The following is a 144179-nucleotide window of genomic DNA, read 5'->3' on the forward strand; positions in this document are numbered from 1 at the left end:
TTATCTTCGATTATTGGGGGTTGAGAAGCAGTGATTTCTTCCAGCCGTACAAGTGTTCACATTTCTAGAATCTCTCCTTCCCTCTGGCAGGTAATGAAAGTATTTGAGTTAGTGACTGTGCCATTCGTCAGGGTCTCCAAGTGTCTCTGATGGCAGAGCCTGTCTGCGGCCTGTGATGAGTGTATAGAATGAGTGGGCAATAAACTTTGTTATTAGGGGCCATGGAGAATTTGTATTTGTTTGTGTTACAAATGGCTGCTTGATATATTAGGCAAATTTATCTCCCACTCTGGGTTTCAGCTTAGATGTTTCCTTTCTATTGCAGCCTCATTTGGAAACAAAATCAAACACTAAGTTTTAGTAACTATCTGAGGATGATACATGTTTAACTGGTCTGAAGAGAAGGGAACTCAATTGCCAAAGGCTTCCAAAGGCAAGGTGAAGGAAAGGCAGCATAGATAAAGGTAGTCTCGGCTGCTATAATGTAAAAGTTGTTTCTCTAAGATTGAGGCTAGAGAGTCTCAGAATCAAAAAAAAATTTTTCTGTACCAATTTCAAATTAGAAATATATATGTATGTATGTATGTATATATATGTATGTATGTATATTTAAAAAGCTATGTTATTGGAAACTAAAATGATGAATTGGTTGATTAAAAATGACCCCACTCTAATGTTACCTTTATTTCTGCCCCAATGGAATGGGTGTCTAGATATCCTCTGAATTGATGGAAGTCAGGAGGGAAGTCTTTCCTCTTTCTCCAGCTGGATTCTTGCTGCAGGGAATGCTCGTGTTGCTTAGTGGAGCACATAGGCAGTTTCTTGTTTAACATGTATCAAATCTATATTAAGTGCCAGACACTGGTCTATGGATATCTTTATTTATATCCTCACAACAACTCTATGACATACGTGCCTTCGTTAACCCCATTTAACAGATGAAGAAACTGAGGCCCAAAAATGTTAAGTAAGATGCCCTCAGGCATACTGTCCACTCAGTAAATAATAATCAGGGAGGAGGAAAAGATACCCCTTTTCTATTATTCTCTTGGATAGTTGGAGGCTGGAAGGCAGATTAATTTTGCAAGGATGCTGCCACCATAACTTCCATCACCAGCTCTGCCACTGGACACGTCTACCACGTTCCTACAGCTGTGAATCTCTCTTTACTTCTCGCTTGTCTGTGTGTCATTTGCTCAAGATTCAAAGTCCTGGGCAGGAGGGTCCTTTTGGCCAAGCTTATCTAGCTCAAGCTTAAGTCATGCTTTTCTGTTTCTCACCCACTCTCTGTCCACATGGTACCTCAAGACATAGACATCTCTTGGGTTCTGCTGGACCTCTTCTCAGAGATGTTCTCTGCACACACTTTGGGTTAGATCCTCCTATACCAGCTGAACCAGGAAACCCTCTACCATTTGCTTTCTGTCTTCTAAAATCTGTTGAAATTTCTTTTTCTGAAGTGACTTCTTCCATTCTTTTTTGTTTGGGTTGGTCTATACTTTAGATACATTTGTTATAATTTGAGTAATTCTTAAGAAGAAAAATACATAAATGACTATATTCAAGCTGTTGACTTTAACTGACTGTCCAAGAGGGAATATCCATTCTCAAATGGAAGCAATAGTGCATGTTGCATCCTTTCCCAACCAGCAGTGCCAGGCCAGTATTTAGCTGCCCCCCATATGTCCCTCATTTATATACATCATCGTATAAGAAGCTCTTCTATACAGTAAGTCCCCTACATATGAACCTTCAAGTTGTGAACTTTCAAAGATGCAAACATGCCCCATATGCCAGATGTTGTACTGTACTACTGTACTTTTCAAGGTACTATACTGCAAGATTAAAAATGTTTTCTTTATTTTTTGTTTGTTTACTTTTAATGTATTATTTGTGAGAAAATTATTATAAGCCTATTACAGTACAGTACTATATAGCCGATTGTGTTAGTTGGGTACCTAGGCTAACTTTGTTGGACTTGCGAACAAATTGGACTTACGAATGTGCTCTTGGAACAGAACCCGTTCGTATGTAGGAGGCGAACTGTACACCATCACTCCTCTAGATAGCTAGGTCCACTCTGACATCTTGGTGACATTCTGCTAACTCTTTACCAGCTGGCCTGGGGAATATATTCACAGCTTAATTCTGTTATGACCTGATTGAAAATAACCAGACACCATATCCCCATTCAAATACCCTGGGGGAAAAAAAATCTCCAAAATGCAACCAGTGAATTAGGTTCCTCCTTTTCTGCCACCTAAGATGTGTCTCTTGCTATGCTTCACCTGTGCATTTGTTCAGCACTTATCATTGAGCACCTGCTATGTGCCAGGCATTCTTCTAGGTGTAGAGGACACTGCAGGGAATGTGAAGCTTATTGTGAAGGCTACACCACTCCAGCTACTGGCGATATGAAAGCCTTCCCCAATTGTAAGAATGCAATGGGGAGAGGACATCCAGGCACTGTGGACCTGATTTAACTTCCTTATCCCCAAGCTATGCAAGCTGGAGTGTGTGAGTGTGATGTGTGTGTGTATCTGTGTGTGTGTGTGTGTGATGTTTCTTCCTGGAGTGGGCAATGTGAGATATTCCTTTCCACGACTTGCTCTTCGTCTGCTTTTAATTCCTGTCGTTCATCATCTCTCCTCCATTAACCCCATCTATCTCTGGTGTCCCCTCTCTTTCTCCTAGAAGGCACCACGCCTTCCAACAGACATCATGACAGCTCTTCCCTTTTCAGCTCCCTCTGCTTCCCTCACTTTCCCAGGCTTCCATGTTGGATGTCAATTATTTTTCTCCTCCTTCAAGTTACAGTTGTTCCACAGAGAATGGTGGGCTCCGCCTCTGTGTCCTCTGGATTCCCCAGGGGTGAGCCCTGGTCTCTGGAAACTGGAGAGATTGGAAGAAAAACTTGGTGAGAGATTGCCACCCTGGGTGGTGGCTGGGTTTCCCCTGGATTACCTAAAATTCAACATATCTCATCACCTCCAGGATTAATCTCTTTCAGAAACCCCCTGTCCTGACCTAAATAACAAACACCATTTTCTTCCACTCATCTTGACACTCCTCCTAGCAGAATTAGTACCTGGACTAAATATGCTACTAGAGCAATTCACACCCGCCTGACCTCCGAGGTAATTTATCAGACACCTTACTCTTATTGGACAGTAAAGAATATCTTATGCAAATCACGTTTCCCTAAACTCTGAAGGCAGGAAGAACTCTCAGTTCATACAGTCCCAGTGATATTATTTGAAATTTAACTCATTTGTGTAAGTTGTTAAACTTAGAGGATACTTTGGGGAACAGAAAACATTTCCGGCAAGAAAAAAACTTCTGGGAATAAAGAATTTTCTAGAAAAGATGTTTGGTTGTCTATTTACCTTCCTATAGTAATGGAGTAGTCCATTAATTTTGTCTTTTTAATGTTAAATTCTTTCTAAGGAACGAGACAAGCCATCAAATAAGCCAATCCCTTCTTTTAGAAGCCTAGATTCTTTTAGTAAATTCATATAGCCAAAGGAATAATTCCAAACCGAAGTCAGGAGCCATGATTTGGTATGGAATTGAACTTTTCCCCAAACATCAAACAGACAAGTAATATGTGCTACATTTAGAGCTGACTAATAGGCATAAACTGTTTGAATCCCAGATGATGTCAAAACTCATTTACTAGCTGGTCAGTGCTGATGCCAGCATCTTTAAGAGCTGTAATGAAAATCATTCCTGTTAAAAAGATGGGTAGGTGAGGTCAGAAGCAGCATATGCAGGGGTCAGGAGAACAGGCTCTGCCTCCAGTCTGCTCACACTGACGTCCTGTTTCTGCCACTTACTAGCCGAGTGACTATGCTCCCCGTGCCTTCGTCTCCCCATCTGTAAAATGAGGATAATAAAGTACTTGATCTCACAGGGTTGTTCGGAGTTTTGTTTCAGTTTTCTTATTTTAGCACACATTTATGTGACGCACTGTGCAAAACACTGTTCCAAGACTTTCAAGATGTTAATTTGTTCAGTTCTGATAACTCTGTAAACTATGTTCTATCACCTGCTTAACCACAGAGAGGTGGAATAACTTAACTGAGTTAATACATAACTACATTTATATTTTTTTAATTAAATCAAAATTTTAAATTGAAATATAGTTGATTTGCAGTGTCATAGTAGTTTCAGGTGTACAACACAGAGATTTGATATTTTCATAGGTTATACTCCATTTAAAGTTATTATAAAATATTGGCTATGTTCCTTGTGCTGTACATTATATCCTTGTATCTTATTTGTTTTATACTTAGTAGTTTGCACTTCTTAATCCCCTTCCCCTGTCTTGCCCCTCCTCCAACCCCTCCTCCCACTGGTAACCATTAGCTTGTTCTCCGTATCTGTGAGTCTGTTTCTGTTTTGTTATATTCATGCTTTTATTTTGTTTTTTTAAAGTCCACACATAAATGAAAGCATACAGTATTTCCCTCTGTCTGACTTACTTCACCAAGCATAATACCCTCCATGTTGTTGCTAATGGCAAAATTTCCTTCTTTTTTATGGCTGAGTAATATTCACACACACACACACATCCTCAACATCTTCTTTATCCATTCATCTGTTGATGGATACTTAGGTTGCTTCCACCATACCACATGCTTTAAGCAGTGTCTGGTAGATAGTAAACACCCAGTCAAGGCCAGCCATCATAGATAGATTCCCTCCTATATATCCCTCTGTCATGGCAGGTCCTCTGCTGAGATTGTATCCCACAGCCTAGGACGTGTAGCCCAGCACACAGCACAGTGCACAGCACACAGGAGGTATTCAGTATTATGATTAAATGGTAACTAATTATTTCCTTCTCCCTTAATGATCATTGAATCCTTTTCAAAACACAAGATAGTGATTTAAAAGAAAATGTGGGGGCTTCCCTGGTGGCGCAGTGGTTGGGAGTCCACCTGCCGATGCAGGGGACGCGGGTTCGTGCCCCGGTCCGGGAGGATCCCGCGTGCCGCGGAGCAGCTGGGCCCGTGAGCCATGGCCACCAAGCCTGCACGTCCGGAGCCTGTGCTCCGCAACGGGAGAGGACACAACAGTGAGAGGCCCGCGTACCACAAAAAAAAAAAAGAAAATGTGGACCATCAGTTGTACTCTGACCCTTGGTCCCATCATCCAGGCAACCCAGTTCCATTCCTACTCCACACAAGGCTTTAGTGCACAGACTCCCACCTTCACCCTCTTCCTTCCGGTTTTACTTTGAGGTTTCAAGGACTGAAGTCAGGTGGCAGGATTCAGTTTCCACGTGGACCAGAGGGATGTTCTGAAGCGTCCACTAGGGGGCGCGTTATCAAAAGGCCGAAAAAGGCCAACAAGATGGTTGGACTAACAAGGAAAACAATGTTTCTGAAAGGACTGAAACGAGATGGGAGAATTCTCATTGGTCTCAACTTTTTTTTTTTTTTTTTTTTCCCAGATGAACACACAGGACTTTTCTTATTTCGCTTTTACACAAATCTCTAAATTTTGCCAAAGGGGAGAGGGATTTAAAGCAGGGGTCAGGAAGTCGGCCTGCTGAGAGAGGTCCCAGCCTTGTGCTCCCAAAGACAGAGCACCGGGTTGCCAATGACTCCGTAGGCCCGTCCAGACCTTGTGCTTCCGAAGGTGCTGGGCTCCAGATCCCAGAGAAAGTGGCTTCAGAGGGTGGAAGAGAAGAGAAGCCAAGTGTGGCCAATCCAACCTGCCCTGGGAGTGAAGCCAGCAAACCTCACTGAGAATGAGAGGAGAGGTGCTGTTCTTCTTGAGACTTTTTTGGGATCACTTACACCTATTCTGATTCCTATATGTGTTACATGTCAAAGGTCCTTAATAAATAAGTACTAACTTTTTTCTTTCAGAACAACTGTTCAAGTCTTGCTCTTCTTTGCCTTCTTCTAGCTCTATTTTTATCCTTCGGACAGCTTTTCCCAGCATTTCTTTCTTCATTTTTTAATGAGATTTAAAGAATCTTGGGAGGAGTAGAAAATGAAAAGCACAGCTCTTCCTGAACTCCAGTAACCTTGCCTGAAGTTTGAATTGCCCTCGAGCCTTTAGTGCTGAAAACCTGTCTCTCCACTTTTGCATGGAAGAGTTCCCAAGGTGTGAGCCTGGGATCTCTGGAGCTCGGTCCTTGGAATTTCAACCTGTCTTCTCTCTCTCCCCATCTAGGGAGGAGCCAGCCTGAAGCTTGGCTCTAGCAGGGTCTCTGTGTAGTAAGATTTTGTTAATAATAAGCCTAGATAATTCCACCCTTCCCTAGAAGACAAAAGGGGAACCTCTTTTCCTTTCTGATGGCTATTTGGGCATCTCAGGGTGGGAGGTTCTTAGGACCCCAATTCTTAGACGGGTTTGGGAGGGGCTCAAAAATTCTTGGAATACCTCTGACTTCCCCTGCATCATGGTTCATATTCTATCTAGGTCCCTACTATGGATTCACACAAGGAAAACATTGAAGATGTCAGGAAGGAGGGAGGAAACCAGTGCACATCTACAATATTCCATGCATTTTTATACACATTATCTTATTTAATCCACCAGCAGTCTTTCTGGTAGTAATTACTATTCCCATTTTACAGATGAGGAAACTGAGGCACAGAGCCATTCAATAACTTGTGAAGGTCATAAAGGGAGTAAGTGGCAGGGGTTGGATTTGAACTCGGAGTCTCAATTTATTTTATTTTATTTATTTTTGGCTGTGCCACGTGTTTCGCGGGATCTCAGTCCCCTGACCAGGGATCGAACCCGCGTCCTCCGTAGTGAAAGCCCAGAGTCCTAACCGCTGGATCATCAGGGAATTCCCAGTCTCATTTTACAGACCACCATTTTCTAACTAAACTTTAGCTTCCTTTCTTGAGGTTTTTGCCAATCTTCTCTAAGGAGTTAGGAAGGAGGAAGTGGTTTGGTCTAGATTCCTGGAAAACAGTAGTCATCATATGATGAAGCAAGCCATCTGGAAACCTGAGGGGCCAGGATTGAGGAGGCAGGTGATGGGGAGTCGTGATGGGCAAACCACTGGTGATAAAGACCAGATGTCAACACAGTCAAGGGAGGGGGCTGGAGGCGGGGGTGCTAGTTATTGGGAAAGAAGGATGGCTCAGCCAGACTGTCTGCTCCCCTGACCCTTTCTCCCTGGCATGATAGCAAAACTCACATTCACACACGACTTGCTCCTTCCCTTTCCAATAAAAACAGCGATCCATGAGGTGGTTTATGGTTTCCTAAATTAATTCTATCACCACTATGGCCTAAACGGTGCGTGTATCTTCACTTACTCATCCCCCAAACCTTCCTGTGGTTTCTGAATACCTCCTTTTGCCCCACCAGGCACAGAGAGTGAGAGCGTGCTGACCTGGTTTGTGGCATTTGGAGGCCATTTCTTAACTTTGAAAAGTTCAGTTTATCAAACTTCTGCCAATAGTCAATAAAGCACGTTAAGTCAGAGACTTTGGATGGAGCCGAGCTCCATTTCAGGTCCCACCACCTTCTCCTTGTGTAGCTGGGGACCATAATTAACTTCTTGGTACCCACCAGTGCCTCACCTGTTCAAATGGGATAAAAATTGCCCTTCACTGGTTGTAGAGAACACTCACAGATGTGTAAACCCAGGTATCCATAAATGCTCAGCAGATGGTAGCTTTTGAGGCTGTTACAAAGCTGGGCCCTCTGTTGTGTGTTGGAGATACAAAGCCAAACCCTGCCCTCAAGAGACTCCCTGTCTCATGAAAGAGACAGGCCCACAGGCAAATTAATGAAATGGCAGAGTAAGGGCTGCTTCAGTGACACCCGGACAAGGTGAAGAGGTGTACTAAGGGGAAGAAAGAGCTCTACCCCGGTCAGGGTGGGGTGAGACTATCTCCTGGAGGTCATGATCAAAGCCGTGGGTGGGGCTCCAACTCTGGTTAATCTGCAGCCGCAGCTTGAATAGCCAAGATTTCATCCAGGGACACCAGCTAACCTGCTTCCTGGACTGCTTGCTCTTCAGCCTTCCTTGCTTTAAAAGCAAAAGGCATTTCTGTTAGAATCTCTTGGGAGATTTCATTTAATCTTATCCCTCTGGAGAGCCTTGGATCCTGAAATAGTCTGGCTCCAGGTACCCTAAGTTAATAGCCACACACATTTAAAAGCTGGTTAGATTTCAGAAAACTGGAGGGGCTGATGAAAAGAGAAATTAAGTACCTAGAGTGTGTATGTGGGAGATGAATTAACATTCAGATAGGAACTAAGATTTTTGAGGGCCTGATATATGCCAGGCATTGCCATGTATCAATACTTATTCCCTCCTTTAATCCTCATACCGATCCTGTGAAGGTTTTATTGTCCCTTTTTTACAGATGAGAAAGCTTAGACTCAAGGTATTTAAGCTGTGTAAGCAGGGCTGCACAGTTAAGTGGTAGAGTCAGTATTAAAACTCAAATCTGTCTAATTCCAGAGCTCTTTCTACTGTCCCAGGCAATCTCCCAAACTATATTTACACAGGACCCTGACCCTTCCTTTTCCAATAAATGGCATTTATGAAGTTGTTTATGGCCTTCTAAATGAATGCTGTTGCCAACACAGCCAAAACGGTGTGTGTATCTGAAGCATAAACATGAGAGGTGCCCTTGAACGCAAGAATCTTTCAACACATCTGTCCTAGGTTGATTGTACTAATGGCCCTGGTCATTGGCCTTCTTGTAGCTACAATTTTTGCCATAGGACTTTGCAGCAACTCCCATGAAGAGGTAGAAGCTATTTCTCAGCCTTTAAATCTGGGCTGCTCTTGTGCCTTGCTTTGGCCAGTAGTAAATGGTGTTAGGATAGAGTGCCAGTTCTGAACCACAAGAAGTGTTATGGGCATCTGCTCTCACCTGGAACCCTGCCAGGCCTATACTAGGTGGTTGGGGGTATGTGAGGGACACATAGAAATAGACTCCAGTGGTCCCAGCCATCCCAGACGAAGCCATGGTAGACCAGCCAGTTTCTAGTTGACCTGTTCATCAACCACAGCCACGTGCAGTCCAGTCATGCTCAGCTGAGCCCCGGTCCGATCCCAGAAGCACCCTGTCAATGGGTGGACTTGTGAGAAATAACCAGTGTTTGTTATTTTAAGCTAGTATGTTTTGGAGTCGTTTTAAATACATCAGAAGTTAACTGATATAACCAAAAAGTAATCTTCTTTTTAACTAGAGGTCAATGAAGCCGAGACATTTATTGTTTCCTTTATTAATCAGTACTCCACTTTGGACTGATTGTTCCCTACATATGCTGTACAGCTGTCATCTCAGGGTCTCCCCTTATTAGCACTTTAGGAATTCCTTGTACTTTGCTTTCGGAATTTCACGTTTTCCCCTTTCTTGGTAACTCCCTTGTTTTGCTGGAGTACATCCTTCAGGAGTTGCCTGGGAATGGGTGAATAGGTTTGGAGACAATGTATATCTGAAATGTCTTCACTCTACCTTTACGGTTAATTTGTGGTTTAGCTACATTAGAATTCCAGCTTGGAAACCTTTCTCTCAGAATTTTGAAGGCACTTTTTTCACTGTCCTTGCTCTTTCAATGTGGCTGTTGAGAAGTTTAATTCTATTCCGATCCTTGATCCTCTTTATGATATAAACTTTCCTCCTCAGAAGCTTGTAGGATAATCTCTTTGCCTTGACTGTTATGAATTTTTATGATGATGTGCCTTAGCGTGGGTCTGTTTTTTGTCCATTGTGCTAAGCATTCAGTCTTTTTAGTCTAAATATTCATGTTCTTCAATTCTGGGGAATTTTCTTGATGTATTTCTTAGATGATTTCTTCTTCTTCATGTTCTCTGTTTTCTCTTTTTGTAATTGCTATTATTTGTATGTTAGATTTCCTAGAATTTTCTCTACTTTTATCTTTTCTCCTCTGTTTCCATTGCTTTGTCTTTGCTCTGTTTTCTGGGATTTTTCTTCAACTTTATTTTGCAAAGTTTCTGCTGTGTTTATTTTTTTAGTTTGTGCTTTCATGCTTAAATTTTAAAGAGCTTCTTTTTTGGGTGTTCACTGAATGTTCCTTTTTACACTAGCATTGTGTTCTTCTTTCATAGAGAGATATTATCTCCTCTTCTCTTACTGAGATTATTAATGATATATTTTTAAGTTTTCTTCTCCATGAATTGTCTCTGCTCATCATGAGTAAGAGGGAGTCACAGAAAGCTAAGAACCCCGTGTACCTGGTAGGGTTTGAGATCTTCACTGTAGATTGCTTTGCTGGGCTAGTTCCTTGGGAAACTATCTTGTTAGTATCTTTCAGGTTTGCTCTGAAGTTTATCAGATTCCCCAGAAAGACAGAGCTTTTGCTTGGAGCATATATGCTTGGCTGCCAGCATTCTGGGAGCCAAGTTGGGGAAAAAAAGTCTAGGGAGACTCAACATTCCTTATGTATGGTTTCTCTTTTTAGTATGATACTTTTAATGTCAACTGTGTATGCTTGGTTGCCCCTCGGTCAGAGACTCTCTCATTTGTCTTCTTTAGAGAATCATCTTCCAGTCTTTTTCTGGGATTGGGAAAGAACCGTCATTTGGCTACTTAGAGTGGGAAAGAAATCTGGGGTTCTGACTGCATCTTAAATAGATGCATTTAAACCCATTCCCCTAATTTGAGCCCTGCCTTCTCCACCACAGAAGACTTTGGGGTTTCTGCTACACAAATCTTATTGCTTCTCAACTTTCCCCACTGCTGGCTTAGGGTTCAGCTTTTCCAAATTTGCTCAGTTATCAATGAACCATCACTTTCCAGCTTCATATTGTTGTTGATATTGTCTCTTCCTCCACCCTCTTTCATCCCATTGGTTTATGCCTTTTTGCAATATTGCTTTACTGTCTTTTTAGAGGCTTGCATGAGGGAATGAAGGCGAGTATGTTCTCTCTCCTTTCTTTAACTTGAAGGCCAGGGGTAGTTCTTGGCTTTTGAAGAACTAACACTTCACAGTGTCTCTTTTAATTTGAAATGTGTAGGCCATACACTTTCTCCAAAAGAAGAGTCTCAAGTGATAGAAATTCATGTAATTTTTCTTCTTAGAAAAAATTAAAATGAGTATGAAGCTTCAGCCACCTCATAAACCTTTAGCCTTTTGTGTCTAAATTACCCAGACAACCAGATAATCACAGCTCTGCAAATCCACCCCTGACCTCCCACCCCTTTAAATTAGAGACTCCTGAGTCCATGTCCTTTACCCTCTTAATAGTAGCCTTTTAGTATGTTCCAATAAGTGCTTTCAACTGGGCAATATACATATCATGCTTTCCTCATTATTACTGGTCCATTAAAAATATATATAAAAATCAGAGGAAGGCTGTGCTGTGAAAAATCAAACAATGGTCATTGTACATGCATGAACAATGAGTTACTCTTGGAAAATTCAATACAAGTGATTTACAAAAGGCATACCTATGACGCAAAGGTGAACATTATTCTTAAATACATTTTGCTCTTCTGGGGAAGTCAGAGATTCCTTTCTGCTATTCCTCTGCAGTACCAGCATTGAATGAATGCAGGCTATGAAATTTATTCTAGGTGTCATGGTCTCAATGTAAAACTTTTGGGGAGGTTCTGCTAGAGAAATCTACTCTGCCAGGCTAGAATCTGCAAAATATGGATATGAAGTTGTCTTTTGCCCCATCTTATTTTTCACCCAGTGCTAATTTAAAGGAAGCCTTCAGGAGACACAAAAGATTAACAGTTCTAGGAAAAATTACACCTTAAGCCCTCAGCTTTGCTCTCTTAAGCTTTGCAAAATAATAAAAATAATAAAATGCTGGCCCCTTTCTTTTACAAACAAGGCTCAGTTTAATGACCTAGCCCAGGCCACCTGGCAAGTCACTGGTAGGAATGACGTGTAGTGAACTTGTGCTTCTGGAGTTACACCGTTATTTCAAGTGGCATAGAATATATCCTATTTCATAAGCACAGGCAATATTGCAGGGGTATTTCATCCAAGGATGAATGCTTTAGACCTCTCCTTTTCCTATCTTAAGAACACAGGGGTATATCCAAGTGAGGGATGACAACAATAATAAAAGGAAAGATCATATTTAATTCCAAAATTAAGTAGAAAACAATCTCCTATTTCAGCCTACTTGATGGGAATGTCTAGAAGGGGTGGAAAACCATCCCTAGCTGTGAGACTTATATGACTATCCAGGACCCCAGAGAGAATGTGTGGGGCAGGTAGAGCCTGGTCTGGCCCTCCTGAACCTGACCCTGTTGTGACTCGTTGCATTTAGGTTAAAGAGCCTGCATGAGCCTGTCTGGGTCTGCAGCAGACCCAGGACAGCTCTTGGAAAGCGGGGGTACTTGGATTCTTGTGGCAGTAACAACAGCATGGCTTGATGTCCATTTTCTTTTCATTCAACTTGAAAATGAAAAGAACACCAGACAGCTGAATATGGAGCTGATCGAGGACGTCCACAAAAGAGAAAGGAAATTTTCAAAGACCATGATGTGGAGGGTGTTATGAGCGGGGTGGGGGCGTGGGGGCGGGTTATGAGGGTGGGGAGGGGAGAGCAGAGGCTGAGAATAAGCAGAGAGCCGGCATCTCTCTTTTAAGTGTATCCTTCAGAATCCATTCTTGGTGTAAGCCCAGCCCTGATCTATGTGGGACCTTTTTCTTCTCTTCCTTCTTCACATTTGGGCGGAGAAACATTGCCAGTTAAGCATATCAATTTAGGAAACAGATGACTTTTTATGGATCCCATTTTATAGGAACGCTTACTTTACAGATTCAATTTCTTCTATTACAAGTAGGCTTTGGAAGTTCCAGGACCAATGGAGCCTCCTCAATTTATAAATAAAGACCACAGAGGACTTGCCAAGCAAGGGATAAAGCCATTACTCTCTTATTTGGCCAGAAAGCTGCCTATCTGGTGATAAGATGCCAATGGTGGGAAGCCCTGTAACCTTCTGAGGGATTCTCCAGGCACTTAACCCTGAGTAGCAACTGCACTGGGGACAGACTTGGCTTGGGAAAATATAAGCAAATACAGCCATAAAAATCCTCCAACAGGATCTGCACTGTTCCCTTCCCCACTTTCCCAACCTGCGTCAATCAGTTGGGTACTGTCTAGGCTTGTTGATTTCCACGGCTTTCTTCCTTTATTGCAAAAGGTCAGAAGGCACTTCCATATTGTTTTTGGACATCACGAACAGGGTCAGCGTCTAGGACATGGGACATCACAAAGGGTCGGTCATGCAAATTTGATGTGACTTTTTACAGCCTTTCAGGGGAGAGACTACGTAGCCGTTAATACATAAGAGCAGCTGAAGCTCCTCCTCTCACAATTCTGGTTCTAAGACAGGACAGAATGCCTTCAGAGCCTCAGAAATAAAAAAGTGCTATCTCCCTTGATCCTCTGTGAGATCTGGGTGAGTGAGCCTGACTGGGGGCTTAGCTCTGAGATGCAGAGCTGCAAGGAGGACCTTCTCATGTCTCCCTGATGAGCTGTCGGGACCCAGACTTTGCTGGTTAAGAAACTGAAGGATCACAGCACAAAGGGTTAAAGTGGAAGAAGTAAAGATGTTTATTATGAATTAGCGTAAACCCTTTTATGCCTCTGACAAAGTAACAACAACAAAATAATCATTCTGATCAAAGGACCTCCAGGGTTTCATATTTCAAAAACACAGATAAATAGCTTACTACAGATAAATAGCTTCACCGTTTGGGTATTTTCCAGAAGCGTCTGAAAATTTTCCAGGGGGTCTGTAGGAGGGGATGTGTGACCAGTGCACCCCCTTCCCCTACCCCACTGGAAAGAAATGTCCTGGGATTGGGCTGCTGGAAGGGCAATGTGGACCCATTCAAATTTCCTCCCAGGGACCAATCCCTCTTAGCCCTGGGGGATGTCCTTAGCAGGTGGCTGTTCCCTGGTCGGTGGGGTGGAGGGAAGGTTGAGGATCAGGAAGATGGATGTGTGGCTTTTGCTAGAAGCCGTCCATAGCACACCCCAGAGCGGGTGAAAGGCTTCTAGGTGGGAACTGGAACAGTCAAATTCTTGCCGATTATAAACTGGGCCCTCATTTCAGAAAGCAATGCGGTTTTTATGAATTGGAATGGACTTTTAGAAACAAAACACACACACAAAAAACCCCAAAAAGGAATAGAAAATTTTATGCTGAAAAAAGATTCCCAATGAAACAATCAGTAGAATATCGCATCTGTGAAGTGTCCCAGCTCCCTGTAAAAATTATGTCTCTGACAATGGTTTCTTTCCAAGGTCACGGAGTAGGTGTTACACCCCAATCTTCATGTCCACATTCTGCAGGTTCCGCCTCTCATCTGCGGTCATAAACTGGTCTGGGGTCTCTGACGACTCCTTGTTCACCAAATGCACCATCTCCTGAGACTTGCTAGCTTCTCCATTGAGTCCACTGGGCTTTCTCTCCTCCATGGTGCCATTACCATTGTTGATTACCAGCTTTTTCTTCTGCCCACACCTAATAATTTAAAAAATCACAGGAGAAATGGGTGCCATGACCCAATTATCATCGTCACTGTCACTGCCACCATCACTACAGTTGACGACAATCTGAGTACGTTTCATCCTACGGACTCTTAACAAGTGGCACTTCTCAAAGTGAGGTCCTTGAATCAGCAGCAAAAGCATCACCTGTAAATTTGTTAAAAATGCAAATTCTCAGCCCCACCCCAGACATACCGAAGCAGAAAACTTGAGGAGAGGGGCCCAGGGTCTGTGGTTTAGCAAACCCTCAAGGGCTTTCTGACGTGCACTTGAGTTTGAGAATCAGTGGCCACAGCTCTGGGAAGCCAGTGCTATTATTATCCCATTATCACAGCCAAAGAAATCTTGGGGCTCAGAAAATTCCATAACTTGCCTCAGGTTATTCAACAAATACTAAAAGAATTGGGATTCAAACCCCGGTGTGTCTGACTCCCAAGCGCTAACTCTCTTTCCACCATACTACGGAAGGGAAATGTTTGCCTCTTTTAAACTCCAGCCGTTTCTGCAGGCTCAGATAAACTATCAACGGAACAACTGTGAATCATCCTGACTTGCGTATTCAGGGAAGTCCCATTACTTCCCCTCTGGGTCAACACGTTGTGGGTCTTGTCAGGGTTATTACTGCAAGTGCAGAGAAGAACGAGACAACTCTTTTCTAGAGGTATAAGGCCATACTGATTTTTCTCTTAACATTGGTTACCTGCCCTATAACCCTGGATATAGGAGGTTTAACGACCTCCTAGGCAAGTTGTTCACTATTACTTTAAGATTTCTCAGTAACATTACTTAAGATTCAAATGCAGAAGGTCTTCTACGGAAGAGCATGACCTTGGCCTTGTTGCTGGGTCACAGCATTGCCTTATACTCAGACTGAAGCAATGCTTCCTCTTTCCTGTAACATAATCACTGCCACACATCTAGAAGTCAGACGCTGCTTAAGCAAAAGCAAAGGTGCAGACCATTGGACACCTCCTGAAGGCCAGGCACTTTGCATGCAATTTCATGTAATCTTTACAGTAATCTCACAAAGCAGCTGTTATTCCCATTATACAGCAGTGGAAACTGAGGTTCAGGGAGGTTTAGAAACGAGCTTGAGGGACAGAGTCAATATTCAAATCTAGGCTTTTATGACCCAAAGCCTGGGCTCTACCACACTCTATTCATGCTACTAACCATCTGGAGATTTGGAAACAGTATGAAGTCGGAATTGTTCACTTTGCCACTGGATATTCGGAGTTGTACAGACAAAGCTTCTATTATTCATGATCATGGGCTATTCCCTCTGGGACTGCCAAGGCCATAAACTTTAATCCCTTGTTTGGGGAAACAGACATTATACCTCCTGAATAGGAGGTTGATCCTGTCTCCTCTGGCATGACGCTTGAGGAGGGGTCGGTGGAAGAAGGATGCTTGACTTGTGATGGTCTGTGGGGCTGGGCATATGGATGCAGTCCACATAGACAAGAGCAGGGGCTTGGAAGGCCTGGTTTGGGGACCTTAACGCTGTGTGACCTGGGGCAACTCACTTCACTTCTCTGAACCTCAGCTTTCTTATCTGTAACACCAGGCTGTTAAGAGTACCAGTGTCAAAGGATTGTGAAAATCCCTTGAAACAGAGGCTGGCACTGGATACATAAGTCTACCCCTGTTTTATTTGTTGCTCTTCTGAATGATGTGGGGTGAGGAAACCGAGGCCTTGGATAAGCACTTAGAACAGTATCTGGAACACAGTAAATGTTCAAGAAGCACTTGCTGAAATTGATAATATAACCAGAGCCGTATGAAACGTGTTTGGTTTGTTTCTTCTGGCTAACTCCACCCATCTTGTTATATTTACTCTGAAGATGATGGAAAAGGCCAAAGGTGGATGCTGCTTATGTTTTTTCAGATTGCCAGGGGGTATCTCATATGTTGTTTTTGATAGTTTTTTGTTTAAATTCAATTTTATTGAGTGTAGTTGATTTATACAATGTTGTGTGAATTTCTGCTGTACAGCAAAGTGATTCAGTTATACATACATATATACATATACATTCTTTTTCATATTCTTGTCCATTGTGGTTTATCAGAGGATATTAAATACAATTTCCTGTGCTATGGAGTAGGACCTTGTTGTTTATCCATTCTATCTATAATAGTTTGTATCAGATGTTTTTTGGAGAAAAGGTGTCTTATTAAAGTAAATTCCATTCACCTACCTAATGTGTACTTGAGAAGTTGGATGAAATATTGCGGGGAAGTGATTTATACTCATAAAAAATGTTTGCGCAAGGGGGTTTAGTGGGGAGTAATGTTATTACCCTAAACGAAGCTGATTTTGAAAGTGGGTAACATTCAACGTGCAGGGCTTAGGAATATTGGGCTTGGGTTTGGTCCTGACCCCATTTCCCTTTGGATTCATGGTCTCTGTTTTTGTCTGAGTTCTTTCAGGAGCACAGGGTGACGCTCATAAATAACTCAGCCCAATATCTGGTGCTCAGGGCATTTCATAAGCACTTTTAAAAAGCAAGTTCTAATTTTTTTTCATTCTTATTAGCTACAGGAATGTTAAAAGAAACATTAGAGCTGAGGGTACTTCAGAGGTGATCCAGCTAACCTCTGTTCTGAGTCCAAGAAGTCGAGCATATCAACCGAAGCTACCCCACTAGGTATGGCAGGAACTACACCGGATCTGCAACTTTATGACTTTATGACTCTAAAGGTCAGAGATTTTTACTGAACTGTCTCTTGCCTGTATCTACTTTCCCCTTCAATCTCAGGCATTAGCTGAGGATGCAGTGATGACACGATGTAGAAGATGCCAGACTGAAGCCTGGCCAGGAGCGGGTGGGGTTTAGAACCCAGGTAACATATCTTTAGGGCATGGGGGAATTTATCCTGAAAGACTTGGGTGGGTGGGGATTAATTTAACAACTGGCCTTCTGTCTCTTCTACCTGACAGTCCTTAAAGATATTTACAGATTTATTTTGCATTGTGTTGGAGCTTTGCCATTCCATCCAGTAGCCACCAGCCAGATGTGTCTATTTAAATTTAAGCTAATTCAAATGAAATAAAATTTAAAATTCACTTCTTAAGTCAAACTAGCCACATTATGAGTGCTCAGTACCCACAAGTGGTAGTGGTTGTATATTAGCACAAATGTGGAACACTTTTGTCATCACAGAAAGCTGGACATCACTGGACAGCTCTGCTGTAGAGGGCAGGAGATTTGAGCAGAGATTACAGTGAGCTACACTGCTACAGCTTTAAGATGATGGAACTCACGCATCACTTCCTCATGGAAGCCCATGTTTAACTCTCCTACCTCCACTTCAGCAATTAATGCTTTTCCACTTTTTTTTAAAAATTACCTTTATTCAAGTCAATTTCTGTGTGTGTGTGAGTGTGTGTGTGTGTGTGTGTGTGTGTGTGTGTGTGTGTGTGTGTGTGTGGTACGCGGGCCTCTACTGTTGTGGCCTCTCCCGTTGCGGACCACAGGCTCAGCAGCCATGGCTCACGGGCCCAGCCGCTCCGCGGCATGTGGGATCTTCCCGGACTGGGGCACGAACCCGTGTCCCCTGCATCGGCAGGCGGACTCTCAACCACTGCGCCACCAGGGAAGCCCAATGCTTTTCCACTTTTATCTTTTAATTGTAATTCACATAACAGGGCCAGGCCCAGAGAATGTTCTCAATAAACATTAGCTGACTCAAATTCAACAGGCCAGTAGTGTCAAGCTCAAGATTCTTGCAGAGAAGGGATGGTACCCTTTGCATTTTAACGTCTTCCTCTTCTCTGCAGTGTTGACTGTTGTAGCCACCCCTCAAACGAGGTTTGCTGAATACATGAATGGCTGCTGTAGGCTTCTTATCTTCAACCAAACTATCTTTGATGAAAACAGGATTCTGTATCCCTCTATAATGCAACGCGCAAAGCAGAAAGGCCTCAGCCTTGTAAGAGGATTAGAAACGGGCTGGCGGCTTTAGAAACACACTGCACATTCAGGGGCCTGTGCAGCTGTTAACCACCCTTTAGCTACGTGGCAAATCTGTTTTTGATTATCAAATTAGGACATGGCAGTTTACAGCATGCAAGCAGCTACTTCCCCTGTGAGACACTTGCTGTTGCCAGATCCTGTGTGTCCCTGTTTGCCTGTTGCCAGGGTGACCACTGGTCTTGGGAGGAGGGGGAGAAAAGCAAGGGGGCCCCGTTTTTGCTGCAAACATGATGAGAAGCAACACAGGAGCTAACCAGCTACACTGCAGGGACTCCAGCTGCTCTGGGACAACTGAGATGCTTCTCCAAGTTCTCCCCCACGCTGAGAGCATCTGAGGCCAACGTTTCTATGGTGATGTGCACAAAGCTTATGGACTGTATATATGAGCAGAAGTGGTGCATTCTAGGGCCTGGAACAAAAGGATTGATTTCTGACAATAGGAAATTCATATTTAATTGGGCAAAAGTCATCTAGGAGAAAACACAGAGGCCGAGGGAAAGTATAAAGACTCTTTGTAAGGGCTCCCTCAAATCCCATTATTTAAATTCAACTAAAAAAAAAAAAATCTCTTTCCATTTAGTCATGGGAGACTTCTAGGAGGTCTTTCGGATTTATTTTCCTAGTTTTTGTTCCTTATACAATTGGCTATCGTGACTAATTTTTTTTTATTATGTCCTCAAAGGTACAGATAGCAACACAGCTATTCGACTTTAAAAGCACTTTCTTTAACTTGGACCAGTGTAAAACGACATTATTTGCTTTCCTCTGATAAGCAGAGATACTGCATGGGCTGTAACACGGCAATGAAATGAGCTGTTTCTTGCTTTCCAAAAGCCAACAAGAAAGATTCTAGAATTTTCTCCAGGTCTTTCCCCCAATGGAGGGGCATTTTCTGGCCTGTTAGATGATCTAGTGATACAATCAATGTGGTCCTACTTGGATATAAGATTCTTTTGCCTTATAAGAAGAAACCTCAAGGAATGTTTACCAAAGGTTAAATGTTCCTCTGCATTTGCTTGGAGAAAAATCGTGGCTCTTTAGAGCATCTTGAACAGGAAATTTAGAATTACACTTCTGGAATACTCCTACACTTCTGGAATACTCCTGTGAAAGCTCATTTCCTCTGATGCTAGAATTACTGTTCTCCTTCACTTCATTTTAGGTAGCGTTATTTCTAGAGCTTGGTCACAGCTCAATCAGGTATATGCATTGTGTACATTCCAAAACGACAGGCCTTGGTTGAAGTAGGAGAGAGGGGACGTTTGACAGTATGAAAACAGCCTACATGCCAGTTCTAGGGAGCTGTCGTTTTTCAGACTTCTCTAAGGTAAGTTTTTTATTGTCTCATACACCTCAGTCTCAGGGAACTGTACCTAGGCCGTAACCTGAATCCTTTCAATGACAGCTTCCAGGAAGCAGAAAATACTGTCATTCCAAAAACAAAAACAAAAAACCCAGCAAATAAAAACACAAACCCAATGCCTGCTTTAGGTAAGGGTTCTAGAAGTTTCTAGGGGCCTCAGACAGGCTAAAGGGCCAACCCCTGAATCTCTATATGGCGCTTTTGTGCACTATGAATTCACAATAAATATGTGTTTAATGAATCAATGAATGAGTGTATCTTTTATGTCTTCGTGGTGAGATATTGCACAACTTTCATCACATAGAGTCTCCATGGGCTTAACCCCCACAAAATTAAGAACCACAAAAAAGTCAACCACTATTTAAAAGCAGATGTCCAAATAATCACAGTCTCTATTCTCTAAGGAGTATGCCAGAGCAGAGCTTCTTAAACTGTACTGTCCACATGAATCCCTGAGGTCTTATCAAAACACAGACTCTGATACAGGAGGTCTGGGGTAGGGCCTGAGATGCTGCCTTTCTAACATGCTTCCAGGGCACGGAGGCTGCTGGTTCCAGGGGCTACACTCTGAGTAGCAAGGACATATCACCCAAGGCTTTTTATTTTTAGATTAAAGTATGGTTGACTTACAATATTCTATTAGTCCCAGCTATACAACATAGTAATTCGATATTTTTATAGATTGTACTCCACATAAAGTTAATATAAAATATTGGCTATATTCCCAGTGTTGTACAATATATCCTTGTAGCTTATCTGTTTTATACTTAGTAGTTATACAGCCCAAGTTTAAATGATGCCCTTTCAAAGTTGAAGGCCCTGAGGAGCATCCCCTTACCTTCTCCTGCTGTTGACAGCGATGCAAACTGCAAGAATCAAAGCCAGGGCCAGGAGAGATGCCAAGATGATCAGCCATTCTGGTGGGAAGCAAACGATACCCATGAACTTGGGAAATAAGCTTGTGAAAACAGAAATGCACTTTATAAATTGACCTGGTCCAAAAAAGAATTACAGTCAGCTCTACACATGGGTCCAACCAAAGGTCCAGTCAATAGCCAGATAATTCTGGAAGAATCATTTTGCTATAGGTCTTTGCCCAACAGGACTCTTGTTTTCATCTCTTATCGTCAGTCAAGATTTCCAAGTCCCCCCCAAGAAAAACATGTTTCCAAAAATGTGTAGACTGACCTGTGGAAACTTGTAGATGCCTTTGGTGCAATGTTTTTAAATAAATTAAAGGAACATCCCTTAAAAGGAACAGTCCTTTCTTATTTGAGAGCATTCACCTTACATTTTATTAAGGAACAAAAATGGAGGCCACTAGAGGGTGGGAAAATGGACATTCCTGTGTGTATAGGGTGGGGTCATTTGGCAAAACTTGTCAAAATCCTTCAAGATATACAGCCTTTGATCCATCATTAACACTTCTAGGAATATATAGGACCTCAGACTTAGCTATAAAGATGTTTATTACTGTGCTATTTGTGATAGTAAAGTTGGAAACAACCTACTATCCAACAGTTAGGGACTGGTTAAAAGAAGTAGGGTACATCCATTGTATCGTGTACTAAGATACAGGGGAAGAGTATTTAATGACATTGGAAAGCTGTAGCCAACCAGTTGGGAATGTAGTTTACTAAACAGTGTGAATAATTACATGTTTGTATAGAAATTAGATTGAAAAATAACAGAAAGGACATACATGAAAATGGTAACCATGGTATTTCTGGATGGTGAGGTAGATAATATGGGATTTATATTTTTACCCTTCTGTTTAGCTGTATTTTCAAAAATGTCTCCAAACATTAATGTATCACTTGTAGACCAATAAAATGTTATTTATATGTTTTAAAACCAAGCTTTAGTAGGATTAAAATACGACTTGACAATTTGCAAGTCAATTGCAAAGTGGGCCGTATACCCATGCAGTGAACTAAAGCTTAAGGTACAAGAAAAATGGGAAGCCATTCACTGGCCATTCTTCTTTGGGAAGTTTGATTCTCCTCTGATTTCCTGCTCGGTACGGCCTCTGTCTGACCTCTCCCTGGTTAGGTGAGTCTGGACAGTCTGAGGTGAGGTAGAGTTAGGAGGTGGGGAGGCTGACAGGAAGTTACCATTTCTGTTCTTTTCCCAGGGTTCTAGCCCTGAGATGCTCCATATTCACTCTCACTACAGCTGGGGAAAATCTTGCTGCCTGATTGGAGCAAACTGCATCCCACCCCGCCCTCAGTCCACTCTCCCTCTCCACGTGCTCTGCTCAGGTAAGCCAAGGTAAGGGAACGTGGCCCATACCACGTTCTTCCCTCTCCCCCAGGGAGGCTGAGTCTGGAGACCTCTGAAGAGCAGAGAGTTACAAGAGTAATTTACAACCCTGGGAAAACCCTTCCTTTATTGTAATCCTCCTTTACAAATGCCCAGTTTTGAGCCCAAGTCAAATAAAGAATTTGCCTCAAATGCCTTAAATCTTGACGCTCGGGGGAGCCAAGTGGCCAAGCCTTCTCACTGCACATCACACATTCTGAAACTTTCTTCTGTCTGGATCAGTAAAGACTATCCCTCGAGAAAAAGTAGTTTTTCTTTTAGTTTTTATGCCAGAAGAATATTCTCACTCCACCTAACATGACCCTTGTATCTCCCCACTGTCTGCAATGCAAGGAGAAATTTACATGCTTCACCCCAAACCCGGACGTAAAGAGATAACTGGACTGGGATAGGAAGGATCAGGGGATGACAAGGAGTCCCTGGGGTGATCACTCATTTGGGAAGGAAGCTGTAGTAACCAACATGGCGCTTCTTTGGGACAGACCAGGGACAGGTCTAAATATGAGCTCAGTCAATCTACAGGACTGAGGAAAAAAGGAGTGTTCCATCCTTTCCCACCAAGAGGCTGTGGTGCTCTCATTCACCCTTTAGCTTGAAAAGAGGAGCCATCAGGTTCAAGGTTAGACATGTAGGAGAAAACGCTTTCTAGCTGGTCTCTGCTTCCTTTCTGGGACATTCAGAGAGACCCGCTTTTAGCGTTATTTTTCCTTCACAGCTCAAAACTCACCTGGAATTTGAGGTTTCCGCATAGGACCTGAGGTTGTGTTTGCCCCACGTTCCTGACTCCCACTTGAGTGCCCTAAAGAGAAAAACGACATCTCTCAACCAAAGTTTGGCATGCATAACCACGAGTTCCTTACAGAGCAGCACACAGGGCCAATCTCTATGTGCTGCATCACTGTAATAAAGCTATTTATAGATTCAAGCCACAGACATTTATCATGTGTTGCATGAAAAAACACCTCCCCAGAAAAACTCGGTTTGATTAAGGGCTAAGGTTTGGAAATGTTATTTTTCTACAAGAGCATGAGAATTCTCAGCAGCAGTACTATGCAGTGTTTAAGAGGCTGTCACGCAGGACAGCCCTGTATTCAAGCCCTACCTCTGTCTCTTGCCAGCAACATCTGCTGGGTCAAGTCATCCCTCTCTAGGTCTGTTTTCTCACTCATAAAATGGGGTAATAATAGAATCCACTTCATCATCATTTTACAGAGGTTTAAAGAAGTGCACAAGAATGGTAATTGTGTGCAGTTACCGTAATAGGGGAAGAACCTCTGTTTCTATTACAAGTCAATCACTAAAGGGATGTTACCTATAAGCTTAAATTATACATAATGGCCCATCTTTGGGAAGCCTGTCTCCCAGGGAATGAGCATTATGGTAAAATATCTTTGTTTCACTCATAGGAAACATTTTTTTTTTTTTTTTTTTTGTGGTACGCGGGCCTCTCACTGCTGTGGCCTCTCCCGTTGCGGAGCACAGGCTCCGGACGCGCAGGCGCAGCGGCCATGGCTCACGGGGCCCAGCCGTTCCGCGGCACGTGGGATCCCCCCGGACCGGGGCACGAACCCGTGTCCCCTGCATCGGCAGGCGGACTCTCAACCACTGCGCCACCAGGGAAGCGCCCTAGGGAACATTCTGATCAGCCTCACCTGTGAATGACTGCAGGAAGGAAGAAATTAACACATCCCCTCCGGAGGCTGACCGGAAACCAGGAAAAGTTTGACTTTATTCCCTCCTCTTTTAGGATCAAAGAAGTCTGAATTCTAACTCAGGCAAGGTCGTTCTTTGGGATACCAGTCCATCTTCTCGGTCTGCTGGCTTTCTGAATAAAGTCACTATTCCTTTGCCCCAACACCTCATCTCTTGATTTATTGGCCTGTCATGCAGCGAGCAGCACGAGCTTGCACACAGTAACATTACAGTTTTCTGGTTTTAATTTAGGACCTTGCTACCCTGGACCAGCAACATCACGTGGGAGCTTGCTGGGAATACTGAGTCTTAGGCCTCATCCCAAACCTCAGAATCCTCATTTTAACAAGATCCCTTGGGATTCAAATGCCCCAGGTAGCTGAAAACAATCTAAAAACCGCATCCAGTATCTTCAATAGATATTAATATAGGTATTAAAACAGAAGGATTTGGGGTGGGAGGGGCAATGGCCCCTTCTGTCTGTGAAAAATCACCTGAAGGAGAGCGCCTGTTAATATATTCCTGAAACATGCATTGCTTAGAAGACAACATTTTCTACTGCTACAAAACCAAATAAGGAGACAAATAAAGCATCTCAAACTGGAAGGAACAGGAAGTATCACAAGATAAAGAATCCACAAGTCAGAACAGGAGGTTCATCAAAATGAGGGAGGAATTATGTTTTAAAAGAAACTTCTAAGACATCTTGTGAAGGACACTCACCCAAATGAAAGTTTTGGTTTGTGTGTGTCTGAGTGTGTGTGTTTTGTGCTTCCTCCACTGCTTCAAAGCGAAATGTGAAAAATTCCCACTAAGATCAACTCTTTTTCCCTACCCCATAGGACCCCACTGCAGAATCCTGAAGGCTTCCAAGGGAAGAAAAAAACCAAGGAAGTCTGTTTGGCTAATCAATGAATGAAGATGGCCAGGCCTTAAACAGTCTTTTCGCAGAGGGTCAAACTAGTAGACTAGGGGACTCTGAAATTTTGATGGCTGTGGTTATTTTGGGTAGAATGGCTCCTTTTTATGCAATCTGATGTTCTTGTTGAACTCAAAATGGAGCGAAACAAAGTCTACCAGACATCTGGCTGTTTCAGCAGGCCATTTGGACAGTGGCCTTTTACTTTACAAACCTCAGAAGGAGTCCAAGGGGCTTCGTCTAGCTGCCTCCCAGAGGCCTTGGTCATTATTGGCAGGTATTTGCCTGTACAGGTCATGGGATACTGGCCATCTAAACTAGAGATCCTTGCCTTGAAAAACCACCTAACAGGTACAGCCACTCTCACTGGTCTTTCTCTGACTCATAGCAGCCTTTGATATGTGAATAGGAGGCCACTAAAGGATCACAATCTCTATATTGATTTTCAAAAAAGTGCTCCCAGCAAGGAAAGATCTGGGTGTGTGTACAACCAGATGAAACCTCCCGTTTGAACAATACACACCTGCAGAGGAGGCAAACAAAAGAGACTGCTCCCGCCCACCTGATTCTCACTTCAAGCAAGAGCCAAAGAAGGTGGAGGAAGATGGACAAGACACAGCAGGCCGCCTCGCCTTGCACCCCAGAGGCCTGCAAATCTAGCCCGGGTAGTGCTGGCTGGGGAAGTTCTGCAAAGAGGGATGCTTGACAGTGCAGTTGGGAGGTGAGAGCCAATCTAAGACACATGCACAGAGATCATTCAACTGGTTCTGACTGTGCGGAAAAAGTCTGAGACAGTGCTTCTCAAACTTCAATATACATGCAAACCACCTAGTGGGGGAGGGGTGGGGTAGGCCTAGTTAAAACGCAGCTCTCCATTCAGTTGGTCTGGGAGGACTGGGGAGTCTGCATCTCCAGCCAGCTCTTAGGTGATGTCCCTGCTGCTGGTCCGGGGACCACACTTGGAGTGGCTGGGGTCTCTTGATTTTAAAGAGCACTTCCTTTTAGTCAGAGATTCATATCATTTCCAAAACACTTTCAAATTCCTGATACCACACGCTCTTCACAAGAACTCTAGGAGGTAATGGACGCCAGTGTTCTGATCTCTTTTTTACCAATAAATTGAAGCTGGGAAAGGCTAACTGCCCCACCCAAGGCCCCCAGAGAGCTTGGGACTTCTGTCTTTATTTTAGGAGCATTTCTACTAGGCCCTGACATCCTGTGCTCTTACAGTATAGGTTATTAATGAAGCCACCATGTAAATATCCATCTTCATATTTGCTGTAAGTGTGTGAATCTTCAAGCCTGGAAGTAACCCTAATCCCACTTGGGCATGAAGGGGAGGACAGTAGTTCATATGGCTTACCTGGTTTGCATGGGGTCACCTGGACTGGTGACTGTCAGGGAGACCACAGTGAGACCGTCCTGGCAGAACCTTTCAGTAGCCCCAGCATCAGCGGTCACAAGTCAACCTGCCTTATGGCCTACTTTTGCTGCCTGGAGTAATGTTTCTAGGGGTGTGATCATTACAGTAATTACGGCAGCAATGATGGTCATGACAGAGTACTTTCTCCAGATCCTGCTTCTAGAGGCAATAGGAGACCTCTGGGCTTGAAACCTGGCTCCACCACTCAGCTCACTAGTCGTGTTAACTCAGACAGGTTGCCTAGCCTCTCTGAGCCTCAGTTTCCTCATCTGTAATATTGGGATAATAATAGTACTGACATAATTAAATGAGTTAATAATAGATGAAACATATGAAATCACCGATATTTGACTGTCGACCTACAGAAATGGCAGTTTCATACGGTCCAACCTAATACATGTAAAGTGTTTAAAACAATGCCACCAGCACACAGTAAATTCTCAATGAAGGCTAGCTATTATGCCATGTTCGGGGAGGGGAGGTTATGCTAAATGCCTTACAAGTACACATACATCATTTAGTCTTTAAAACGACGCCCTGTGACAATTATTATTATCCCAATTTTATTGGTTAGGAAATCGAGTCTCAGATCCTTTAAACAAGGTCTCCCGTTAGCATGTGGAGGAGTTGGAATCAAACCCAGGCCATTCTTTCTCCAAGACCCACGTTCTTAATCGCTCTGGTGTAATGCAATGTTAAACCGAGCGCCTGCTTGAATTCTTCCTGATCCTTTCAGATGGAAGAATTTTCTTGAAAGCAGTAGTTCTCAAAGTGGAGTCCCTGTCCCAGCAGAATCAGCATCACCAGAGAACTTATTAGAAATACAAATGCTTGGGCTCCACCCCAGACCTACCATATCAGAAACTTTAAGGATAAGGCCCAGCAATGTAGTTTAATAAGCCCTCCCCACGACTGTGACGCACGCAGAGAACGTGCGAGAACCACTCTTCAGGAGCCACTGACTCATACTTCATTAATAATCAGCAGGTTCAACGACAATAACAATAAATGACTAAAGCAGCTCAAACTCACCAGCTGATTCGGATCCATGAGTTGTATAGGACCTCCCGCTGGGGTCACGGGATGAGTCTTGGTCTTCTGTAAGGAGCAATAGAGGGAGGTTCAGTACTTTGCTCAGTTACACTGCCATCTGCTTTTCCTCACGTGTGCATTTTCACACGGCCCATCACAAAGTTTAGCCTTTTAAAGGTAGCCAAAAACAATGACAAAGGAGCTTTGAATGGGTCCACGATAAATATTGTTCATTGCTTCACCTACTGATGAGTCGTCTAGAGCTTTATTCAAAATTTTAAAAACTGGGACAGCACAGACCTGCCAGGATGACCACAGGAAGTGTGGCTTTAGTAAAAATCCCCAAACTGTAACACTCTACCAAAAATATTACGAGGTCTTGGCAAGTGTAAGGTGGGGATTTGATACAGTGTCTTTGAAATAAGGACTATATGCTTTGGATCATATGACAAATGTGATCACTGGGAATGCGTGTATTCTGGGGCTTAGGGAATGAGACATTTAAAGACACTTCTCTGAGGCAGGAAATAGAAAAAGGTTTTGGTGTGCAATAAAGGATCTTGGGGTTGAATCATGTAAGGATTGAAAGAGAAAAGTCAACTGCTTATTTAGAGAAAGAGAGTCTGAAAACAAATGAAAAAGAAACGGGGAGATGATAACTTAACACGTGGCTAAGGTGCGCCTGGTTATTAGACTATGTTCCAAATAATATTTCCCCAAAATTAAATCTGTATTTTTAACACCAAGAGTTACTATAATCCCATCTTCTCAAGCATCCATCACCAAAACACTTTAGATTGAGGCAAGTTTATGAATTGCTAAAATCTGGATCCACAGGTCAAATCTTGGGTTCAGCATATGGAAACTCTCGATCTTCTCCCTCCTCCCCACACATTTTGCAAAACGATAATGGACTCTTAAAGCAAAACAACACAGGACAATAGTTCATAAAATGGCTATGGTCACCCATTATGAAAGGTTCTTATAAGGAATACACAGTTATCTGATCTTCACCATGTCCTTGTTTAGACAAGGCAGACATAGGTGACCTGTAATCTATTATGTAATTGTACGGGGGAGATAGATTGCTTTGTTCCTCGGCTGATGGTTAGAAAGACTGAAAATAGCATTTGCTGAAATGCTGAACACCAATGCCCCCAATACCACCACCACCATCACCATCATCACCACTACCGTCACCACCACCACAATTCCAGATGTTGTCATTTCTAACATCAAGCAAAAAGATGGAGAAAAAAAATGTATGGGAGGAAATGAGCCTTATCTGAGTGTTCTGGAAGAAAACCAAGGGTGATAGATCATTTAATCCATGAAGAACCATGGAAAATCTGTCTGTACCACCACAGAATGTAGAAGGAATCAGGGTATGTAAATATCAATTTTGTAGAAAGTATTTTATTTACTAACAAATAGACTATGTAATCCTTCGAGGCTACTGTAACTATTAAAATTGCCATTTACAATTTAAATTCATTTGGGTGCATAAAGGGCTCTATTTTGCCAAAAGAACCAGGCACTGCTCTAAGATTCATTTCTCCAGAAGAATACTGACACTGCTGCTAGGAATTTTTAATAACTGAGGGCAGACCTATGCTGAATGAAGAACCAACGGATGTAAGGGCTTTTGTCTTGCCAATACTGTCGAGGTTAGTATATTTTTAAAAAATTTATTTATTTTTGGCTGCATTGGGTCTTCATTGCTGTGCATGGGCTTTCTCTAGTTGCTGTGAATGGGGGCTACTCTTCATTGCGGTACACGGGCTTCTCATTGTGATGGCTTCTCTTGTTGCGGAGCAAGAGCTCTAGGCATGCAGACTTTAGTAGTTGTGGCTCACCAGCTCTAGAGTGCAGGCTCAGTAGTTGTGGCGCACGGGCTCAGTTGCTCTGTGGCATGTGGGATCTTCCCAGACCAGGGCTCGAACCCGTGTCCCCTGCATTGGCAGGCAGATTCTTAACCACTGCACCACCAGTGAAGCCCGAGGTTAGTATTTTTTAAAACTGTTTTCCTTGAAGCCCTGGGATGGGCAGCCCAAGCATGTGGGCTCTAGGATAGAGGCCAAGCACGTGGCATTCTCATTCTGGGTTTTCTGTCCCACATCAAGTCACAGTATCACAGCTGCTATCTGTTTTACATATTGAGTTCTCATAAGATTTATTCTTCTTTTGAGAGGGAAGGGTATGGGAAAAGACATATGCTACTATATACATATACACACACATATGCTACCGTATATATATATACATGTTTAAAATCATGACTCTTTAATATCCCGTAATGGTTGAATGGTAAGAACATTTGAACAGTTGGCACCAGGAAGAGAGAGTTCAATTTTAGTTTCTTAGCCAGAGTATTTTGCAGTTTCCTTTTCTTCAATGTTAGTTTCTTAATGCAAACAGACAACAAAAGTGAAAGCGGAGAGGATTGCTAGTTTCATGTGTAACTTAATTGAGTAAGTCATCTTCAGTCATCTCTTTGCCATCACAACAAGAGAAAGGGTGCCTAGTAATTAACAGTAGATTGAATCATATAGTTTTAAGTGTACAACATGGTTAGAAGAGGTTATCCATAAGCCCTTCACCAAAAGTAAAATTCACCAATCCATCACCAATAAAAGAGAATTTCAGAGCAAAGATATTAGTATATGGAAATTATTCACAAGTTGGGTAAAACCTTACTACATAGGCAGCATATATTAGTTGAATCAAATGAAATTGATACTTGAATACTTTTTCTTACAAAAGTATCCACTTCATATGGTTCAATAAATATATCACAAGATCAGGAAGAAGACAAAGAAAGAAATTCTGCCATAACAACCAAGTCACAAAAAATGAATGGAAATTTCAAATTTCCATGGAAATTTCAAATGAAAACATTATCTAAAATAAATCTATTGCACTAGAATGATGATCTGTGTGAAAGCCATTCCCATGTTACAAATCAGTCTAATCACAGCCTACACAGAAGACATCCCCTATAATATGAAAGGATGTGTTGTTTCTCCCTATAGAGAAAGCAAACCAGATAACAAACGGCCAAATTACCTGGTAAAGAAAGATCAACATTAGAAGTAGAATCTCCAACAATAGTAACTTCAGGGGACCCAGTCTTAGCAGGGGTCACTGGGATGAGGGTTCTGTATTCATTTGTGTCTGGAGAATAAGGAGTATAACCTTCCACTGAAGCAGCTGAGTCTTCAGGAAGATTTCCACCTCTTCTGCCACCTCTGCCATCATTCCTATCTGTGTGGAGGTGGAATCAATGGTAAACCCACATTTGTAAGACCACCACCAATTGTGTGCTTGTCTTCTGAACGTGAAATTGCTGCAAAAGCTTTCCACTTGTTATTTGAGAACACGGAGCAAAAGACAGTGTGGTTTGTTACGCTATTGAACAGAATCAATATTTTGCAATCAATACCGCCTGGACATCATTCAACGGAAGAGATTTCGGTGATCCTAATATCTAGAAGAGACATTTGTTGCATCATCTACCTGGCTTATTAAAATAAGGTTGATGCCACTAGAACTGTTACCTTGAAGTCCACTCAGGTACTAGATAATCTTGAGCTCTTACTCAATTGGACCCACCTTTAATAAAGTGGAAGAAACAAGGTATTGAGCTGACAGGTAAAATTATGCTCCCTGTGATTGGAAGAGCAAATGCAAAGTTTCAAAGACGTTGAGGCTTTGATTATTCTTTCCTTTGCCAGAGGGCACTGCTTCTTGGTCACCAGCGCCATGGATTTATGGTCCAGAGGATAAATGGCAAAATAATATTATTAATGCAAGGAAAACAGAGAGTGATATAATTCAGATCTTTCCACCAAATCATACATAAGCGATCTGTTATTTTTAAACAAAGCCACTAACTCTGGAGTTTAAGAAACCCAAACTTTAAGATTAAAAAATATATATAGTTTGCATTTAATATACAACGGCTTCTAAGAGATCTACAAAGCAGAAAAATCCGAGAACCATCACCAGCCACAGCTTCTGATCAGGGGTAAGAACACAACAGCAGCCAACTGACGCACCTCCACCAAAGGCACTGCAAAAGCACCCATAGTTCATTGGCTTTTTTTTCCAATAGCTGAAGCCACCTGGGCTTTACAGTCCTTACTGCTAGATGTTGGAGTAGCAGTCATGGGATGGTCTTTGTCTTCTTCCAAGCCTCCATGTGATGTCGAGAAGCTTTGAGTACCACTCTGCTCTGTTTCAATGAGGGATGAATCCAGTGTTAATTTGTAGTCATGAAACAAACCCTCTGTTATCTGCTGATGGGGAGGATCTAATAGCGTGGTGTCAGATGGGTAGATGCATAGGAATACCAAGGTTTATGCACACCATTCTCCTCTGATTGAGAGAAACGTGCAACAGAATTCTGCTCTGCCCCTAGTTGGCTTTGTTTTTCAGTATAATAAACAACGTAAAATGCCAAGGTGAAATCTGGGCCAAAACTTTGCCCACCCTGGATCATCCTGGCCCAATTATAGCATTGCTTCCTGTCACTCAGGAAAATCAGAGAACACAGAGACAAAGAAAAAAGGATGTTTGGATCCCAGTGTTCCTATCAACCATCAAGAGCACCTTAGCGGTGTGTCAAGAAGTGTGATTATAGGGAAAATAAACACGATTGGAACTGGGAGTATACATGTAACCCCAAAAGAGGAAGAAGTTCATCTAGAGTAACTTGCTCAGGTAACTCAGATCAAATTTATACAAGGAAACACTTAAGACTCTTCTAAAGAACATCAAATTAAGTTACCATTGTACTCAGTTATTAGGTTTTTGATCTCATCTGTGGATGAGATTTCGCATCACTGCACTGAAATGCCAGGAAACGCTTGTCTGGGCAAACACAGGGTCCTCACTGATATATATCAATTTCAGGTTGAACCACTGCCCATATCTGAAATGGCTTTCATTGTTTTGAGTTAATTTCTTTTGTGTTCTTCTAAGAAAGGGACTGACCTCTGAGTTACAGGTGCAAGCACTCCATAAAGTACACCACTAAGCCATGTCCACCACCAAGTAAATATTACAACCAGGAGAGAGACCGGCACCAAATCCCAAACCCAACATCAGAACAAAAGTCAACAGGGACATAAAGTAGGAATATGAGACCCTCCATTGGCAAGGAGCATTTTAAGGCTTATCTGCATCTCCTTTGATGCTTAACACTGGGTTATTTACATTCTTGACAATTAACACGTCCTTGCTGATTTTTCCCTTTGCCTAAAAGGGCTCACATGAAAAGACTCTGCCCATTATGTGTAGTAAACAGTGAAATGAGGCCGTCTTAATTCTGGATTTCTTTCATATTCAGTCAAGAAATTATGAATGACTTTATGGTGATCTCTAGGATAGCCCTGTATCTGTGGTGCATATTAAGGCTACTAGAAGTTTAGCATTGTTTCTACCAGATGTTTAGTGATAGGAAGAGATATAGCAAATGTTCCTCTTTTGTTCCTGGGCCCTGCAACCTATGTCAATTGTCAACAACATGCCTTGCTCCTCCTCTGTGGGCTGATGTGATTTCCCTACTCTCTGTGATTATCTGGCCCCAAAACATGTTTTTGCAACCATTGAAAAAAGGCTACCCCTCTTCTGCCTTGATTGAAAGATGGGAATCTAAAGGAGCTGGTCAGTTAAAGCATAGAGACACCACTGTCCTAGCTGTGGTCTTGAATTTCACTGACATAACTACTCAGAAAAGCAAAATCAAGAGGAATGGAGTCCCACATCCTTTTTTAAAATGTTTTAACATAAAGTCATTGAATCTGGAAAGCAGCACAAATGAAGGTATAATTAGATTTAAAGAACCATCAAGAAAATATAGAAAATGAAGACAGCTTTTATGTTCTGAGCTGAGCTGAGCCACGTAGCCCTGAATGTGCTGTCCCATCACCAGGCCCTGAATGTGCTGTCCCATCACCAAGCCCAAGCCCTGCATTGGGGCCGAGGAGACCAAGAGCTGAAGCAGGAGTACAGATCAATAGAGACCGAGTGTCATTATCCTTACGAGTTGTCACTGAAAGAGGTCCTGTGCTGTCCAAGTCTTCCACCAAACCTGTGTTTGGATCTGCAGAAGGCTGAAGTGTTGTACTACGGCTGGTGTGCATATCTGAAGGAATTAAATCAGCGTTATTGCTTGATTTCCTAACTACTATCTGAGGGTTGTTTATGGTCTAGAGACAAATTATTCTTATATTCAAGCCTGTATAAGAGGAAAGAAAGCACATACTGATTCATGTCTCCAGAATTGAAACGGATTATCATCTCTCCAAAAGAGCATCCCAAGAAGTAACTGGTTTTCATTTAAAAGCTGAGTTGTATGAAAGCTACAATTTTTGTTGTTTTTTTGCTGAATCTGGAAGAATGCTAAATGAGCACATGATGGGTCTGCCAAGCCTTGCAGACAGATGGAAATATAACCCACGTGTGACTTGTCCCACTCTACACAAGTGGTCTGACACAGAGAAAGACAAAGTGCACTGGTTCAGGCACCATTGTGTAATATCCCCTTGACGTAGCACAAAAGCTTTTGTTACAGCCCTTTCCCTCATTTGCTCCTCTTTCCCTTCACGAAGTGAACGTGCAAATAAAACCTAAAATCATCATCCCATACTATCTAGTTGGAAGCTACAGGAACATTTTAGGGCAAGGAATAAGAAGCAATGGATGTCAGTGAATCATTCTTCTTATAAACGCAAGTAGGAAATGTCTTTGGAATGTAACATGTACAATGTTGAGTGGTACAGAAATTTCACTGAAATATTTATAGAAGCTGTTTCTAATAACTATCACAAATCAGTTTTGCTGAAATAAGTCCTGAGTGAAACAGACGCCACACAAACCATAAACACCATCACTATTGCTGGCTCTTGGGTTCAAAGTGCACCCACACTGCTGCCTCTGGGAAGACTTAATGTGCTCCAGATGACTCCGGAGGGAAACACTGGAATATCAGGCACCAAAGTCTACATTGCAGCCTTTACATATAAAAAGAAAAGAGTATCAAGATCTTTGTAGGACAAAACGTGGCTGACTCTATTATTTAATAATAATAATAGAAGTAGTAGTAGTAATAGTAATAGTAATTATTCAAAAAAGAGGGAAGGCTAACTAATCCAAATCAAAACGCCGAATGGATATTCTCCCAGAAGAAGTCCTGCCTGTTGATGGTCTCTAGACGCTCTCGTTCATCTTTCCTTTAAGAGCTATCACACCATTCCATGGTTGAAGCCAATTGTAACGTTCTTGACGTCATCAATTTGACGGAAACTCTTTCTGTCCATCAGTCTGGAGACTTGATATTGCTTCTGAAGCTCTTTTACTGGCTTGGTTCTCCACAACGGTTATCATCAGAGCCTCTAGCCACCATGTGCATAAAATGTGTAATGGGCCTGCGGGTGGCACTTCAGCCACACAACATAATGGCCCCAACCTCACCATTCACAGTCATCTTCCTTTGTGACATACGGATCCATTCACTCTGGCAAATTCATTCCTTGGCTTTCCTTCCTTTAAGCCTGTCCTTACATGTGTTTCCTTCCTAGAAAAACTTTCTCCAACTTCCTTTCTCTGACTACCCAGGGTTTTTTCCATTTTTCAAAAACCAGATCCAATCTACATTTCTCTGATGTTCTCCAAGGGGTCCTCTGAATTTCTTTTGTGTTTATTGCTAGCAACATTCATTTGACATCTATTACTTATTGTATTGTACCATTAGATCTATTTTGAAGCTAACTGTTTTCTTTTCCTGGCTAACTTTTAAGTTCCTTAAGAGCATGGACCATGAATTAAGTGTACATTGTTTGTCTCCATAATGCACTGCACATCAAGTATTAATACAATTCTATTAGCAGATATTTAAGACGATTGTACTTTAAGGGATATATGATCACTAATATTTGGGTACAACATAGTTAGGGTGTTCTGGAGAAATGAAACCATAGAAACTGTTGGATTGATTTTGGAGATAACTTTGTTTAACTCAATACCAAGAGACATTATCATTGCATTCTGAGAACTCATTTCAGTAGTTTTGTGTCATGTATACCCTTGGGAGTTTGGACCCAAATAATATATTTAATGCTGCGACTGAAAATTCATATCCCCATATTGGTTCTTTTGGTTGATCTCCCTTTTGGGAATGTTACATTTCTGTGATCAAGACATCTTGTTAAATTAAAAATAAATAAATAAAACTTGCATAATTCGATTCATGGATATAGTAAGCAACATGGATTCTTCCACTTTGTAAACACTGAGAAAAGAGGGGTACCACCTGCTACCAACTCGTTCAGATTCTCTCAGGAATGCTGTCATCTGGTTCTGATAAAGGAAAAATTCCTTTTAAATATAAAAATTTGTTAAATAAAATAAAAATCTTCCATTCTTGCATAACTCCAGCTAGTATTTTCTTACTCTCTCTTGTTTAATTCTGTTTTTGAATTGCTTATAGGTAAATAAGAATGCTATTTAAGAAAACAAGATTCCATCTTGTGTAAAAGTTGTCCGTTCATTAAATTCACAAACATTTATTGATGGACAAGAGTGTCTAAATCCTAAGTCACTGGGTATAGTATTTATTTCTAAGTGTGCAGGAGTAATTAATACCATTTTCTGGGCCTTTTAGTTACTTGTTTGGATGAGTAACTGATGAGTACTCATCAGTTTTTGATCTCTAAGATTTCTCTACCAAAGATCAGTTTTATCTTGGGGTCTATAATGGAGACAGTCACTGAATCCATCACTTCACTCTTTTTAAAACCCTGCACTTAGAAGTAAATGGAAAAGAAATCTTGAAACTGCTCCTCTTCAGAAGAAATGACTTCCACTCCCATCATCTTAGGACTAATCCTTCTCTAACCTTCCCGCCAAATTCTCCACTCTCGTCTAGGACTTCAGATTCAGATGCATGTGCATATCACTCTTACCAAGAAAACTAATTTTTGAAGAAACTTAAAGTTCCTTAGGAAAGCAGACTGGTCTAAAGCCAAGGGCATATTTCTAGGGAAATAGTCATTTGAGGGCTTTCAAAAACATAATATATAAAAAAGCTCAGAGATTATTACCCATCCTTCTTTCTGTTTGATGACCTCGTCCCATTGGATGTGAGACTGGGTCGGAGAAATAAGTCCAGGAACGGTCCTCTTGGCTCTGCATTGTCACTCTTTGATTTGGATGGCTGTCATGGGCTGAGGCTGCTGTGGCAATGTAGTTCAAGCAAATGTCAAAGTGTTAGTTGACATTTGGCCAGGGATACACTGATTTTTTTTAAAGACTTTATTTTCTATACAAGACAATGAAACCGTCTTCCGGATACAGAGGGCCAGGAAGTTGCAGAATGTTTTAGCAGGTATAGGTTCATTCATGCTCATTTTTCCTAGCAATCAGCATGTGAACTAGAGGACACAAAAGCATTAACGACTTCTCCAGTGGGTAGATGAGAAGTTATAGACATCAAGTGAAAATGGAGGAGAAATAGTTCTTTACCCCCACCATGTTGCCACCATCCCCTAAAGGAGGAAGTGTAGAAGTCCAAACACATGATGTCATTCCTAGACAACCACGTCCCAGTGAAATGCACATTAGGCCAGTAGTGATTTAGAGAAGGAATCGGGTAACAGCTTCCCTTGAGATAAACATGAAAGTAAATGCCATTCATCTCAAAAGCGTGAGTGGAATCCATTAGAAGCATCACCTTCTAACAATGAGATTTATGGCACAGTGGCATATAAGAATGCAGCACGTGCTTTGGCTTCACTCTGAGCCACTGAAGACGTATATGTAGAAAAGATGACAATAGTAGCCCCTTAGCAACAACTACACACATATCTAGTCACTGAATCCACTGCTCTGCCAGCTATGCATGCAGAAGCTGCCACACACCAGAAGAACATCATGCATTACATTCTATATTGCAGATAAAAACATAGGGATATTTCTCACTGATATTAAGTAATGATATGGAATTCACATTCTTTTACAAGAATGCATCTTGCATGCATTTCAATATTTCTCCTCAGTCCCACAATTCAAATATAGAGAAGAGGTGTATTTATAAATCTAAGAAGAAAACACTGCACATTCAAGGAGAAATCTCCAAACAAACATGACAAAGGGCCAAATGACACCAGACAGGTGTTTTTCTCAAAATGTCTGGCTCCATTTCTTTGACTACTGAGGTTCTGACCAAAAGCTTTCTAACAAGCCCAGGATTTCATAGAACTGTGTTGTAAAGCCTGGACCCACATCACAGAGCAGATACCTTTACAAAAGAAAAGGGAGTATTTTATAAGATCAGAGTCCCTGCATCCTCTTACTAGGGGATGCCCAAAATTAGATCTGAAAGTGACATATGCAAGGGCATATTCTCTGTGTCTCCTTATGTGCCTGTATCCATTTCTGTTCTGGTGATTTGTTACCAGCACTTAAGGGGTGGCTCTGTGTTGACTGAATGGTAAGCGATTAAGGAACTGTACCATCTTGTGACATTTCCTTCAAACTCTTCTTGCTCACCGTATTCAATGCCCAGTACTTAACCCCAGAGGAAGTTTTCACCCAAGTCTGCCTGTGAAACCATCCATTACCAGTTGTGCCTGCTGTTGAATGAGAGTCTTCTTTTGGCATTTGGGGATATTCCCCAGGCCATCCATTCTCAAACCATTGCTCTTTCTGGGTAGCTGTTTCTTCTGTTGTACTAGTAGGGGGTGCCCGGGCTGTGAGAAGAATGTCAATTGTGAGCTGTTATTGTTCAATTAATTTCCTTACCAACATATATCTTTCTACCTTAAGTGCATACACATACGGGAGAGAAAGTAGAAAAGGAAAGCAGGAAGGAGAGACACCACTGATACTCTGAAAGGGATATTAGAAATCAAATGGCCCGATACTTTAGCTTTTCAGATGGGAAAACTGGGGCTCAAAGAAGCTTTGATTTGTTCAAAATCACATAGCCAGGTTGGTACAAAGTTAGGACCAGACCACAGTCTCTGAATTCCAGTATTATTCTTATTTTACTAGAGTCTATGGCCTCATACATCCTGTCTGAGAGAACTGTTTGTTGAAAAAAAACCTGTCTTCAGTGATTTTGGAGAGAGGAGTATATTATATAACAGTCCATGACAAGATCAGCCTAGTAGGAAGCCTTCACAAAAGGTGGTCACATGACTCACAATTGCACACACTGGAAATATACCAGCAGTGCATTTGCCTAGCATGAAAGATGCTGGGAATGAATGACTGAGATGCTACCCCACTGACATGTTACAAAGTTATATCTATGGAGCATCTAAAACTGCCAAAATGACTTTTTAAGAAAATTAATTCAGTGGAGAAAAACTTTTCTAGCCAGTGTTTGGCATTATATAAATAGTAGGAGTGTGTGACAGGCTTAAAATGTCAAATGCTCAGTTTTGTAATTGTCCAGTTTTAAACAGGGCATAATGAATGAAATGTGTCGGGGTGCCTTTGGTAAAAATCAGAAAGCCACTGACATTTTCATCTGTAGCGACTAATACTAAAGTTTTAGTTCATCAAGTAAATGAGAGTGTTATAATACTGTATATCAACTATACCTTAATTTTAAAAAAGAAAAAGAAAATGAGAGTGTATAAACTTGCCAAGCTGAAGTATATTTTGCAACTTGTAAAACTGGTTTATTTCATTATTTTAGAAATTAGTATTTATGATTTGATAATTGCGAAGACATTTTAAAAAATGAAACTTACTGTCCTTGTTTCACCCTTGCCTTGGCCAAAACATTCCTGGGGTAACTGTTTATCCAGAGAGAGGGAAAAAAAAACCCCAAATCTTAAGTTTTACATCTGCCTGACTAAATCACTACCTCCTGACAAATGATAAAGTTAGAGAAAACACTGGGTGTAATTACAAAAAAAGAAAAGTTAACCCCAAACATAGACTGCATACTTAAAGTTTAAAAAAAATAAAGGAAAAAAAATGCGTGCACGCGCACACACACACGCACACGCTATTCTATACTACTTCTACCTCTCTCTTTATAAAACACAATGATACTTTAAATATCCAGTAACCCCTTGTTGTCTTCAATATATGGGTTAGCAGAGTAATGGATTTCCATTGCAAATGACTCTCTTCTGGAAGTTGTAAATGTTCTTTTGATAACACCCAGAATCACCAACCAGAATCACTTATGTTTTGCAAGTCCTGATAAAAGAATCTGCAGCAGCTGATGCTTTCCCTCTGTTAGGTTCTGTTATGTCCTATTTTTCAACTACCCTCCAGTAATCATGCCCCCCCCCACTTTTGACAATAGGATCATTAATTCCAAGCCTCTTAGTTTTCCACTTTTTAAGTACAAATTGTCTTAAATAATTTCTAAAATACACTGCTAGGACCCAAAGGGACTGGTACAGAAGCCCATTCTGAAGAGACTTCTGTTTCTAATGTCCTTCTTCTAACAGAAGACTCTTTTGTTAACTCAGCCTATAATCCACATGCGTATATCGAATCTGTTGGGGTCAATAATGAGATATAGGCCTGTTGGGTGTATTCAGTACAATGCCCAGGAGGTAGTAACGTATTCAGTCCTAGCTGATGTCTGAAACTTTTCTTTTGTTGTCTGAAGACCTCCTCAAACCATGGATTCCCAAACTTCTTTGGCTTCTAAGTGATTGTTTCTTACATTTTTGCTTTAGGAGTATTCAAGGCTAAGAGAATCATGGTTGAACCATAATTTCTAAAATGCTACAAGCTGTTATCCTAAATTAAAGCTTCTTTTATTCCAAACATCATAGGCATCTCTCTGAGAGATAGATAAAAAAACGAAGAGTATACACTTCTTACTTCTTTATTTGTCCTATTCTCATAGGCCAGTAGTGAGACCTGAAATTGTTTTAGGAAACCTGAGATGTTTGCACATAAGTAAAAATAAGTGTCAAAGCCTTCCCCAAGTTACCCTGGGCTTAAAAACAAAAAAAGAACAGTCAAGGAATTCATATATAGACCATCTGAGCGACTGACTTTCTTCCAAAGAGTACAAGGGATGCCTTTCTACAATGCAGTGAGGAACAGAATGTGAAAAAGAAACTGGATTCATCAAAGATCTTCATAGAAAATAAGAATTCCAAAGATCCTTGCACTTGTCATGCTTTCTTTCCAGATCCCACTACTAAGCATCAAAAGAACACACTCTTCTTCATACATTTCCATAAAGACACACAAATTACCCAAATGGAACCTCTGGGAAACTTTAACTCAAAATGTATCTCAGATATTTTTAAACATTTTAACTTTTTAAACATTTTGGCCTTTTGGGCCACCTGACAAGTTAGTATTTTATTCCAATTGCTAAGAAATTGTGTGCAGATCTGGCAGCTTTTCATGCTCTGGGGATAAAAGAAATTACTGTGTGGAAACAGAGGATGTAGCCAATGTCTGCAAAAAAGTCTTCCTTATTCTCTGGAGTGACTTCACTAACTCAACTAAACCAGAACTGATGACTGCCATCCTTCTTACTTGTGCTTGTAGGATTCTGGGTCTCCTCTTCATCGTGATATCCATGGTGACTGAGAGAAGAGTGTGTTTCCTGGGTCCATTTTTCTCCATAAGCACTGGTGCTACTTCTGTCCACATCTGTCGTGATGATGGTTATATACACTGTGACTTTTTATCAACCACCTTTTGATTGTTCTGTTTTTTTCATTAAAGTATATGCCATCTAATGGTTCGATGCCTAAATAGTACCTCCGAGTATCTCCTCTTAATACTTTTGAGTGAATTCACTAATATCTCCCAAGAGAAAACCAACGGTCATGGAAATTTCTTAATGATTACCTGTTATTGTACTACAACCACTTTCTCAAGAGCAGCCCACAAACCATTTTAAAGTGTTCATTTTTATAATGAAGCAGCATAAAATATCTTGTGACCAGATGATATCATTGACAAATGACTCCTAAGCTGAACTGAGTATCCTCATGCAAGTTCACTAAGAATTTGTGATGAGATATTAACTGAATTTCCCACTGTGTCCCGATGACTGACCTTTGCAGCACTGAAGATTTTGAGGGGAAAAAAAATCTTTAATTAAGTATGCGTAACCCATTACCAGTCATCCTTGTGGCTGTCTGAAGTGATACTTCTGGATTCAAATGGCCTGGGCTCAGTTGCGTCCAATCCTGGTTCTGTTGTGTGTGGTTAAAAACCCGTGGTGTGGTTGCAACTGTGATAATGATGATTGAAGTAATTAGGAGAACGTTATTTCTTGAGCCTTCACCACTTGTTTTGCATATCTCTCCCTTCTTTAGTCTATAGCGTAATTCATCTATACCAGGCTGTATAGATGGCTGAGTGGAAATGAAGGGAAAGCAGAGAGTGCCTTCAGCTTGATTCGGCCATACTGTAAAGCATCTCAGTGTCCTTTGCATTCTGTCAGAGAACACGTACGGGTCAGAACATGAGATCTTCTGGAGAAAGCAGCCAAAGAAGCTGCAGCGGGAGGAAGGACAGCTTCGAAAACACCAGCCCTACACCAAGGAGAACCAAAGACGTCAGCGCTTTTCCTGTCCATGCAGTCTGTAATGACCATCTGCAATCGAAAGCCCAAGGAATCATCTGTAACTGCCAAGTGTGCTACGTGTAGACCCTCAGGCTGAAGAGTAGATACCTGAAAAGGTATACCATGATGACCAGTTTACATTATTAGTCATTTTGGTGGGGAAAGAAACACCCTGAGAAGCCAGAGCTTTCCTATAGATGATCCTAACAAAGAATCTCTACCTAGAACAGCCGTGTGATTTAGCTATACATTTCTGGATATTTATATTTATCAAACACCTATGGTATTCTCATCAATCACAAAGCATTTCATGAGCAAGCCATTCAAAGCCAATGAAAGAAAACCAAGACACATATATTCAGCAGAAAACACCATAGGTAACCAACCACCATCACAGCAGCTCCCCGAAGATAAAAAGGGGCATACATCCACCAGTGCCCTGATACTGTCACCCAAAATGATAGGGCTGGAAGAGGAGATGCACCTGACAGAAGAACCATGACAAAATCAGAATCAATGTCTTTTGTGAAAGGTTATTTGCAAATACATCCTCATTCTTTCAAACTTTATTTTGATACCCCAATAATACAAAACTCTTTTCAGAACTATAATACTATCAGCTCTATCTCACAAGTCAATAAAATCAGGTTTAGAATCATTAACTACATTCCTCAGTAAGCATGAAAAACTGGCAGTTATCATACCCCTACAGAAGAGAGAAGGCATCTTGCTGAATTACGTGCACAGGTGCCAAGAAGAAAAGTGAGCTGAAATCGGAAAATATGCCACAGAGATGAAAAAATATCAAGGGAAGTTTTCCCCTGGAGCTTGATGATATGATTTATTTTCAGGTTGATCTGTTTGGCTTGCCACTCAAGAGGGTTTAGTTTCTCAAGTGTCAAGACCACACCTTTCCTGATGTCCGACTTAGAAGCTGTGGCCACATCCTGAACCCAGAAGACAGTATAATAGTAAAGCTCCAGTGTCTTGGGGTATTTGGTTTTCTTTTTGAAGTAACTAAAGAGAGTTTCTTTGTTAGGGCTCTAAGCTCTGCAGGGGTGTCCAACTAAGGAATACACTACTTGAAAGCTTAGATATAAAGCATATAGTTCATCTCGAGTATTTGTTGTATCGATGTCATATACTCAGATGCCTCAGGCCTAAGCTATGCTTTTGGACCCCTCCCTCCTGGGGTGCTGTCCTTTTGGGGATGAAACCCTCAGGTTCCAATTGGACAGACAGGACATCTGTGACCTGAGAGAGCTCATGTAGCACCTCAAAGGCACATCTTCTCTAAAAAAAAAAAATGCAGAGCTGTGATGGAGTCAGATTCAGGATTCTCATCTCGGTTCAGCAATATCTCAGATCATGACAGGTATGTATAGGAAACTCAGTCATTTGGCAGAATATTAGACCAACCTTTGAATTTTTTTAAAGGACCTTTCAGCTCAATTTCCATCTCTGTTCTCAAAAAGTTTTATAACTGTCATGAATTTGGATACTATTACGCAATGGTTTCACTATTTGTTTTTAATAATTGGCACTGTTTTGTTATATAGCTCAGCTTTAACACATAAATAAACAAAACAGGAAGTACCTGAGGCATTAGAAATTTTATAAAAGATATTTTTTCCATTTCTCCTCCAAATATATTTTGGCTTCCATTAAAAAAAATAAGTTTTTTCCTTCATAATCTCATCAAGGTATAATTAACCTGTGATCATAGGCTTATGCTCATTTTTCATGTTAACCATTTCCCAAGATCGATACTCTTGGGCATCACTCAGATTAATCGATAAGCCTGGCATAGATGGTTCTACAGGAATTGATTATTCTTACTGGTGCTGGAGATAAAATCTTCATCATCATCAATGCCTGATCCAGAATAACTGGGGTGTCTGTCACTTTCATCTTCATTTTCTTCAGTTGGCTCCCAGCCTGCTGAGATGATATTTGAATCCGTACCTGTTGTGGTGACTTGCATTAGTGGCTGAGCTGGATGCCAAGCAACCCAATTGACAAAGGAAGAAAATCAGGCACAGAATGTATAAATGAATTCCCAAGATCATAAGAAGAAAGTGAGAGATTTGACTTCTATACCCCAAATTCTTATATTCTGGTCTCTGAAGCTAATGTATAGATCTAAAAACAACTGGCTATGATCTTTATAACTGAACACTCTTTTTAAGGAAGTTAAAAGAATAAATATGGACATAACCCCACCAAAAAAGTAAAAGAAAAAAAGGCCAATAAATGCATCTGAATGCCCCATACTTTCAGATGCATTTATTATTAACTTATTAACCGTATGCCATGAAAGCTGGGGTGTCAAGAATAGAACGAAAAGGTTTCACACATGCCTATTTGTTTTATCAAGCCACCTTCAGTAAAACCTTGGAATCTAAACACGTCAGTCATTTCTAAAAATCCCTTAGTTGTATTCACTATTTGATATTCACCCAGCTATTAAGTTTGATCTTCTCTAGCATTCGATTGCTGTAGCTCTGAATGCAAATGAAAGCTACACTGAAGTTCCCATCAATACTTTAGCATGTAGCCAAAAAAAAAAAAAAAAAAAAATTAGTCAATTAACAGAGAAATTTTGTGGGGCATTTATTAGTCAACCAAAAGGGTTGACCAGAGTGGACTGTAGCCAATATTTGGGAAAATTCTCACTTTTTCCCTTTTGGATGCAATCCTAGGAAAGGAGATGGAAAGCCTCCACCTCTTCGCAGTGGTTACTGTAGATGTCTTTACTAGAAAGGGGTTTCCTATATTTTGAATGAGATTCATGCTATCTTTCATTATGACCATTTGTCTTTGCATCCTATGAGTATCTATCCCCAAAACAGTTCCATTGATGGAGATTTTTGTTAGCTCTACCTATGCTGTTTTATTTTCTCATGAAAAGTCAAGAACTTTTTATCACTTCGGTCATTTTAGAACGTCTTTCAGAGTTAAAGTTTTGTTCTGTCATTGAGAAAGACCTAGCCCCCCTTTCCAGCCCCCATATTAGCCTCCTCCTGGGCTACATTAATTCTATAGAATAGAAAGAAGAAATCTGCTTATTAGTACTAGAAAGTCAAACATATAGATCTCAGAGTCATGGAAAACATTTGTGAAACCAGCATGAACTTTAAACTTTGACAATATCCCCGAGGCCAATGAAAATTACTGAAGACTGCCAAGAAAACGTACGAAATGAGATATAATAACTCTTTACCAGCCATTATTGTTGTGGTGTGAAGATGAATCTTGGATGCTGATGGCTGAAACAACCAAGAAAACCAATCCTGGGCTTCTTGCCTCTCGGTTGTTGTTTTGGAAGTTGTATCACTAGTGCTCATCAAAGCTGTTGTAACCATAATTGAATTAATTGTTGAAAGGTTAATTATCAGTGCCTAAGAAATAGCATTGTAAGCATCGTATGTGCTTTCACTCTTTTACCACTCAAGAGTCATCTATACATGATACAGATGGCGGAAAGGAAGCGAAAAAGCACAGAAGTTCCATTTCTTTCCAAGGCCCAAACCAGGGTTCATAGAATGTCAGAGATGGAAGGACCTTAAACAGCATCTGGTTCATGCTCTTCATCTTGAGGATGAAAAAGCTGTGCTGGACAGACCTTGACTTGTCTGAAGTTAGGATGATTAAACAAGAGAGAAGTCTCGAGGAGAGCATGACATGTCTTTGAATTTTGAAAGGCTATAACATAAACAAGGGATTAAATTTTTGTTTGTGTTCCTAAAAGGTCAAATTAGGACCTGTGGTGAGAATTTCAGGGAGATCGATATTCTTTCAGATGTTAGATTTTAAAAGGTAATAATCTGAACTCTCCAACAATGACAGTATTATACAGAAAGTATTATAACCCACACCATCAGAAAGAGCACTTAGTAGGAAAATTGGGTAAGAGATTAAACGATTAGAAATGTTGATGGAACGAGACCATTTAAGATCCTCTCCACATCTGAGAGTCTTTGATTCTAAAGGATGATGAGTCCTAGCCCATCATCTTCTACACATTCTATCTTTGTCAACCAATATCATCCTCCAAGAATTTAGGGTATGACATTTCTGCCAGCAGTCCCACACACATAGCCCCAGCAATCCCTGATACGTGGAAGAAGGATACATGAGGTGGAAGCCTGAAAGAGATGCCATTCCACTTCAGATGGCATCCAAATTCCCTAGTAGCCTTGCCCATGGTCACTTTTATATCAACACTAGATTTTGCAAAGCAGAACAGAACATTTTGAGACCCAGTTTTTGAAAACAGGATAATCAATTAGGAAAGACAGACGAAGATGAAGTGACCCAATGATCTCACTAACAAGACCAGAAGAGTCTTGATTTGAAAACTTCCAAAGACTGCCATTTCTGCAACCATGATGTGCATCAGAAGAACAGTAGAGAAGAGTAGCTAAAAAACTGAAAAAAGTTCAAGCAGAGAGGCTGAAACCATCATTAAATCTCCAAGTACAAAAGTAAAGTGAATTAGATTCTTTTTTCCAGTTATCAAGAAAGCCCAGAAGTGTCCCGAGATGAAGTACTGACAAGACCTTTTCCTTCACACTGTTTGTACTATGAAGATGAGCATTGTCAACATTTTAAAAATACCATTTTTTAAATTCTGCAGTCAGTCTCTTTCTCTCTCTCTCTCTCTCTCTCTCTCTCTCTCTCTCTCTCTCTCTCTCTCTCTCTCTCCAGCATTATCTTAATCAGTATGATATGCAATCATAACATAACATCAATACTATTTTCCTCACAGGAGTATCTGTCAAAATAAAAAATACAGTTTATTCAATGTATTATAAGCTAAGCAAATGACCATTTTTATAACTCTTTTTCTGCATAAAAATGCTTAATTATTTTGAAATATGGCTATATCCTCCATCAACGAAAGTTAATAAGTGAAGATATGCTTATAATATCCCATTGTTACAGACTTTGAATCTTCTTTCCGCAAAAGCTCTCAAACTCTCAAACACTTTATAGTGATTTAGAATTAATAGTCAAACATCCAGGGAGCTTTTTAGAGGCCTAAATTTTGATATAAAGCAACAGGTCACTTCCCACACTTTATAGTTGAGGTATCAGATGTCCAAACAATTGTTCAGGGCCTATACTTTTCATCTGTAAATCAGTATTTTCCTCTATTATTATTACTGGCTGTGATAACTAGATCAGCGGAAAGTAGGAGTATGCATTTTCTAATAGACTTCTTTTAAGAGGACATGTTCTGAATTAATCTCTTAATTGAAGCTCTGAAGAAAAAATAATTCTGATTCTATGGGCATGTTGCCAAAGGAAAACAAGTAGGACATCGAGCAGAATCCAGTCATGTCCCCAGATCCGTGGGCCTCTCTGTTAAATGAAATGGTACCAGATCCTGTTCTAAGGATGGTGACAGCACATCAGTAGGAAACTTCAGCATGATAATGGTGTCCTTTCCCTTAACATTGAAAGGCTTGGCATTTAGGACAACAGATAAGCGAAAGACATAACAATTTATCTGCCATTGCTGTTGTTGTCTGATCCTGAGTCTTAGGCTGTGAATTATCAAACGAGGGCCATATCCAGTTATTTTGCTCCTGAGCTGCTGCAAGGCTGTTTGAGTGCACGGTTGAAGTAACTGGATCAATTATGAAAATATCATTTTGTGAGGTCTTTCTAGAAAACCTTTACTCTCAGTCCTGTCTATATAAAATGTATGTGTATATATTATAGAGTGAAGATTAGAGAAGAGTGAGGCCTGATTTTATCTTTCCAGTCTCCTAAAGTCTCTTAGAATCTTAGGACAACCTCAGAAATGCAAATTCTGTATGGATAACCACGGAGTGCTACCCATTCTTCAAACTGAGACCCCTGAATACAGGCTCAGAACAAAACCAAGTAGCAACTGAATAACCCGTGATGGCAAAGAGATTTTATAGCTACTTGATCGGGTGACTCAGCCATGAACTGGATCATTCATCGATTTTCGGAATATCTTTAGAGGTGCTTGCTTGTAGCTTTTGGATCTGTCTATCATTTTTTCCAGGAAGCTTGTGATGACAACTAGCATATCAAAGTTCCACCCACACTCATCAATCTCAAGTCAAGCTTTATACTTGAGCAGGAACTTTGCAAAGGGTGCGAATTCAAAGTGTTGAAATCAGATAGAGCTTTGTCAAGTATCCATCTAACACTTTCTGTCACTTGTAGTTCTAATTCAGAATGTGTTTTCAGAAAAGAAACACAACTGCCCAAGTTAGAGAAATTCTGGACTCTATTCAAATTAGAGAAAGGATAATCGGTGCTATTTTGCAATTTGAAATCTCCCACTTGACTCTCAAGCCAGACTTGAGTCCAGAGTGTTTCCCTGTAGAGGAAGAATGGCAAAGATCATCAGGATAAACATCTAAACCAGTTGAGATTCTTAAAAACCATTTTGAGTCATACGCACCCTTGAAAATCTGATATAAGTTATAGCTTCTCTCCTCGAAAAACAGGTCCTACACATATGTATTCTCAAAGTTCTGCGTATTTTTCTTGGTGGGTGGCTCTAAAATAGCTTATGGCCTATCATTGAACCTACTGGATGTCCATGAACTCCAGGTTAAAAGCTTTGACTCTACACACACCCAATATCAACTACCTACACAATATGATCTATGCTACAAAGGACACATTTGCACAGATTAGACTAGAGAGATTGGAACCAATTTTACCACTGATGCCCCCAGATAAACCTGGCATCCCCTTGGAAAATCTGCAGACCCCACTTTCTTACCTCAGTAACTTTATTAAAGATGCAGAACTCTGGCCACCCTCACCCTATAGTACATCAGATGGAGACCAATAGGAAGCAAATATACAAAAGCAAGACAGAAATAGGCATTATTTCTGTCTTCCTAAAAAGAGGTGTATGAGATTTGGGGAAAATGAAAACAGCTACTGCCAAGACAGCAAAGTTTTCAATTTTCCCCACCCAAGTAGATCATGCCAGACCAAAAAATAATAATAATGATTATATATATATATATATATACACACACACATATATATATTTTTCTTTTACACCCAGAAGACAAGGAAATAGAGCGTTCCAAGGCAGGAGTCTGCTTCCTGAATTAGTTTACGTTTTTGGATTCCAAAGAATTCCTGATCACCAATAGAAAAAAGGCTGATGACATACTTCCAGGAAAGCACTTCCAAAAACAACATTTATAATAGAAAGCTTGCTGGAAGTCAAAACCTACCCAGATGGTCGTTCTCACTGGCTCTCCCTATTGCCACCCACTAAGGACCCTTAAGGATGGAATCAGCCACACAAGCCAAAGATACTCTTCTCTGTGCTCAGCCAGCCCTCCTCTTGACCTCTGCCCTCCTGCACGCATTAGGGGGGATTTGCAATCACTCCCTCCTGGTAAGTCCCAACTCTTGAGTCCAGCACTCATGAGGTTTTGGGATTCTCCTCACTGGGCTTAGAAACTATGGTCTATTCATGAACCAGCGCTAACTTGTTTGAGTACACCATATGCTATGTTCAAGTTTCTACCTGATTCTTTTCTTTGACACCTTTCTTCCCACGAGCTGATTTATTGGGCGCTGCCGTATTGGGTTCTATAGCACTTCCATGACTCTCAGGTTGGCTCTGGACTCACTCTGCTGGACATACAAGTCTCTCTCTTCCTAAACTACTGAAACTTAACTAAATGCTCTGGAAAGAGGAAAGCACAATTCTTTTCTCAACCCAAATCCTGAACTATTTGTAGTTAAGTATATAGATTCCACGAAGGTAGGTCCAACTCTGAGTCCCTAGTAACTAGAGCAATGTCTTGCACAGAGAAGACCTCAAATACCAGTTGAATGAATGACTAGGTTACTAATCCTTACTTCTCCTCAATGTTACTTTCTAATGGTGTTTACCAATAGGTCCCAGGCATTAGAATAGCTTGGTACGTAGTAGGTCTTCAAAATATGTTTGCTGACTAAGGCGCGGTCCTTTAAAAGATGTGCTATGAATGTTTATAAAATGTCCTCATTGCCTTTTTAAAGGACATGTGAAATACTATTTCTCTATAGGCTGTCAGCAGCTTGAATGTTAATTTCATCTGGTTCCCACAAGATATATTTTGTCACTATTTTCTTCTTTGGTGGGAAATGGTACTTTAGGATAGACCCGATCTGCTTCCTGCTGAGACCACTAGTTGCTGCGTTTGCCAACATCTGACAAAATTGCATGTCCTGATGATAAACCCCTTCAATGTGGCTACTTTACGAAGGCAGGGAACTCAAGAAGCAGCAAGTAACTAGCAGTCCACCTGCCTAGTTTGCAGAAGCTTCTCTCAAGAAGGGTTGTCCTTGGAATTACAGACAATACAGTGACTCGATCTTCGGAGAGCCAGTAATCTGGGAAATCATGGGAAGTTTGAAAATATCTGCTTTTTGAAATGTTTCAAAGAATCTGAGGAGAATGATCAGAACCCAACCCTATTTGTATCACCCTTCTCAGCAAGATACTGACAGAAATTTAAGACACTGTTGAGAAAGTAACCTTACATTAAAACCTAAGTGTTCATCGACAGATGAATGGATAAAGAAGATGTGGCACATATATACGATGGAATATTACCCAGCCATAAAAAGAAACAAAATTGAGTTATTTGTAGAGAGGTGGATGGACCTAGAGACTGTCATACAGAGTGAAGTAAGTCAGAAAGAGAAAAGCAAATACCTTACGCTAACACATATATAGAGAATCTAAAAAAAAAAAAAAAAAGAAAAGAAAAGGTTCTGAAGAACCTAGGGGCAGGACAGGAATAAAGACGCAGACATAGAGAATGGACTTGAGGACATGGGGAGGGGGAAGGGTAAGCTGGGATGAAGTGAGAGAGTGGCATGGACATATATACACTACCACATGTAAAATAGACAGCTAGTGGGAAGCAGCCACATAGCACAGGGAGATCAGCTAGGTGCTTTGTGTCCACCTAGAGGGGTGGGATAGGGAGGGTGGGAGGGAGATGCAAGAGGGAGGAGATATGGGGATATATGTATATGTATAGCTGATTCACTTTGTTATACAGCAGAAACTAACATACCATTGTAAAGCAATTATACTCCAATAAAGATGTTAAAACAAAAAATCCTAGTGCTCTGGTGATTTCCCTGGCTTCTGGGTGATGAGGAATAGAAAAGGGCCCTGTCTGGAGCATTTGCAAACCAGTAAATTTCTGCCACACTCTTTGAAGACCCGAGTTCCACCCCTCAAGAGCCACAGCCAGGAAAAGAGAAAATCCACACCATACTAGGAAAGCTGCTGAAGAGGCAGATGCCCTATTTGAGTGTGAATAATCCTCCACAGAAGGAACACAGCCCATCTGGAAACCTGTTTTAAAACAAACTATAGGGGAAAAGCAAAGAAAGAAGCAGAGAAGGAGACAAGGGGAAAATGTAAACACTTTCCAATGAAAGTGAAGCACTGTGCTTTGTGACCACCTAGAGGGGTGGGATAGGGAGGGTGGGAGGGAGGGTGACACAAGAGGGAAGAGATATGGGAACATATGTATATGTGTATAACTGATTCACTTTGTTGTAAAGGAGAAACTAACACACTATTGTAAAACAGTTATACTCAAATAAAGATGTTAAAAAAAAAAGAAAGTTAAGCACTGGGGCCAAAAACCCAAAGAAATCTAACGCAGTGTTTACCTATTTGCACTCTAGCTGTCCCAAAGTAATGTTACCCACATAACCAAGCAAGAATTAAGAACCTTCCCCTACCAGCTGGGATAGCAAACTTTTAAGCAGATTAATTGGATCAGATAACTCCTTCAGGTATGCTTCCTTAGACCAAAAACAAAGGAATTGCTTAGCAAATCGTGGGTGGTGAATATGACTAATTATTACTCAATTAATCATATGAATATAAATCAGGTTAAAACCTAAAACTATAAAATTAAACTGAGAAAAGTAGAAGATGAAATGGCATGCATACGCTATGATCACAACTTTATGAAAACAATCTTATCCACAGATGGATAAGAACAAGAAGGAAACATGCAAAAATAAACATAGCTTCTGCATCAGGCTTGAATTGTCACCATATCTCTGGGACAAGAGAACAAGGGAAGTTCTTCTGAAAAACTTCCAATATGGTACTTCTCCTAGATGAAAAAAAAAAAAAAAAAAAAAAAAAGGTAGGCAGGAGCAGTCAGTGCATACGGTGCACTGAAACCACAGCAGCCCACCTCCCCAGATGATGTCACCACCTTCTAGAGACGGAGGCAATCAACAGGTGAGTGCGGATCGCTCAGGAAGAGCAGAGACGTTATTTGCAAACGAATCGCTATTGGAAAGCACAGTGACTCATTCTCCTTACTGGTAGCCGGGGTAGTCTCTGGGTTGCTGGAGACCCAGGGGCTATCTTGGTCCAGGGTCGGGTACACGGTTGGAAGATGGCTGTGGAAGATGTTGTAGCCCCCTGAAGTGCTTCTCTCACTGGAGGATCCACTGCTCATGTCCTCCTCGGGAGCGGTGCTGGGGTTGATGTCATCGGGGTTAGTTCTGTATTCCCCTTTCTTGGTGTACCGGGTGCCATCACGGTTAACAATAGCTGGGAGACAGAGGAGGCACTTTCAGAGCTTGACAGCTGACGTTTTCCGACTGTAGGAAAACTGTGGCTTATCTTAGAAGACTTCAAAGCTATTTTTCTTTTTTATGAAGCAAACCAACACCTAACTACCTCTCTAGTTGGGGGGATAGAGTGACCGATGCACTAAGAAAGTGAACCCTCCCTGCCCACCCACACACCCTGGAGATGGGGAGGGGGAAGGAGGGTGTGTTTGGGAGTCCCCAGGTTCAAATCCCAGCTTCGTGTGGCCCTAGACAAGGTAGGTAACCCTCTGAGCTTCGGTTTCATCATTTGTAAAATAAGGATGATACTACCTTCTGCTATGAGCACTATATGATATGTTGTATGGAAAGTGCTTCGCGTAGTATTCCAGACAGAGTTGGTGCTCAATAAGTGATAATTCTCCTGCCTGGCCCCTAGCCTCCCTTCTCAAGTGCATGTAATATTTGCTGCTATTAATTCCATCTATTTTGAGAAAGGATTTGAGATAGGAGACAAAGAAGCGATTGGTCTCAGCAGGGAATATACAAACATAACTCATTTATTTGTGCTTCACTTTATAGCTTCACAGATACTGTGTTTTATACCTTGAAGTCTTGTGGAAACTCTGCATTGTTAGATAATGGTTAGCATTTTTTAGCAATAAACTATTTTTAATTAAGGCTTTTTTTTTTTTTTTTTTTTTTTTTTTTTGCGGTACATGGGCCTCTCACTGTTGCGGCCTCTCCCGTTGCGGAGCACAGGCTCCGGACGCGCAGGCTCAGCGGCCGTGGCTCACGGGCCCAGCCGCTCTGTGGCATGTGGGATCCTCCCGGACCGGGGCACGAACCCGTGTCCCCTGCATCGGCAGGCGGACTCCCAACCACTGCGCCACCAGGGAAGCCCAAGGCATGTTTTTTTAAAACATAATGCTATTACATACTTGAACAACAGTATAGTGTAAATGTAATTTTGATATGTGCTGGGAAACCAAAAAGATTTATTGCAATATTCGCTTTATTGTGGTGGTCTGAAACTTAACCTGCAATACCTCTGAGGTATGCCTATAAATTTAAAAATCCACAAAGAATTAAATTTTCTTTCTAAGCGGCAAATGTTGTGAGTTTAAATGAACTCCCAGTCCTGGCTAAGAAATCAGCATGCTTAAATATTGACAGAGCCTCTGCCATCTTCTGTGAAATTCAACCTAAAATGAAGAAGCACGGATGTATACAAAGGTCGAAGTCTTTGGTTTAAACAAGCAGATGACTAGAATGACAGGAGGAGAAAGAGCAAGAAGGACTTCTTTCATTGTTGCCCTCTAAATGTGTCTGTTGCCTTCAAGTGTGGGTCACTCACTGCACAAGTGTACATTTAGCAGAAATGATTTTCTGCTGTATGGCATTGGTAGGACTAAAGAGTCTGTCTGTCTGCCTATCTAGATTGCCCAAATAGAGCTATTAATAAAACATAAATTTCAAAACATTCCAAAGTCTCAATCACCCTCGTTATCTCTGCAGATAAAGATATGACAAGAAAATATGACTAAACTTGAACAGGTCTAGACTTTGAGAAAGATCTGTGGGGACCAAGGAAATGGAGCGTTTATTGAGCATCTACTATGGGCCAGGTGTGCATCAGACACATTATCTTTCTTAATTTTCATGACAAATTTCATATGTTGTTTCATTACTCGGATGAGAAAACTGAGGCTCAGATCACCTGGGTGGTAAAGAACTAGGATTTCAAACCAGGCCTGATGTAGACAGCACACCTCACAGTGCAGGCCTCCCCTTCCTTTTCCAAGGTATAGGCTGGGGGCAATCTCTTACCTAACTGTGGGGGGCTGGAACTGTGTAGTCCAGGAAGATTCTGGTCCCCCTGCCACCGTAACCACTGTCCCCATGCACACCGAGGGGTCTGGCTTTTAGGAGGCAGAAATCCAGCCTCCTCGTCACTGTGATACTCCTCAAAAAATGAGGCTCAGAGTCGATCAGATCAAGGTTAACAGGTTGACCTATTTGAAAGTTCTGGCTGAAATATTATGTTTTCCGCAGTGCCAACTGCCTACTTCTGAGGATAATCAAGATGGTTTTAGGTCGACATGTTGTAAATCATGCTGAAACGCACATCAGGAAGTTTGTATCCTTTATTATCATTTTTCAATACTCCAGTTAAATCAAACAGAAAATGTGGGGGGCCAGAATGTCCCTACCCCTAACACTTATCAATCCCTGTCTCTGAGAGAGAGAACATAGCTCAGACTCAGAGCCTTCAGCAGCTAGAATTTAAGAACATCATTTAATTTTTCTTACATTTAAATTTATTTTTAAGGTTACATTTTACTTATAACCAGAGATGTTGGCTTTCCATTTGCAGTTTTTTTAAATGTATTTTAAGTAGAAAAGAATGGGTCAATTAAATGAAAAATATCAAGTAAATGATAGTTCTGTGTCCACAGAGATGCCAAAAGAATGTGAAAGTAGTTTTCAGATGACTGATGTTTGAGGAACAATGTATTGGGGTTAACCAGAGAGCAGTTGCAAGTCATCGAAGGAAAAGGGGAAGGGATGGTAAATCATAGCCACTGTCCCTAACCTTAGGGAAATAAGTGCTATTTTGTAAAACATAGAAAAGGCACCTCATCCTTTCTCCAAGAATAGGAAAACTCAATACGTACTTATGGTAATTGGTCCTTCAAAGGCATTGGGTAGGTCTGTGACTGATGTACAGTCTTCTTCATGTGGAGCTATGAAGTAGAAAAGAAAAAAAAGGCATGAGAACTTGAAGAAAACAGGAGCCTCATTGATGTCCATTTCTACTAGTTAGGATGGCATTTTATTATAACTTATCCCAAATCATTCTCTTTTTCTGAAACTTAAGTTTCCTAGGAACTTCTCTGACCTTGGTGACGAATTTTCCACTTTTATTTTGCTGCGCACATTTTTGGAAGCTTACTTGCTCCCCTCCCCATGCCAACAAATTCATTCATTAACAAATATATATGTTCTATATCAAGCATTGTGGAAAGTTGGGGATACAACGGTAATAAGATAGACACGGTCCTTCTGTAATGAGGTATACATTAGAAGTTATTTTTAATTTGTTATTATAAAATTAATATGGGAATAACTGTAAAAATGTTAAAATAAAGAAATGTATGAACTATAATGAGGAAATCACGTGTAATCCCAATAATTTACAGAAATGATGGAAAAACACAGACGACAAATGCAATCAAATGCTTATCAACATGAACAGCATGAGAATCTGAAGATTAAAATAATCAACAAAGAATTTACTTAGTAGAAGTATTTTTTTCAAACTAATCTTTCATCTTTTAATTAATGTATTAATTAATTTATTTAACAAATCTCCTAAGTGCCTACTCTATATAGACTGCTTCTCCCCATATAGTTTCTGAGGTTGTCTGCCTTTGGTCCGGGTGCCCAGAATATTTCCTGAGGCTTCTGTTTTGGCTTATCTCATCACAGGCACCTCTGACTTCTTTTTCTTTTGTCCTCCATTTATCTTCTCCCCCTGCCAACTTCTTCAGGGATGAAGTTTCTGACTGTATGTTGGGCCTGCCTGATCACCCACAAATGTTACAAGAGCAGCCCTTTGAGAAGCACTGTCTAAAGCTCTCTGAAAGCAGACCCTGAAAGTTCCACCCTGCCTGCCATCCCATGAGTCCTAAAGGAAGCCTGTAGAATGCTTTAACCAATGGTTTCATTCCTGCCCAAATGCCCTATTCCATAACTGGACCTTGTGTTAAGCTCTAAAAACTCAGAGAGTTTTAAACTGGCTTTGCTGTTATAGGAAGATTGGATTCATTTGTGTATTACAGCTTTTATACTCTGTGTGTGTGTGTGTGTGTGTATGTGTCTGTGTGTATGTATGTGTGTGTGTGCACTTTAACGTAAGATGGAAACTTATTTGTTAGGTTGGTTTTTTCCAGAGTTGCTTCTTGGCAAAGAGGAAAGAACAAAGAGATGGATGGATAAATGGATGGATGGATGGATGGATGGATGGATGGATGGGTGGATGGATGGATAAATGGGTGAATGGATGGATGGTTGGATGGGTAGATGGATGGATGGATGGATGGGTGGGTGGATGGATGGGTGGATGGATAGATAAATGGATAGATGGATGGATGGGTAGATGGATGGGTGGATGGATGGATGGGTGGATGGATGGATGGATGGATAGATGGGTGGGTGGGTGGATGGGTGGGTGGATGGATGGGTGGATGGATGGATGGATAGATAAATGGATCGATGGATGGATGGATGGATGGGTGGATGGATGGATAAATGGGTGGATGGATGGATGGTTGGATGGGTGGATGGATGGATGGATGGATAGATGGGTGGGTGGGTGGATGGGTGGGTGGATGGATGGGTGGATGGATGGATGGATAGATAAATGGATCGATGGATGGATGGATGGATGGATGGGTGGATGGATGGATGGATAGAGGGAGGCAGGCAGGCAGACTGCTATCACAAGGAAGTCTGTTATCACAAGTATTTTAAGTGTCCTGCCATAAATTGCCAGGTACTCATGACACTGGACAAAAACACAAGTCAAATGAAACAGGGTTTGATTGCATCCCAGTTCCTAGGAACATCTTTCCCCACAGATAAAGGGGATGCCCTTTTCCTGCCTATTCTTTGGCCTCATAGTGAAACTCACTGGCAGCTTTATATATTCAACTGCAGAAGAGCAGGTTTTAGAAATAGCTGTTCTTGCAAGGGCTGATCAGAAGATTTCTCAGAAGAGAGACTCTTCAAAGAGAAAGTCACCTCCTTGGTAAGGCCATTCCTCACCATCCAATCTAAACCAGCCTCTCACCACTCTCCCACATCCATCACCATTGCATATTTGTTCTCATTTCTTCTTCAGGTTTACTGCTAGCTAAAATTATCTTATTCACTTTACTTGATGGCTGTTCATGTCACATCTCGCATCCCCTACCCTCTGCCACCCACCCACCTCCACAGAAATATGGAAACTCCACAAGGTGAGTAGTAACTTCATCTTTCTTGGCTAGAACATTTATGTGTGATGGGGACAGAGAAGCACTCAAATATTTGTTGAATGAATGAAAAAAAAAACCACACCAATATAATTTCCCAACAGTCCATTCTTCCAATAAACATACCTAAGATATTAATCCCCAAAAAGGTCTGCAAATACAAACAGGTCAAGAAACATCCAGATGAACCCTGAATGACAATGCCATAAGAAATAATTAAAGGAAGTTTCAGATCTATCAGTTCTTTTATTCATTTTTATCATTTACTCAACACATATGACAGATCACATTACAAACAAGGAGCAAAAAGATAAACATTTCTGTCCCTGCTTTTGAGGAATTCACAGGTCATGGGAGACAATAATAATATTTCTTTAGATTTTTACAGTTTTCAAAAAATTTTCCCAGTGATTCCCTCACTTGAAAATCAGGGCAAATAGCCAACCTAGGAGATCTTGCAGAGTATCTACACAATCTGTTCTGGGGACATCACTAGAAACTGTCCTGACCTATGAGATGTTTCTGATATTATTATATGCTCAGACCCAGAAACAGGCCTTGGATTATGGCTTCTTAATGGCAGGGATGGAATCACCTCCCGCAAATTCAGACACAATTGCAGGTAACAGTAGAGTACACTGGGGAGTTCCAGGAGTAAAGTTGTAACAGAAAGAAGCATGATGTCAAAAACACTAAGACAGTTTTGCAAATGATGAGAGCATTTGTTCGAATGGAGTCCCTTCATGCCCCAATTCACCCTAACTTTTATAAAGAACATCAAGTCTGGCAAGCATACTAAGATGGATGCTGACCCAAATGTGCAGTGAATACATTCACACTCGCATGTCGGATACAGGGCATCACTGGACAGCCTTTCACTGTGCTGAATGAGCATCGCACTGCTGGGAGAATCAAGCCTGGTGAGGTTTCCTTGAACCAAAGGATTTGTCAGAAAGACTCTGAGATGAGCTTCCTGATAGGCTGCATCTCAGAAACCTTGCGTCCACCACAGCAAAATGGCCAAGAGAAATGTTAATTATTCAGCCTAGCCAATCACTCAGTGACATAGAAAGACAGCTTCCTCAATGCCCAATACATACTTGTTGAATAAATGAGTGAATGGATAAACAGATGAATGCAGAATCTTCCCCTAAATTCCTCCTTCAGAAGAGAACGAGGTGTTTTACTGAAAGCAAACTTCAAAAATGAACGAATTCAGGTCAGCTCTCTGTGTTAACACAGAAGTCCTCAAGCTTGTGCTGGGCCTGACCCCTGAGAGAAGAGGCAATAAACATCATGAAGCCTTATTTTCATTTGTAAACCATAGGCCGTGTTTTACAAAAACACTGCTGAAATTGTAAGCTTATAGAAAGTATCTGCTGAGATGGAGCTGGCTTTGGTCCCTGTAGCCAATTTGTGTGGGGATCACATCACCAGGTCCTGACCACTTGCTTGTAGGTCTCAGGCTAGATGGATTCAAAGATCTTTCCAATGGGATCCTTGGCATAGAGCACAAGGTTATCAAGATCTGTCTCTCACTCAACACTCCCATCATCATTCAACTCTAAACCAAGACATTTAGAATGTATTTATCCTTAGATAAACATTCTTCCCCAGCTCCTTTATTTTTCATCTCATGACTTCAACAAGATTAAATCCCAAGACAAGAAATATGCCCTCTGGTTCCTTCTAACTATACTCCGCCCAACACACTACTGAATGCATGTTGTTGATGAATAAATACTCTTTTTAAAACATATAGAAAATGGATAAAAGCGCTCTAACCATACTGAGTAAATTTAGATACGAGGAAAGGAAAACCATCGCTTTGAACTTTACTACTTTGCTACAGCTGCTTTGGCATGCACTACCCCCCGGGACATCTCAAGCTTTTTAACAGAACTAACCTCCCCAAAGAAGAGGAAAGTTCGTCAGTACCGTTCACTCCCTTTTTGAAGATGGGCCCAACCCTATGGGCAAAAAGGACAGGGAGAAAAGTCTCAGTAGTAACTGGCCTAGACAGCTTCAACTCCAGGTGATAAAACAGTGGGAGCGCCTATCTTTTTGAATGAAGGTTCTTTCCAGCAAGGGATACCAACTTGTAAAACACGCAAGACAATGTGCATACACTACAACATAATTTATTGCATACATTCACCCGAAAAGATTCAGTGGGAGAAGCAACAGGCAGCGCCCAGAGGCTGGAGAGTATGTGGCCTTGAATTTGCCCTTCCCACGTGACCAACCCCTTCACCTAAAGCACGAAGCCTTCCCAAAGCCTTCCTCCGACCTCTGACATTAAGCTAACCTAGTTAGACCACGTGTTGCTCTGTGTCTCTTTCCTACTGAATTACATGTGGTTTTTCCCATCATGTTATTAGAATAGACTTTCTGGTATGGGTATGGGGACTGGATAGCGACCATGTATTGTTTAGCCTCACCCTGACTCTCCTCCTTGGGCCAAACTCCATTTGTGTTCTTTGCTTATATAACAGGAAAGAGTAAACACTCTGTAGTTTTCCTCGTTTTAAGTGCCCCTCCATCAGTTCAGTGACCTGTACAAATTCGACATGATTTCCTGGCCTCATGCACTCCATTTCAACTAACCAGCCCTGATATTTTCTCTTTCTCCTAAGCGCTAGAATTCCCTTCTGATGTCCTACTCTCATCCCTTCTGCTCACACAACAGTGGATGGGTGCGGAAGCCCAAAGCTACTGATGTAATCTCATAATTTCTTTGATGCCCCTATTTAAGCTTAAAAATACATGTAGACTTTATATTCTACTACCATATGTAATATCTGTGTTTGGTTTATAAAAACAATGTCTTAAGTCATCATGTAATAATATCTGTCTCATACCGGTAATATCTTAAGTCATTTTCCAGCTAATTTAACATCCCCTTCCTACCTTTAAGGCAACTGACTTGTCAACAAGATGTGCCACATTTGCCTTGTGACTTCATCTTCCCCTTCACACAATCTTAAACCTTCAGAGGGGAAACAGAGGGCCCCATTTGAGAAGTAAGACATCTGATTGTGGGAATTCAAAAATTTGACATTGCTGGGTTTGACTCTCTTCAAAAGACCCTGAAGACCCAAGGTGCACAGAATTTTAAGATGTTTCTAGGCCTGAGTTAGACTTGTAAGCAAGAGTCTCCAGGCTGGTTGTTGGAAGCAAGGCCCTTACATGGGGAAGGGGGCTTGGCCAGCAGCCCAGCATGCATATCCTAACCTGGCTTTCTTATTCTCTAGCTGTTGGGTTTTCAATTGTTGGGTAAGGACTCAAGAAGGTCAAAGGCCTACCATATATCCTCCCAGGCTTCTCTCCAGCCCCAACATATAACAAACACCCCTAAGCAAAGCCATTTGGCTTATGCCCCATTAATGCTACCATTAGATTGGGTTCACGTCACTCCCTTATTCAAAACCCTGCCATAACTTCCCACCACACTGAGAATAAAGTCCCAACTCTGTACCACAGCTTACAAAGCCCTATGCCATCTGGCACCTGCCTACCTCTCTGACTTCATTCCCTGGCTTTCTCCCCTCTGATCACCGGGTTTTAACCACCATGGCCTCCCTGGTACTCTCAGCACAGGCCATGATGCCCCCACAGGCCTGACCTTGCACCGCTATCCACTGTGCCATGGCTTCCCTCCCTCGCTTCTCTCAGGGCTCTCCCTAGACCCAGCTCCTCAAAGGCACTTTCCCTGACTATCTTCTCAGGAAAACAAAGCATCCCCAGCACTCTGTAGCCCTTTGCTCTGCCTTCTTTTTTGTAACACTTATTATTCTCTGACTTCATGTAAGTTATTTAATATGCATTTGTTTACTGTTGGCCTTTCCAACTTAGCAGGTAAGCACCCTGGAGGACAGGAATCCTTCTACCGGAGAGATCCTCAGTGAACATCTGTTATGTGAATGGAGGCTACACGAATCCCCACTTCAACCAAGATTGTCAGCCATGTTGCCGAAGGCTGACAGGCCCAAAGCAACCCAGAACACAAAGCCAATCCACTTGGAACCAACCTGAGGCATTGAAGCAATACGTGTCATACTGGGAGGTATTGGATGTAAGGATGTACACTCCCGTGTTGTTTGCAGCACAGATGGAATTGGGGTGGATCCGGGGAATCACCACGTGCCCGTCTATGAAACCGTACCTGCAAAAGAAAAACCAGAGGTCATCCACCCGCAAGGCTGTAAGCAGGGATTTCATGATGTCCCACCGAATGACATTTCATGCAGTGCAATAAATACTTCCTTCAGTTCACCCCAGGGATGCTACAGGTTTTGACAACTGAGTTATGGGAAGGCCAAAAATAACAGCAGAGGGACAGTGAAAGGGGCCAACAAGGCTAATGAAGACAAAGTGATTTTGGGGGAGCTCTATAAAAAGTGTTTTAAAAAATCGATTCATGAAAGAAAAAAAAAAATTAGTTTCAAATAAAATCTATGCTCAGCAGTCAGGCCAGTTTGAACAAGCAGAGGGAAGCCCAAGTCACAGACAGAATGACCCCTCGACGATGTGAGACCCACTCTGGACCACCATTACCTTCCTATTTGCTAGAAAATACAGAAAATGACTGGCTCGCATCAGACAGAGCTAGGTGGCTCTTCATTTCAGTCCAAATAAGGCAAATCTGCCTTATTTCCCATCCCCTCCTCTTCTTTCCTGGCCTCACCTTTTCCTGTGATTCCCTCACGCCAGACCTCATTGTTCTAAATACAAAGCCTTGTTTATATGCCAGATACAACGCATCTTGTCCCATGAGCATCTCAGGCATAATTCCATTGCCAGTGGAAGTAAATTGACCGTCATTAAAATGGGAGTCAGAGTGATTAAGTAGATAGCAATGCCTCATTAGCTCAGGAATTTTCCAGAAGCAGCAGAGAAGTGCTTAAGCCTCTTTGCCCCACCACGGTGCTTCTGGGAGTGGTTTGGAGCCAGAGGCTCTTTCAGATACAACATACAGCACCCAGCCTCTTCGATCAGCATCATGGTGGCTGAATACTTACTGCACGATTTCTCTCCTATATAAAATGCCTCAGAAAATGAGATGTGGGCTGAGAAAATACCATTTACGAGGGAAGAGGCAGAGGCAAGGGAAGAGCAGAGAGGGAGAAGCTAAAGCCAACAGGTTTTTGAAAATGCACAGCCCAAATCCTTTTAATCTGTCCTGCCAGGGGTGACAGTACGTACTGCATCACCCTGCAAGACCTATGGGAATGGTGGTGAGTCTGAAATTTCTAAGCACGTCGAACTCATTATGTCTAAGTTGCAAAAGCTGACATGACTAATTCCTCATCTGAATGGCCAGACTGGTTTCTCCAAAGACTCCTGAGCTTGGTGGGGGGAGTGGCCGCAATTAAATGTTAGTAAGTTTCCACGTATCTGAGAATTGCTACTAATCAGGGTGGGGCAGACAGAAGAGAGGAGAGGCTAAGGTTCTTCCATCACCTGTGAGACTTTCGCATCTGTCCTGTGGCAGGTATCTGATTCATAGCTACCTGAGTGAAATTATGGAAATAAGTTTTGCAACACTTAAAACCAGCTATGGGTAGAACGTAGCTGTCTTTGGCACAGTTTTTCTTTGTTTTTTTAAAACAATAACACTCCTTGGGGAGCCTCCTCCCCACCCCATTCCCATCACATTCTGCTAGCCTGTATCACACCGACATTCTAGAATTTAAATTATTCCTGAGTTTTTACCACATCGTGTCGACCGCTGGTTTTATGTGTCATCCTGTCTATAAGTCAGAGATATTAAAATGTATATATGTGTCTACTTCATGAGTAAGTTGTTGTTCCCAGGGAGGAAAGAAGTACTCAGCAAATCCATCCATGCGCCAGACTTTCATCTCCCTTTTGCTCTCAGTCCTTAGGGAGGGCGGTCCTTAAATCTTGCCCTGGCCTCAGAAGCTGGTCTGGAATCTGAACTCCTCCCCATCAAAGTGATGTGGCCCAGGGCAGGCTGCAACTAAGCCTCAGTTGCTTCCTCTGCAAAGTGGGGTCCTATAACCGACCCCTGGTGCAGTCTGTGACCCCAGCAGGTAGGCTGGGGTCACCCAGCATCTAAGGGCTGGATGACTGGCCAGTGGGTACAGTAAGAACTTGCCCTGTTTTCAGCGTATGAGAACTTTTCTGTATTTAGCAAGTTTGCCTTGTCTGCATTTCACAATCAAAATTCAGTTACCAAATCCACTTTCTTAGGCCACTGGCTTAGTCAAGGCCATATTTAAACAATTAGCCTTAGGAATAGAATAAGTGGACTTGCTAATTAGCTTTCCTTCATTGCAGCCTACAGCTCAGGTTCAGAAGCTACCAGAGCTCTCTGCTCCTTTTATATTCTCCCAAAACCCTGCTCTGAACACACACAGATGCCTGCACACATCTGCTCTTTGTTTTAGAGCTGCGCCGCTCATTCGAACTTCTGCAAAACAGAAATGTTCTATAATCCACGTTGTCTGAGAAAGTAGCCACTAGTCATTTGTGGCTAATCGAGCACTTGAAACGTAACTAGTAATGTCACGTTAGCCAATGAAGAGCTAAAGTTTTGATTTTATTTAATTTTAATGAAATGTAAATAGCCATCTGTGGCTGGTGGCTACCATATTAGTGCAATTGTGAAGACGCTCTTTTTCCTCATCAGCAGAAGTATCTCAGTTCCCACCCATACTATGGGTGCCTTACTCTGTACCCAAGGACAGGGGATAGATGTATTTAGCTTACATTTAATGGTTTCCATAAAGAGTCCTGCAGCTTGACTTTTTAAAAAGCAGCCTGTGTTTGCGTGTCGAAGAGAAAAGGGAACCACGTTACCTAACGCTATCACATTGCAGAAGTGCAGAGGGGTAGCTGCAGGCTGGGGTGGAAACTTCAGAGAGCAGTTGTCCGGATTCCCCAGAGCTCTTCTAAAAACAACAAACCAAACCGAAACCCTTCACCACGGTGGTCAGCACTGCTTGCTCTTAATGTACACCACTTCCCACAGGCCCATGAGAAAGTCAGAAAAATAAGGGCCATGCCTGCTGTGAATATCCTGGAGCAGATATCCTGGGCCTGAGGACAGCTCCCTGAGCACTGTGATGTCTGGTAGGAGGCCTCTCAGGAGGCCTCTCATTGCTTCGCTTGTAACAATGCATCTCAATAATTTTCATGCCCTTTTCTCTCAAATCAGAGCGACAGAGAAGAGAAACAAAATCAAAAGAGAGAGTTGTTTGAAAAACCTGCTTTAGCCAAGTCTGCAGGGTGAAGACTCCACCAGGCACAGACTTAAACACTATCATTTGGTTCCCTCTCTCTTGCGGTTCTGACAATGATATTGCACGCTTCTTCAAAGCCTGGAGAGCATTTTGTGGAAGCACCTCAGGCAAGTGGCTTCCAACACGTGACCCTTAAGGGCCTCCTCTAGGCAACCCCTCCCTCTGTGATTCACAAAGGTGTCTTCAGCCGGCCCTCAATTTCGGTGGTCATACTGGTTCCAGATGGACTTGGCCAGATTAATGGGTGGTGCCAACTCTTCAGGTAAGCAGCCATTCAGCTGTCACGGAGGAGCCTTCCTGGGTCTAAGCCCCGCCCCTTGGACCCAGGCAGCCTACTTTCCCATAGCAGGTGGGGGCTGGTCCCTTACCTGCAGGTCTCAAACCCTACGAGCAGGGCTGCCTCCATCTGGGCCATGGTGGGCAGCGTACAATTGAAGGCCTTGCAGAGGTCAGCAGCCTCAGTCTTCGAGATGCTGTAGCGACCATTCTTCTCCACGTGGAATACACCTGCGTATCGGCAGGTTATATTGAGATCTATGGGACGAAAAGAAAAGGTTAGATTCTTCTGCATCAATAATTTGGAAAGGATAAGAAGTCCGTTTTAGAGCAGCCTCATTATAAAGACAAATAATCTTCCCTACTGGCCAGAGCCTTCAACATTCACTGTAGCATTTCAAAGCTTCACTACTTCACTCTCAAATCTGAGATAAGAGGCAGAAAGTAGCATCACGTTTACATTCTCTCCGCCGACTGCTCCACAACAAAGTTTTTACAAAGCATGTGATTTATTTCTGATTAGGAAAGTAGCACAAACTTGGGGAAAACTTACAAAATTCAGGGAAGTAATGAAGGAAAAGCAAGTCCACCTCTAAGAAAACGACTGCAAAGATTTTAAACATTTTGCTATATCTTGTTTCTGTTTGTTTTCTGAATGCGTGTGTTATGTATATACTTGCTTAGTTTAAATGGTACTAAATATACGATTTTAGGTGCAGGAATCTTTTTTTCCACTGAATGAGTATTTTTCCACAATCACGTGGTATGGCTCCCCAGCTGATAACCTCCAGTGACTTCTAGTCACACCCAGCATAAATGTCCTTATGGCTGATAAGACCCACATGACCTGGCTCCTATAACCTTTAAGTCTCTCACTCTGTTCCAGGCACAAAGCTTTCCTTCAGTTTCTTTGGACATTCTGAGCCCTTTCCCACCTTAGAACATTTAGGTCTGACTTTACCATTTCTTTTTTTTAAGATTTTGCAAAACATATATTGATAGGGTATATGTGTGGAAGTCAGTTCTAAGGGAGAGTTAGAACAAGATGGGTTAGATGGGATACAAAACAATATCGGACCTAACTTACTGATATGAGTGCATTTTACATGTTTAGGTTTTTAAAAAAAATTTTAATGCAATTTTTAAAGGTTACAGTCCATTCACAGTTATTACAAAATATTGGCTATATTCCCTGTGTTGTACAATACGTCCCTGTAGCTTATCTTACACCCGGTGGTTTGCACCTCCTACTTCCCTACCCCTATATTGTCCCCCGGCCCCTCCCAACTGTTAACCACTAGTTTGTTCTCTACATCTGTAAGTCTGCTTTTTTGTTATATTCACTAGTTTGTTTTACCTTTTAAGTTCCACATATAAATGATAGCATACAGTATTTGTCTTTCTCTGACTTATTTCACTTAGCATAATGCCCTCTAAGTCCATCCATGTTGCTGCAAATGGCAAAATTTTGTTCTTTTTTATGGCTGAGTAGACATTGTATATATAGACCACATCTTTTTAGCCATTCCTCTGTTGATGGCCATTTCTGCCTAGAATGTACTGTCCTCTGATCATCACATTTTGTTTTTCAACTTGAAATCCCCTCAACTTAGAGTCCTTCCCTGAACATTCTTATCCAACCCTCAGCGTCTCCCTCAACTTACTATGCCTCTGTGTCTTCACAGCAACTTGTCTATTTATTTGTGCATTTGTTTTTTTCTGTCTGCCCTTTCTCTGATGGAAACTCCAAGAAAGCAAGGGCCTTTTGCCTGTTTACAGCTGTTTCTCTAACACTCACATCAGTGGCTGACAGAGAGCAGATGCTCCATAAACATTTGTTGAATAATTGAACAACTCATTGGAATTTCTTCAAAAACACACTTTGAACATATTGACAGATAAATCCAAGACCTGTTCTTTACTCCCAAGAGTTAATGCATCCAAAATGAAACCTAACTGCTACCAACCAGTTTAAAAATGACTTAGTCCTAGGACTTCTGTGAGTTTGCAGACATGAATCTGAAATCTCAATAAGGAGCTGAAAAAAAAAAAAAAATCACCTGGTGTTCCCTGAGCCTCTGTAACAATCTCAAAAGACTTCAAAGCCCTTAACTGAAAACTCAATATTCTTCTGTATGATGCCCAGTTTGCACTTGAGAAAACACCAACACAGAAAGATAGTTATGTCCTTGAAGCTGTCCTGGTGAAGCACTTCCTTGAGTTTCAGAGACAGTCAGATATTGACTCTGCCAATGCCAGACACCACTCTTGTCAGTTCCAAGTCAGACAGAATTGGCTTTAACTCAGACTCTCTCTCTCACATGGGTGGGTCCAGAGGTCATCAGGAAGATTCTGCTTATTTATCAATGAGAAAACTGAGGCTCAGAAAAGTGAGCTGTCCAAGGAAGTGAGAATTGCTGTGTAGAGCCTGTAGTTGCCTTCCTGAATCCCAGTTGCTTTGTTTTACATTTCCGAGCTGACAGCCAGGGCGGAGAAGCCTGCAACTGCAGCGTCCCTGGTTACCCAGCAACTCTGGGGTTCTGTGTGATATCACCTTTCAAAGACCCTGAGAGGTGACTTGTATGTATGTATGTATTATATATAGGTGAAGAAACTGAAGTTCAGAAAAATGAAATGACTTGGCAAAGTCACCCAGCCATTAAGTGGCAGAGCTGGAATTTCACCTCAGGTCTGTTTAACGCCAAGACCCATGCTCCAATCCATTTTGCTATGTGCCCAAGAATCCTTTCATATCATTAGAGCAAGTTTTCACTCTGGAGGGGAGAGATACACCTCAAGGGCAGAGATACACCTCAACAACTGTTACCTAATGACAAAGATAGGGTCAGTGTTAATGGAATCGTACAGCCCACAACTGCTTTCTCCTCTCTGAGCAGCAAGCAGCTTCCAATCACTAGAAAACAGAGTCTGATGAATGCAGGTCGAGATGATAAGAAAACTGCTAAACTTCTCTACAACCTTTCTCGACTCTGAAAATAGTAAAAGAAGAAATAAAAAATAGAGCTTTGCAAAGACAGAAGCCAGTATCAAGTGATTCTCTTTTCTTTCTATCATTAGCATGGAGGTGCTTTTAAAAAACCTTAGAACTAGATGAAATGGAGAAAACGTGTTTTGGGGAGACGAATTCCTTTTGGGAGTGGTGTCCTTTGGAAGCCACTCACACAATACTTGGCTGATGAGGCCAGGGGAGCACAGAGGGGGGAATGTACAAGGCCCTTTTGAAATGCTGTTTGTTTTTACTGACATTTTCAGCTTTGGCCTCGGTCGGCCAATCTTTGCCAAAGGCAACTGTCACGCTGGGTGACCATCCTTCCGGGGGTCCTCCGTGTGTAGCTTACAAAAGAGAAGCAAAGCCTCCCAATCAGTTTCTTGGATGTGAGGGAGACAGAGAACACTTCAGCAGATGCCAGGAGAGGCAGACTGTCTATCAGCGTGTGGCCAGGTGGCTGCTGTCACTCCTAGGTTAAAAATAAAGTCTGAGGCACGGACGGTGGTTTGGAGCTGAATGGCAGTTTCTGTCTTATTAAAATAAATTAGAGTTTGCCACCTGGCCCACAGAGTATGCAAATGCAAAAGGAACCGATTCACACTGAGACTTGTGACACAAAATCCCTTGAGTTCCACGGGCGGCAGCCAACATCACTCGATAGATACACACAGGAATGTGTAAGTGTGTTTCTAGGTGTGCATGTGAGTAGCGAATGTGTGATGTGTGTGCTTGAGGTCAGCCAAGACAGGAAGGGACAGATAAAATCAAGCTTCAGCCTTTCTAGAAATGCGAGGCTTACACAGCATGTGTAGTAGCTATCAGAAAAGGGCTGCTGAATGAATGAAGAAATTCTATGCAATGTGAGAATTCCACGGCTGACATTTATCTTAATCTCACACAGAGAAAAGGTCCAACTCCTAATCTTGATGGCATTCAGCCATCGGGGAATTCCAAAGCCGGTGCCAAAACCTTCACTTCAGGTCAACGGTATTCACAGTTCCTCCCCTCTGGGTCCCTCGTGTCTTAAAAAGGACCAAGCCTTCAGGGCTGTGTATCCGTTAAGCCCCGATAATTTATGAAGACTTTCCAACAGGCTTTCTTAACACTTATGCAAACAGGAACTATTACCCCAAGGGGTACTGATAATACTAACAGCAATAATAGCAGCTAACACATATTGTGCATTTATTACGTATATGCCAGGCACTCCTCTAAGCATTTGACGAGTTTTAACTCATTTTATCCGTAAAACAACCCTATGAAGTAGGTAATATGATGATTCCCTTTCCCGATACAGAAACTGAGGCACAGAGAGGGGAAGAAACGTGCCCAGGTGCACAGAGCTCGTAATAATGGAGCCAGGATTCAAACCCAGCCAGTCTGGGCACCGAGAGTCCACAGGCTTAACCACCAGGGCACACTATACTCCTCACCCCGATTTACATAACTTGTTTTGCCCTCTCAACCTCCCCCATGTATAGCTGAGAATATCCCCAAGGTTCGAGTAAGGTTAGGGTAAGGCCGAGGCGTGAGTAGCCACGGACCACAGACCACTGGACAGGCACCCGTGTCCATGGCAACGGCACTGGCCACACTGCAAACCCCTGTAGAGAGGCTGGACTCCGGAGATATCTGTGCATCTCTCCTGAGAAACAGAGATCCCTGTGATCCGGGAGCTGCCGTGACTCAAGAGTCTAATGTTAAACGGCCGATTGCATCTCTCAAAGAAGCCTGTCCAAGTGGACGTGAATCAAGAATGTTTTCCGTTAAGCCCTCTGGTCTCTAGTAAATCTCCTGTATCATGTAATAAAGGGAAGATTCCAAGTTCCTCCCTCCAAGAGACCCAACGGGCAATATTAACGTTTGAGGGCCATTTTTAGATTCAGGGTGGAGCCTTTCTGGAGGATGTCTGTTATGATGGGGTTGCCAGGAGGACAGAGGGGTCATCGGCCCAGCACCCAAGGATCTCATTGCCCACGTGGGAAGAGGTCTATCAGTAACCTGTCAGGAAGACCACAAAAAAGGAGCTCTGCAAGAGAACCGTTTAACCAACTCTCTGGCACCAACTCACGTGAAGGCTGGTAGTTCAACTTAGAAGAGATCCACCCCAAACTGGGTTCATATCCTGACACTGACATTCACTCCAGGTTACACAGCTAGTTAGTTTCTTACCCTCTCTGACACTCAGCCTTCTCCTTGATGGGATGACAGTACCATCAGGGTTTGTGGGACTGTGGAATGAGACAAGATATGTCAAACGCTTGATATGGTGTTTGGCACTTAATCAGAGCCAATGAGTATTGCATACTTATTAGGTGGCTGATCTACTTCAGTTAAATTAATTCTCACAAAGGTGGTATGGAGTGGGCACTATTGCCAAACCCACTTTAGAGACAAGGAAACTGAGGCACAAAGGGGTTAAACAGTGTATCTAAAGTCACCCAAGTGGAAGCGTCAGGGTTCTAACTTCTGTGCTATGCTGCCAATTAGGTGGGCTTCCAGGTAAATTCATTCTTATTTGGATAAACCAAAGCTGACCCATAACACCATTAATTTTACCTATATTTTTCACTAAGCCTCACATCGAGGAAAACAAATCTTTCTCGTAAAATCGCCCTGGGCCTGAGACGAATAGCTTCTTGGTTTGCTCCAGTCACTTCGAGAGTGATAGAAAAGCACAGCGTCTGCTGAGAGTACAGCACTGTGTAATCTTTACCCAACTCACCATTACGTGCACGTGTCCCAAATTTCCTAAGAGGTGAGTGAGGGTGGGGATATTACACAACCGACTAGCAACGGTGCCGACGTGTTCAACCTGGAATCCACAAGTTGGTCTTCAGGGGTCTGTAAACCTGGGAAATTATAAGCGAGACTGTGTGTGTACGTATATACGTGTCTACATGCTTGCGTGCACGCATGTGTGTGTCGGTGTCTGGCTGGAGACAGCATCCCTCAGTTTCCATGAGCTCCTCAAAGATGTCTGTGACAGAAACAGGTAAAGAATTACAAGAGGGGCTTCCCTGGTGGCGCAGTCGTTGAGAATCTGCCTGCTAATGCAGGGGACACGGGTTCGAGCCCTGGTCTGGGAAGGTCCCACATGCCGCGGAGCAACTAGGCCCGTGAGCCATACTACTGAGCCTGCGCGTCTGGAGCTTGCGTTCTGCAACAAGAGGCCGCGACAGTGAGAGGCCCGCGCACGGCGATGAAGAGTGACCCCCGCTCGCCGCAACTAGAGAAAGCCCTCGCACAGAAATGAAGACCCAACACAGCCAAAAATAAATAAATAAATTAATTAATTTTTTAAAAAAAGAATTACAAGAAATTATTATCTTTAAGGTGTCTTCAGTAACTAGAAATTCCAGGATTCTGGAATTTTGGAACTTCCTTGTGGGCTTCATGACAGCAGGGACTGTGTCTCTCCTTCAGAATGTGTCCCCAGGACCCTGTGCAGCATCACACAGAGTAGGCACATGTGGAACAAATGAATGAATGAATGAATGAATATTCACCCCCCCACACAGGGCAAGCAGACGTGTAGGATGCAAACAGAACACTCCTTGGGTCCACTCCCCACGTCACGTCTAAAAGAATCACCAGCTGGGCCTGGTTGAGAATTCCCTAGTGGACGCTTCAAATGTTTAAATGTTTTTAAACCGAAGCATTTGCTTCTGAGAACCTCTGCTGTTTTCCCTGAAAGCGAATGTTTCAGAGACCAACTTCCAGCTTTGCAACTGGCGTTGTCTGCCTGGACTTTGCCGCTGGCATCTCAGAGACGAGCATAGCCTTTTCACATCCTGTCATAGGGCCCCTTCTGAGGCCGGATCTCCTGAGACAGGAATGACAGACACAGTGTGTCCCATGTGAAGACCACAGGAGATGATCTACCATCACTCTGTGCCCAGAGACTCTCAATTCTCTGAACCAGACTTCTCCAGACGGTCCAAAATGAATTAATGTATTTTCCAACAAGCACCACCTAGATGTGCCTGGCTCCTTTTGTCATCTCCTCAGGAAGGATAAGGCAGAATTAGATTTTCTTCTGATTTGGTCCCGGAGTAGCTATGTGTCTGGGGAAGTTGGTTTTCTTGAAAATGGGGATAAGGCCAGTTCCTGAGACCCAATGACTTGTGCAATTCCCTCGGCCATGAGGACAACTGCAAACATTCACCTAGCGCCTAATCAGGCCCATATGAGGTTTCCAACATTTTACACCTAAAAATTCATTTAATTCTCACAACAGTGGTATGTGGTAGGCACTTTTGTTATCCCCGTTTGATGCAGGAGGGAGCTGATTCTTTGAGAAGACATGAATGACCTGAGCTAGGGGCTAGTGGACCTGGTTTCAGACTGGGCAGTCCAGCTGATCGTACTGCAGTGTTAAGTGACACCTTGTGGGTGGGACAGATGCTAAACTACAGGAAATCCTCTTCTCCACGTGGTTTTTAAAGTGCAGAGAGGTGAGCATTAAAAGAGAACTCTGCAGAGAGGAATTTGAGCTTATTAAATATCATTAAACATTAATAAGCTCAAATATTATTTTAAGATCACAGGTCTCTTGATTCTGGACCAAAGGCTTAACAGGGCAGGGCCCTTTGCTCAAGAGCTTGGGAAAACTTAGATGGGAAAACCTGAACTAAACTTCCACCCTCTCCCCAAGGCAAAGATTCCGAGGTCTCTGTGTTTGCTGGCTTTCCCCAACAGAGGTCTGGCTTCCTCTCTCTCATTCTACCCGTGCTCTTCCCGAGATCTCCCTGGGGATCAGAGACCCCCAACCCCAGCTGCAACCTCAGGCCTCTTCTGTCCTTTACAGCCTGAGGGCTCTGGCCAAGGCCAGGCAGGACAGAATGAAGAGAGGTTGGCCCAGGGCTGGGATGCCAGACCACAGGCTGTCCTTGTGACATTTTGAGATGTCTGTTGCCCAGCCCCCAAACCTCAACAGACCAGGCCCTTCTAGCTGGAGCACGGCACTCCAGACTCATTGCATCCGACTCCATCGAGCTCCTGGAGTCAGTCACATGCAAGCCTCCTGGGCAGAGGTGGCCAAAAGCACCGGCGAGCTCTCTACATTTTTCATCTTTATGGTGTTTATCATGAAGCAGCCAGGATTCTCTTTCTGTCCTCTGATTTGCTGAGCTCATGTCTGAAAAAGATTACGCAACATCACAAATCTACCCGAACTGATCCTCATCAGAACTAGGGAGAGATAGATAAGGCCAATTGTTCTTTAAAGCATTATTGCTAATTGGATCATCTGTGTTTAAAGCAAGGAGGAACAATAGCCAGCGAGCATCAAAAATTCTCTTGAGACGCAAGAGAAAACAAAAATCCGCAATGACTCAGCGTGGTCCCCCAGCCAGTTGTGAGAAAAGCAGGACCTCCGGGTCCATAATTGCTAGATTCCTGACCCCCAGTCCAGTTTTCTGACTACTGAACTGCTTTTATAAGAGGCCTGAGCAAGCCGTTCCAGTTGAGCTACAGTCCACTGTCTTAATGGGACATGAAGAAGCCATTCTCTTCTTCACTGTGATTGTTTGATGTCTTCAAAGCCCAGAAGTTTCCATCTGGGAGTCTTCCTAGCTATTATAGCCCCTGCTGCCACCCAGGCCTGCCAGTCCAGAAGGCTGGCAGCCTTCCTGCTGCCCCACATCTCTCGCCCCCATCCCCTGATGGCCATGTGATGAGCGCCTTCTGAAAGGGTCTATTGTTTAGCATCCCATTCTGAACCAGGCCAAAATCACACTCAGTGGCTGAATCGCCTTTGGCTGCCCCGGGCAGACCATAAATCTTGAAGGACTCAGTCTCTCCCCGAATTGCCCTGGAGGCGGGTGAGGGTTTAATGAGCAGAGAAAATAGTCATACACCATCATATCCAGAGAATTTCCTCCAGAATATGTCCTGGGTTGTTTTCAACTGAGCTCTTCATCCCTTGGCACTTAGAAGGGAAATGCACCCCAGCTTCTTGGTGCTGGCTATATCCCCTGACCTCTCAGCCTTTTTGTCCAAGGAGCCTGTCATGGCAGCCCACAAGGGCCCATCGCATCCACTCTGTCAGAGAAGAGCCCAAGGGTTCTCTCAGCCACTACCCTGGCCCTTCAGTCTAGGCCTCCAAAGAATCAATCCAATGAAGCTCTTGGATTGTTTGTACAGAGTCTGTCTCCTGGTGGGGTAATGGGAACTGGAGGAGGGGAGGGGGTGGGAAAGTCTGGTTAAGCCCCCATTCCCAATCCTGGATCCAACAGTCTTTCTGGCAAAGGAGAGTGTGTCCCAGAACTGTTACCTCAGTATCCAACTCTGTGAGGCCATTGGTCTTTGGTGAGCGAGTCTCCGGGAAGACAGCTGAGGGAGAGAAACCACAGTGTGTACCCCTGCGTGTTGCCACGGTGACCAGGAAATGTTTGGCTTTGGGCCTGAGACCTTGTTTTCTTCTTTTTTGGACCCTATCGGTTTAGCAGACTGGCTAGCACAAACCCAGGATGTGGTAAATGAAATGAAAAAGCATCTCAGGGGCCCACATGGGGTTTTTCCTGTTGCAAGTACAAAAAAAAAGAGGTCCTACTTTGTTTCACAGTTAGATTTTTCGGAGGGGAGCTAATTACAGTTATAACACCTAGTTCAGGTACAGCTTTGGCTCAGGTCTCTGGCCGGATCTTTGAGGAACTGGCTGATTTTTAATCTGAGGGAAGTATGTCATGAGAGCTGAGGTGGGCTGAGATTGTCATTCACAAGTAATAGCTGCATTTCGCAGTGGTTAGTGAGTCACTGACATGCTGATGAGCCATGGGCCGCCATCTGGGAGAAGGACAAACGGTTCTAGCCTAACTCCCGTTCATTGTAAGCTGTGTGACGTTGAATAAGTCACTCTAGATCTCTGGCTCACACCTAGCCTTCCTGCCTCCCAGGGTGAAGCAAGAAGTTAGGAAATATTTGAAGCTAGTGGGATAAAGCGGGGAGGAGTTATATGCACACCTGGGACAGTATGAACATCTCAGAAAGCTTCCCCCAAATCTAGTATTCATTAAGACTTATCTGGGCTCCAACCCCAGCAGAACAGGTGGATCGAAGTACAAGCAAGCGTCAGTAATATTGCCATGAGGGAAATTTCCACCTCCAGTTATGAAGCATTTCCACATCCCAAAGCAGCCCCATGACGCCCATCAGGTAGGTACTATGGCCCCATTTTACAGATGAAGAAACAAAGGAGCGAGAGATTCAGAGACTCCAAAGTCTTACAGAGTTTGAATAAAACCCAGACCTCAGCTCAGATTTTCAAGGTCTTCTGAGTTTCCCCATTACCCGTGGTGCTTTCCTTTCCATCTTGGGTGTCAGCAAGCAAAGGGGAAAAGTGGCAGCACTCAGACAGAAGAGCAGTGGTTTTCATACTTTTCTTCCCCTCCCCGTCCCAATGATGTCTTAGGCAGAACCGCAATATTTAGGATAGGGGAAAGCAGAGCTGGCCCCGTGGGAGTAGGAGTGAGGGTGGAGGGGCAGAGCCCAGAGCCTCGATCCTCCAGCTACCCATTCTTGCCCAGCCTCCACCCCACCCCACCAACGGTCCTGACACCCTCCACAAGGCTTTAGGAGGCTGCGTGGAACACTCTGGAAACCACCGCAGGAGGGGCCAATCATAACAATGATAACCACCCCTTGGCAAGGCTTGAGATGTGCCAGGGGCTCCAAAGCATCCTAAGATGTTTAGTTGCCCCATGTGACAGCTGTGGAAGCAGAGGGTCAGAGTGCTAAGTAATTAGTACAGGGCTCTGCAGCTCAAAGGCTGCAGCCCAAATGAAATGCATTGTATAAAAATGCTTTACAAGTGATACAGGCTTAGCATGTTTTTTTTTTTTTTTTCTGTCAGTCTGAAGAATAAAAATACCTTGCAATGTAAAGTTCCCTTCAAAGTTGTCCTTGGCTCACCCGGTGGAGAGGAGGTAGCAAAGTCTGCTTTTCCAATTCTAACCTACAGGGATGGGGGCTGGAGAGCAGTGGACACGAGAGGATTTATAGATCCAGAAACTGAGGTGAGGCTGTTGTCCTTCAAGGTAGAGCCATCCAGGTGGAGGGGACCAAAAAGCCACCACCAACTCCCACAGAGTCCAGCATCACTACACAGTCCAGGGTATCTCCAATTCGGATTTGATTTTCTCTTCCCTATCTCTTCTAGCATGCTTTCAAGGGATAAAGACAAGATTCTGGAATTTATGGAGCTGCTATTGTGTCAGACATTAGTCTAGGTGTGGTAACAGGTGTCGTACCGTGTGATCTCCAGAGCAGCTTTGAGAGGTCAAATCATCAATCCCATTTTGCAGATGAAACAAGTGAGGTTCAGAGCACAACTGACTCAACATTTGCTGTGAAAGTGCCAGGGCCATGAGGCAAATGCTGGGATGATATCTGGTCTCCGACGTGAGTTAGCCCAGATGTTTACCAAAGCCATCCCCCTCTGCTTGGGGCACACAGATTCTCACACTGGGAGCTAGAAATGAAAGGACCCTGTGGGGTGTGGTTGGGACAGGTCCTACTGCTGAGCCCGTGGCTGGGCTCCCCAGAAACATTACCATGGATGGAGCACCTACTGTGTGCTAAGTGCTTCACACTGATTATCTCATTTAATCCCCACAATAAATGTATGAGATAAGGACTATTATCGACATCAGACCTTATTACAGATAAGAAAACTGCAGTTTAGAGAGATTAAGGAACTCGGTCTTTTTCTATTCATTTATTTATATAATTAAATGTAAGTTGCCTTTATAAGTTATTTTAACTATGTCATAAATATGTAATTGTTGGCGTTTTACTTGCTTTCCTTATTTCTGAATTTTAGTACTTGGAATAAAGACTCTTATTATAATGTCAAAAAAAAAAAGGAACTTGTCTAAGTTTGCACGATCAGGCAGCCTGGCCCCTCTCTCTTAAATGCCACACGAATGCCTCTCTCATCACTTAATTTCAGGAGATCCCAGGTGCATTGCAGGATAATGCCTCTTGCCAGATAGTTTAACCATCTACCGGATTTGTATTTGCTAGTGTCATGCCAATAGAGTTGGTGGATGGTGACTGCTGTCTCCTCCAAGGAGTAACTAACAGACCCAAGGAGATGGGGACACTTTCAAAGAGAAATGAGTCCTGCACTGGGACTTAAGAGCCGTGTGCCCTAGGCGGGGGTGACTGTCTCAGGATCACAGTGAGAGGAAAAGGTTGAGGAATGGCTTGGATTTCTGCCTGGCTTCGATAGTAACTCGCTACCTCTACTCTTTCCATGACAGATGGTACCTAGTTCAGACACCCCTTAGATTGATGGCTTTTATCCTCTTTCCCCCATGGCGCCACCTCAAATTCACAGGAGGGACCGTGTCAGTCACACTCTGATGGGCACCAGGTACCTTGCCATCCCTAGTGGCCTCTTTCCCTGTCACTCAAAAAATCTTACCCAGATGCAAGTGAGTGAGCGTGCAAAGTCCTCTAGGAATAGCCATGAGTTTGCTGCAGTTTATGAGAGAAGCCATTCATAAGTCTTGGCACCTGGTTGCCAGTAGCCCTGTACTTACAATTTACCTACCACCAATCCTGACCTTCACATGGATTGAGATAGAACAAGAAACATGCCTTTAGGTCACCCCTTTCCTCTTCAAATGCATCAGCAGTGAAGTGATGTAGCTGCAAAAGCGTTTGTTTACAACAACAAGTATTGTAAGTGACCGAGGAGAGTTCTAGATTTTCACTGATTCCGAATTAGGAGGGCTCAGAAATCATCAGGTCATATTTTAATGACTCAGTCGCTCTCTTTGCTCATAGACTCTCTCTCTCTCTCTCTCTCTCTCTCTCTCTCTCTCTCTCCATCAGATGCTAAAGTGAAGAGGGGTGTGAGCACTCGTGTAACAGGCCCCTTCCCAGTCCAAGAACCCTACCCTTATTTATTCTCCAGATGCTTTTAAGAGTAATACAAATGTTTCAAAGCAGAAACCCTATATAGGGAGAGGCTGGATTAAGGGGATATTTTTGAAAAATCTGGGCCAAAAGATTTCCAGGATCAGTACAGTTCCAACTGCTCTGTGAGCTAAGAGCTTGTAATTCACACCTCTTCCTGAGCTTTCAATCTCTGAAATCTCATCTGTAACCACAGATGCCAGGTGCAAATGCCAGGCTCCAGAGAACACATTTCTGACAAGCTTTTATTTTAAACTTTGTTTATTTATTTATTTTTGGCTGTGTTGGGTCTTTGTTTCTGTGTGAGGGCTTTCTCTAGTTGTGGCAAGTGGGGGCCACTCTTCATTGCGGCGCGTGGGCCTCTCACTATCGCGGCCTCTCTTGCTGCGGAGCACAGGCTCCAGACGCGCAGGCTCAGTAGTTGTGGCTCACGGGCCTAGTTGCTCTGTGGCATGTGGGATCTTCCCAGACCGGGGCTCGAACCCGTGTCCCCTGCATTGGCAGGCAGATTCTCAACCACTGTGCCACCAGGGAAGCCCCTGACAAGCTTTTAAATCTGACTCAAGCCACAGGGTTTGGACCAAAACCTTTACCATTTCATGTGTAGCTGGAGTGGGCCAAGCATAACTTCCTGCTTTAAGGAACATGGCTCACGCAAAAAGCCAGGAGGCTTGGAAATGGAGGAAGCTACAAATGATCCTTCCGTGAAGTTGTCAAAGAAAATAAGATCTTGATTTTCCTTCACCTAAATAGCCATCAAACACGGCAAGAGACCACACCTGGGTGAAGGCCTAAGCTACTTTCAGCCCGGACACTTGAGAGGCATTCTAGAAGCAACAGGATAAGCACAACAGGGCAGGGCCTCCTCCTATGAAATCTGTGCCTCCCAAATTGGTCTTCTTAGGGCATGGCACAAGGCATCCGCTCAAAGCACCCTCTAGAAGAAGATGTGTGTTATGTACCAGATATGAACCTGGGTGCTGAGGAGACATACGAGGTCCCTGCCCTGAAAGAGCTTATGCTCTAGTGTGGGGAACCAGACGGTATACAGGGAAATGATTAGCATATATATAAGGCAGTTTCAGGAGCAATAGCGCAACACAAAAATAAAAGGGGAACAGGCTGCCTTTGGGGGCAGTCTGTGTGGTCTGAGGCATACTCTTCTATGAACTTATGGGCATATTTTCCCTATTTATTATGGGGCTTTTGGCGAGATCAGATACATGGCGGAAGGAAATACCTACAGACACACACACACACACACAAACACACACACACACACACACACACACACACAGATTAAATCAGATTTGGAATTCATTGCTTTCCAGGGTCCATAACGAGATGTCCTTAGCATGTGGACTTACTAGGGTAAACAGGGGAGACTTGGAAGGCAAAGGCTATGGCAACCGAACGATTCGGCTTGGGGGATAAGAGTTCCATTTGAGTCATAAGCTGGGTACAGAGTTGATGGAAGATGGCTCTGTCTGCCCCTTCTGGGTCTTGGCCTGAACTTCAAGGAGGCAAATCAAACAGCATGACAGAGCAGCCCGTCAGAGTACAACTGTGATGTGTCCAGTCACCAGCCCTCTGAAGGCTTACAAGGATCTCCTGGCATCTTCAGCCTCCCTTAGTTTATAGTTACTAAGGTGACAGAACAATTACCCCTATGCTATTGTAAGATGGCACAGCGGCCAAGGTCATAGTCTTTCATATCAGAAAGACTTGGATCCAAGCCCCAGCTTGGGCTCCTGTGGAATGTTGGGCACACCATGTTTTATTAACCTTTCAGCCTCCGTTTTTTTCATTAGTAAAGTGAAGGCATTACCTACCTCATGGGGTGCTTTTAAGGTGTCAATGGGGAAATGTACCTGAAACACCTCGTAAAGTACATGACGCTTAGCAAAGTGGCTGGGACTTGATCAATATTAGGCAATCATCTCAAAGATTAAGGGTATGTAAGGCTACTTAATCATAAAGAGCCTCCCACTCTGACAATTCTTGATTAACTGGTCAGCCATTCACTGCATCACTGGTAATAGCCACTCAAGACCTCCAGTTAGGAGCCAGAAGCCTAATTATACAATACATGAGTTCCTACTCTATATAATACATGTGATAGATAGATAGGTAGATGATAGATAGGTAGGTAGATAGGAAGGAAGGAAGGAAGGAAGAAAAAAATAAAGAAAGAGAGGAAGGAAGAAAGAAAGAGATAGATGAACAGGTGGATGGATAGACAGATGGACAGACAGACTGACACTATCTATAAAACATTATTTTAGGAAGAAGTATGCCTCAAGTGATACTAACCCACATAATCAAAATGGGTTCCACCGGGATTATGCCTTGTTCATCCTTATATCCACGATGTCTGACACATAGTATGGTGCCCAGATGTCTCTTTAGTTTTGTGGGAAACGCATTAGAGTCCAGTGACCTGGGATCTAGAGTTGGACTTCTTAGTGACAAGCTGTCAGTACTTATCAGTAGGGCTTTGGTTTCATTATCAGAGCAGGAAGAAGTTGGCTTTGGTGGTCTCTAGGTCCCTGGCCAACCTAATGCTCTGCCTCTAGAAGTCTATATTTCTTTTAAACTTGTCCTCTAAACCCGAGTTGGCTCCCTCCTGCCTGCAGGGTTGTGGCATATCCCTCTGGAATCAAGGCAGTGGTGGTGTGATGGATACCTCAAGCAGGCTGGAGTGGCCAGCAAAAAGAAACAATAGACAAGAGTGTTACCAGCTCCTTCTCTCCAATTACAACTAAATGCCTTCCAGCACACAGAGATTACAACCTGCCACATCCAAGCTGCAGGGAGAGAATGGTTTCAATTAAGGGAAGCACAGCAGGATGGCTGATCTCCTTAGAGGGACTACTCCTAAATTAGCACAAACAGCCCCAGGGCTCCCTGCAGTGAATTTCAGCATCCGGGGCCAATTCAAACCATTCTTTAGTTGTGAGACAATCCTCAAGTGAGGTGCTTCTCAGCAGCTCCCACCTGCACAACTGGAAGTCCAGACGCCCACCCCCAATTGGCTCCCTGATCTTTGGTGGTCTCGGAGGTCCCAATGCCAATGGGAAGAGCAAAGAGGGAACTTCCCTTCACCTGTTTTCCGGAAGATAACTCTTGGTAGTACTAAATTGTTTCAAGGTCCTTCATTTTCAAGGAGCCAGAAAAATCCAGATTCTCAGAAAAAGGAGATGCCTTGAATTTTCAAGGCCTCCAGTTCTGGAGATGGAAAGACAGGATGGGCCCCATAAGGCTGAATGGAACGCTGGTGTGATGGGAGAGGGAGAGGGAGAGGATTGAATTTCAGCCCCACCACAGGAGAGCAGAGCCTTCTTGGACAAGTTACTTCATCTTTACGAGCCTCAGTTTCTCAGCCTGTAAAATGACTCTAAGAAAATTCAGTCATTTATTTATTCAGTGGCTATTTGATATTTGCTGCATACGGCAAAGAGAGGTTTGTGGGAGTTAGATAATAAACTCAAGGGAAACACCAGCATTGCATTTGGTTCATAATAGGTGCTGAATTTTCCTTCTCCCACGGGAAGATAAAACCCTGGACAACCAGTCACAGTTCTCCCAGATACCAGGGGGACCCCTCGGTTCTAATTTATAATGTATTTAAACCATGAACAATCATCTGTGTTTTGATAATCTTCTGTTTCAGCCCGAACAACAGTCTGCAACCACACTCCTGGGTGTTTGCAAAAAGCAAAATGAGAACCTGACACAAAGGCAAACACTCCTGTTAAAAGGTGCAAAAGTTTTAGCCACTTCTGAGGTGTGGCTGGGAGAGGCCAGATGTTCCTTTCTTTAGAGGTGAAAAGAACTGAGCAGTTAAAGGCAATTAAAGGTATTTGGGGAGATAAGAGGATTGAACACCCCAATGATTGATGGGTGGGCAGCACTTCATGTACTCAAAAGCTAGTCCCCTCTGCACCTCCACAACCAGGAAATTCTAAGCCCCGGCTTCTGGGGAGGATGTGGGCTTTGGGAAACTTCAAAATTTCCAGAATGAGAAGAAGGCTACTGCCTTAAATTGCCCCTAAGCGTCTTTCTATACTCTGAGACCAGGGAACAGGACTGTAAAGAAATACTTCTACCCAAGAGGGAGGAAAATACCATCTCCTCCTCCAGCCTCACTGCCAACTGCCAGCACTGAAGGCAGGAAGAGGCAGATCCTGCTGAGACAAGCAGCCCAGGAGACTGTCATTGTGCAAGTAAAGGCAGGACCTGGAGTGTGTTTCCCCACTCGCTTCCACCAGCTTCTCCAATAGCCAAGCTTCCCGGAACATCCTCTGCTGCCTTATCTGCCTGGCAACACTTGTGCCAGTAAGCACGTGGGTGCCAGCACTTCGGTGTGCCCTCCCCCCAAATTAAATGAGATCTTATTGGCCAATGTTCTGCCCAGAAATGGAATGAAAATCTTCCAAAGGCGCTGGGAGCATTTCTCAAGTGCAGCCGGAACAGAGTTTGGGCTGAATGGGGAAGGGAGAGGTCCCGGGTCTAATAATTACAGTGATCTCGATGATTACTGAGGATGCTTGCTCCCTGTGAGTCATTTCACACACGATCACAGTTAGTCCTTACACAACCCTGCACATAGGTATCGTTACTCTATTTTACAGATGAGGAAATTGAGGCTCAGTGTTAAGTCAATTGCTTAAGGCCACATAACTGATGAGGGGCAGGAATCGAACCCAGATTTAACTCCAGGACCCAGACTGCTTGCTGAGAGCCTGAGATACCAGACTTGGATCCCCCTCATGCATCCCTGACCCCTGTACTTAGCCCAGAGGCTAAACTATGTAGGATGATGAGTAAACACTCTCTAATCTAGCCTTTAGAGGAAGGCAGAAAACCTGACTTTGACAGACACTACTCCCTGGTGGCCTATTTCTAAATGTCTTCCAGGGGGTCTGGGAAGCTCATTTGGAGAAGAAACTGGATGCATTTTCCAAAGGTTTTAACAATGCAAACAAGGCAGAATACAGAAGTAGCTGCCGACTTTAGCCTTCCAAACAATAGGAAGAACAGGAAGCTCAAACAGATAATAGGGTACATTTCCTTTACCCTGAGAAACAGTCCTTAAGAAAGGCTGGAGGGCTTCCCTGGTGGCGCAGTGGTTGGGGGTCGGCCTGCCAATTCAGGGGACGCAGGTTCGTGCCCCGGTTCGGGAAGATCCCACATGCCGCGGAGCGGTTGGGCCCGTGAGCCATGGCCACTGAGCCTGCGCGTCTGGAGCCTGTGCTCCGCGACGGGAGAGGAGGCCACAGCAGTGAGAGGCCCGCATACCACAAAAAAAAAAAAAAGAAAAAGAAAAAAGAAAGGCTGGAGATTATCTGATGATACTTATTTGAAAGGAAAGAGGGCTGCCCCAAACATGTTCCAGAAGGGAGCCACAGGGAGCACCTCCCTCTGCTCCCAGGAAGAAGAGTCTAGAATATCCAAGGCTTGCCTTCCCAAACCTTGCCACATCTCTTCTAGCCCTTAGCAGAACATGTTTCCTTCTTGTCTTTCACATCCATGAAATAGTGCACATATTCAGCCTCTGTTTGGTACCTTTGCAGGAAACCATGTTAGAGACTGTTTCTTAGGTGATGCCAGCCAAGGAAGAGGAATAGAAGTTGGGGTGGTGCATGGCCATAAAGGGAGGAGAAAAGATGTGGTCTGCTTGCTGACCCTCATTTGCTTTTTAAGCACTTGTCTCTTTTTCCAATAGACAGTTATAGATAGATAGATAGATGATAGATTGATAGATGAAAGATACATGGATACATACACATATAAAGTTGTTTTTTTAATTGAATTTGGACATCACGGCCTGAATCCACCATGGTAAGCCGCAATCCCACACATTCAACCAAACATTAAAGAGGACATAGGCCTTCAGAAAAGAGAAGACCAATCCCAAGTTTATTCATTCAACAAGGTTTCATTCAGTGCCCCCATGGGTACCGTGCTAGACACTGGGACCAGGGCATTGAAAAAGTTCGGCAAGGTCACTGTCCCCAAAGAGATTATGGTCCAGGGGAGAAGACAGACACTCAACAAGTCAACAACACAGCACAATAAACGTTGTAACAGAAGTGCAAGGTGCTGAGCACTTAGTCTAAAGGGAAGCCTTTCCTGCCCACGGCCTTGGCTGTCCCCAAGAGATGCCTTACCAAGGCAATGCCATTTCAGCTGAGAACTGAAGGATAGACTGAGAACTAACAGACCAGGCTCAGCGGGCCTCACAGTCAGGAAATTCACTGTCAAACTAAAGCATAAATCATTTCAGTTTGATAGAATCCATTTCCTCAAATCTCTTTCATCATTACATGTTGAGAAGGAGAGGCCCCCTTCCCATGTAAGAAAAAAATCACATTCTTGAGGTCCACATTAAACATCCCCTGGCTTTCTCTTCCCTGGATTCAGTCATTATAAATCCTTTAATGATATTTAAGTGATAAAAAGGAATGGAAAAAAAATTTTTTTAATCCTGAGTTTCCCTCTGTGCTGTTAGATTCATGAGCTAACTGCATATGGAGGCAGGGGACTGGCCCAGAAAACCCACCTGTCCATCTTTGGGCTTATTAAAATGTTCAGATGTTGGGCCCTTGAACTTTGGACTAAACACAAGAACTTAGCTTTGCCTTTTTTCTTTTGCCTACATAGAATCTCAAACCACAACTCTACCAGTTGCATAGACTCCCTTTAGGGCCTTACTCATTATAACAGACATTGTTACCAATGCAATAAAATTCTTCTAATTTTGTTCCACATCTCAAACTTGTGCTTCAGGGGAGGCGAGGCCCAAACTCCTAGATAAAATGGGTAGATCATGACCGGTCTAAGTCAAGCACTGTGGTCAGAGTTCTCCTTGCCAGCGATTGGTTCAGTGTGGGCATTCCAAGCAATGGGACTCCATTCTTCCAAAGGGAAGTCAATTAAGAACTTCTAGAAAAGCCATTCCTCCATTTTTCTAGAAGACATGTTTATGAATAAGCAGTTGCTGGATCATGATTTTGTTTTTCCATTGGAGGCCTGGAACTGTAGGAGTCAATTTGGGACCATGAAGGAGGCTAAACTAAAGGAAGACACCACGAGGGGTAGAGTAGGAAGTTGGAAGAAAACCGGGTCTTTGATAACAACGTCGAGTTTCTGGAATCATCCTAATTCCATACTTCTTGTTATGGGAGATAATATTTTATGAGGGTTGATTATTCTGTTACTTACAGAGATACCCAGCTGACATGAACTGATGTGAGTATACCAAGAAATATGTGACAGATAACAATTACATGGGAGGGCTACACATCATGGTTTGATGCATAGATGGGTTGTGGCTTATGTTCAATCATGATAGCTATAACTCCACCCTTATCCCTCTGACCCAAGAAAGCACATCTGAATAAAAGGGAAAGGATGTGGGCTTCCCTGGTGGTGCAGTGGTTGAGAGTCCGCCTGCCGATGCAGGGGACACGGGTTCGTGCCCCGGTCCGGGAGGATCCCACGTGCCGCGGAGCGACTGGGCCTGTGAACCATGGCCGCTGGGCCTGTGCGTCCAGAGCCTGTGCTCCGCAACGGGAGAGGCCGCAACAGTGAGAGGCCCGCGTACCCCCAACAAAAAAAAAAAAAAAAAAAAAAAAAAAAGGGAAAGGATGTTATCATCATCACTGGTTTGGGGGGGGGATAAATTTGAACCTGTTCTTGTTTGTAAGACACAGTTGTTTATAACTGACCACTTGGATTGCTGGTGCCTATATTCTACCAATTGATAAATTTAAGTGATGTTTTTGTTTTTGTTTTTTTCACACCACATCTATCTCACTCTCCTGATAGAGTCCACTCTGGTCATCTCCAAGTAGTTAACCACCAACAAAGGAAATAAAAGAGTGAGGCCCTTGTAGTCAAATGGCTGGACATCTGAATTCCAGGGCTCTTGCCTGATCCTCCTGCCTGGATCCAGGAGATGTACCTGCATGGCTGCTGGAAGTCATCCTATAAACCTCCCCCTTACCTACACATCAATAGACCCTGGGCCCGAGCTCTAGCCACCAAAGTGCTTAAAACAAGACCAAGAAACTTCCAATAAAATGGGCCAATAAATTTGACCCTAAACCGAGGCTTAACGCTCAAGATTCCTAAGTAAATTATGAATTTTTCTCCCATGGAAAAATGACACGTTTTGTTTCCCAGAGTTTGGGTTCCTTTTCTCCCCCAACATGTGCTTCTAAGAGCTTGAGTCCGATTGGAGGTTCCCATGGTTCTCTTCCCACCACTGTCTTTTGCAGGGCAGGAAGGATAAACTGGTTGCTTGCAGAATCTTGAGGAATAAAACTTCCTTTTCTGGCTCTCTTACTCAGATGAGCCACGTGTGAGGCAGCTAGACTAGGAGCTGCCTTGGCTAGAGTTGCTATGAGGAGCTTTGACCCCACCCACCAAACTGTCCCCTGGTCCTGAGAGTTGGTGGGGTTGAGAAGTCCAACAAGTAGGCCTCCCAAGGAACTGTGGCAATCCTGCAAACATAGCTATTGCTATCCACTGAGAAGTCTTGAGAAGTCTTCCTTGATGCTCTAGATCAGATGAGGACTCCCTGTTACCAGCTCTCACAAGCTCCTGCTTTTCCTTCCTAGCTCTGCTCACAAGTATAATTAAATAAGGGCATACTTAGTTGTTTACTATGTCTTCCCAGATAGCTGGCAAGTTCCATGAGAGCAGAAACTGTGCCTCTCTGGTTTAAAGTTGTATCCCCAGCCCCTGGCAGAGTGCCTGGCACATACTGCTATTCAATAAATATATGTTAAGTGAACACATGGATCATTTGGAAGCCAATGATGGATCAGAGAGGCTGGGCAAGAGCGATGCCAGGTTATGCAGGGCCTTCTGGTTTCCAAGGCTCATTGAGTCAAAAAGGATCAAAACGAACACCAAATATGGATGTACAAGGTACTACACAGGAAACCAGATCCAAGTACAATGAAGACCCCAGCAGAGTGTAAACACCTACACTGTTTTCCATTGTGTCACACACATAAAACCCCCCAAACCCAGGACCATTTTATCTTCCTCTCTGTCACTCCAAGTCTTCTTGCCCTGGTCAGCCACTGTCCTCCTGTTTAGTGCCCTTTCCTCTATCATCTCAAAGTATGAAATGGAAAGAGTACTGGATTGAGGTTCAGAAACCAGAGTTTTGACTCTAACTGGTTGTATGACCTTGGGCAAGTCACGTGCAGTCTTTGAGACATCCTTCCCTTGTTTGTCCAATAAAACTAACAGGCTATACAATTTCTAGCACTATCCCCCATCCTGACATGCCATCATCATTGGCTTTGTGTCACCAGCTCATGAAAACTTCTCAGTTAGGGCCCTTTCTCCCTTTCTCCTTTTTACCCTCTTTGGATCCATACTTCGACCCAGCTCGGTCTTGCACCTAAGCCCTAGCAAAGCATCTGAAAGCCCTCCTGCCCCTGCCTCCAGCATTCTTATTGAGTTACCCCAGTAAGGGGATTGTGACTCAGCTAGGCAGGGTACCCCAGTCCCCTGCAGGCCAGCTGCCTCCGCCTGTCTCTGGAAATGGTAGGACCAAGAACCTGAGCACATAGCAGGGCCCCCTAGATAAGCACTGCCCAGGAGGGGATGGCAGCTCGCAGGAGATGGGTGAGCATTCTGAAGAATACAATTTCAATGACTGGGGTCAACCAGCAACAGGAGACAGAGATAAAAGTGAAAGTGACTTCAGGTAATAATAGAACCTTGTAGTTCTACATCACGTGCTTCTGCCTACCAGCACAAAACACTTTCACACCAGCAAGCAAAGGTGGAGAGGTCTAGGGGAAGCAGACAGATTATTATCCCTGGGTGGGTCACACACGGTATTGAAGCATGAGACAGATAAAGCCAGTAGCCCAAGGTCACACAATTAGGCTTTGACACAGTGGGAATTAGAGCAGAGTGTCCTAATCTCACCCAGGGGCTATTTCTAGTAGACTCTTGATGGAGCCTTTTGTTTACACCTTGGTTCTATCTTATCTTACCTGCCCAGGTAGTGAGCTTGCTTTTTCCCTTGGGGATGAAGAGTGGGAAACTTGAGCAGCCCAGAGTGGGTTGACCAGCCTGAGTTTAGAATCCAGCCTTCTTGACTTGGATTCTACCAGCAGGACTCAGGAAGGCCAGCCTGTGGAATGCTGCTACTGTTTGCATTTGGGAAGCACAGAAGAGCCCCAGTGGCAGCTGAGAATGCATTGGCTCCAGGGCTGATAAAAGTTGTAATTAACATGCATATATGATCTTTTCATCTTCAAAGGCTTTAACTCATATGAGCTAGTTATGCCTTCTATCACCCCCATGGCTGAGGAATCATTTTTGTCTTCTCAGTTTGCAGATGGAGAAGCTGATGCGAGAAGGAGCTCTTTGCCAGGAAGTCTGGCCCTGATTCAAAAAGAGATTTCTTGCTCCCAGCATCTTACCTCACTTGGGGTAATGGGAAAACAGAGTGTGAATTAATCACAAGAGAAGGCTCAAGGGACCAAACTCCTCTGGGTGAGAGACTGCATTTATACTGTTCTGGAAGGAGGTGGAGTTTATGGTATGGCTCTCTGACTAGATCCAACTCCCAGAGTTACACACAACTATCAAAAATGTAGACTTTTGTAGTAGACTACAAAAGTCTACTGCTCTACTGTGGGGATGTCCATGTGATACAGGGGGGTCAACTCCTCCATATTGTGCTCATGGCAGACATCACTAATGGATCACAGCACTCTCTGTGGCTGAGCCAAGGTTTGGCTTCTTAGCACAGCCCCGCAGGCAGCCTCTAGCAATCAATGGGAAATGGTACAGGAGCTGAAATCTGTTTGCTATTGCTGCCCTGCCATACAGTCTGTTTGGGATTCTCTTCAATTGCCAAAAGTTGCCAAAGTTTTATCTCAACCAATGTTGGAGCTGGCCTTTTTCTGAACTCTGTCTAGCACAGTCTAAAGAGGGTGTCATAAGAACTTCTAAGTCTCTGGGGCAGCATAACTGGATCTCATAGATGTTGCCACTGTTACATGATCACCTGGAATCTGTCCAGCCTCATCCCGCACTGTTCTTCAACATGGCCTCTCTTATTCAGGTAGATGGAGCCCCCTCCTGACCCCAATCAAGCCGTACTTATTTCTCTGACTTTAAACTTTCAGCTGATCCTTTACACTTCCCTGGGTTGCTCTCCTCTCTCTGTCCATCTTCTTTCCCACGCTCAGTTCATCCTCAAACTTTACTCCTTCCATGAAGCCATCCTATACAATTGCTGCTCACAGAGAGGTCTGCTTTCTTGTATAATTAATTACTTCACTTGTTTAATTTTTCTTTCACCAAACTGTAAACTCTCTGAGGACAGAAACTAGATCTTCTACATCCCTCACTTCTTTCCACAAGGGATTCTTTCCAATCACATGATAGTTTTTAGTGCATTGATTGGTGAGTGTATCCCCATTTTACAGCTGGGGAAACAGAGGCAACCAATAAAGGAAGAACCTTACCCACAGTCATCCTGTGACTGAGACGGAGAAATGTTGAGCCTCTGCTGGCCACATGTGGTTCTCACTTCTCCTAGAATGCATGTTGAGCCTCTGCTGGCCACATGTGGTTCTCACTTCTCCTAGAATGCAGCGTCTGGGGGACTGGCTGGAGATACAGATGACTGAAAGGTACCCAGTAATCACCGAGGGCATTGCCTATGACAGGAGAACTAAACCCAGCCTGGTGTTGTATTTCAACTTCTGTTAGTGGATTCCAGGTGGATATGGGCATACCCAGGATGGACTGTGATCTGACAAGGATTTTCAGTGACTGATAGAAGGTCAGACCCCAACAGGGCATTTAGCCTCAGACCCACCACTCTGACAAACTCCTACGTAACACAGTCTTTAAAACTTCCTTTTTCTTTTCTTTCTTTTCTTTTTCTTTCCCCCACTGAGCAGGAAGAGTTTCTCTGGTCTCATGACAAAGAAAGAAATATCTTAGTAGGAGTCTGGAAGTTTCTCTGTAGAAGAAGCAACTCACCATCTCAAAGGTCTGCCTTGCCCTGTGCCTTGGTATCTAGATGTTTGTTTGTTTTTGTTTGCCTTTTTTTTTTTTTTTCAGATTCCCATGGCTGTCCTAGTTACTTTCCCTAGGATACTAGAGCTTGCCCTCTAAGCACTGCTTTGGCTGAATATTAGGGTTCATTTTGCACCAACATGTTGCAGGGTTCCCTTGAGGGAAGCTGAGAAATCCAATGTGTTCATGGAGCTTTGAGAGTGAAGGACACAGTCTTTTCTCTTCTTCAGGGGTTTCCTGCTCTGGCCTCTTGAAGCAATGTTTATTCAAAGAATACTGCATCCAGATCCTGTGGCTAATCTCAGGGCTAACTTTCTGCAGTTTTAGCTGTGTGACTGACACCTGTTGCTAACTTCTCTGGCTTAAACTTCATCTGCTCACCCGCAGGTGGTCAGGAGGATTCTGGGGAGTCCTCTGAGCAAAGCACCTTGGCCTAGGAGTCCTTCTTGCCCATTGGAGTTTAGAGTGTAACTGGGTCCATATGCTTGTTGCTTCTGGTGTGGATTAATGATTCACTTCTGACATTTAATACAAACCAGGAATCGCTTTTGTGTGCTGGGGGCACTGGGGGGGGGGACTGCATTATAGTTGTGTTATTCTTTCCATTAAGTTTTATGAGGCTTAGGTGTTTGTGGGCCCACAGAATGGTGGGTTTAAAGAACATGAGGCCTGGAAAGGACTGCACAGATCAACTAGAATCCTGCTGTCTCATCTCACATATGGGAAATTAGAGGAAAATAGGAAGCAAAATGATTGGTTTGGCATCACATAGTGAATCAGTAACAGAGAGGAACTAAAATATCATAGTCATTTCTATTCTTGAGGCACCTTCCGTGTACTAGACACTTAGCTCTAAACACTATGCACTAAAAATTGTTATAGACACTTAATGTGTGCAGTGCTGGAGCTCACGCTGCTCTTAAGGGGCGGGGAGGAGAATCAACCTGTTTCACAGCCCTTCTTCCTTCCACACGGCCCTCCTCCAAAGCCAACCTCCTAACTCCCATACCACCATACGAAATAGCTGGTTTGGTATGGAAGGTCTTTAAACCATTGAAAGAAAGAACTCCTCCCATTTTTCCCTTTTAACTTAGTGACCGAAAAGCCAGATGCTTTTCTCTGAGTGTTCTTGAGAACATGATTTTGAGGCTTGGGGTTCTTTCTACATGAGGCCGGATTTAGAGGGCAGTGCTAGGGGCGAGAGGCAGACAGACTTCTAAGAAATCAAGATCCCTGGTTTACTGGACAAAACCCAGTGAGCTCTACACGTCCTCTGCCTTGTCTGACATGTCAAACTTGAAGAAGGATATACTCAAATTAGAGAGCATACAGAGAAAAGTGATTTCAAGGAGGTGTGAGGATTAGTACATGAGCCACTAGGAAAAAAATAATAAAAAGGTTTCTATAGATCAGAAAGATAAAAAAGGATGGAAAAAAAATTAGCCAGAAGCTATAAAAAAAATCACAGAAGGTAAATGATAAAGATGGCTTTGCTAGCCAAATCTAGAAATTTCTTTCATTCAGTCAGCCATCCAATATTTATTGAACATCTACTGTAATTGAGGAACTGACAGCTGGGGACTACAGCAATACAAAATTGTACATAATGTACGTAAATGTACATAAAGCATGAGCTTTCCCCTAAGAAGCTTATAGGATCACCTGTGAAAGAGAACAGAGCATCATAACACAGCTCAGAGGGATCCCTTGAACTTCTTTTTAGATGGAAATATGCTTGTGAGGTTTTTATGAATTATCAGGGAGAAACAGCTAGGAGACAACAGGAGAAGGTAAAAGTCACTTTGGGAAGTCTAGAGGGATGAACTTGACCTCTAAGGTTGACCTTGGGAAGATAACTAGTTCCATCACAGAGGATCCACTGCAAAGACGAACTTCTGGGCAGGAGATTTCTACAGCAGTATTACTTCTCTCTCCAAACTCTGATTTGCGTCTATGTGACCAGCACCCTGGTGGGTACCTGAACCCTTGTCCAGCCCTTGCAGGGAAGTGTGGCCCTGAAACTCACTGGTGGCTGTGGGGCTGACTCAGTGACGTCAACTGGTCTCCTGCAGACTGGTGCTCGGTTCTGCTGGAATCTTCTTCGTGGACTGGACACATTCAACAATGGCAACATTTGTGACTGGTGTATAGTACTTACGCCATTTAATACTTTGGGAGCCAGGGGCCTGGGCAGAAATGACCTTCTAGGTCAGAGGCAGGAGACCAGGTCTGAGCTGCATGGAATTGTTAATTTCTCCCTAGCATCTCAATTTCCACAATGGTGAACACTTGTGAAGAGGTCTTACCATCCCCACTCTAATATCTTGGTGGGTTCTCTTTGAGAGAGGATGTAGAAAAAGACGCTGCCTAGATCCACTACTGGCATGTGGTTTCTTCTGGAAGGCACTACAGATCCGCTCAAGTGCAAAAAGATGTACTGAAATTGAAACAGATGGGGATCTGTGATGAGTTTCTGCCCCCAGGCCAAAGGCGCAGGTCCCTTCCCGCAGACTGAGTCAGACATTTCCAGGGGGCTTTGCCTCCTTCCTTCCGGGATGGCTTGTTTCTCAGACAGGGCACCCGGAGGCAACGCTACCCACCCCGCCCCCCGCCCCCCTCTGCAAAGGTCACCTGCTGGGCCAAACCAAAGCCAGACCACTGGCTTGCACTGGAGCTGGGAAGAAGGGTGGCAGCACACTTCTAGCTTTTGTTTGATTCTCCGTGTCCACGGTGAGCATAGCCTGACTCCTGGCAGCTTTCGCTCTCAGAGGACCCCTTTCTGTCATCAGTTCTAGCTGGTAGAGAGGAGGTCCTGGCATCACGGACCCTTAAGGTGAGGGCAAACATTTTTGCTGCTGTTTGATTGGCTCCTTTCGCAACTTTATCCTGTCATGCGCCCAAGTCCTAGATGATGGAGCAACCCATCAGGTGACAAGTACCGTAGCGATCATGAACAAACAACTCAATTCACCATCCCTTTGAATCCGAGCCTCTCCCCAACTCCCCCCCTGCCTCCAGCCCGTATAGAAGAAAACAGAACTTGTATCCAGGAATTGGAATGAATGAGCTGCTCAGAGTATGAATGCGCAGACATTTCCGTTACTTCTTTCTCCTTCCTATTTGCAATTCCAGCCCCCTCCTCTGACATCACATGTATAAAGGGAGAGCAAAACCAGCTCTGTGGACGCTATGATCCTGCCCACCTCGGATTCCTAAACGGGATTTATGAAGACAACCAGCGTACTAGCAGGTATCATCGTTCAGGTTTCTGGGGCGCCCTGACATCTTGATATATGAACGGAGGCACAGCAATGCAGTGACCGAGAACGTGAATCCAGCAGCTAGACAACCTGGGTTTGAATCCTAGCTCCATCACTTACCAGCTCTGTGGCCTTGAGCAAGCTACTTAAATTCCCTATGCCTCAGTTTTCTCATTGGTAAAAGAGGGATAATAATAACACTTCTTGCTAAGGTTAGTGTATGGATTAAACAAGTTAGTATAGAGGAAAAATTAGGATGGTGCCGACATGTGGTCAGCACTCTGTGTTTGCTATTCTTAGTAGTAGCAGTGACGTATCTCAAATACATACAACTAGCTGCAAAGAAACAACCACAAAAGGCACAAGAGCTCTAACTCTCAAGAAAGGTTGAGGGTTAGAAAGATGAACTTTCAGGCGCAGCTCAAGGAGACTCGCCATGACACCAGGGCAAAGGCTCAAAATTACTGGTCTATGTGAATTCTCTCTTTCCCTGGAGTTTTGCAATTAATGTTCACTCTCAAAAGCTGAAGACTCGAGAAAGATTTTTGGGGCCTGAGTTTTGCAAATCACCTCCTTGGTGACTCAGCCCTTCCCCACCCACCTGGGGCCTGTCTGTGTACACTTGTTCTTAGGAGGGACACTGGCCTCAGGAGGACACACCCAGGCAGCTGGTGCACCCCAAACTCAGGGAGATATGGCTTCGTGAGGTTCTGTGCCCCCATGACACCCACCCCCTCATCCTGTCTTTGACTCCCTGCCCCTACGTTTCACAGGGTGGATGATCCGTGGGAAGGCAGGACCTGTCCTGGTTGTGGGCGACTTCACACCTGGCAAGCTCCGTTGTAAGGAGGCACGGTTTGCATCCGCAGCAGATGTCAGGCTTCCCGGGAGACCTGTAGCTGCTGCAGGAGACCCACACAGAAGGCAAGGACTTCTGGGAAGTACTTCTGCTTCTCTCCCAGCTGCCACCACCTTCCAGAAGCAGGTGTGAGGTTGGACGGGAGAGTGTGGGCCTCTCACCCAAAGAGTCCAACCTCAGATCAGCATCTCCAAAATAATCAGAGCTCCAAGTGGGCCATTGCACGGGAGTGTTTTATTTTGAGGCATCAATTTGGGAATTGGTGTCATCATCCTGCCTGGCTCTCACTCTCTTCTTGGCTCAAGAAGTGAGTCACCCTGTCCTTAGATGGAGGTCCCCAGACACAGCAAGCAGCCACCAAAGCCACAAACAGATGGGCAATCTCCCTCCTTGGGCAGACCAAACATGTGCCCTGTGGTGGGCAGCTGACCAGCCAAACGCCCGTCTCAGCCCTGTCCAGAACAAGGCAGCCATCACCACTGCTGCCATAAACAGATAAATGCATCTGTATCTTGGGTAGACTGTCGGGCATGCTTTCATATATAGCGTGGATGTAGTAATTTCTATATTCTAGACATTCATTTCAGTTCAACGGTTACTGGTAACAATTACGGGCCAGGACTGGGATCTGGGACCACAGAAATGAATGTGGTTCAATCCCTGATGTCAGGGGGCCCGCACAGCACTGCAGAAGAGATATAAGAGAAGATCTGTCTGGTTTGGGGTTTTCCTCCAATGAGAAGCATGAAAGTCATGCTTCGCCCCAAATACGCTTATATATCTTGATTTTCCTGTGCAGCTTTCAGGCTAATTAACTGGGGACCTATGGGAACCAGATACCTCCTTGTCAGAGATGAAGTTGGCCACCATCCAGTGACACCAGGGATTCTCAACCGGGGGCAACCTTAACCAACCCCCTGATTTGGCCATGTCTGGAGGCAATATTGGTTGTCACGTGGTGGCGGGGGGAGGTTTGCACTACCAGAATCTAGGGTGTGGAAGCCAGAGATGCACAGTCAGCTGTTATCCAGGAAACCCTACACTAGACCATGAACTACTCAGGAGTGAGGACTGTGTCCTTCTGACCATGACCTCTCAGGACCTATCCACTGGGTGCACCAAATAGGCAGTGAGTGCGTGAACGTTTATTGGATATATTGTCCAGTTAATAAACTTACTCGAGAGGAGGTAAATTAATAGCAGGGTAACAGAAATATACACCCCTATCTCACTCCCTCTTCTTCAGATATATTCAAATCCTCTCTTGTCCACATTGCCCCCTCCTCCTCCCCATCACCGATTCCCCAGCCCTCCTAGCTGTGCTTCAGCTTGGCAAGGCTGTTAGCTTTACATTCTAAAATGGCCAGGCTGTCACTTGATGGCACTGTCTTACATGTGTAGAACCACAGGTTCTTGGATAGAAGTCCCACATCTCACACACTTAATCCCCCTGTAGTACCCAACACAGCATGGGACCCACAGAAGACTCATTATAAATGCTTAAGGATTGATCAGCAATACCCACATTAAGTGTAGACACATGTGTTCAGATGCATATATACCTACGGGCACACCCACACCTTATGTATATCCACACCTAGCAAGCAAAAACCCTATATGTAGCTTTTCTTGGTACTTCACATATTGGGGTGATCAAAAAATGGAGAGCAGAGGACACATTTCCTGAACCAAACATCAATTTAATTGGACACTAGACTGATTCACGAGTTGTAGAAATGTGATTTTCATTTATGCAAAAATCCATGCAAGTTTCTGACCTCTAATCACACAAAGCCATGTACTTATTTGTAGAAAAATATATAAACATTTAGTCAAAATATACACTAGGTTTCAATTGGTAGAGTATTTGCATATTTGAAATCCTGACACTCCTGGAAAATCTAGAGTGACCAACACCTGCATCCTTGCCAAGCCAGACTCCGCAGCCACAAACCTCCCAAAAAGGGCCCTTGCTGGCCAGCTCTAGGGGAGGGCCCTTTTTAAGAAAAATATCAACTTGCTAAGGGAGTGAAAAGTGGGGTTCCAATTTAAGGTTGGAGGCACCAGCCTCCCCCGGTGATTCTAAAGAACACTTGTGTGCTTCCCATTCAAGAGGGGACACAAAGGAACTTGAGTCATCAGCTTCTGGCTGTGCAAACCCCCAGAATTTCTCTCTGAGGCAGAAAAGATCCCCTTTGAGAACTGCACTTTGTATGGTGGCATCTGCCACCTGCTGCAGTTCATTCTTTCACAAGACCCACTTCCCTTTCAGGCTCTGGGTAGAGTCAGCCAAAAAGGAGGTGCAGGGGAAACACAACGGCAGCCCGTATCTCAGCCCCCATCCCAGCCAGGACGGATGGCTGGGGAGGCCAGCTTTGCTCCCATCACCTCCTCTCCATCAGGGACCCCTGCCTGGAACCGTCTGACACCCAAGGCCAAACTGAAATGTCACTTGAGTGACCACGTTTCACCTAGAGCCCCACAATGACTTTCCATTCAAGACCCCTGACTTTTCTAGAGAACCGTGTCAGCCCATGACCGGGGTCCTCAAGGCTCTCCCTCCCTGGGCACATACGACCTGCTAAATGCTGAGAGTTTCCACTGAGCATGGGATGAGGGGGCTTCCTGTGTCATTGTACCCAGAACGCTTGCAGGGTCAGAGCCTCTGCAGGGCCCCTTTCTTAATTTCCAGGCAAAAGGCCTTGCCCTGACTTGTCTCTTAGACAAGGAACAGCCTCTCCCTTTTTCCCAAGCCTGCAAATGAGAGCATGTCTAGAAGGGCAGCTGGATTCTGATAAGGGAATTGACTTATTTTAGTAACAAATAACTAGGTTGGCATCTCTTGACAGCTGTGGCCAGGCCTGGGGAGAGACAGGCCAGGGCAGAGCAGGGCAGCCAAGAGTCCTCAGCCTGCCAGGGGGAGAGGAAAGCCACTCACACCAGGCTTCATGTTCACTGGGCTCACACAATTTCCAAAGTCCTCCAGAGGCAAAGTAATGAGCCAAAGGAACACAGGCCTGGGGGGGGTCTACCATGGGGAGCGTTAGAAAACTCCATCACTCACTAGCTGTGTGTCCTTGAGCAAGTCATGTCAACTCCCTGAGCCTCAATCTCTTTATCTCGAAAATGGAATGAATGGAGAGAGTGCTAAATGTACATAGAGCCGTCATGAGGCTTATATAGGATAACCTATTCAAAGCCCCTGGCTGAATGCCTAGCACGGGGTCAGTGCTCAGTAAATGGTATTTCCTGGGGACTTAGGACCCTACTTGGCAGAGGAGCAGAGCATCAGGCTTTTAAAGCTGGGGTGCACCTAACTGGGAGGGATCCAGCAACACTCCAGGAGACCCCAGACAGTATAGAGACTCTTCCCCCAGCAGCAACTTTGCTTGATTACAAGAAATATATCATTATTCTTATATGAAACTGGGTATATTGTGGAGGAAAATGCAAAATTGTAATGAGTATTTAAGACAGTATTTCAGGCATGAAACAAATGTTGCTACGTCAGTGGACCACACTCTCCCCACCCCTTGCAGGGCGTAGAGGTGGGGCTGTTACAGTCCTTGAGGATGGAGGTATTTCAGCGACCTGAGGTTTGGAAAGCATCCTGTACTAACACTCGGCCTGAGAGAGGGGAAATCACCTTTCCCTCCCTTTTGGTATCTGTTTTCTCCTTGGGAAAAAGCAAGGGTTTTTCTCAATGGTCCTTGGAGTCACCCTCTCTGGGTCTATGACAGTGAGTCAGGAAATATTTCTTGAATGAATGGAAGGGGATCTGTCATAAACTAAGAATTTCACGCTACCCAGCATCCTTTCCTGCGTGGGGCGATTTGGAAAAAGAATGGAAACTTTTCCTACTGGCCGCTAGCCTCAAACACACCCACTTAGCACTGTGCCTTTGCAGGACGTGAGATGTCCATTGTGTTTTTTGGGGAACAACTGAATTAACTGATGCTAAGTAACCTCAGCCACGGTGGAGGTTTGCTTCCTTTCTTCTTCACCTGGGAAAACACAGCCAAAGCTCTAACTCCCAGAAAGAGGGGTCTTTAACGCTCAGAGGGATCAGAAGGGTGCCGGCCACCCACAAGCCCCAGAGGTCTCAGATGCACCCCTCTTTCTAAACACCAGAGGCACAATTCCCTAGCAGCGACCTCTCACCCACAGAGAAAAGGAGGCGGAGAGGTATGGAGGGCTCATCTCACTGCCCTCTACCCATGGCCATTTTCCTCCTTCCACACGTGACACCTAGTTCAAGATATCTGTTCTCCAACGTCGACAGTCTGAGTCCAATGCTGCTTAATCGTATTGGGCCATGTCTCTACTTCTTGCTTTCCAATATGAAGACTGGACACTTTCTTCCTCCCCCAAAACTTGCCCCTTTCCAGAGTTTCCTCACTGTCCTCCACAGCCCACTGCCTCTGCTGGTGGGGCAACAGCAGAGCCTCCCCGCCTCCCCTTTCTCCTTCCTCTCTCTTCCTGCCCAGCCCGAGCCCGCTGTTAGGCCACATCTCCTTTCTAAGTCTCAGTTCCTTCCAAACAGCTTCACAAGCACACGAAAGCCCGGGTCGAGGCAGTTATCGCTGCTGGCACTTTTCTGTGCTTCCTCCAAGTGACGCTGCCCAAAGGGACCGCAGAAACGCAGGGCGGGAATGCTCCCGCCGGTCTCGGGGAGAACTTCAAGCGTCAGGACGGTGCCAAATATTGGGGCATGGGGCCCTTTAGAAGAATCAGGGCTAAGGATGGAAGGAGTCGGGAGTCAGAATCCTCAGAATCAAAGCAGAAGATGTCACGGGAAGGTAACATACAGATAAACTTCCCTAGAGGCCATGGAGACACCAGCGTGGTCCCTCTTCGCTGAGGCCAAGCTCACGGCTCTCCCTGAAATCTTTCCCTCTTCTCTGCCTTTCAAGGACTCCTTGGAGCTCCAGTTCCCTTTGGATGCCTCCTCTAAGGCCTCTGGTCAAGCACGACCCGACCCTTCCTTCCATCAAATCCTTTCCGAGTTTGCCATGCCATACATACAGCCTGATGTATTCTGACTAAGCAACAGGCTAAGAGGCCTGGTTCACATGAACACCAATCCTCTTGGCTGTGTGAACACCAGCAAGTCACTTAACCTCTCTGAGCTTCAGTTGGTTTCCCTCCTATAACACAGGACTAACACAACACGTCTCACTTGGCCATTGTGAGGGTACAATGAGAGAACGCCAAGAATTTAGCACAGTGCCCGGCACAGCCACAGTGTATAATAAACGGTGGCGGGTGTTATCATTCCTCTTACTACTAATTATTATTATTAATTATTACTTTTTCTGTTTCAGGAATCTAAATCCTAGATCCCCACTTATCCTCAGTCAAAAGCACCCAGGTAGGACTGTGTCTTTTACTTTCTTGGTACCCCCAGAGCTGGGTTTAATAAATCCTTGCTGAGTGGAATTACCCATAGGTTGAGCTGTCTTAATGACCCAGCTGGCACTTCTTAAAAGAAAAATGAATGTTGCCGGTGATAAGCAAATCAGCCATGTGATTATCTGTAGCTATACAGACAAAGGACTGCTTGGAGTTCAGCCTCACCAGAACCCCTCACACACGCCACTCCATCCACAGCCACCGAAAGGCACAGACCCTGTTGAGAGGGGATATTGGCAGCCCGGCTCCAGGATCCCTGATGCCCCCGCTGGAGCCCAGGTGGCCCCTCCTGCTCTGAGGCTGACAGGCGGAATATAGGAGCCACATTACTGTCTGGATTTCCCGTAGCTGGCAGAAACAAGAGGTTGCAAGGATGGAGCAGCTGGCCCAGTCATTGCCTCTCCTACGCACACTTCTTGCCCCAGGGTGGCACCTCGTGGCGACCCAGGACCTCGCCACAGAAGCTAGTTCAAGTTCCCACAAGCACTGAGATCGTTAGTGACCGGAGGCAACTGTAAGAGCTTTGGAACCCAGGCGCAGTGGGGGAGCCGCAGGAAGCCAGGACCCCTTTCTGGAAAGCTCACTGCCACCGGCTCTCACCCATGGCAACTGTGCCCACCTCTACGGTCACCTCGCTAACAGCCCTGTCCCTGCCCCAGCCCCTGCCTCTGCCCCAGTCCCTGTCCCTGCCCTGCCCAGTTCTTCGCTGCCCGGCCACTGCCCAGCCAGGCTTCAAGCGCCCTTGGGCACAGGAGCCTGTTAGTCCAGACACGGGCTGGGCGCACCCAGGAGTACAGTTACTTTCTGCCCTGTGCACCTCCGGCTGCAAAGACCTCACCCACGACTGGGCGCCGGCAGCCTGCCCAGCAAACTTTTCTTCGCTCTTTCTCTTTTCCTTTCAACAAAACGGTGCTTCCCACCGACAGGCTCTCCAAGAGCTTAGCGCAAATCCTCGCCCCGCTCTCCACCAAATCCCAGCCGCTCGCCGCCCGTTTGACTCCGGCCCCCCAGGGCCAACTCAGCCCGCGCGGCGGCCGGATGGGTCCCGGCCACTCGGGCCACTCCCTCCCGTCGCCCCGGCGGGCACTCACCGATCTGCGCCAGACTCAGCTGCACGAGGCAGAGTCCCCAAGCTGCGCGCCACCAGAACGTGTCCATGGCGTCGGAGCGGCCGAGAAAGCAAGCGAGTGGAGCCGGAGGGGCCGGGCGCTGGGCGGGGGGCAGCGGAGCACGGGGCTACCACGGCGCCCGAACCTGTTGGAGGCTGGGGTCCAGCTGGCAATGAGGGCGCCTCGGAAGTTGGGTGCAGTTTTTATTCGAGGGCTGAGAGAGTGACCTAAGAGGGAGGGAGCGAGGAAGGACACACCCAAGCGAGGGGGCTGTGACTAAGCAGCCGGCAGAAGTTTAAAGACGTACCAGCTCTCCTTGGCGCTGGTCCCTCCGCCCCCGCCCCGTTCTCCTCGGAGCTGGTAAAGCGGGGTGCCTGGGCGCGCGCCCGGAGGGCCGCGGTGTTCCCGTGCACCCGGGGCGCACCGGCTTTCCACTCCCGGCGTCTGGGAGCGCACCCTCTGGACGCAGGAGGGAATGACTGAGTCCTAAAACCTCGCGCCGTTGGGTTCAGCCTCTGGCCTCTCCTCTCCGCTAGGTTTCTCTTTTTTTTTTTTTTTTTTTTTTTTTTGCGGTACGCGGGCCTCTCACTGTTGTGGCCTCTCCCGTTGCGGAGCACAGGCCCCGGACGCGCAGGCTCAGCGGCCGTGGCTCACGGGCCCAGTTGCTCCGCGGCATGTGGAATCTTCCCCGACCGGGGCACGAACCCGCGTCCCCTGCATCGGTAGGCGGACTCTCAGCCACTGCGCCACCAGGGAAGCCCTCGGTTTCTCTTTGACTCTGGCTGGGGAACTCTTCTCTCTGGGTTTCACAGGCAGCTGGATATCCTGGGAGAGGAGCTGGGACAGTGGGAGACTGGTTTTTCCCTGCCCACGGTGGGGAGCTTGCGATTCTTTCCAAGGGAGAGAGGAAGAGCTCATTCTTCTTCCCTTGAAAGAGAAGGAAGTCCACATACCTCAGGTGAATTTTTGATTCTTACCAGGACTGCTTGGAGAAAGCTAATGATAGACAGCCATGGGGCTGGTATTTGGCTCCACTGACCTATGCGTCATCTTCCAGTCCCGGGCTGGCATCTGGATCCATCCATCCGCTCACACACACCCTCATTCATCCTCCCAAACATCCTTCCGTCCACGCATTTGTCTGCTGCCCATCTTACCTTACATCCCGCCAGGGCTCACACATCTATCCATCCTCCTGTCCATCCAGGACGCACTCACATCCATCCAGCCTCTTGTCCATCCATTTATCCAACCACACATCCTACATCTGTCCACCCATCCAACCACATATTCTTCCAACGCCCCTCCCATACAACTTCTCATCCATCTTTCTTAAGCTTTTCACATCTTTGTAAATCCACATCCATCTATACGCTATTCTCTTCTCCATCCATCCACCTACGTATCTGTTCATACATGTATTCATCCATCATTCAACCATCTATCATCCACCTATCCTTTCATCATTTTATCTGTCCTCTCACCCACCCACACATCTATCCCTTCTTTCTTGCTTCCATGTAAAGGTTAGTCCACTTTTCCCGCATCTATCCTACTTGGCAAATCTCAAAAAAAGGAGGAGACTGTCATATTCTTCAGCAGAGGCATTTTGAGTTTGAAAAACCATACTCTGCATCATAATTTCATATCTATCTATAACATTGTGGTTTAACATTTGAAAAGCAAAAACAGTATTTATTGTTAAGGTGGACGACTGAAAGTAAATCTGAATGGAATTCTTGCCTGGTGAGACACACAGAAAATGATAGTGGTTACCAGTAACTGTGACAAGACCCTGAAGGAGCCTTGCCAGAATTTCCAAGGGAGAGTAATCCCCTTTTGACTTTGGAGAGCAGTTGGAACATTTGATCAGATGAAAAGATTGAAGGGGGTCAGCAAGGCATGAGGCTGGGGTGGGGGGGAAGCGGGGGCCTCTGCCTTGAGTTTGTAAATTATACTAGGAAGTCTGATCCTTAAGAAATAGGGAGCCAATGTCAGTTTGTTATTGTTGTTGTTGTACTAAAACACACCTAACATAAAATTTAACATTTTAGCCATTAGGTAGCATTTCATACAGTCACAAAATTGTGCGGCCATCACCACTATTTTAGTTCGGGCTGCTGTAACAAAATACTACAGACTGGGTGGCTTAAACCACAGAAATTTATTTCTCACAGTTCTGGAGGCTGAGAAGTCCAAGATCAGGGTGCCAATATGGTCTGGTTCTGGTGAGAACACTCTTCTGGTTTGCAGATAGTCACCTTCTCTGTCTTCTCCTATCCTCACAAAAGGGAGAGAGGGGGATGGAGGGGGAGAGAGAGAGAGAGAGAGAGAGAGAGAGAGAGAGAGAGAGAGGGAGAAGGACAAGCTCTCTTGTGTGTCTCTTCTTATAAAGGCACTAATCCCATTCATGAGAACTCCATTCACATGACCTAATTACCTCTCAGAGGCCCCACCTCCTAATACCCTCACACTGGGGGTTAAGATTTCAACATATGAACTTGCAGGGGAGACAAACATTTAGCCAATAACAAACACTATCTAGTTCAGTGTAAGTTTTTGAGTTGGGGAGAGGCTGCTTGACTGTAGGCTGCTCTTCTTGCATTTTCAGGAGCAGTGTTCGAGGCTAAAAAAAATCACTGGACCCACTACTCCCCAAGTGCTCAGTGGCTGGTATTTCACGACTCTCTCATGGGGTGGCCTGTCTGAAACAAAGACAATGCCTCTGAGCCCTAGCTGACCACCAGGCACGTTGATAATGCTACCGGTAGCAGCGGAGTTGGTCCCGCTGCTCTCTGTGATGAAGAGGACACTTTCCTGCAGCCACTGGGGACACACTGGCTTCCAAGCAGATCCTCAGGCTCTAACCACCAAGAAACAAGCCCTAGTGAGTTCCATGGAAAGAACACTGGACAAGGAATGGCCTTGGCCATCTCATGTCACTTCCAGGGCTTTCAGCTTTCTTTTTTAGGAGGAGGGGGGAAAAAAGTGGGATGGGTGGGCTTCCCTGGTGGCTCAGTGGTTGAGAATCCGCCTGCCGATGCAGGGGACACAGGTTCGTGCCCCGGTCCGGGAAGATTCCACATGCCGCGGAGCGGCTGGGCCCATGAGCCATGGCCGCTGAGCCTGCGCGTCCGGAGCCTGTGCTCCGCAACGGGAGAGGCCACAACAGTGAGAGGCCCGCGTATCGCTAAAAAAAAAAAAAAAAAAAAAAAAAAAGTGGGATGGGTATTTATATTCTCTAGAAATACTAGAAACAGTGTTTGTCTTTCTGTTTCATGGAACTAGGCGGTTCTTTGGAGACCCTTCAGAAACACAGAGGTCAAAGCAAAGGCTTAGGCATGGGCTGTTCCTCCCCCATGCCAGCCACAGAAATCCCACTCGCATCAATGTTATACACTAGACTACTGTGTGAGATTTCATTTTGACCAAGGATTTTACTTCAATCAAAAATTGTGTATAAAAACCACTAGCTAGGTCATCTTGAACCCTGGTCCTACATTCAGCAAACGAAGAGACAGGTGTGAAAGTGTTTTGCAAACTGTAGAGGGGCATGCAAATTCTCAGTATTGTAATTAGGATTCTTCTTCCAGGGGAAATCTTTTGCCTGCCTGCTTCCCGATAGTTTAGTGAGGGACAGAGGTTGTTTGCCCCCATGCCACAAATGACTCATTTCAAACTGACCTGATGACTGACTGAGTCAGTGTCAGCCTTTGGGAATTCCTGGATCACCTCTCAGAGCTACCCCCCATCTCCTTTCCACTCCAGACGCCTCTCTCCCACTCTGCCCACACCACTAGGCTCAGCCTTATTATTATTTTATAGTTTCATAGTATTCCACTGTACGGATAATACCATCGTTCAATTACTTATCTTTGGACATTTAGAATGCAACTACAAACAATGTTGCAATGAACAATTAAAAACAAAAGACTCTCCGGTGCTCTTCTCTGAGCCTCTATAAAGGTTAGATCCTCAAAATCACTAATTTTAGATGCTCAATATATATTGCAACAGATACTTTTTTAAGCCTAACTATGAGATGTGGGAAAATGAAAAAGAGCGCTTGAATTGATCTGGGTTGACATGAGATTACACTGTTTGGGAAGAATCCAGGACTCAATCAGCAGCCTTGGATGAGGAAGCCCCAGTCTGAGCCTTGACTCTCCCGCTTAGCAGCCCGTGACTTTACTCAGGTCACTTAACCTCTGGGAGTTTGGGTTATCCCATCCACAGAATGAGATTAATAAGAACGTTCTCACAGTCTGTTATGAGTAGTAAGTGAAAGACGGCCTCAAGACTCTTTACTGGGGTCTCTGCCTCATGGTGGGAGACCATGACCCACCAGCCTCTAAGCTACCTAAGGACAGGGCCACGTCTGCCTTGGGCCCTAGTACATACTCAGCTCTGGGTGCCTGGCAATGCCCCGTCTCTAGTGTTTGTACTGCTCTCAGTAAATAAACACGACGTAAATGCATGAATGACTTGCTCTTTTTCCTCCCAACACACTTTATAGGGCGACTTTGGGAATCACGGGAGCGAATAGGTAGAAGCATTTAGACATCTTAACACTTTCGAGACAAACGCAAGCAGCAGTGTCATAACTGGGTGACCACTTTTAACTGGGTGACCACTTTCAGAAGATCCAGGGGAGCCGGAGCATGGTTCCTGCTGGCAGACTAGACTTTGTTTATTTGTCCTCCTAAAATATTGGGATCTACTGTATTCTGACTAGTAATAAATCTTGTTCTTCTTGAGCAAAGAAAAGTCAGATCTAAACCAATGTTAGCAGGCGTGTGTGGAGCAAAACTGGGAGATGGGAGACCAAATCATGGGATTTGAGGATTATAAACACAGCAGGCTACCGGCTCTTTTAAAGGGATAACATCCAATTCTTCTCTCCCAGAGAAGGAGCAATCTGGCAAAGTAAAGAAAAAGTGCCATTCCGCTCATGTTTCTCTCAAAAAATATATCCATTCTTAGATCACCCTCACAGTGAGAATTCCACACATGCACGTGAGCAGCGCTGAAAAAGCTCTAGTGAAATAATTATTAGTGAAGTCCCAATAAACTGGTCATTTGGGAAGCAATCTTCACGATAAATAAATGACATTGCATGACTAATTGGTCCCGAGTTAACCAAGTGTGACTACCAAGCTGAGCCTTTAGGATTACTAAGGCTTTCAAAGTAAGGCAACTGAAGTAGTTGGTGCATTCTGGAAATGCCAAAGGGACAGGGTGCCTCTGGAGTCTAGGTATGTCCATGTCAGTTGCCAAAGGGGCTTTACACAGACCTTTGGAAATTTAAATGGTGTGCCTTTAGGACCAAATCCCACAACTGGAGAGTAACTAATTTAAAAATGTGAATTTTTGAAGTTGAGATTTGAATTAATGGTGTGTGACCGTATGTAGCAACCTAATTAGGAGGAAGACAAGTGAGAGCCTGTATTGTGCACACAATTATTTAAATTTAATTGTATTTCTTTCAAGCACATGTAGTAACGAAAATTCTTATTTATTCATCTTCTCTCCACGTCATACAAATTGTTAGTTAAACATCTCTTGGAAGTCTTTAAGGGATCTGCATTAATGAACATTGAAGTACGATTTGTGTTGGTCATATCCATGATCGATATATAATGGTGGCTGATATCCTTGGAGTTGTCTGAAAATTGTTTGCCTCTTCATCCATTCACTATGTGACTATTAGATGCTGAGCAAAATTTAAACATTCTTGATTCTATCATAATTAATCATCACCACCATCACCACCATTGTCACTACCAACCCCACCATCACTTCACCACCACCACCACCATTGTCACCACCACCACCACCACCACCATTATTACTACCATCCCCACCATCACCAACACCACCACCACTACCATCATTATTATTACCATCACCATCACCACCAACACCACCACCACTACCATCATTATTATTACCATCACCATTACCACCACCACCAACACCATTACTACTACCATCACCACCATCACCACCACCACATCATTACTATCATCACCAGCACCAGCACCAGCACCACCACCACCACCACCACTATTACTACCATCACCACCATCACTTCACCACCACCACCACCATTATTACTACCATCCCCACCATCACCAACACCACCACCACTACCATCATTATTATTACCATCACCATCACCACCACCACCACCACCACCACCACCATTATTATTACCATCATCACCATCACCACCACCACATCATTACTATCATCACCATCACCATCACCATCACCAGCACCACCACCACCACCACCACCACTATTACTACCATCACCACCATCACTTCACCACCACCAACAACATTATTACTACCATCACCATCACCATCACCACTGCCACCACCACCATTATTACTACCATCACCACCATTATTACTACCATCACCACCATCACTTCACCACCACCACCATCATTATTACTACCATCACCATCACTACCACCACCACCACCACCACCCCAACCCCATTATCATAGACATGGCAGCTAACCACCAGTGCTTAGTACACGCCAAACCTAATGCCATTTACTTGTCACCACAACCCTAGGAAAAGTTCATTCCTATTTTACAGATAAGGAAACCGAGGCTCAGGAATGTCAGGTGACTCGTCCAAGGTCGCATCTTCATTTTACTTAAAGGAAATCTTTCTTGCCATTAAGAGACATAGAGATAGAAAATTTTGACCCCATTCCGATCTTGATCTAGCAAAAATACTAAGTCAGTTGAGTCTTAATTAATTAGTTTTCACTAGATTTTATCTCAGTCAGTTTCTTTTAAGAAGGAAGATCTCCTTCGGAAGCTTTTGTTAGACCTGTGGATGTAGAGAAGAGGTACCTAAGGTAAAAGGTGGAGAATGTTGATTCTCATAACTCACTGAAAAATTAGTCTCTTAGAATGAGGCAACGTTTTGGTTTTTAATTTTATTGAAGTACAGTTGATTTACAATGTTGTGTTAATTACTCCTGTACAGCAAAGTGACTCAGTTATTCATATACATATATTCTTTTTCACATTCTTTTCCGTTATGGTTTATCTCAGGATATTGAATATAGCTCCCTGAGCTATACAGTAGGACCTTGTTGTTTAAGAATGAGTCAACTTTAAAACTCAGGTCTTGATTACTTACTAGAAAATTCTAGATTTGCATAGGACTATGCCTTCATTCCTTAGAATATCATTGTGAGGTAGCTGTATGTCCTTCCTAGAAATAAACACCATTCTCTATTTACAGCACCTGAAGGTTTTAGTCCACACAAGCCACTTTTTGGTTTGCTGGCCCAACTCACAAGTTATAATTCTTTCTCTCAGTATTGCATGTAGATCCTCAAAGGTTCCCATGGCAAGCCATAATTTTACTATGTGACTCCTACCTCCCAGGCCCATGACTGACTGGACCAGGTGCCAGACACCTGATGCAAGTTGGGCCAATCAGTGTCTTTCTTCTAGAAACTTGGGATTGGAGTATGGCTGAACCTGTCAAACACATAGTTGGAAGCTGTGGGGTAGCCATGTACCTCCGTGTGGATGAAGAAACAAAAGAAAGAAGAATAAGGCAAAAGCTGAGAGAAAGGCAGAAAACTTCAGTTCTGAAACTTTTTCGGTTCCTCGTTCTAGTTCATTCTTGACATCTGACTGCGTTCTCATGCATGACTTGCCTGAAGTCCTCACATAAACCCCCTTTTTCTGCTTGTGTTAGCTTTAGCTGGTTTCTGTTGCAAACAAAAAACTTGATGAATATAGGAGGGCATCTGTCTATTTTACAAAAGAGTAAACGGGGGCTTAAATGGCTGGGATGTGCCTCCTACTGGGTCTTCAATTTCAGGACTTATGACTCTAAATCTCAGGGTTTCTGATTCTAAGTTCCATGCTCTTTTCACTACCTGGCCTCACCTACAACCCCTCCCCCCATCATCCAGCTATCCCGAGGGAATACAATTATTTCTTCTCACTGTTATAGACACTAGACATCTCTGATGATTTGCCTACAGTTGCATGGCAATCCAGCTGAGTGGCAGGTCTTCTGAGTCCTGTCTTCCCAGGCCTTCTCCAAAAAGGCCCTTTCTGCCTGTACATGCCTCACAGTCTATTTCAAAGGCAAACCTTTCAGCTGGCAAATGGTAACAGCTGCTTCTCTTCAAAATACCCAAAGGGCAAAACTTCTGGACTCCAATACACAGGCTTGAGGCTCCAGCCAAGTCTGGATGGGGCTTAGTGTCAGCTCCTACAGAAAAGGGAATAGGTACTGTGCTTGGACGTGAGGCCAGGCCCAAACCCATTTTAGGGCTGGATGCTGCTCCTTCTCCACAGTAGACTGCTATTTTGGAAGGCATTGTGTGGGTGAGAAAGAGACTTGAACTGAACTTCACTGGGAGAGGATGTGGTGAGAGAGTTGGGGGGAAGAGAGAAAAGAGGAGACATCTTGAGTGAGTGTATGTGAGGTGGAAGGAAAAAAGGCACAGATATGAATCTACCATGACACAAAGGGAAATAAGAGCCTTCTAACCCCAATCAATCAGAGATTTAAGGGTACATTACTGGAGACATTACATGGACTCAGCACGGAGGAAAAGCCCCAAATGAACCAGACCTGCTCTCTCTCCTCAAAAAGTTTATGCTCTATATTGGGGTTGGCAGATTAGTTGCCTTTATTATTTCCAGAAATATTTAGTAAGCACCTCCATGGACCAGGAACCACTCAGTAATGGGAATGCAACAGCAAAAAAAGACAGACTAGTGTTTTCTTATCATTGAGGAGGTGAGGAGAGGATGCAGGGTAAGTTCAGTGAGGTGAACAGGAAGGTCTGCCTGAAGAGATGACATGTGAGCCAAACTTGCAAAAATATGAGAGAAAAGCTTTCAAAAAAAAGTGGGCACAGCACGTGTAAAGGCTTGAGATGAGAATATTCTCAGCGTGTTTGAGGAACAGAAAGGCCAGTGTGGCTGGAGTGGAGTGAGTGAGAAATAAGTGGTTAGGCAATGAGATTGTAAAGGAGGGTAAGTTCTGGCTCTTGTGTGACCTGGCAGGCTATGGTAGGAAATTTGGATCTTATGCTGATTGCAGTAGGATGATTTTGGTAGGTTTCCCTTCATTTTCCAGCTTGAATTAACTAGTAGTGATGGCTTAGGTCACTGTGATGAGAAAGATTCTGAGGTCTTACAGATCAATGGGTAAGAGTTCAGTGATGGGTTGGTAGTATTTATCACATCTCCAGGATGGGGCAATGGTTATGTTAATGATCAATATTTGCCATCTCTGATGAGGATGGAATATTAAGTTTATTAGGATAGTCTGGGTTACACTGCAGTAACAGCATCACCAAAATGTCAGTGGCTTAAAGTTTTAAGAAATTTCTCACAAAGTTAGTACAAAACATAATTTTGAAATCCTTGAAACAGAGTAAGCAAGGTTGTCTAGACAACCTACAGAATGGGAGAAAATATTTGCAAATGATGTGATTGACAAAGGGTTAGTTTCCAAAATACACAAACAGCTCATACAACTCAATAACAAAACAAAACAAAACAAAAAACCTAATCTAAAAATGGGCAAAAGACCTAAGTAGATATTTCTCCAAAGAAGATATACAGCTGGCCAAGAGGCACATGGAAAGATGCTCGACATCACTAATTATTAGAGAAATGCAAATCGAAACTACAATGAGGTATCACCTCATACCAGTCAGAATGGCCATCATTAAAAAGTCTACAAATGGCCAATGCTGGAGAGGGTGGGGAGAAAGGGGAACCCTCCTACTCTGTTGGTGAGAATGTAAATTGATGCAGCCAGTATGAAAAACAGTATGGAGTTTCCTTAAAAAGTAAAAATAGAGGTGCCATGTGATCCAGCAATCCCATCCTGGGCATAATTCAAACAGATACATGCACCCCAATGTTCATAGAAGTACTATTTGCAATTGCCAAGATATGGAAGCATCCTAAACGTCCATCAACAGATGAACGGATAAAGAAGATGTGGTGTATATATACACAATGGAATACTACTCAGCCATAAAAAAGAATAAAATAATGCCATTTGCAGCAACATGAATGGACCTAGTGATTATCATACTAAGTGAAGTAAGTTAGAAAGGGAAACACAAATACCATATGATATGACTTATATGTGGAATCTAAAATGTGACACAAATGAACTTGTTTACAAAACAGAAAGAGACTCACAGACATAGAAAACAAATTTATGGTTACCAAAGGGGAAAGGGGGTGAGGGAGGGATAAATTAAGAGTTTGGGATTAGCAGATACAAACTACTATATATAAAATAGGTAAACAACTAGGTCCTACTGTATAGCACAGGGAACTATATTCAATATCCTGTAATAAACCATAATGGAAAAGAATATGAAAAAGAATATATGTATGTATAACTGAATCACTTTGCTATACACCAGAAACTAACATAACATTGTATATCAACTATACTTCAATTAAAAAAGAAATAGAGTGTGCAAATATTAATATTGACCAAATAAATAAGGTCTTATTTTCAACACATTGTTCCAAATCCCAATAGAGTACAGTCTGTCCCTTTGTATATCTTTGTATTGAAAGAGGACTGGAAGCATATAGGGTGAGATTATTGGTGATTTTTTTCCAAACAAGGCAATGACGCTTTAATGGAAGGATACATATGCACAAAAGGAAGGTGGAAATGTTAAAAAAAAAAAACAACTTTTAATTATAGAAAATTTCAATCATAAATATAAATAAACAGGTAGAGAGAAAAGTATAATGAATTCCCATGTACACATCACCCAGCTTCAACAATGATCAAGTCATGGTCCGTTTTATCTGTCTGCACCTCCTACTTCCTGCCTCACCACTGGATTATTTTGAAACAAATCCCAGACATCATGGATTTTTATCTATAAATATTTCAGAATGTGTCTCCGAAAGATAAAAGCTCTTTAAAATAACATAACCACAATCCTATTATTACATTATGGGTGATTTAAAATTGTCTCAACTAGACGTTTGTATGCGCATTATAAATATATATATATAACTTTTGAATCAAACAACGATCATATTTTTAAAACATTAAGATGCAGTAAGCATAACTGGTGTCTTCAGGTGTGTGCACAAAGGACACACACACACACACACACACACACACACACACACACACACACACACACATGCTAAGTGGCTTCCCCTCACCTCTAGGGAAACGCCCTGGGCCCGAGGGCAGTCTCTACCCCATGCTGGTTGGAGCTGTTCTGCCTGCAGTAGGACTGGAAGGGAAATCCTGCCCTTCTGGGGCTGAGGGTGATCTGGTCCAGTCTTACAAGTGCTGTGAGTGGTTCGGACAGGCGGCCTCTGGAAAGGGACTCACGGGAGGCTGTCAAACCTGAGAGGCAGGAGGCAGGACCACCAGGTGACATCCTGAGAGAAGGTCCAGGCAGCCCCTCTTCTGCCAGCCAGCTGATGCCCCAGCATCTACCATCTAAACTCGTAAAACCTTATCAGTCACTCTTGTCGCTGGGTCAACGAATTGAGAAGATCATTCTTCCCCAGCAAGTTTGGCTCAGGTGGATGTGGACGAGGAAAATACTCAGGAAAATCCAGAGGGAAACCCCAGAAAGAGGCCGTACCTAAGACCTCGTTGGCTTTTGTTCCAATTGTACCAAATCTGGCTTCTCAGTAGCAGGCACTGCCCCCTTTCCCAGGCCAGAAGGGGCCACGCCAGTGAGTTGGCACTGGCGAGACACGGCTTGCTCTGATTCAAGAGTGGAAAACTTTCTTTCTTCCGGCCGAGTCGTGTGGAGGAGGGGAACCCCCGGAACAGGGGGTCATGTATCTCCACCGACAAATCAACCAACAGTGGCATATCCATTGCCTCATCTCATGGAGAAACTGCCCCGTGTCCCACGACCGGAGCCTGCTGCCCTCTACATTGTATTCACGGTGCGTGAATAGGAAGAGGTGCGTGACGTCTGCAGGATGCACGGGAATGATGCGCGTTCCATCGATTTCTCAGATACGTTTCATCTTTCTCACTCCCCACTCTTTCTATCTTCTTTTAACTTCCGTTTCCCCCTGACTTGTCTCCCTTTCACTTTCCCCCACCCTCCTCACATCCTCATTGTTCATCACGTCCCCAGTTTCCCTTTATTCCTACCTCTTGGCGGGCTTCCCCTCCCGCCAACCACATTTCTGCCCTTTCTTGAAACTTCAGTCTCGCTCCCACCACCTTGTCAGCTGGGTTTTGTCCCTTTCGCTTTCCCCACCCACAGAGTGTTGGCCCCTGGCGGCCTGGTTTAGGTCTTTCATGTGTTTCCATTCTCAGCACAGGCAATCTGGAAACTAACCTTCAGAGCGGAGGACGGCTCTAGGGCACGGCCTGTTCTACACTTCTCTCTTCCCTCAGGAAGCCGGGACAGGCTTCTCTGGTCCTTTGCTGGGGAGAGAGACAGAATGACAGGGAGTTAGCTCATGGGATAAACACGGAGGGCACAGAATATACTACACTGTCCCCATCTCCACGGGGAGAGAGACGGAAGACAAAGAAAGTCCCAGTTTTGTTATGGAGCAGTCACTGGGAGAAGGGTGACTTCAGGATGTCTCGGTGAATTCCGTGTTGTAGGAATGGCTATTGCCACTTCATGATAGAGCATCTGAGATCAGAGAGGTTAAGTGTGGCCCATAGTCACACAGCAGTGGAGCCAGTGATGGAACCTTGTCTGATGCCAAAGCCCTTGTTCTTTCTACTGCAATGAGGGCCTCTGTGGACTGAGGAAACTGGGTTACTGGACTGCCTTTTCCTGTCTTAACCATTCGAGAAAGTCTCTTACCATCCAACACCTCAGCATTTGTTTCTCTCTTTCCTGCCCTTTACTCATTTGCATCTCATTTCCTCTAGAAAAGTTTATGGTGTAAATGTCTTCACCTCCTCTCCCATGCCTTTCTCCACGCACGACTCAGTGATGTCACCGGTACTTTTGGGCAGTCTGCGAAACCTCCCTGCTATGTGGAGTTTCGGGATTCTAGCTGATTGGAGTCGGGATCAAAGTTTCCCTTCCCTGTGGGATGCTTATAGGAACCTGTGCTCAGGATTTCAGCGTCTGCCTCAAGTTAAAAGGACACCTAGGATCAGGCTATACATACAAGTCGGATGGAGGCTCAGCAGGTATCAAGCTCTCCCCAACATTCCCAGGGACCCTTTCCCCACCAACAAACTAGCTGACGCACAAGCATGTAGTTCGGGCTACAGCGCTCCATTCAGATCTGTTCTGCTTTTATTGACAAGGTAGTGCCTCTGCAACGTTGAAACTAATTTTGGTAAAAAGAAAAAAAAGATTCATCTAAATCCCAATCTTTTTGTTATTAAAAGTTATTTTTGTTTTTGATATTTCTTTTTAGTTTTTGATCACACGTGCTCAGAGTTTTTTTCCCTACACTGTTTGCCATCACAGTGTACACACCATTTTCTCTTCTGCTTTGTTCCCTTAGCACTAAATTCACCAGGGCTCATTTTAAAATGTGAGTTCCATAATTACTTTTAAAATTATATCTAACATCCCATTGATTGGATGTAGCATAATTTATTAAACGATTTCCTTGCTGATGTCCATATAAGTTGCTTCAACTGGTCACAATTATATCAAACATTCTAATGGAAATTCTTATGCATGTTGCTTTCTGCTTCCATCAAATTTTTCCTCAGAAAATTGATCAGGAATGGGAATTGGTACTTGCTAGCTGTGTGACCTTGGACAAACTACTTAATCTCTCTAAGCCCCAATTTCCTCAAATGTAAAACAAAGCTAATATAATGCTTAATCCATAGGGTTGTGGTGAGGACTGAATAAAATAATGGAATAAAATAAAATAACATACATTCCATATATCTTAGCTAGTACTAGTACTACTGTTGCTGTAATTACTACTAACACTATTTTTTCTGTATCTTTAGACTCAGCTGACTCAACATCATGTGGTTGAAACCTAGAATATTTTCTTAGAGGCAGACACAACCTGGTTTGCAATCATCCAACAGGACAAATTATTTTAGAACTTCTTATTTCATACGTACCTCTCGGCCCTGCCACCTGCTCCTGACACACGTCTCCTGTCTGTTCTGAGTCTGAGACTTTAGTCAAATCTCTGTCCTTACTTGATTTTTTTTTAAACAAATTTATTGGAGTATAATTACTTTACAATGGTGTGTTAGTTTCTGCTGTATAACAAAGTGAATCGGGTATACATATACATATATCCCCATATCCCCTCCCTCTTGCGTCTCTCTCCCACCCTCCCTATCCCACCCCTCTAAGTGGTAACAAAGCACCAAGCTGATCTCCCTGTGCTATGCAGCTGCTTCTCACTAGCTATCTATTTACATTTGGTAGTGTATATATGTCCATGCCACTCTTTCACTTCGTCCCAGCTTATCCTTTCCCCTCCCTGTGTCCTCAAGTCCATTCTCTATGTCTGTGTCTTTATTCCTGTCCTGCCCCTAGGTTCTTCATAACCTTTGTTTTTTAGATTCCATATATATGTGTTAACATATGGTATTTGTTTTTCTCTTTCTGACTACTTCATTCTGTATGACAGTCTCTAGGTCCATCCACCTCACTACAAATAACTCAATTTCGTTTCTTTTTATGGCCAAGTAATATTGCATTGTATATAGGTGCCACATCTTCTTTATCCATTCATCTGTCGATGGACACTTAGGTTGCTTCCATGTCCTGGCTATTGTAAATAGAGCTGCAATGAACATTGTGGTACATGACTCTTTTTGAATTATGGTTTTCTCAGGGTATATGCCCAGGAGTGGTATTGCTGGGTCATAAGGTAGCTCTATTTTTAGTTTTTTAAGGAACCTCCATTCTCCATAGTGGCTGTATCCATTTACATTCCCACCAACAGTGCAAGAGTGTTCCCTTTTCTCCACACCCTCTCCAGCATTTATTGTTTGTAGACTCTTTAAAGACCTTTGTGAGACCTTGGCCCTCTTAATTTTGGAAAACATACTCCAGATCACATCAGGCATATTAAAACATTCCTGTCCCTCCATATGCTGCAGGAAAGATAACATAGGAGCAGTAGACTAGTAGATGTAATGTGAGGTTTGGTATTAAATTAAATACTTAATAATTTTGATTTTGCGGTTTGGGTTAAGATTTAGGGGTCTAATGAATAATGTCTTTCATATTCCTTCCTGAGTTCAGAACCAAAGAAGAAATATATCCAGGAGACAGATAGATGGAGAGCAAGATAGCAGCTTTATTACTAGGAAAAGCTGAAGAAAAGAATCTGTTTTAAATATGTGGCCAGAGAGAGCTTTCTACCACTGCCCTCTGAAACGAACTTGCAGCATTCCCTCCGAAAACCTTCAGGCTTCCTCCACTTGCCACAGAGTGGATGGAAGCCCAGAATGGTCCCTCGCTGTGGGGTCTGAAAGAGGGGAAGAGGGGGGAGATGAGTGGAGAACGTTTGGTTTTTCTCCAAACTCACTGGCCAGAAAAGAGGGGGTAAAGGACAATCAGAGAGGCCAGGAGTATTTTTAGCTGAAATTCCTCCACATGAAAATTTTGAGACATTTGCAGCCACATGGATGGACCTAAGAGATGATCATACTAAGTGAAGTCAGTCAGACAGAGAAAGACAAGTATCATATAATATCACTTATATGTGAAATCTAAAAAAAAAAAAATGATACAAAGGAACTTATTTACAAAACAGAAATAGACTCACAGACGTAGAGAACAAACTTACGGTTACCAAAGGGGAAGCAGGGGGAGGGATAAATTAGGAGTTTGGGATTAACAGATACTCACTATGATACATAAAACAGATAAACAACAAGGACCTCCTGTATAGCACAGGGAACTATATTCAATATTTTGTAATCACTTATAATGGAAAAAAATGTGAAAATGGACATATATATGTGTGTGTGTGTGTGTGTGTATATATATATATATATATATATATATATATATATATGAACACATTGTAAATCAACTACACTTCAATTTAAAAAAAAAAAAAGAAAGAAAATATTGGGCCAGGGAATGACAGGTTTCTTTCTGGACCTAATATTTAGGTCACATTATGTCCAGCTGACCTGCTGGACATAATGAGAACAGGTTCCATCTCACCATTTGCACCTTGTGTTGTATGTCTCACATACAACATGTGGTTATGACCACATGGTTAGACCCACTCTCTCCTACCTCCTCTCCTGACCTTCCCCTTAACCCCTGGCCTAGTGCTGGCACCCCTAACATGGGGATGCAGCTCTGACGTTTATGGCTCTTGATTCATGTTTTCACTTTGCTTTCCTGTCAATGTGTAATTCTGTCCACCATAGAATAGGATTAGGTCAGTAGCAAAAAAAAAAAAAAACCAAAAACAAAAACCAGAAAACCAAAAACAAATTAGCAAAACAAAACAATCCCAGTTCAAACTGGCCCAATTTACATTTGGGAAACGTATTATTTCACATCACAACAAGGGAAAATGCTAATGGGATATTAACGATGACTCAGTGATATGGAAACAAGTTTCCTTCTGCTCTGTCATCCCAGAATTTAGGCTTCATCCTAAAATTGGTCCCACTTGTGTTCCTAAGATAGATGCTGAATTTCCAGGCATCCCGTCCAGGAACCACCGCATCGAGAAACAGAGAAGAGATCAAGCTGTCCCTGCTTTACTTTTTTAGGTGAGAAATCTTTCCTAAAATCCCCCTCACACTGTATTGGCCACTGTGAAACCAATCTCTGAACAAGAGGCTAGAACCACCATTACTGTTTTAGACCTACTCACGGAGTTATGACCAGATAAGGTGGAAACCCCAACAAAATCGGGCTCTGACAAAAGGAAAAGGAGAAAACAGATGTTGGGTAGGCAGCCAGACAGGTCTGTTGTGCATCACTAGACATTTGTTTCAGTGGTTATGATTTTAAAGAACCAGTTTCCTTCTATTTCTCTGTTCTCTTCTCTGAACTTCAATTTCCTCATCTGTCCTCTGTACCTTGCAAGGCTGCTGTGATGATCAAGTGAGATATCGTGTTATATAGCTACAAAGTGCTGTGTAAGCCTTGCATCCGATGACCATGGTGATTGTGAATGTGAGCTTTTCCTACCACCACTGAGGTGCAACTCATCGCAGAGTTGAGCAGTTGTTTGCCTAGCTGGAGAAGTCCTTATCAGACTGGGAAGTGGAAACATCTCACCATTGGGAAGAAAGCTCCTCTTTGACCTCCAAAGAGAATGAAAACATGGAAGTCAAAAGCTAACGCAGATTAAATAACAAGCGCACGAAAAGATGCTCCATGTCACTAACCACTAGGGAAATGCAAAGCAAAATTACAGTGAGACGTCACCTTAAACCCACTAGGACGGCTACTACAACAAGTGCTGGCAAGGCTGTGGGAACTTTGCAACCCTCACACACTGTTGGTGGGAAGGTAAACTGATGCAGCCACTATGGAAAACAGTATGGTGATTCCTCAAAAAACTCAAAATAGAATTACCATATGACCTAGCAATTCCACTCCTGGCTGTATAAATAAAAGAATTGAAAGCAAGATCTTGAAGAAATATTTGCATACCCATGTTCATAGCAGCGCCATTCACAAATAGCTAAAAGGTGGAAGCAACGCAAGTGTCCAACGGATGAATGGATGAGCAAAATGTGGTAGATGCATACAATGAAACGTTTTTCAACCTTGAAAAGAAGGGAAGCTGTCACATGCTATGACGTGAATGCACTCTGAAACCATTATGCTGAGGGAAAGAAGCCAGTCATGGAAAGACAAACACTGTATGCGTCCACTTATGTGAGGTACCTAGAGTAGTGAAACCCATAGAGATAGAAAGTAGAATGGCGGTTGCCAGGGGGGAGGGGGGAGGGGGAAAATGGGCAGTTGTTGTTTAGTGGGTAAAGAGTTTTAAGTTTGGCAAGATGGAAAAGTTCTGGAGATTGCTTATATAACAATGCAAAGGCGCTTAATGCCATTGAGCTGTCCATTTATAAACGGTTAAGATGAGAAAATTCATGTTATGCCTTTTTTACCACAGTCAAAGTTTTTTAAAATTAAAGCTTCAGAATATGCAGTGCTGGATAGTACGGAGTGAAATAGGCACTCACCCCCAACCCATAAATGGTTGACGGGACTTCAAATGGGCTTATTTTTTGTGGATGGTGGTTCGGTAACATCCGTCCAAATAAAAGGCAGAAGAGGGAGGAGGTCTATGGGACCTAAAAGAAGGGCCATTATATAACAGGCCCAAGTGGGACCCCAAGAACAGGAGTAGAGTCAGTGTCCAGAGACTGCCCAGCCTCTGCCCAGTACATGCCTTTTGCAGCCAACATTAGGAACCTGAGCTAACCATCCCTTCTCAGTTGGGTGACCCATTCCACTGTGAAGGCCTCTACTTGCTATCCTTCTCCTGGTCATCAGGTAAAGGTTTTTTTAACCTGTCGTTTGCTGATCATCTGGATAGAACGGTCATCTCCCTATGCCCCAAGATTTTGCTAAGCCCTGTCTTTATAATCCGTATTAGGCAGGGTTCGCTAACCAACAAATAATCTCAACATTTTAGTGGCTTAACACAATAGGACTTTATTTTGTTCTTATACGAGGCTCAGTGCAGATGTTCTTGTTTGAGCAGCATTCCCGGGCAGTCCTCCTTCAAACAATGACTCCGATATCCAGGTTTCTTGCATCTGGTGGCTTTGCCATGCCTTAAGGCCCTCAGAGTCTTCCATTTGAGCCTCTGCATTCAGCCAGACAGCAGAAGTTGCAGGGGTCATTTTAGGGGCCAGGCTTGAAAGTGGCAAACATCATTGCCACCCATATTCTCTTGCCAAGAGGCAGGCAGTCCGGAGCCAGGGGAACTCCAGAAGCAGTTTGACCAGGGCTCCATACTCTTTCTCTGTTCTTCTCTTGGTTCTCCTCTGCTCTGTGTTGACGCCGTCCTCTTGATGGCCATTCTCATGGCTACAAGATGGCTGCCAGCTGCATCCAGGGAACAGGTTGTTCACGTTGAAAGGGAGAGAGGAAAAAGAAGTTTCTCTCTCCCAGAAGCCCTGAGCAAATCTCTCATCACATCTCACTGATGTGAAGTGGCTTAGGACCGCCCAATCCTGAACCAATCGATGACAGGGCAACTACTATGAAGGGTATAAAGTAATTGCATACTCTACATGCAAGGTAGAGAGTCAACGATAGTGACTCCTGGCAGGTTTGGGCCAGACTGTGGAAAATATTGAATCTCAACCTCAGGAATTTGTATATAAAGTAAAAGACATAGGGAACCATTGATTGTTCTTCCAGCGGGGAAGCAGACAGAGCTAAGTTCAGGGCATAATTACTTGCGTGTGTAGATCGGAAATAATCAAGCAGAGGGGAGTGGATGTGGAAGGACCACGTGCCCGCTGCCACCGTGTCTTCTTCTCCCGGCATCAAAAATGGCTCCCAGAAGAAAAGCTGCATTCACATCAGGTAGAAATGACTGACGAGGTATGAAGCCAGTGGGAATGGAAAGGAGATCTTTGGTGGAAGAAACAATCTGGAAAGAATTGACAAGATGACAGTAGACAGGGAAAGAAAACTTCTCAGTGATTCTGAAGTTGTAAATTTGGATGATTTTAATGTGTGGTGCCATGGATAGAAATACAGTCATCTAGGAGAGTCAGTGAGGGGATTTTGAATCTGTAAATCGGATGGATGACTAATAATAATGATAAAAACAAAATGATGCTGGTAATAAAGTAAAAATAATTAATAATAAAAATTAGCATATATTGAGCAGTTAATATGTGTCAGTATTTCCTAAGGCACTTACTTAATATTTGCTAAGATGCCTACTGTTGCTCTGATTCATACGTATGCTTTCATTTACTCCTTACAACAATCCTATTATCACCCCCCATTTCGTAGAGGAAGAAACTGAGGAATATAGTGGTAAAAGTACACAATTCAAGGTCATATAACTGGTAGGTGGATAAGGTAGGATCAAACCCAGGCTATCTGACTCAGGACCCTATTCTTTCAGTCATTATAACAATAGCTAATATTTATTAAGCACCTACTCTATGATAGTACTCTACATATAGTCTCTTTAATGCTTACGAGTCAACCTATAAAATCGTTTTCATAGATGAGGAAGCTGAGGCACAGAAAGGGTAAAAGACTTGCCCAGAGCAACCCAGCTAGTAAGTGGCAGAGGTGGAATTCAAACTGCAGCAGGCATAGCTCTGAAACACATGTTCTTTCCACGATGCGATGAAAAGACAAATGCATCCTAGGACTGCGGGATCTATACCCCTTGTCTCATCAATGATGGTTTAAACTTCTAGGTTGGGGACCAAGCCTCACATATCTGGAGTACACCGTTGGTGAGTACAGGACCTGGCACATAGATGTCCAGAACCAATAGAATTGTGAAGTCTCTGGAAATCTCTGCATAAAAAGAAAAAGCTGAAACTATGGTGGAAGGATTCTGACCAATGGAGGCATGAAATTCAAGGAGGTGGAAGGGTGGGGTCAGATAGTGCTGAGTCCAGTTCCATTTGCTGGAGAGCCTTGGGCAAATTGCTTAACCTCTGAGCTTCCATGTCCTCACCTGTAAAATGGGGATAATAATAGCAGTACCTCACTCTGGGGGGGGGCAATCTAACGACGGCTACCCATTATAAGAGGAAGCAAGTGAACATTTGGCTCCTAGCCCTAGCAAACCCTCATTACATGGTAGCAATGTTGCTATGATTATTGTCATTGTTATTATTTCTACAAGAGAATGTGCCAGGGAAACAGTCCATGCCCTCCCGGAGAAGGATTCTGCAGCTTATATTTTATAATGTTCCTGCCCCTTTGAAGCCTCCACACAGCAGCTGCCTTGGCCTCCAAAGTTGCACGGCAGGGTGTCTTCAAACCCAAATGACAAAAGCCAGCTGCTGCTCCAGGAGCTAAGGAGGAAGGGAAGGGGGGAGGGGAGTGGTAGGAAAAGGGAGGTGGAGAAGGCCTGCCCACCCAAGGAGTCTTCCCTAGGTCCTTCCCGGATCCCACTAGCTCTGCAGTGTGGCCCCAGCACTAGCTCTGCAGTGTGGCCCTAGCACTGGCTGGCACTGGCTTCCTGCCGGGTCACGTGGCTTGTATTTCAAAATGTAACTAGCAGCTGCTGGCAGCTGGTTCTGGCTATTAATACCATGTCCAAGAAGTGGTGGAGCTGTGAGGTCAGCGCTGGCACCAGAGCAGCTGCCGTCTCCCTGTCCACAAGGGTGGGGAGTGAGCCAATGGGGAGGACCGAGCCCTGGGAACTGTAGCGCAGGGCATTGACTACCCCAGAGGGGCTTTCAGGTCTTCCAGACGGAGACCCCCCACCTCGGCTTGCCTAGACCCAGACTCTGGCTTACTCACCAGGAAGAAGCAACTCCCCCTCAGCAGCCATCGCTCCCAGAGTCTTCTAGAATCCTATGAGTCTCCAAGTGCTTAGTCATGGCACTTTAGAGCTGGCAAAGCCCTTAAACCAACCATCCCGTTTTATAGGCAAAGAAACTGAGACCCAGAGGGGTGAAGTGACTAGTCTAATACGGCCCATGAGTCAGGGCAGGGCTGGGCAGGAACACTTGCTGCAAACAGCCAGCCTGGGGCTTTTCCATTACTCAAAACTACAGGGCCTGCCCTGGCACCCTTACCTCAAAAGGGCCAGATCCTGGGATCCAGTTGGGACCTGTGACCCACACCAAGTGTTGCACACCTTTGGAAGAGGGCTTAGGGAAAACAAATAGTGAGGAAACATGTTGGCAAAGAAAAATGTGTTCTGACAGAGGTACGTGCTCACCCCTACAGTGTGAAACGAAAAAGAATCGGATTCTCCAGGCACAATTCATCCTGTGGTCTCATTTGAATAAGGAGCACGTCGTGCACATGCATGTGGACACAGAAAAAAGACTGGAAGGAAAAGTAAACTAGACTTACTTCCGGAAGGCAGGGAGGGTTATGGATGGTTTTCATCTGTCTCTTGCCTTATCCATATTTTCTAACTTTTCTACTTTGGGAGTGTTTACTTCTGTAACAACAATATTAAACGGGTACAAAATGAATAGACAAGTGCCCGGGTCCCCGGTCACCCACGCTCAGTCAGGCTTGGCTTGCGGAAGATTCCAGAACAGGCTGCACCCATTGCACAAGGAGGGGGCGTTTTGCTTTCTGGTGAAGCCGAAGGCAGCTCAGGCCTGAGGGCAGCAGGCATGGCGTGGCTTTGCTGCAGTCTGGGGCAGCAGCTCTGGCTTAGGGTCCCCCGTATGCACAAGGGAGGGAGGACCAGACAGCAGACCCCAGCCTCACAGCTGGCCCTGCAGAGCACGTGCCCACGGCCTGACGTGTGGAGCGTGGCAAGAGCCCTCTGGGGAGCTCTCCCAGTCTCAGCCACGCCCTCCAGGTAAAGCTCATGGCCTAGCGCTGTCTTTCGGACATGTATCTCTCACTCATATTTTGTAGCCGCTTGCCTGCTACAGTGCCAATGTCCTCGAGGCCAAGCCACCTTTCTGGGTTAGCCCGTGAGGACTGCCTGCCAGCTAGACTTCCCAACCTCCTTCTTGAGGAGTACAGCCCAGGGAATTGTGGGTCTTGTCCCCAGTGCCACGGAGCTCGGGGACAGTTTTGTTTCGACAGAACACTGCCCCATACCACGCCACATACCAAGTCAGGACTACAGTGCCTGCCCAGTGCCCTGGCTGGGGCCCCCTGCCCCTTAGACATTAGCTAATTTATGCTTCCCCAAAGGGCCCAAGGACCACAGGAAATGCCATCATACATCGAAGGGGCACCCCCACGAGGACAGCGTCTCTTGTCCCATAAAGGGTGGGTCTTACCACATCTTCACATGGTAGTGACAAATGCAGAGGGAACCCAAACAATCTAGTCTGAGAGCACCACGCCTCTGCTCCCCACTAGTCCATCTCCTGGGCCGGCTACGGAACCTCCCAGAGCCTCCGTTTCCTCTCGTGTAAAATGAGTCTCGGGGGTGCTGGCAGGATTCATTCACTCTCAGCCTCTACCTCTGGGGTCAGCACACTACCACCCTCGAGTACCTGGTGTGCCATTTGTTTCTGTGTGGTCCTCGAGCCAAGAATGGTTTTTACATTTTCAAATGGCTGGAAAAAAATTAAAAGAAGAATATTTCGTAATACAGGAAAACGATATGAAATTCGAGTTGCAGTGTTCATACATAAAGTTTCATGGGAACACAGCCATGCACTTTTATTTGCATATTTCCTGTGGCTTCTTTTGGGCTGAAGCAGCGGCGGTGAGTAATTACAACAGAGAACAGATGGCCCACAAAGACTAGAGTATTTACTATCTGGTCCTAAACAGAAAAAGGTTTGCTAATCCTTGGTCTGAATGGCCTGGTACATGGCAGAATGTTAACAAGCATTCCTCTCCCTTCTCATCATCTTTTTAATCCTCCCCACCAGGTACCATTTGGTTCTGTCCCAAAGACAAGGAGCGCTGCTGTTTGGGGAGGATGGTGAAGGAGGGGGACCCTCCGCACTGCGGATCATCAGGCTTCAAGTTGGAAGATCAAGTTACAGAGGTTGGATCTTCATTCTGCCACCAACTGGCTGTGTGACCTGGGGAAAGTCACTTCACCTCTCTGAGCCTCACTTTCCCTCACCTATAAAACAGAATAACGATAACAGCTGATGCTTACATTACTGCTTGCCGCGTGCCAGATGATGCTGCATGATGCCACGTGTCACTTGGGTCACTTATTTAGTCCTGACAGTTCTATGAGTAGGTACTATCGTCACCCCGTTTATGGGCAAAGAGAGCTGAGGCAGTGGGAGGGCAGGTGAGCTGCCCAGGTTCTGTAGCCAGTCAGAAGTGGGATTCAGGCAGTCTGTGTACGAGTCAAACAGGTGCATCACTAGCTACTGCGAGGCCTCAGGCTTTACAGTCATCCTGGGAGATTCACCTGAGATAAGGAATCAGAATGCTTTTCGTGACAAGTTCTAAAATGACATGAACTCTTTTTATCTTGCAAGAACAGAAAGGGATAAGGTTTCCAAATCTCTCGCCAGGGGTGGCATTTCAGAGACTGTGGCAGCACCTGAACGGAAGGAGACATTCATGGGGAAACAGCGAGCCCTGCCTGGGTGGTTCTATTTCCTAGCTCTGCCAGGAGAAAGCAACCAGCTCTGCTCCCAAAACCAGAGTGCTGTGTTATTGAGAGCTGTTCCCAGCTCACCCTTGACTGATAAACAGGAGTCACCTTTCTCCTCAGGTGTTGGGGACGCTCTGGCACCTTTCCCGCCCTGACGTGGGTGTCCGCCCAGACACTGGTCCCTGCCCCATCCTGTGGAGGAAGAGCCCCAGCTCCTCAGCCACGAGTGCTCTGCATCTTCCCAGGCTGCAGAGGACGCACCTGTTCTGTAGAGGTCTCCCCAGCTTCCCCCCCGCCCCCAGCTGGCCCTCAGCCCTCCCTCCTGCCTCTCACTCCAGCCTCAGCACAGGGCTGAGAAGGCTGTGTCCTTTTGTCTAATTGATGCACGTGAGGGCTCTTGCTTGGCTGGGAGGGTGGGGAGCTGGCGCTAAAGATGCAGCACATGCGGTAAAGGGTTAACAGCCTGAGCTCCACAGTTGAAATTCCTCCACCACTTCCTGGCTGTGGGACCTTGAGCAAGTTACTTAACCTTTCTGTGCCTCTGTTTTCGAATGAGCAAAATGGAGGTTGTCGTAAGGGTTCAGGGACCTGCAAAGAGCCTGTGATCATGCCTGGCATATACTAAGTGCTCAACAAACACGCACTATGATTATATCTTTCCCTCTCAGCAACTGCTTCAGCTTAAGGTACCTCAGGAAGGTGACAAAAGCTTTTCCCACATGCTTTCATAATATCCTGCACCATAATGCATCCTTGATTCATCCAGTATGTGTTGAGGGCCTACTAAATGCCGGGCACTGTTTAGATCTAGAGAATGCAAGGATCTAACGCTCAAGGGGAGGGAGGAAGAAGACATATACACAGAGAGTACACTGGAGTGAGGGTTGATGCTTTGAGACCCGTGGGCCCTGGGGAGGGAATCCTCCGACACTGGTGAGCCTGCGACAGTGGAGGGGGCAGGGGGCAGGGAAGAGCTGCCAAAGGAGATAAACTTGAACTGAATCCTGAGTCATGCACAGGCCTCGCAGGAGCTGGGAGAGCATTGCAGACTGTGGGAACGGTGATGAGAGGGACGGCTCAGGGCATTCCGTCGACACAGCTGTCTTCGTGAGCCTCCATGGAGACCCAGCTTGGTGCCTGAGCTTAGGGCCCACGCATGGTTCATGGCAGAAGTGTGAAGGTTCCTCTTAGCAACTGACATTGAGGCCATGGTTGCCAGGACTGGACAGGGCTGGGCAGACAGCCAGAGCCACAGCTGGGAGGGAAGGGAGAAAAAGTGAGAGTGCTGGGGGAAGGCCAGGGCCGTTCCATCCCAAGGCTGGCTCAGAGTGGCTCCACCCCGAACCCTGCTCACAGCCAAGGAGACCCCACAGGAATTGAGAGCAAGAAGGGACTGAAGAGAATAAGACCAACTTTCCTAAGTCTTCTGCGAAGGGAAAAGAACCAGCGGGGTTTGACTGGGAAAAGGGGGAGAACTTGTCCAGGGAGGTGCCATCCTAGCAGGCCAAGGATGGGAACACCTTCCCGAAGCTTATGAGCATAAGGAAAGCCGCCACCATCTCCCCTGCAGGAACTGGAGGGGACCGATCAGCAATGCTGGTAGGTACCACGGCTGACCGCTCCAATGCCTGCGACCCCCAGCTCGTGCACCTGCTCACCTGAGCCAGGCTTTCAGCTCAGCCCTGCTGAACGTGGGCAGCTCATAAGCATCCACACCAGGGCAGGAGCTGGCTCTGGACAGGAGAGAAGCACAAGCCCAGCATCTTGGTCCAGTGTTTGCTCCTAACCTGCAGTGTGGCCCTGGGCAAGTTTCCACCCTCTCTGGCCTTCTAATGAGACCACATACTTACTTTCCCTTCAAGTTAGCTGGGAGGAATTAATAGAATGTGAAAAAACACTGAAATGCTTCAAGTGGGAATGGTTGTGTTTTTGATGTCTTCACTGAATGCGGAGCCTCGGGGAAGGGGAATCTGGGGGAAGTGATTTCAGGCTTCAGCAGGTCCCCGTACCTGCTCCTGCCTTGTAATCATCCGCAACTGCTAGAGCGGTGAGAGCTGCAAAAACAAAAGCAAAACCCATGGAGGCTACAACGCAATGGCGAGGAATACAGCACCGGCTTCCTCTACATAACCCGGCCCCTGGGACAAGTGGTTGGACTCGCCTTCCCTGTAGCCACTTTGCCTTCTTCCTGATGAACGCAAGTCCACTTCAGCCTGACTTGGCGAAGTTTTGAGGCACAAGCTACATTTCTCACCACCCTTGCATCTAGCGTAGCCATGGGACACGGCTGTGGCCAAAAAGATAAGAAGGTGCTGGATTGAGACTCTGGGAACCTCCAACAGATTCATCTGGCATTTTGCCATCTGACCTTCCTCTTCTTACTACCTGGAGTGCAGAATTGCTGCCTAGAACTTTAAAAGCAATTTTGCAACCATGAGGACACAATCCATATGCTAAGAATGACTGAGCAAAGGCTCTGATGGCATCTTTGAGCTGCCATATAACCCTGGACTGCCTGCTTCTGGAAATATAAACTTCTTAGTGGTTAAAGCCACTGTTCTTCCCCCCTCCCTGGGGAGAGGTCAAGGTGAGGGGATGGAGTCTGCTATTTGCAGTCAAGCACAATTATAACCAATACACCCTTTCCTCCAAAGACTAGGTCAGTGCCACCTTGGACATCCTCTAAGACTCCACAAAGGTCTTATCATACTGCACTATAAGAGCCAGTTGCTCATACACCATCCCCACCAGGCGCAGGCTCAGGGAAAGCAGGGTGCACATTCTGTGTTGATCACTGGTGCATCCCCAGGGCATGACAGTTTCTGGCAAACATCAGCTTCTCTCTATACTTTTTTTTTTTTTTTTTTTTTTTTTTGCAGTTTGCGGGCCTCTCACTTTTGTGGCCTCTCCCTTTGCGGAGCACAGGCTCCGGACGCGCAGGCTCACAGGCCCAGCCGCTCCGCAGCATGTGGGATCTTCCCGGACCGGGGCACGAGCCCGTGTCTCCTGCATCAGCAGGCGGATTCTCAACCACTGCGCCACCAGGAAAGCCCTATAATTTTTTTGAATCAATGAATGAAAGAACACTTTAAATTGTAATTCCAGGAGATGTAGCTAACTTGCATTAGACCCGGGAACCATTATTTCTGGCCAGTTTTGAAACCTCTGTTGACGCATCTTTGAAAAAGTCAGTTTTAGAATGGTTTGCCTAAAATACCTAAAGCTTTGTAAATAACTCTACCGGCCTCCCACAGAACCACTGCCTTTTCCTAACCACCCACAGCCCATCATGGCTGCCCTCAACTTGCCACTACATGACCCAGAAGGCAACACACGCAAACCCTCCGGCAGATTCTGATGCCAAGTGATTATCATAGCTGAGAAACGGCACATCCCACGATATATGGAGAACTTGATTGAATAAACATAAATGTGTATAGGGGAACATTCACAGACATAGTTGTCAGATTGTTTCCTATCCAAATATCTCGGTTATTTTTATACTTGTAAAACTACTTTCTTCAAGACTTCTGGAAGGTTCTAACAGTCTCCTCCTCTTTCCTTTATTGTGACTTTATCCTCAAAACCTGCTGTTTTCACTGTGTCCTCAAAATATTCACACTTTTTCTGTATTCAAGTTATCCAACTTGGAGATCCAACTATATAACTTCTCCTTTTTTTTCAATATTTATTTATTTATTTGGTTGCACCAGGTCTCAGTTGCAGCAGGAGGGCTCCTTAGTTGCGGCTCCAGGGCTTCTTAGTTGCGGCTCGTCAGCTCCTTGCTTGCAGGCTCCTTAGCTGTGGCATGCAAACTCTTAGTTGCGGCATGCATGTGGGATCTAGTTCCGTGACCAGGGATCAAACCCTGGCCCCTTGCTTTGGGAGCATAGATTCTTAATCACTGTGGCACCAGGGAAGTCCCTGTATAACTTCTTTATTTGCCTTCTTTTGGAAAAGCATGGGAAGTCCATATATAACTAATGGGAATGCAGAGTTCATGTGTTTCCTACAAACTTGCAGTTTGTTCAAGATGTTTGATGACAGTCCCTTGAGGAAAATCACAGATGATGCAGCAGGGCTGCCTGCTAAATCTCTCTCAAGTTCTTCTTTCTGGGTTCACACCCTCCCATGAAGTTTGGTGAGGGCCACACATCCTGAGGTCCTTACTCTCCTTCCTTATCCACCTGCTGATCGGGGAGGACTCCGAGGACTTAGAGGAGGATGGAGCCACAAGATGGAAGGAGCTTGGGTCTCTTGAGCAGTTGCATGAAGCAGAGACTTGCAGATCTTGCACTAGGCTGTTGCAGGAGTAAAATAAATAAATGTTATGGTACCAACGCTTTGGAAGTGTATCTGTTACAGCAACTAGCATTATTGCAGATTACTCCTTACTTATCTATAGCCTGGTTTAGTATCTTTATTCTAAAATGCTGTCCCACTTTGCTTTGTATTAGAGCTCTTTACAGTCCATGACTATACTGAATGTGAGCCTTTAGATCATTGATCCCCAACCTTGGCAGCTCCACAGAAGTAACAGGAGCTTCTGAAATCTCCCAGTGCTTAGGCCTCACCCCCAGAGGTTGTGATTCAATTGGTCAGTGGTGGGACCCAGCCTTTGCTATTTTGGAAAAGCGTCCCAGGTGATACTAAGGGCAGCCATAATTAAGAGCCATTGTTCTAGAGCAAGTGTTCTCAAAATTGAGTGTGCACCTGAACACGTGAGAGACTTGTTCAGATACATATTTCTGGGCCCCACACCCAGAGTTTCTGTTTCAGTAGGGTCTGGGGTACAGCCTGGGAATTTTCATTTGTAATACATTCCCAAGTGAGGCTGATATTGCTGGTTCAGGGACCACACTCTGAGAACCACTGGTCCAGACTTTTAAATCCCCCTTAATAATAACAACAGCGATCACTGGCATCATCCCTAGAAAACACTAGCCACTCAACAACTGAGTATATAATTGAGTTGAAATGAAGGCACATAGGCCTTTATACTTGATGACTCTTCTTACTTTGTTTTTCAATAGATTCAGATTGAGTTTGCTTAGTTTTGCAATCCAACCAAGACACTCTGTAGGAACAGGAAGAGGGGAGAATGTTTGGGTGAGGAAGAATTTAATACTTGGGTTTGAGCTGGCATGAGGAAGCAAATATTTATTTAGTATCATGTATGGTCATGGCACTATGTTGACCTCTCCCTATTTTATCCTTTAGTGAAGAGAGATTTCCAAAAGAGAGAGGGACTTCCAGCCATCTGTGACTGAGTAGTAAAGCTCAATGAGATGGAGGCAGGAGGGTCTCCCTAGGAGGAATGACCTAAAATAATACACACACACACACACACACACACACACACACACACACACACACACACTGGATTTATAGGGAAAGTGTCAGAATTGGATATGATATCTCAAAGAGGCACAAAATAAATGATGAAATGAAGTAAGGAAGTCTGAGGACCCAACCATTATCATCTTTGTGAGTCCTTTAACACCTGAAGTTCTTTTTTCTCCCAGAAAGGAGGGCACACTCCCAATCAGTGTGTGCTCTAAATAGAGCACCTTTCATAGCCTACAGTCTTCTTTCATACAGGCAGACCTCACTAATGCATAATTTTGTACTTGTGGTATATATACACACACATACATATACATGTTCACATCATACATACAGACACATATGATATAAATGATCACCCGGCAGGCAGTAAAGCTGTTTAAATTTGCACTTAGAATTTCTAACACTGTTTATTTTACTCATTAATTCTACTACAAATTACAATAATTATTTTTATAAAATACTATGTATCTATAAAAGGCTATTAATGAAACCCTCCTTCATATTTGAAGATACTTATTTACAAAATACAGAAATGGATTCTGGCTATTAAAGCAAAAAAGGGGAGGGAAGAGGGTGAATTTATTAAAAAGTATTGATTAGCTCAAAAAACTGCAGGGGCCGATGAACTAGGATTAGAATCTACACATCCATGGACAACATCACAAATCGAAAAACTGCAAGGGGCAATGAACCAAGATTAGAACCTACACATCCATGGACAACATCCCAAATCAAGAAGCTGCAAGGGGCAATGAACCAGGATTAGAATCTACACAGCTATGGACAACATCCAAAATCATGCCCAGACTGGTCGCAGCCAGACACCTCTACTGCCAATGCTCGGCACCACTTGTGCTGCTTCTACCTCCAATTCTGAGCATGGAAAGTTGCTGCTATCATTGAAACACTACTGCTTTGAGGAAACAGATGAAGCTGCTCCTGCTGCCACCATCTTTGCTACAAGGATTCCTGCCTCTTTGCCTCACTAGCTCTCTCTCTGGTGGATGCCCTGTATGGGTGTGTCTGACTGGTGGAGCCTGAGTCACATGCAAATTTCCTTGTTGCAGAGGAGTCTGGGAAGTAGTCTCTCCCTTCTACTAAGAGTCATAAGGTGGGAAATTCTCCATACATAGCAAAGAGGTTTAGATCCTGGGCAGTCACACAGAATGATAGATGTCAATGTTGCTAGTTTCAGGAAATTAAACATTATATGATTTTCATTTCCTTAAAAAAACCTTCTGTTCCTGAGATATTTCAAAGTCATACAGAAAAAAATTTTTAATAATAAATTTGCATGCTACCTCTAAAAGAAAGCATGTGTAAGTACTAGCAAACAGATCCAACAACACATGAAAAGGATCATACAACATGATCAAGTGGGGTTTTTCCCAGGAATGCAAGGATTCTTCAATATATGCAAAATAATCAATGTGATAAAACATATTAACAAATTGAAGGATAAAAACCATATGATCATCTCAATAGATGCAGGAAAAGCTTTTGACAAAATTCAACACCGATTTATGATAAAAATCCTCCAGAAAGTAGGCAAAAAGTGAACTTTCCTGAACATAATAAAGGCCATATATGACAGACCCAGTGCCAACATCATTCTCAATGGTGAAAAACTGAAACCATTTCCTCTAAGATCAGGAACAAGACAAGATCGTCCACTCTCACCACTATTATTCAACATAGTTTTGGAAGCTTTAGCCACAGCAGTCAGAGAAGAAAAAGAAATAAAATGAATCCAAACTGGAAAAGAAGAAATAAAGCCTGTCACTGTTTGCAGATGACATGATACTATACCTAGAGAATGCTAAAGATGCTACCAGAAAACTACTAGAGCTCATCAATGAATTTGGTAAAGTTGCAGGATACAAAATTAACGCACAGAAACCTCTTGCATTCATATACACTAATGATGAAAACTCTGAAAGAGAAATTAAGGAAATGCTCCCATTTACCACTGTAACAAAAAGAATAAAATACCTAGGAATAAACCTACCTAAGGAGACAAAAGGCCTGTATGCAGAAAACTAGAAGACAATGATGAAAGAAATTAAAGATGATACAAACAGATGGAGACATATACCATGTTCTCGGATTGGAAGAATCAACATTGTGAAAATGACTCTACTACCCAAAGCAATCTACAGATTCAATGCAATCCCTATCAAACTACCAATGGCATTTTTCACAGAACTAGAACAAAATATTTCATGATTTGTATGGAAACACAAAAGACCCCGAATAGCCAAAGCAATCTTGAGAAAGAAAAACAGAGCTGGAGGAATCAGGCTCCCTGACTTCAGACTATACTACAAAGCTGCAGTAATCAACACAGTATGGTACTGGCACAAAAACAGAAATATAGATCAATGGAACAGGATAGAAAGCCCAGAGATAAACCCATGCACATATGGTCACTTAATATTTGATAAAGGAGGCAAGAATATACAATGGAGAAAACACAGCCTCTTCGATACGTGGTGCTGGGAAAACTGGACAGCTACATGTAAAATAATGAAATTAGAACACTCCCTAACACCATACACAAAAATAAACTCAAAATGGATTAAAGACCTAAATGTAAGGCAAGACACTATAAAACTCTTAGAGGAAAACATAGGCAGACACTCTATGACATAAATCACAGCAAGATCCTTTTTGACCCATCTCCTAGAGAAATGGAAATAAAAATAAACAAATGGGATCTAATGAAACTTAAAAGCTTTTGCAAAGGAAAACATAAACAAGACCAAAAGACAACCCTCAGAATGGGAGAAAATATTTGCAAATGAAGCAACTGACAAAGGATTAATCTCCAAAATTTACAAGCATCCCATGCAGCTCAATATCAAAAAAACCCCAAACAAACCAATCCAAGAATGGGCAGAAGACCTAAATAGACATTTCTCCAAAGATATACAGATTGTGAACAAATACATGAAAGGATGTTCAACATCACTAATTATTAGAGAAATGCAAATCAAAACTACAATGAGGTATCACCTCACACCAGTCAGAATGGTCATCATCAAAAAAATCTACAAACAATAAATGCTGGAGAAGGTGTGGAGTAAAGGGAACCCTCTTGCACTGCTGGTGGGAATGTAAATTGATACAGCCACTATGGAGAACAGTATGGAGGTTCCTTAAAAATCTAAAAATAGAACTACCATATGACCCAGCAATCCCACTACTGGGCATATACCCTGAGAAAACCATAATTCAAAAAGAGTCATGTACCACAATGTTCATTGCAGCTCTATTTACAATAGCCAGGACATGGAAGCAACCTAAGTATCCATCCAAAGATGAATAGATAGAGAAGATGTGGCACATATATCAGTGGAATATTACTCAGCCATAAAAAGAAACGAAATTGAGTTATTTGTAGTGAGGTGGATGGACCTAGAGTCTGTCATACAGAAAGTCATACAGTAAGTCAGAAAGAGAAAAACAAATACTGCATGCTAACACATGAATATGTAATCTAAAAAAAATGGTTTTGAAAAACCTGGAGGCAGTACAGGAATAAAGACACAGATGTAGAGAATGGACTTGAGGACATGGGGAGGGGGAAGGATAAGCTGGGATGAAGTGAGAGAGTCGCATGGACATATATACACTACCAAATATAAAATAGATAGCTAGTGGGAAGCAGCCACATAACACAAGGAGATCAGCTTGGTGCTTTGTGACCACCTAGAGGGGTGGGATAGGGAGGATGGGAGGGAGGAGATATGGGGATATATGTATATGTATAGCTGATTCAATTTGTTATAAAGCAGAAACTAACACACCATTGTAAAGCAATTATACCCCAATAAAAATTAAAGAAAATAAAAGAAAGCATGTGTTTCCTTGGCATGAAAAGTGCTTTCTCAAAGTCTCTGGATCTTGAGGAGGCAGAAAATTGATTCTGTGGCTCTGAACATTTCAATAAAGAACAGATATGTGCATGGTGGGTGGCTGTAGAAATACTAGGCCTTGTTTATACTAGCTGTCTGGATTTTAGCTCATTCTATGTTCACTTCTGAATACTCACTCATTCTATCTGTTAGAATTTTGGCACAAAATAGATGACCACTCCAAAGGATGATTGGAGAGGGTTCAAGGAGGGGTTATTTACCAAAGCATGGTGCTCATGAGTGGAAACAAATAAGGGATGATGAAGCACCCTGGGGCTAGTAAGGGCAGAAGCTGTTGTGATGATGGGTCTGAAGGGGCAAAGGGTCCTGTAGCCATGAGAGAGTGAGAAGACACTGTGATATACTCCATCATAGACCCTCAGTCCACCTGACTTTAGCACAACGTGATGGAGAGTTCCATGCATTTTGCCCATATCAAAGTCCCACATCCAGGGCAAAGAACTGAAAATAGAGATACCATATGATACAGCAATCACACTCCTGTGCATATATCTGGAGAAAACCATAATTTGAAAGGATACATGCACCCCAAAGTTCACTGTAGCACTATTCACAATAGTTAGGACATGGAAGCACCTTAAATGTCCATCAACAGAGGAATGGATAAAAAAGATGTGGTACATATATACAATGGACTATTACTTAGTCATTTAAAAAAAAGAGAGAGAGAGAGAGATTGGTTCAAGATGGCAGAGTAGAAGGAAATGTGCTCATTCCCTCTTGTGAGAGCACCGGAATCACAACTAACTGCTGAACAATCATTGACAGGAAGACACTGGAACTCACCAGAAAAGACAAAGGAGAAGATGCAGTGAGATGGTAGGAGGGATGCAATCACAATAAAATAAAATCCCATAACTGCTGGGTGGGTGACTAACAAAATGGAGAACTATTATACCACAGAAGTCCACCCACTGGAGTGAAGGTTTTGAGCCTCACGTCAGGCTTCCCAACCTGGGGGTCTGGCAATGGGAGGAGGAATTCCCAGACAATCAGACTTTGAAGCCTAGCTTGATTTGAATGCAGGACTTTGACAGGACTGGGGGAAACAGAGACTCCACTCTTGGAGGGCACGCACAAAGTAGTGTGTGCATCAGGACCCAGGGGGAAGGGGCAGTGACCTGATAGGAGACTGAACCAGACCTACATGGTAGTGTTGGTGGGTATCCGGCAGAGGTGGGGGGTGTTTGTGTTTCACCACGGGGACAAGGATGCTGGCAGCAGAAGTTCTGGGAAGTACTCCTTGGCATGAGCCCTCCCAAAGTCTGACATTAGCCCCACCAAAGAGTCTGTAGCCTCAGTGCTAGGTCAGCTCAGGCCAAAAAACCAACAAGGAGGGAACTCACCCCCACCCATCAACAGACAAGTGGATTAAAGTTTAACTGAGCTCTGCCCACCAGAGCAACACCCAGCTCTACACACCACAAGTCCCTCCTATCAGGAAGCTTGCACAAGCCTCTTAGATAGCTTCATCCACCAGAAGGCAGACAGCAGAAGTAAGAAGAACTACAATTCTGTAGCCTGTGGAACAAAAATCACATTCACTGAAAGACAAACAAAATGAAAAGACAGAGGACTTGTACCAGATGAAGAAACAAGATAAACCCCCCAGAAAAACAGCTAAATGAAGTGGACATAGGCAAGCTTCCAGAAAAAGAATTCAGAATAATGATAGTAAAGATGATCCAGGGGCTTCTCTGGTGGCGCAGTGGTTGGGAGTCCACCTGCCGATGCAGGGGACACGGGTTCATGTCCCAGTCTGGAAAGATCCCACATGCCGTGGAGCGCCTGGGCCCGTGAGCCATGGCCGCTGAGCCTTTGTGTCTGGAGCCTGTGCTCCACAATGGGAGAGGCCACAACAGTGAGAGAGAGGCCTGCTTACCACAAAAAAAAAAAAAAAAAAAAAAAAAAAAAAAAAAAAAAAAAAAAAAAAAAAGATGATCCAGGACCTCAGAAAAAGAATGGAGGCAAAGATCAAGAAAAAGTAAGAAATGTTTAACAAAGACCTAGAAGAGTTAATGAACAAACACATAGAAGAATTAAAGAACAAACAGAGATGAACAATACAATACCTGAAATGAAAAATACACTGGAAGGAATCAATAGCAGAATCACTGAGGCAGAAGAATGGTTAAATGACCTGGAAGGCCGAATGGTGGAGTTAACTGCCATGGAACAGAATAAAGAAAAAAGAATGAAAAGAAATGAAGACAGCATGAGAGACCTCTGAGACAACATTAAATGCACCAACATTCGCATAATAGGGGTCTCAGAAGGAGAAGAGAGAAAAGAAGGACCTGAGAAAATATTTGAAGAGATTATAGTCTAAAAATTCCCTAACATGGCAAAGGAAATAGCCACCCAGGTCCAGGAAGTGCAGAGAGTCCCAGGGAGGATAAACCCAAGGAGAAACACACTGAGACACATAGTAATCAAATTGACAAAAATTAAAGACAAAGAAAAATTATTAAAAGCAACAAGGGAAAAATGACAAATAACGTACAAGGGGACTCCCATAAGGTTAATAGCTGATTTCTCAGCAGAAACTTTACAAGCCAGAAGGGAGTGGCACAATATGTTTAAAGTGATGAAAGGGAAGAAAGTACAATGAAGATTACTTCACCCAGCAAGGATCACATTCAGATTTGATGGAGAAATCAAAAGCTTTACAGACAAGCAAAAGGTAAGAGAATTCAGCACCACAAAACCAGCTCTACAACAAATGCTAAAGGAACTTCTCTAAGTGGGAAACACAAGAGAAGAAAAGGACCTACAAAAACAAACCCAAAACAATTAAGAAAATGGTAATAGGAAAATACATATTGATAATTATCTTAAATGTGAATGGATTAAATGCTCCAAGAAAAAGACACAGGCTCACTGAATGGATACAAAAACAAGACCTATATATATGCTGTCTACAAGAGACCCATTTCAGACCTAGGGACATATACAGACTGAAAGTAAGGGGATGGAAAAAGATATTCCATGCAAATGTAAATCAAAAGAAAGCTGAAGTAGCAATACTCATATCAAATAAAATAGACTTTAAAATAAAGAATGTTACAAGAGACAAGGAAGGACACTACATAATGATCAAGGGATCAATCCAAGAGACAAATGGCAATGAAAACACAATGATCCAAAACCTATGGGATGCAGCAAAAGCAGTTCTAAGAGGGAATTTTATAGCAATACAATTCTACCTCAAGAAACAAGAAAAATCTCAAATAAACAATCTAACCTTACACCTAAAGGAACTAGAGAAAGAAGAACAAACAAAACCCGATGTTTTAGAAGGAAAGAAATTATAAAGATCAGAGCAGAAATAAATGAAATAGCAACAAAGAAAACAACAATAATGATCAAGAAAACTAAAAGCTTGCTCTTTGAGAAGATAAACAAAATTGATAAACCTTTAGCCACACTTAACAAGAAAAAGAGGGAGAGGACTTAAGTCAATAAAATTAGAAATGAAAAAGGAGAAGTTACAATGGGCACCACAGAAATACAAAGCATCATAAGAGACTACTACAAGCAACTCTATGCCAATAAAATGGACAACCTGGAAGAAATGGACAAATTCTTAGAAAGACTGAACCAGGAAGAAATAGAAAATATGAACAGACCAATCACAAGTAATGAAATTGAAACTGTGATTAAAAATCTTCCAACAAACAAAAGTCCAGGACCAGATGGCTTCACAGATGAATTCTATCAAACATTTAGAGAAGACCTAACACCTATCCTTCTCAAACTCTTCCAAAAAATTGCAGAGGAAGGAACACTCCCAAACTCATTCTACGACGCCAACATCACCCTGATACCAAACCAGACAAAGATACTACAAAAAAAGGAAATTACAGACCAATATCACTGATGAATATAGATGCAAAAATCCTCAACAAAATACTAGCAAACAGAATCCAACAACACATTAAAAGGATCATACAACCTGATCAAGTGGGATTTATCTCAGGGATGCAAGCATTATTCAATATATGCAAATCAATCAATGTGATACACCATATTAATAAATTGAAGAAGAAAAACCATATGATCATCTCATTAGATGCAGAAAAACATTTTGACAAAATTCAACACCCATTTATGATAAAAAAAAAACTCTCCAGAAAGTGGGCATAGAGGGAACCTACCTCAGCATAATAAAGGCCATATACAAAAAACCCACAGCAAACATCATTCTCAATGGTGAAAAACTGAAAGCATTTCCTCTAAGATCAGGAACAAGACAAGGATGTCTTCTCTTGCCACAATTATTCAACATAATTTTGGAAGTCCTAGCCACAGCAATCAGAGAAGAAAAAGAAATAAAATGAATACAAATTGGAAAAGAGGAAGTAAAACTGTCACTATTTGCAGATAACATGATACTATACATAGATAATCCTCAAGATGCCACCAGGAAACTACTAGAGCTAATCAATGAATTTGGTAAAGTTGCATGATACTAAATTAATGCACAGAAATCTCTTGCATTCCTATACACTTACAACGAAAGATCAGAAAGCAAAATTAAGGAAAAAATCCCATTCACCATTGCAAGAAAAAGAATAAAATACCTAGGAATAAACCTACCTAAGGAGGTAAAAGACCTGTACTCAGAAAACTATAGGACAGTGATGAAAGAAATCAAAGATGACACAAACAGATGGAGAGATACACCATGTTCTTGGATTGGAAGAATCAATATTGTGAAAATGACTATACTACCCAAAGCAATCTACAGATTCAATGCAATCCCTATCAAATTGCCAAAGGCATTTTTTTAGAGAAGTAGAACAAAGAATCTTAAAATTTGTATGGAAACACAAAAGACCCCTAACAGCCGAAGCAATCTTAAGGGAAAAAAAGGGAACTGGAGGAATCAGACTCCCTGACTTCAGACTATACTACAAAGCTACAGTAATCAAGACAATATGGTACTGGCACAAAAACAGAAATATAGATCAATGGAACAGGATAGAAAACCCAGAGATAAACCCACGCACCTATGGTCAACTAATCTATGACAAAAAACTAATCTATATCCTTGCCTATGAGGCAAGGATATACAATGGAGAAAAGACAGCCTCTTCAAACAGTACTGGGAAAACTGGACAGCTACATGTAAAAGAATGAAATTAGAATACTCCCTAACCCTATACACAAAAATAAACCCAAAATGGATTAAAGACCTAAATGTAAGAGTGGACACTATAAAACTCTTAGAGGAAAACATGGGAAGAACACTCTCTGACGTAAATCACAGCAAGATCTTTTGACCCACCTCCTAGAGTAATGGAAATAAAAACAAAAATAAACAAAGGGACCTAATGAAACTTAAAAGCTTTTGCATAGCAAAGGAAACTGTAAACAAGATGAAAAGACAACCCTCAGAATGGGAGAAAATATTTGCAAACAAATCAATGGACAAAGGATTAATCTCCAAATACTTAAACAGCTCATGAAGCTCAATATTAAAAAAACAAAAAACCCAATTCAAAAATGGGCAGAAGACCTAAATAGACATTTCTCCAAAGAAGACATACAGATGGCCAAGAGGCACAGGAAAAGCTGCTCAACATCACTAATTATTAGAGAAATGCAAATCAAAACTACAATGAGGTGTCACCTCACACCAGTTAGAATGGGCATCAACAGAAAATCTACAAACAACAAATGCTGGGGAGGGTGTGGAGTAAAGGGAACCCTCTTGCACTGTTGGTGGGAATGTAAATTGATATAGTCACTATGGAGAACAGTATGGAGGTTCCTTAAAAAACTAAAAATAGAATTACCATAGACCCAGCAATCCCACTACTGGGCATATACCCAGGGAAAACCATAATTCAAAAAGACACATGCACCCCAATGTTTATTGCAGCACTATTTACAATAGCCAGGTCATGCAAGCAACCTAAATGCCCATTGACAGACAAATGGATAAAGAAGATGTGGTACGTATATACAATGGAATATTACTCGGCCATAAAAATGAATGAAATTGGGTCATTTGTAGAGACGTGGATGGACCTAGAGACTGTCATACAGAGTGAAGTAAGTCAGACAGAGAAAGAGAGACTGTTTAAGAAATGTCTCTGCTTTACTGCTTGGGGCTTTCTCCAAGGCTGCCAAAGGCCACTTAGCCAACATGTACAACACAGACAGTCATGGACTTGGTATTTGCAGGAGCAATTTCAATCAGTAGTGACTAGGAGTCAATGGATAAGTGGCCAAACTTCTCAGTCTCCATGGAAATCCTTCTGGGACACAGGCTAATAGTTCCTCAGGGAATCCCCAAAGTGACCGAGCCCCAGTTGCCAAGTGCAATAACCAGATTATTAATAAACACTCTATTGTTCCTTCTGCTTCCTGAGATCAATTCCCAAGTAAAGTTCCAACACTCAAGTTCTTTTCTCAGACGCTGCTTTCAAGGGCACTCAAAATAAAACACAGAAAACCAATCTTTGCCAGAGCAGCAGAGTCACTGCCAATCTGAGAACTGACCTGGCAGGAACTGGAGGAATAAATAACCCTACCTATCTCCTTCAACCCTGTGATGTCCTGCCAGGGCATCTCGGAAGCCAGAGGCAAGAAAACCCAGTGACAGGGTCTCTAAAAGTCAGTCTCACAGGGAACAGAAAGGGAAAGATGGAGAAGGGTAGAGTGGATTGGGACAGGCAAATAGAAACTATTCACTTCAGCCCACTCCTTCTGTCTCTCAGGAGTTTCCAAGTCCTTCAAATACTGCATCATTTCAGGGTGATGAATTCCATCACACTGTTTCCTGAAATCTAAAACATTAGTCACCACCAGAGCTATTCTGATAAGGTAGTGAGGAAAACAGAGGCAAAGGAGCAATTAATATCCTTCTCGCCCCCATTCTGTAGCAGCACCCCACTTTTCCCTTAGAAATAATAGTGACTGTCGGGCTTCCCTGGTGGTGCAGTGGTTGAGAGTCCGCTTGCCGATGCAGGGGACACGGGTTCGTGCCCCGGTCCGGGAAGATCCCACATGCCACGGAGCGACTGGGCCCGTGAACCATGGCTGCTGAGCCTGCGGCGTCCGGAGCCTGTGCTCCACAATGGGAGGGGCCACAGCAGTGAGAGGCCTGCGTACTGCAAAAAAAAAAAAAAAAATAGTGACTGTCTTCTCTGTTGGTTCATGTATATGAGGCACCCCTAATGATCATCAGCAGGTTCAGCTTATAATTCATTAGAACCAAGGCTGTGGTCTCTGGGGGAAGCAGTCTACCTTTGGGCCCTATGACCTCCAAACACATTAAACTCAAGGACACAGGGAAGGGAGGAAAAATTTTTCTAAGTAGGTTATTTCTTGTAATAGTGAGAGGGGATACTTCTACCTCCATCCCTGGTTTTCCAGACCTGTGAATTCTCTGGTGGGAGAGGTGGTATCACATGTTAGCTGTTAGTCATTTTAACAGACCATAGGACAGAACCCTAACCTACAGGACTATAAATGAGGCTTCAGCAGGCTGTCTTACTGCTATTTGCAGTGTAATAGGAAGCCTCTAAAATGGTTCCCAAAGATCACTGCTTCTAGGTATTCATATCCTTGTGTATTCCCGTCCCCTTGAACGTGAGCTGGACCTAGTCACTGGTTTCCAATGAATAGAATATAGCAAAAGTGATGGGATGCCACATCTAAGACGAGATTGCAAAGACTCTGGCTTCTGTCTTGCTGGTTTTCTCTTGCTCTCTGTTTGTTTGCCCCGATGGAATCCAGCTGCTAAGCTGTAAGCTGCTCTTTGAGGAGGTCCACATGGCAAGAAACTGATATCTCCAGCCAATAGACAGCCAGGACCTGAAGCCTGCCAACAGCTGTGTGTGTGAGTGAGTGATTCCTCCCCTACTCAGGGCTTGAGAAGACCGCATCCATGGCCCATATCTTGCTAGCAGCTTTGTGAGCAGCCCTAAGTCAGAGGTACCCAGCTAAGCCATGCCTATATTCGTGACCCATCAAGAAACTGGGAGATAATGTTTGTTGTTTTAAAATGTGAAGTTTTGGGGTAATTTGCAGCAGATAGCTAATATATCCAGTCAGCTCTTTCTGGATGATAGGGTATATGGAAACAGCAATGAATTCTGTAGTCACGAGCCCTATGCTATACTTTTGTTGTTCTTAAAAAATGAGTTCCCTGTTTGGAGCCAATATTGTGTGGAACACCATGGTAATAGATAAAGCTCTTTATACATCCCTAAATGATAGTGCTGGCAAAAGCATTGTGGGTAAGGAAAGCAAATTCTATAAGTGAAATGGGTATCTCTTCCCATTAGGACAAAACCTTGCCTTCTCCATAATAAACGGGGTCCAATGTAATTATTCTGCTACCGGGTGGCTGTAGGTCCTTTGGGTAATGGTGCCACATTAGAGGCTTATATCGGCTTCTTTTTTGACAGAGTGGACTTGGAAATGGTGATAGCTTGAGCAGTCTTGGTAAGGGGACATCTGGGTTGTTGAGCCCATGTATGGCACCCACCCCTGCTGCCATGACCACTTTGCATATGGAGTGAGCACAGGGTCATCTGGAAAAAGGACTGGCATCCCTCAGACAGATCACCTTGTCCATTTGATTGTTTGGAACCTCGTCTGCAGTTAATGCCCTTGGTGAGTATATTCACAGGACATATAGTTGTCTTTACACTTTGTAGCCACTCCTAGAGATCCATCTACATCCATCTCCCCAGACCTCCTTGTCGCCAGTCTTCTAATCCTTCAAGAGCCAAAGTCCTTGCACTGCCAGAAGTTCTACCCACTCAGAGGATTTTCCATCACCACTATCTTTTAGGGCCACCCCTGAGTAGGTCCATAAGTAGTGACATCCACTTCTTGTTGGTGCCAGGATACTGTGTAGACCCACCCATACACCTAGTCTGTCATTGTCTTTTCTTCTTTAACTAGCCATGAGAAACTTCCATGGACCCATAGGTATGGTTGTAAGGAGAAAGTGTAAGTGCCATGGGGGTCTGAGACACTTGCTTAGACAAAGCACTGTGCCTTCCAGACCCCAGAGGCTTGCTGATTTTCTATCTGCATTCTCAGTTGGATATTCAAAACTTTTAATTTCTTCTTTTCTCCGTGAATACTCTTTAGGGTCTCCAGAGGTAGCCAGCCTGCACCACAATCTGAATAATCACCATGGTCATCAGATTGACTAAGAAGCACAGCCCCTGATCTCGAAACATAATACCCTCTGTGTGCACTGTTGCTGCAATAAAGCAAGAGGAAATAGAGCTAACTCCATCTGGGCTTCCGTTATTTATTGCCTCTGTGTCAGGCACTGTGCTAAGAAAAAATGAAACCACTCATATCAAGACAGATGAGTCCTTGGACTTGGATGGCACTTACATCCTAGTGGGGGGAGAAAAACAAAAAGCAAGGAAGCAGATTGATTCGTCAACTCAGATACCGATAGGTGCTGCGGATAAAAGAGGCTATGGGAAAAGCAGGGCTTGGAAAACTCTTCCTGATGATGGTAAATAGCTTCAGCCTTATGGACCGTATGGTCTCTGTTGCTGCTACACAGACACAGTCCTCAACTCTGCGGGTGTAGCACGAAGGCAGCCGTAGGCAACATGTGAAGAAATAGGTGTGAACAGATTTGACCCTTGGACCATAATTTGCCAAGCCCTGGGATAGGGCAATCTTGGCCGGGGGTAAGGGAGTGTGTTAAACAAGAGTGGAAAGAGTAGGAGGTGATGTCACCAAAATAGGATGCCACTGAGTCTGGAGTTTTTCTAATTATGACAGGAAGCCACTGGAGGGTTTTGAACAGAGCGATAAGCAGAGAGACCTGTTCTTGTCAGAGAGAGGAAAGAAAATAGCAATCCCTTATTTACAGAGCACCTGGTCACTGCTTGGTTCATAGAGGTAGCTAATACCTTCCCGGGTATTTGTCGCTAAGCCATTGTGCCTCCAAAGGGTCACCAAATCCTAGAATAGAAGGGACTATAGAAACAAGGTAGCATGTCTCTTGTGTTTTACAGATAAGTGCATTGAAACCCAGAGAGGTTAGATGCTGTACCCAAGATCACTCAGCGAGTCGGCTGCAGAGCTGGGGCTAGAAC

General features: G+C 43.7%; 1 protein-coding gene across 6 annotated transcripts; it reads right to left on the minus strand.

Moving 5' to 3' along the window:
* Positions 1–13516: 13516 nt before the first annotated feature.
* CD44 (CD44 molecule (IN blood group)) lies at positions 13517–101097 on the minus strand. 6 transcript variants are annotated; one of them, XM_067038019.1, is made up of 18 exons: positions 100599–100841; positions 65060–65225; positions 61455–61588; positions 55063–55131; positions 52152–52385; positions 45006–45134; positions 43622–43747; positions 41333–41446; positions 40741–40857; positions 37833–37961; positions 36315–36443; positions 33257–33358; positions 31355–31444; positions 30277–30474; positions 27211–27276; positions 22872–22943; positions 20661–20739; positions 13517–14456 (listed from the first exon to the last, which is right to left on the minus strand). In XM_067038019.1, the coding sequence occupies exons 1-18, from the start codon at positions 100663–100665 to the stop codon at positions 14252–14254; spliced, it is 2226 nt and encodes a 741-aa protein (XP_066894120.1). In that variant the 5' UTR covers positions 100666–100841; the 3' UTR covers positions 13517–14251. The 6 variants fall into 6 exon arrangements, with proteins under 6 accessions (XP_066894120.1, XP_058925920.1, XP_066894118.1 ...); XM_059069937.2 differs by having other exon boundaries at positions 36315–36446; XM_067038017.1 differs by having other exon boundaries at positions 36315–36446; positions 43622–43777.
* Between the last annotated feature and the right edge of the window lie 43082 nt (positions 101098–144179).

Source organism: Kogia breviceps, chromosome 7 (genome assembly GCF_026419965.1).
Source record: "Kogia breviceps isolate mKogBre1 chromosome 7, mKogBre1 haplotype 1, whole genome shotgun sequence".
Classification (NCBI taxonomy): Eukaryota; Metazoa; Chordata; class Mammalia; order Artiodactyla; family Physeteridae; genus Kogia; species Kogia breviceps.

Coding starts and splice junctions, on each gene's coding strand:
- CD44 (XM_067038017.1), bottom strand. CDS start 100,665: ATGGACACGTTCTGGTGGCGCGCAGCTTGGGGACTCTGCCTCGTGCAG. Junction 52,386..55,062: donor TGAAGGACCAATTACCATAA/GTACGTATTGAG, acceptor TCTGTCTCCCAG/CTATTGTTAACCGTGATGGC. Junction 40,858..41,332: donor GACAGCCACAAGGATGACTG/GTAATGGGTTAC, acceptor TCATCACGACAG/ATGTGGACAGAAGTAGCACC.